The sequence below is a fragment of the Elgaria multicarinata genome, chromosome 2, assembly GCF_023053635.1.
Source record: "Elgaria multicarinata webbii isolate HBS135686 ecotype San Diego chromosome 2, rElgMul1.1.pri, whole genome shotgun sequence".
NCBI classification, from domain to species: domain Eukaryota; kingdom Metazoa; phylum Chordata; class Lepidosauria; order Squamata; family Anguidae; genus Elgaria; species Elgaria multicarinata.
In genome coordinates this window covers 112,744,087-112,888,265 of record NC_086172.1, presented here as the reverse complement: position 1 = coordinate 112,888,265, position 144,179 = coordinate 112,744,087, and the positions used below count along the sequence as shown (strand labels likewise).

The 144,179-nt window shown below is 41.3% G+C and overlaps 2 protein-coding genes across 4 annotated transcripts in view; one reads left to right on the top strand and one right to left on the bottom strand.

Annotated features, from left to right (window-relative positions):
• Nucleotides 1-63,662: 63,662 nt before the first annotated feature.
• PDHX (pyruvate dehydrogenase complex component X) lies at nt 63,663-125,904 on the bottom strand. 2 transcript variants are annotated; one of them, XM_063117419.1, is made up of 11 exons: nt 125,760-125,904; nt 116,612-116,695; nt 111,719-111,819; nt 108,716-108,927; nt 108,150-108,248; nt 97,160-97,343; nt 94,662-94,809; nt 86,018-86,076; nt 78,707-78,865; nt 68,384-68,448; nt 63,663-65,586 (listed from the first exon to the last, which is right to left on the bottom strand). In XM_063117419.1, exons 1-11 carry the CDS (start codon nt 125,899-125,901, stop codon nt 65,322-65,324), a joined length of 1,518 nt encoding a protein of 505 aa, XP_062973489.1. In that variant the 5' UTR covers nt 125,902-125,904; the 3' UTR covers nt 63,663-65,321. The 2 variants fall into 2 exon arrangements, with proteins under 2 accessions (XP_062973489.1, XP_062973490.1); XM_063117420.1 differs by having other exon boundaries at nt 97,163-97,343.
• A 2,104-nt stretch (nt 125,905-128,008) lies between these two features.
• Nucleotides 128,009-144,179, top strand: part of APIP (APAF1 interacting protein) — a 21,757-nt gene continuing 5,586 nt past the window's right edge. Inside the window, exons 1-4 of one of the 2 annotated variants that reach the window (XM_063117422.1) lie at nt 128,009-128,108; nt 137,700-137,797; nt 141,140-141,188; nt 143,047-143,164. In XM_063117422.1, the coding sequence (XP_062973492.1) occupies nt 128,046-128,108; nt 137,700-137,797; nt 141,140-141,188; nt 143,047-143,164 (328 nt within the window). In that variant the 5' untranslated portion in view covers nt 128,009-128,045. Of the gene's footprint in view, nt 128,109-137,696; nt 137,798-141,139; nt 141,189-143,046; nt 143,165-144,179 lie in introns of both variants that reach the window. The other variant, XM_063117421.1, reaches the window with a different exon arrangement.

The window sequence follows — 144,179 nt, the reverse complement described above, 5'->3', positions numbered from 1 at the left end:
GCCAAGTAGCCTGTCCTGCATCCCATAAGCTAGGCTGCTGCCTTAAGGTGTGGTGCAGGATGCTGTTCCCCATTGCCTGTGTAAGAACTGGAGGGCGGGGAGACTATCTTTCCCTTCACTTTGTGTACCAAAATGTCTTGGGCTAGCCCTAAAACTGCAGCTAACTAGTTTTCTTGGGAGGAAGACAAGATTTAAAACATGACACTACACTATGTCTGACTTGGAAAATGAATCACGTTTGAAACATGGTAATGCTTAGTTTGAAGGGTTATTTACCTCTTGCATCATTTTCAAAAGTGGCGGGGGGAGGGGCAGCAAAAATGCAATATAATGAATAACAATAATATTTATTTATTTATTTATTTATTTGAACATTTGTATCCCACCCTATTATCACTGGGATCTCAGGGCAGTGTACAGATAAAATCTAAACAATATAAATATAAATAATTTACACAGCTAAAAATGTCTTAAATCGTTAACAAATTAAAACTAGTAGAATTTTTTAAAAGCAATAAAATAATTAAAATCAATTAAAACAATGTGTAACCATGGGGAATTTAGCCCTTGAAGGCTTTGATAAAAAGCCATGTTTTAACTTGGTGCCGAAATGAAGCCAGTGTCGGAACTCCAAGAGGAGGGTATTCCACAAGTGGGGTGCCATAACAGAGAAACCCCAGCATCCCATAATAATAATAATAATAATAATAATAATAATAATAATAATAATAATTTAAATGTATACCACCACCTTTGTATCAGTAAATGGCACTCAAGTTGGCTAACAACAATAAAAACTAGCATTGAAAATAAAAACATAATTAAAATAATAATGGTAATGTGATATCTGCTCAGGAGGTTTAATGTAAAATTAGTGTGCATATTCAGGGGCCAATTCTCCATTTCATGTTCAAATTGAGCTCATTCTCCACACCCGTTTTCATGAAGGACAAGGACAAGCAAGGCATCTCAAACACTGCTGTTACACTAGTTCGTTTTGTCATTTTCTTGTTTTGTAAGGATATCCCAGTCCTTGGGCTACACTAGTCTTGCCCTGATATATGCGTGACCAAATATGTTCTGTTCATTCACTGACTATCTAATGCTGTGATGGCAGAGACCAGTAGTGTGGGATTCACCGTCTCTCACAGTTGCTGGATTTCTGGTGAAGGCAGCACTGCATAGCTGAATACAGAAAGGCAGAAATTTTATTTATTTTATTTTATTTATTTATTTTATTTATTACATTTCTATACCGCCCAATAGCCGGAGCTCTCTGGGCGGTTCACAAAAATTAAAACCATTCATAGTATAAAACAACAGTATAAAACCATAATATAAAATACAATATAAAAGCTCAACCAGATAAAAACAGCAGCAATGCAAAATTACAAATTTAAAACACCATTTTAAAATGTATTTATAGATTGTTAAATTGTTGGGAGAATAAAAAGGTCTTCACCTGGCGTCTAAAAGCATATAATGTAGGTGCCAAGCGAACCTCCTTAGGGAGCTCATTCCACAGCCGGGGTGCCACAGCAGAGAAGGCCCTCCTCCTGGTAGCCACCTGCCTCACTTCCTTTGGCATGGGCTGACGGAGAAATTGGTGTCTGAATGGTGCTGCGAAGCTTTTGAAAGTGCTGGCCCTAGCAGTGAAGTTCTCCATTTGGTCTCCATTTCAGGCAGCAAAATGATTCCAGGCACTACTGATTTGCAGGCTGTGTTTCATGTGCACATTTTTCTTTAATTTTCTTCATATGCAGAAGGAATGGCCTATAGCAGTTAATTTAAGGCAACTCGACTTAAGTAGTATTAGTAATTCACTGAGTCATAATCTACAGTTTTAGAGTCTGACTCTTGCCAGCTAGCCAGTACAAGCCACAGTCATGCTAGGGTTGGTTCATAAGAAGCAGATGGCAAGCCTTTGATTCCTAACCATTGCCATCCCTACTGTATCTTGAGTCATCATGGAACTAATGGAAAGGGAAGTCTGTGGGAGGACCTCTCACACAGTGCCCATTGCCAAGGTCAGACTGGTTAAGTACATCTACAACTGAATGAAGGCCTTTCCTTTAATCTAAAGCCTGTAAGTCCTTTATGTTTATGAAACATCTGATTGCCACAAAACCATATTATGGGTCTAGGACCATTAGCAAGTCCATTTGTATGCCACTTTTCTGTGGTAAAATCATGCTAAAAACAGTTTACATCAACATCAGAAAATGTTCGCAATAAAACAGAACATTTCGAGATAGTTCTCCAACAACTAGAAGTCATAAAAATAGTCATATACATAATCAAAATCTCTAACATTAGTAAACATGCACTCAAATTAAACAATCCAATAAGAATTCAAAAATAAATAAAAAAATCCAACAAGTCCAAACAGCATCAAAAATGACAACAGGAGCAGCAGCCATGGCCTTTGAAGCTGGAGTCAATTGGGGTCCAACATTCCTAGGTGAGGTGGAAATGAGGCAGAGAAGCCGGGACCAAGTTGTGCAGGACCCCCAGCTACATGGACTCTAGGGGCACCTCTAGCGGGAGCAGCAGCCTTTGTTGCTTGAAGTCAGTCAGGGTACTCTTAGGACATGTTCTTACTGTGGTGTTGTGAGTCTCAGGCAGCATGGATGGCACTGAATTCCTCAGTGCTGGGATTTCCCTGAAAAAATATCGCACAGGGCTCTACTCAAATCTCGAGGAAAGAAGAAGGCATTAGCTTCAGTCTATTCAGCACTGAAAACCAGGATCTGGCCCACGGCCCGCTGAGTTGCAGCTCACCCAAAGCCCTACATCGAAAGCTCTGTTCAGACATTCAAAGCGTGTAAGCATGGAGGGAACCAGGGAGGTGAGGTTCAGCCCTGTCCCCCGCCCCCCGCCCACCCCATGTTCCCTCACAAACTTGCCAGGTTGACAGGAAATGTCTGCAAGAGAGATGTAATGGCAGATACAAAGCTCTGTGCAATCAGGAATTCAAGATTCTCTGTTATTATGGAGCTGGGTGAACATGTTCAGTCAAAAGTTGGGAGTGGAGCAGATGGGGCCTAGAAGACTCATCTCCAGCTCCCTCAACCCAGTTTTAAAACTGAATGCCTGCAGAAGAATCAAACCACAGAGAAGGAGCAAGCTATGAGAGGAATCATGCAGTCTCGCTTCTGAGCTTTTCCATTTCAGACCATGTCCTCACATAAAAAATCCCACTGTACTTACAAAACGACTTTGTCCAGGAGTAGTCTAAGCTACAAACCCTTTCTGGGACACATACTAATTTTATAAGGACAGGAAGCTTTTATGTTGTAGGTTTGGGTGAACATTCAAACTTGCAACACCTGCCTGTAACCAGAAACAGCTTACCTTTGTCCAGCAAAAAAACTCACCACATGACTGCTCTGCTCTTTTCTACTTTAATGGATGAATATAAATCTTACAGAATTCAGCTGACCATGACAGCTGCTATTACAAACTTGCAGGTTATTTCCTGTCAACATTAGTATATGTTACAAGATCTGTGGCCTAATACAGAAGCCAACAATTCTACATCATGTATAAAGGTGTGTCAAAATGGAGTATATAATGAAGTAAGTTACACTATGATAAGGGGAAATGGAGTGGTGTGAGTGAGGCATTTCCATCATAAAGTTCAACAATATTAATTTTATCTACTTTGGCATTTAAAAAAAGTGTTTATCAAAGTACACACTGTCAAAGTACACACGGATGAGTGGAAAAGATTGGGACAGACACGCAATGTTAGAATTCTTTATGGTTTCCTTGCACATTCTCTTCTATATTAGTTTCTCTTGCCAGAACGTATTATCACCACTTCTTACTAGGTAGACAGTGAACTGATAAAATGAAAGCTATTGTTATTTTTTACAAGTAGGTGCTTTTGTTCAGGCTCCCTTTCCTCTAGTTTTCTGTTTTGCCCCTCAACAGTCAGTCAGTATTCTGTGCTCACTGTGCATGCTCTTTCCATATTGGGGGTTGGAGAGACACACTGGTGCCCAATCTTGGTTTTCTCCATTGATGTATAGGGCTAGCTCTCACTTCCATCCCTCAGGGACATTTAAAAATAACTTCTCTATGTGAATAGGGAAATTGCCTACAGATGATGAGACAGTTTTCACTAACCTTTGTATATCTAACCCTAACTGTAGGTTATCTGTGGGTTACATCCATGATTAACCTATAACGTTCAGGTTCGGATGTCATGTAGCACCAGCCAGTTTGGGGGTTGAATATTCCAAATGGCCACAGAACTTGTCTGGCACACACCCTGCTGTTACATACAACTGGGTTGACATGTCCCTTCCCCTGTCCTCATTTCACAGCGCTGCCTTTCCGTTCTTCTTGCAGCCTGGATTTCAGGGTTCTTGTTATTTTTCTTCTCAGAATCAGTCAGCATCTCATGAGCACTAAGCATGCCAGTCCTCACCAATCTGTTTTGGGGAGGGGCTCTCTCCCTCCTCCATTAGGTTTTTTTAAATTGTGTTTCTGTAACCCTCAGGGTTACTCTAACTCTGCAGATACCTCTCTCTTGTGTGTGGGAGGTGTAGTTTTGGTTACAAGAGTGACTGCACTCAAAGATTTGATTATGATGATGCATATATAGTCATTATTCCACCCCAAACATTTAGGAGAGGTAATGACATGAATGTGGGCATAATGACATTGCCTAATCGGTGGCTTGTAAAGATTGCAGCAAGAACAATGGGTTGGATCCAAAGATGCTGAGGACCTTTGTTCATGGAAGGAATAGGGGAGGGGATATGTTGGACTACAAGGGGTGTCTTGACGAGGATGCTTTGCTGCTCGTTCCCTCAAAACCCTTCATCGTTGAGCTGCAGGGTAGGAATAGCAATTTCGATGGCAGGAGTGAGTGAGAGTTTTCTGGCTGAAAAAGCTGCAGTGACAGCAGCCATTTAGTTCATTGACCCTGCACTCTCCCCAGCACTCCCACGACCTACCCTGGGTCTTGATCCACCCCCGGAATGCCCCCAGCCTAATCTGAAGCAAGGTCACCACCAATAGAAGGAGCAAAGAAGGTGGTGACCTTGGAACAAACGGAAAGGAAAAGTCACAGGAAAAGTCCATGGTGGCTGCGTCATATAAACAATGGAGCACCAACTCACAACCACCATGGGATAAACGGGGCATATAGACATTTTAGGTTCCACTGGGTGCACTAAATTGCCATTGGGGGATTGTTTCTGCAATGGAATTGGCAGGGACATAAGGGAATCGACAGGGGCATAAGCACCCCATTGGATTCTGCCCCAAAGAAGCTACTTCTTAAAAATTCTTCACCTGTTCCCCATGCATTATGTTCTCTTCTCTACTAGATGATCCTCCACTTGCCTGAAACAGTCCAACTTTCTATACTAGATATAGCTGAATTGCTTCATTGCGGTAACAACCAACATTTTCTTATCAAAACATTTTGGTTTATATTCCTGTAATTAGATAACACATTGGCTGATGTTCTCACGACAGTCGCACATTCAATATCGAAAGAAGCCATTTAAGCTAGCTATCAAGCCAATCAAAGGATACTTACTGCAAAGTGGATATGGCTGTTCTGAATAGCAGATGTATTAAAATATTGTATGAAAACTCATCTAAAGGGGGGGAAATATGGCCACTGACAAACAATGCACGATCTGTATCTGTTCAAGTTGAGACATTTACTTTTTGCGAACAAACAGAATTCATATCGTAAAGAAAAGAGTTCTAGATATGATTAAGGGAACAGGAAGCACTTTGACATTGCTTTAAAATGCTTTGAAATGAATCGAATTGCACAAGTGTTTTTACATCTATAGTACTGGAGAATATTTTGAGAATGTTTAAATACATTTCTACAGCATTTTCATGTGAGCAAAGAGTGTCACATCCAATAAGTTTAAGAAGCATTATTTTAATCATTTATTTTGTTTTAAAAAATAAACTCTGGCACCAACATGGTGCCATGCAGCTGTCAAGAGAACTTCAAGGTAAATGAACAGATTGTTTTTCAGAGCAGATTTAGCTGTGCCTGGAAGACATCATTGATCTTATTTGTCCTCTGCCGTTAATAAAATTAAACATGACATACATGCACACTCAGATTCTGATATGGGATCATCCCTGTCCTATAGCAGGTCCATCATTTTGTGGGAGTGGAGGATATGACTGTGTGCCCAGGAGATAAAGATATTAGACGAACTCTTGACAGGCTCACACAATATTCTGATTTCTCTGAATTGAAGAAAACGATATCCCTGCGGTAGGTAGGTACTAGTAGCAATAGCTTCAGTTAACTCAATTGTAAACATGTGCAACTGGGACCAGGTACCTTCTTATTCCCATCTGTTTTAAATCATTTCTATTTTAGAAACGTCAACCTCCTTTCAGTGGAGTTACCGTGCTGCCTAGAGTTGCATGCATGGTTGTGAGATGACTTACATATAAACTGGAATAAAGAATCGTGCCATATTTTCCTTCTCAAATTTAAGGCAATAAAGACTACATCATTAGATGCCCATGGGCAGTTGTTTGCCATCTTGCTTGTTCAAGCAAAGCATTATGGAGTCAGGTGCAATCTGCATACTCGAGGTGTACAAAGAAAAAGACTTATCAGCCTGCCTGCACTTCAAGATCAGAAAGAGAGGCCTTTCTCAGCTGCCCACCTGTGAAAGCAGATAGGCAGGTGATCATACCTGAGAGAGCCTTCTCTGCAGTGGCACCACATTTTTGGAACAAGCTGCCATGTTCTGTCATTTCAGGCTTTTAAGAAGGCACTGAAATCATATTATTTTACTGGAGCTTTCTCGTGATAGGACTACTGTTATTGCTACTATGCCACTGTTGTTTTTGCTGGTTTTATTGTTGGATTTTATTGTTTTTATTGCTATTTTATTGTATTTTTATTGCTTTTAATGTTTTAACTATTTTTTATATATTTTATTGCTGTAAGCTACCTTGAGACGGCTTCTGCCCTGAAAGGCAGCCAAGACATGTTTTAAATCAATCAATAAAAATCAATTATACTGGAGGCTAAGTGGGAAGATCTGCCAGGATCTGACTGTGTGCTCATCAGATTTTGCCCTAACCATAACCCACCGGATTCCATCTTTGTTCCACTCATCCTTTCTTTGTCTGTTGGCCACACTCAGCCAAATGTTAGAGGAATCAAAAGTTGGTAGCCATAACTCAGTCCACATGGATTTTCTCTGCCTTCTCAAAAATAAACATTCTAAACTGGTAACAGCGAGTGGATTAGGTCTTATTTCCAAATGATGAGTCACTTTGTCCAATCCTACCTTTGGCATTAGTTGAGCAAGGGCATTCCATCTCATGACTGCTCTGAGACAAACAAATGACAAACTCTGAGATGAAACTTTATATACATATAGATATAGAAATAGGTATAGATGAGACCCCATTTATCTAGAGGCTCTTAATTTACTCCCTGCATGATATTTTAACTAATTGTGCATTTTCGTAATTGTAGAATTTTGTAGATATTATGTAATTATTATTTTTTTGCAAATGTCCCATAGAGAAGAAATTTAAGCAGGAGAAGGGTGAACCTAAGATTGCTGAGTTGATGTATTTATATTGATTTATAACTATTTAAACTCCATTCTTTAATCCTGAAAAAGTTTCTAGATCACTTAACAATTTATAACTAACAATTTAAAATAAGGACTGCACTAAAACATTAAAAAATAGAACATTAACAGTGGCAGATGTTTAAAAAACCAAAGCCAGTAAAAGAAAACAAGTATCAACACATCCAAGTATCATTTAGATATGACCAAGATAGCCTGATCAGAAAGCATATGGGACAAAATTTTCTTTTTACATTTCTTTATCAAAGTGGAATTCAGTTATTTCTATGCTACTTCCAGAAATGGGTCCATTTGCTTCAGTGTCATGGCCATCTTCCCAAATTAGATGTTTATGAAGAAGATACAATCAATCCTACACCAGGCAGGAATAGAAAACCCACCATAGAAAGACTTGCCTTCTGGTCTGAATTAATGAACTTAGCATGACCTCTGAAGTATGAATTCTCTTTATCCCAAAGCGCTCCTTAATCTTTTTTTAAATAGGCTGATTGGATGTTCATCTATTTGTCACTGTAAGGCACTACATTTCCCCCAGAATTATACGTCACATCAAATTGAGATAGGCGCTTTCTAGGAGATTAGCCTATTGTTTGGAAAACAGCAACTAATAAACCCAAATCTCAGTCATGACCTGACCATTAATTGCATAGGTTAATCACCAGCTTGGTTAAAAAGGCATCATCATCATCATCATCTCTAGTTTAAACTTGTCCTGCTTTCAACCAGACACAGTTTTAATGCCTTTGCTGGCTGGATTAACAAAGTGTTTAACTCCTGAATCAGACCAAGGGTCCATCTAGTCCAGTAGACTTTTTTCAACAGTGGGTAACAGATGCTTCTAGGAAGCTCACAAGCAAAGCATTAAGGCAGCAAGACTGCCTATCTGTCACCAGCGTCTGGTACACTGCTGACTTTGAACAGCATCCCTATATAGGAATCATGATTATCAGCTGTTGATAGACTCATCTGCCATGAATATATCTCTTAATTTGTCAAAAGCCATCGTGGTGATCCTCACCAGATTTTGTCAGTGTGAATACTAGAAGTTAAGTTCCGTCCGACGAGCATTTTATTGCACGCTCATTACTGGGCACTCACGGAGTTTGCTCAGGTCCCTCACATGACGTCGTCTGCCTCCCATGCACCTTCCGCCCCTTCTGGCCTTCCTTGCACAACAAAATAACCCCTCATTAAGTCCAATGTTTTTTTAAACTCGGAATCACTGCTCTCACTTGCTGTGTGCAGGAGAAGCAGCGCCATTAGAGCAGTGGACTCAATGGGCTTCCTGCTCGTTCTGTACTTCCCTTTTTGAAAGGAGAAAGCAACTGAGGGACGAAAACACCGACTGAGAGGCAAAGGTAGGGAGTCTGTTAACCCCCACCGTGTGATGGAGCTCGTTATCTGATTTAGGCAGGATCTACACTACTGCTTTAAAACAGTTTATTATTATTATTATTATTTATTTATTTATTTATATAGCACCATCAATGTACATGGTGCTGTACAGAGTAAAACAGTAAATAGCAAGACCCTGCCGCATAGGCTTACAATCTAATAAAATCATAGTAAAACAATAAGGAGGGGAAGAGAATGCAAACAGGTACAGGGTAGGGTAAGCAGGCACAGGGTAGGGAAAAACTAACAGTAGAAAGTAACAGTAGAAGTCTGCACAACATCAAGTGGATAGTTTATAATGGTATTGACAACTGTTGGAGCCCAGGACACACTCCATATACAGTTTTCAACATGTTTTCAAAGTTTTATATCCTGCTTGTTGTAGATCTTGCCTTAGTAAGTAATAGTTAATATATGTCCAGAAACAGAAACATCATTATGGCAATATGCATAGAGTGATGGGATTACAATCCTGGACTTTGATATTTAGTAGTTTCAAAATTTGAGCGAAGGGGTTTGTTGGTTTTGCTGAACCAATAAAGCTGTTAACGTTTTGAATGTGTTTGTACAGTTGCAAAGTTGTAGTACTGAAAATAAGGTTTTATGATTAATTCATTTAAAGATGTCTGTATGCCACCTTTCAAGAGAACAAACAAATAGAAGGCAGTAGTTTTTAAATGACTAATATATATAAGGTGCCTGAACGCACACAACTACCCTGAATGGACTTTTCGATTGGATACAATCTATCCACATGGTCTTAATGCTAGCATAGAGTATTCGGTCTTCTTGGCAGGATAAAAGGCTCTTCCAATTAAGTAGCTGTTTTCCTTGATAAAAAGGACTACTGTGGTTATAATCAGACACAGGTGCTGTCCGCGTTTTTCTTCAGACCATAAACAGGCAGGCCGGTAAGATAACTTTTTGGAGCTCTTAGTAACTCTTCGAAACAGAAAGATGATGTTTATTTTCTAAAAGGCCAAATTTATGGTTTACCACAGCCTTCAATTGGAGGGGTTTTCTCCCCCACGAGAAAGTTTTTGAGGATGAATATTCTATAATTGACGGTTTAACCTGATATGGGTGAGTGATGTTTAGGCTGAATTAGAAGTGAGTGCTTGGATTTTATAATTATAGAGATATCTAGACTAAATGTGATGATTATATAAATAATATTATCTTATCTCTGTAGCGTTTGTTCCTGTCAACAACTTACAACGCTGGAAAGAACAAAATATAACAAGAACAAACCTTATTTATAATATATACGTTTATATACTGATGTATTGCCAAATGTGTTTAATATACTAAAGTGTGTTAGTGTGTTTTTGTTGGGCTGTATTATAGACTTGCATAGTCTTATAGTAGGAATATCATTCCAATTATTGGTTTATTGCATTATAGTACCCAACACCACTATTGTTTAACAACTATGGGATACATCAGCTTTTTTGTAATTTTTGTATAATAATAAATGCGTTTCTTGTTAATCATCTCTCTCCACTAGTGGTTTGGGTAGTTGTGTGCGTTCAGGAACCTTATATATATTAACCTTTCAAGAGGAAGCATCTAAGGTCCTTCTCTGGGTGCCTACAAGAGAGAGGGCCTTCTCTGTGGTGGCCCCGCAACTGTGGAACAATCTCCCTGACAAGGCCCAACTGGCATCGATATTGTTATCTTTTTGGTGCCAGGTCAAGGGTTTTCTCTTCTCCCAGGCATTTAGCAATATGAAATGAGCTTGGGTTTGTTTTTTAGGCTCATGGTTTTTAAAGTTGTTATAGTGGTTTTAAATGTATGTGTATATTGTATGTTTTTGTGATTTAAATTTTTGTATATTGTTTTTAAGTGTCTAAATATTATGTAAACCACCCAGAGAGCTTAGGCTATGGGGCGGTATACAAATGTAATAATAATAATAATAATAATAATAATAATAATAATAATAATAATAATCATCATCATCATCATCTCTCAAGGTGGGTTCCAAAACTCCATATACACAAAAATAAAGCAATAAATTTACATACAAAATTACCCATTGTTAAAACCAGTTAAAAACTAAAACATACTATCCAATAAAGTACAATGCTGCAATAAATATTTAAACGATACTTGCTAAAGCCATCTCAGCTCAATGGTCCATCAATAACTATCTTCAGGAAAGACCAGAGAAAACAAGTGTGTCTTAAGAGCTCTTCTAGAGGCCTGTAACGATGGGGTGCACCCCATTTGGCAATGTACTCAATAGCCATGAGGCCACAACCAAGAAAACCAGTTCCCTGGTGCTCACTAGCCTCATTGTCCTCAGTGGCAAAAATGTGAGAAGGGCTTCAGCAGCTGACCTCAAAGTGTGGCCAGGCTGGTATAGGTGAAGGGTTTTTCTTCAAGCAACTTGATCCGAAACTGTTTAAAAATCTGAAGGCTAAAATCAGTTGGGATCTGAAATACATTGGCAGCCAGGGTGTCACTTGGCTTGACTGGTGGGCCCCCACCAGTACGCGTGCAAACTCATTCCGCATCAGCTGAAATTTCCAAACCATTTCAAAGGCACACACACACACCCCATATAGGACATTGTAGTAGTCCAGTCTGGACATCACTGTTTTATGGATAACTGACACAAGATCCGCCATCTCCAGAAAGGTCCACAGCTGATGTACCAGCCTAAGCTGGTGAAAAAGCACTCTTCATACTCCTGCCAGTTGAGCCTCCCAGTTAACGCAATGTCCGGGAGAACTCTCAAACTGCATACGTGATCCTTCAGAGGAGTGAAACCCCATCAAAATAAATGAGAAAAGCATCTCTACAAAAGGAAGTATAACAGGTTTGTGCACATTAATGTTCCAGGGAGGCTGTGGGACTCCTGAATCATGTCTAGAGGCAGTTTTGGGGTGGATGAGGGGGAACAAAATGATGGTGATGCTGTGTATAGGAAAAGCAACTATTACGGATGAAAGCTTAGACCATTGGAATCAATGCTTTAGATTAAAGCTTTAGATCAATGCTTCTCTGAGCTTTGTCAGCCAAACACAAGGATTGAAGAGCTCCCAAGGTCTGGCTTCACTGTGCCAAGTTGGCACCACATTCCTCCTAAACCCTGTGATTTTGCTTACCCAGAGTGGCGTTCCCCACACCAAGGGGGCAGCGTGGGATTTCCGGTGATCTTCCAGGTACTGGAGCCACCGCCCAACCCTCTTTCTGGCTTCCAGCATGTTGCCTTCCACCAGGACCACCCCCCGGATTGGCCACGGAGCAAGGTCAGATGGCAGAAGAGCCAGGGTGACCTCACTCCCACTGAAAAAGTTGGGGTAAGTCCCTGACTTTTTTTTACTGCGCAGCTTCACAGAAAACCCCCACGGTCACTGTGAATCTGCGACTGTATCATATAACTGATGCAGCACAGATTTGCAGCCACTGTGGGCTTTGAGCACTTATAGACAGCCTCTCAGTTGGGGGGTAGATTTCTTGAACTGCTGTAGCCTTAAAAATCGATAATTTATTTCTCCACTGTCGATTGAACTGGAGCTATCCTTCAAAACAGTCTAGTGGGTGGCCAAATCCTCCTGAGATCTGTGCTCCCGATACAGTAATAAAACCTTGTAGTATATACATAACTATATTAGAAACACAAGGGTAGGAGGTTTTTAGAAAAAAATTAAATAAAACATTTCTAAACAGATTTAATCATCATTGGCAAAAGAGATTTTAGAAAACAGCTTTAGCCCACATACTGATGTTCTGTTCCAAATTTGTCTGTTATAATGAAGATATCTAAGCAATTATTAATACTATGTTTCTTTACAATGAAGTGCAAGTAGCATAGTTAATTACGTTGACCTAGTCTGTTTAGATTAAACTGGTATGGAATCAATGTGGACCGTCTGCTATTTATATGAATCTATGCAATAAACCACTTGTGACTTGTATAATCCAGCCATTCAGCCTCAATGGGTTTTTTTTTTTAGACCTATAACTTATTTCTGTTCACTTGCAGTTTTTCGCCTTCCTTGTTATTTTTGTTCCTTTCTGTTGTATCCATTAAAATATTGTGCAAGAAATGTCAAGTTTAATATTCATCATGCTCTGGGAACATAATTCTTAGGAGTGGCTTTATTCTGTGCGTATGGTTTCATGTGATTTCACAAAGTACTCTCCTATCCTAGGGTGGGGGTGGAATCACGTATCATGGATATCCTGTTTATATAGCTTGTCTTTGTTGTTTGTGATATTGACTTCCTGTTTATATGTTTAATGTCTTCTGTAATGCTGGCTAGTAAGAGAGGAGAAAAGTATTTTCCAGCCACTTTTTGGCTTCATACCTTCACAAGCTAAGCAGTAGCCTTGGCTCAGAGCTTTTTGGCCACTGTCTCCTCTTTTCTCTCTGATTTGTGCAGCTTGACTGAGCTCTTCATACTTAAGCTTCCTAGCTCCCCAACCACCATGGATGTCCCTTTCACAATTCTTTTCCTGACACCACTTCACATGTCAATTTAAGTCATGAATTATGTCTTAATAAACCCTCCCTTCGTACGAAAAGGTAAGCAAACCGGGAAAGGTTTATGTGGTGTCTGAACCTTGGTTTAGTGTACTCAAACATGTTAGGATTCATAAGTCAACAACAAACTCTGGTGTAAAGTTGGTTTATGAGCTTGGCTTGTTTCGGCACAATAACCCATAATGCCAGGTTTTTAAGTCAAGAAAGATCTGCCTTTTCCAATTTGGTAGTTCATGCAAAGGAAGGGGCATAGCAGGAGCAAAGGGATTGCATACACTAGCACAGTGCTTGTTCACATTCTGGTTTATTAAGCCATCATTCATGGCTTAAAGCAACATATGAATGCAGTCAAATTTGTTCATTTCCCTTGCCCGCCTTTCTGACTGGGTACTTCTTTCTTAATTCCTGTCTTCTCTGACTTTTTCCTCTTGCCTATATTTTCTGTGTTTTCCTTAATGTTCTTATTTCTTGTCATTTGTATAAGACTTGTTTTGACGTTTTAGAAGTTTCAGGAAATGGTGGAATCAAAATGTAAAATCTAGTATACATAATAATTATAGTAATAAAATAAGTAGAGGATAATTTTAGATGATAAGTTTAGGATGGCATCATCTCTCAAGTGGCCAAACTTAATATCCATTCCTATAATACTACTAGACATTTGTAAAATCCACTTTAAAAGTCTGAAAGAACAATATTTTTACTACTTTGCAAAAGTGTGTGTGTGTGTGTGTAAAACTCCTTCAAGAGATTCCCGAAACTCACTAATTTTTTCCTTTAATTAATTTCATCCAATTTCTTCTAGCAATATCCCGAAGTATCTCAACATATATGTGCTCTTCCTACTTAATGTTAACACCCTTCAAAGAAGGATGACTCCCTCTTAGTCATCTCTTAGCCAAGTCATATGCATTTATATCTTTATCTTCCCCATTAGTCAAAACTTCCAGTTTCTGGGTTGTTGTAACTCCCTTCAATTTGTCCACCCTCGCTGGCACTATCTTTTAACTGCAATCAGTTTTTAAAAAAACCACAGACACAACAGGAAAAACCCACTGCCTCCAGTAGTTTGTCAGTGAAATAAACTGCTGAATTAATGCACAGTTGGAGAACACAGATTCTCACTGCATAGTTTTGCATCTCTCTATATAGCTATAAAACAATTTAAATAAAATATTCAGCCCTACTGGTACAATGGAGCTGTTCACACAACACACTAACCCACACTCAGTGGTTGAGTGTGGGATGTTGTTGAAATGTGGGTTGTTTGTTGAACCATGAGTAGCGTGTTTTCTGAACCCAGGACATTTTCTGCAGGGTGGCTTGTTAACCACCCTGAACAACCCAACAACAAACCATGCATTCTCAATGCGGCTTATTCAAGAAAAATACACCACACTGCGTTGTTAATATGCCACTCTGCAGAAAATGTCCTGGATTCAAACAACCGCTGAGTTTGTTGTGCGAACCCAGTCACTGTAAGTTAGCAGCTCAGTTCCTGCAGTATTCATGAATATACACATTATTTCTTCCTATATTGGGCTCATTGGGCAACTTGAATATGAGAAAATAAGAATTTCAACAATACCCTTTATTCTCATAGCTTCCCACCAAACAGCATGTATTTCTCACAACAATGTTAACAAAAGGCAATGCTTTATCATGAGAAGTTACCATTCAGCGACTACCTCATTAAGAACTTATAACACAATGGCCAGTGATGAAACTGAGGAAGAGATTATTTTGGGAACTACACCTTTAGTTCCAAGCCAGGATTCCATGATACATAGAATACTTTTTTAACCCTTTTGGACAAGCTGCTACAGTTGTGTTACAAAATATGAGACATAGAAAGGTAGTAATTTCTTTTCTCCCCCCCCCCTTCTGAGGTATACCAAGCGGAAGAGCTTTAAAATGGCACCTTTGCCTTTCAGTTCCTCTTGTGACACTTGAACTTCTGAATTGCCTTACAGTTTTATTATTTTATGCCTGGCTTGGGAAAGCGAATCCTGAGACGGCCCGCATAAAGTGTGTGTGTGGTCCTCAGCTGTGAAAACAAAAGTGCAGCAGACTTAGTCTCTGCCCTCACATTACATGTTTCATACAAAGATCGGAGATTAAGAGGACGCTTCCGCATGTGAATTCAATAAGGAATATAAACTCTTCAAAATGTACAGTGCAATCCTATGCAAGTACTCAATTGTAAGCCCTATTAAGTTCAATGGGTCTTACTCTCAGGTAAGCATGTATGGGATTGCAGCCTTAACCTGTTTTGTTTTGTTTTGTTTTGTTTGAAAAGGCTAGTTTTGCAATAAATTTAATTTACTGTTTAATGTTGAGAGTAATCTAGACATGTATCAGTCAGAAGGTGAAAGTAAAACTGAACAATGAAAAAGCAGAAAGGAAGTTATAGGCATTTCAAATGATTACTGGGAAATGGGTGTTTTAAAATGAACTGTGAAATAAACACCCACTCTCTGGTGCTACTGTCTATTGGACTTTCCCAGTTTTAAAGAGTGTGTAGCGCTCTGTTAAATTCCACAGAATTCAAAAGGGAACATTGGCAGCCAACTGAAATCCTAAGCAATCTGGCTAAGTTTCAAAAGTCTTTTTCCTCTGCCGTTTAAAAACAAAATCTACAGTAGGATAGAAAGTCTGGCTCAGGCCCCTTCTTCCAGCATTCCAGGCCCCAGGAAGAGTCTTTTATTCTCCACTCTTTCGCCATAAATCTATCCCAGTTTCTCATAAAATATTTTAGGTGACTTGTTTTTAAGCCAGAAAAACTCTAACAAGTTGTTAAAGAGGAATGGAAAGTTTTATAAATAGTTTTCTTTGCTAACTGTTAAAATATGTTCGCTCTATGTGTTATATGTGTCCTCTTGAAGGGATGCCAGCAGATTCATAACTTTTCAAAGCGTCTACATCAGAAAATAATGCCTCCTACTGATCTGGGGCAAAGAGATATTAACTACTGAGTAAACAAGGTGAAGCTTTAAAATAAAGCATCGGGATCACTGCTGACCCATCTCCTTCTGTTTAATCCCACATCCCAGATACAACAGCATGGTCTATGGATGTCTCAGAAAAAGATCCTCATCTTTTCTCGTATAAGATAGCCCAGCTCCCTGGCATATAACCGGACACAGGGTGTTGCTCACACATATAGCTTCATCCCACCAGCCTTATATTGTGCTGCTGCAGCAAATTCTATGCAATGGACTCAAATGACATGGATGTTATAGTCTGCTTTCCCTGCAAAGGACTCCAATGATGTCGACTATGTCCTGCTGTGATTGCGGTTTTCTGCCCCTCATAGCGAAATATTTTGGTTCGCAGGAAGTCTGGTTCTTCTAGTCATGCGAAAGCACATCGCTCAAACTTTTAACATGTACTTTCAAATGTAGTTTCATTGCACAGTTTTGTGGGTGTGGTTTCAAAGGGGGGTATTGCTAATGAAAGATAGAGGTGAGCCAGTTGAAAACCTTTCCTTCTCCTGCTTCCAAAATCCCCCATTCTCTCCTTGCGGGGGAAACAGGACCGGCTAATCCCCAGTTTAACAAGCATAAAGCAGCAGCAACAACCCTCACCCTCATATATACAGGACTGCGAGGGAGGAAAGGAAGGTGTGGGGGAGAGAGACTCTTTAGATCTGTGTGTGTTTTTAAAGGAGCCTTTGCTTCAAAGCATGTGGAAAATGCACCCTCCTTGCCAGCAGCACCCTCATTTTTAAAGATAAAGAGATCCAAATTGGCACAGTGGGATGTCTTAAGGAGGGCTTTCAGTATACCAAATTTTAATCAGATTGTTTCATACATTGATTATATATGATTTTAAAAAAATTCCTCCCTTAAACCCTTACAGTTTATAGTTTCCCAATACTAGGCTGGTCAGTTTCACCCAAATGTCTTGTCAGTTTCAAGCAAAGTCCTTTGGCTGCTTCTGAATCTGTGTGTGTCCTTTTCCATCCTACTCTGCCCCGTTCTCCTACCTCCTCCTTGCTCTCCATGGGGGTGGGGCTCCTTCCCTTATTGATTCATCTCCCTAAAAACATGTGTTGCTCTTGTTCTTATTGAAACGGGAGTTGGTGGGGGAAGGACCCAGATCATACTTCCATTCCTTTGAGCATGTGAAGCTGAGTGGGGGATGGCAGGAGACACAAACGGGGAAGCAGAGATAGAAACATTCTCCATGGGGGGGGGGTATCTTGCATCTCCCCACCTTTTTTGTTTCTTTTTTTTTAACAAGGGGTGTCCAGTTTTTACTGGGAGCCCCCACATGGGAATGAATGGCTTAATACTCTCACTAACTGTGATTTCCCTTTCAATTTCTCTGTCATTGGAGGTCCTGGTGCTGCGTTTGAAGTCTCCTCCTCCATACACTGGGAGTTGAGATGGCCACTTCCTACCTCACTTTGCTCCCCCACCTCAGCCACCACCCTCCGTTGTTGTTTTTTTCCCTTTTTAAAGTTGCAAAACTTAAGACTGCAATCAGAGGGGCTCTAATTTGGAAATGCATTCCATTGAACTCAATGGGATTTATTTACTGAGTAAGCATGCAAAAGAGTTGACTGCAGTCTTATGTAATGTTCTACTTTGGTGTTCAGTAACAAGAGAAGCAAATCCCAGTGCAAGACCGTTGTCAGAGGGGGAGTTGTCTCCACTTCAAACAACCAATAAATGGTAGGAGGAGGTACAAAGAAGATCTGAGGGGTGGGGATAACAACATGTGTGAGTGAACCTCAACAGATCTCCGCAACGCGCTACAGCAGAGGTGTAAGTTTACATGTTTTCATATGCTATAAAAGCACTATATAAGCACTATAAAAGCAAAATGGGATAATTCAAGGGTAAACCAGAACAAAAATGTACGTGGGATGAACCTCATAGCAACAAACCATGGTTTGGTATCTTGCGCTTGTGCACCCCATCCCCACCCCCTTAAGTGCTCTATTCAGATCCAAATCACACATTAATTTAAAGACATAGCTAGCACCTACATTTCCCCCCACCTGTTTTTTACTCTAGTGTAAATGCAGGGCTCCCACTCTGAATTGTGACCCTTGCACACAGGGTAGGCAGGGTTTAACCCTTTGCCCCCCACTGTGGTCCTGACCCAGACTGCCCTGCCTGGGCCTGCAGTTTATATAGCCAAACGGTGATGGCAGCAAAATTAAAGTCCCCCCAACCAACCATAATAAGGGACAAACTAAACATTTGGCCAATCACACATGATATATTTTCTTACTTTCCTATAAGCACTATGGCCCCAATTCAGATTAGGACCATGGCACTTCAGGGGGCAGGGGAGGGTTAAACCTCCTGCCATTTTCCCTCCCCAAATGATAGCCAGGGGCTGCAAAAAAGAAAAGAAACGTCTCCACTGGAGTTAATAGAGGTTTTTCTTTCTTTCTTTTCTAATACTGCTGAGGGATGGTGTTGGAATTTTGGGAGGGAAATGGGAGGGGGAAAGTTTAATGCCCCCCTTCCCAGAGTGCCATGGTCCCAATACAAATCAGGGCCACACATGGTTACAGGAGAGTAAGAAAACTATCAGACAACAGTTCCACTATGCATGATTAGCCAAGTGTTTAATTTAAACTTAACGTGGCACCAATGGATTTCCTTTCTCACTTTTTTAGCCCCATGTGCAGGGAGCAAATTTATCAGGGGAGTGGCAGGGTAGGGTGATTTAACCCTCCCCTACCTGCATATGGTGGTCCTGATCCAGATCAGAGGCCCACATAGTTACTCTGAGGTAAGATAAGAAAAGAAAGCTGGGATCAATAGCAGGCTATGTATGGCAGCGTATACGCTAAACCATAGTGACATGGATCATGGGCAAACCTTGCAACTCACATTACCCACAATCCCTCAGCACATTCATTTTCAGAAGTTGCTGTTGTCTGCTCTAAAAAATACTTTTCTATACATTACTATAGAAACCAACCAATAATATGTTTTTATGTATGAATCCATCCATCTAAACACACACACACACACATATCAACAAAAAGATGTAGAAACAGATTTGCAAGGAATGACTTCATTAGAATCTGCTAGTAGTTGATCGGCTTGTAAAAACTGTAAGTCTCTGTGCATTTCCTAAAAGAAAGATGAACTGCAAAAACAAAACCTCACATTGTTAGCTACATTCCTGAATTACTTATAGTGCTTCTCATTCCATCTGGGAGCTCCTACCAATTAAAGGTAATGCTATAAGAACTGGCATTTGCTACTAATTCAAGAGTAAGAGAAAGATATACACACTTCAGGACTTCATATTGTATCTGTAGGATTTTTTGTTTATACTGAAAAGTAAAAAATGCTGGTAGCCACACACAAAAAAGACTTATTTATTAATTAAATCTATTAAACAGCTCACAAAATAAATTTCTCTAGGTGTTTTACAATAATGATGAAATACAAAAAATCTTCATTATAAAATGAATAGATGTACCAACACAACATAAAATACAATATCACATTGCAAGGACTGGATAACAACAGCATTGCAAGGACTAAGATAATAAATATTAAATATTTTAAAAGACTTTGAAGGAAAACAATTTAAGCCTGGGAGAACAGGGAAGTCTTAGCAGTGTGAATGCCAGGTGAGCTTCCCTTGGAAAAACGTAACTAATTAAAAAGACATTGCATTATCTTGCAATACTTGCAACTCACACCCACAAGCTGATAACATTGTACTCATAACCTAAACCCCTGAGCTATATCAGTTCTGTCAGTTTCACTTGCTCCAGTATTCAATTTTTTAAAAGTGCCAAGTTCTTTCCATTGTGAATATGAAGAAATTTGTGGATTTTGGTAAATTCTTATAAAAAATAAAAATGAAATGAAATTCTCACCCATTAGCATCAGTCACATTTAATAGGCACACAGCTATTCTCAGCATGGAAAGGGCCATGTTATATCTGCCTACTATCTAGTTGTTAACGATGGGGACCTTATCAAAGAAAAAGAGAAAGCAACCCTAACTTACCACCACAAAAATGGCTGAATATACAGGGATTCAAACCAAGATCTTTAAGAGCAAAGTCCTCAAAGCCCTGGGCCTGCTTGGATGAATGACGTGTCCATTTCTCCCACATTCAAAATTTTTGAAGTCTCAAGTTCTTTCCATCATGAATAGGGAGAAAAGTGCAAATTTTGTCAAATTATAATAATAATAAAAAAAACCGAACTGAGATGGAAATTCTCAGCCATCCCTAGTCTTGGCACAGTCAAAGCAGATTTCAGCTGTGGTTTCATTGCAAAATACCAAGTGGCCATAGAAGCTAAAAATGACTCCTCCTCAAGACTCCTCCTTGTGATATCAGTCGAGTTTGCCAAACTTTCAACCTCTATTGACTTCTGTATCTGAGCAACTCTAGCATAGAAACAAGTAAAGAAGTAATAAGCAAAGGAAAGGAAGGAAGCTCAAAAATATATAAAAACTAATGACAACACATTGCGCTTATTTCCAATCTTACGTTTTACGGATAGATTTGGCTTTTCTCTTTGTTCCTGCTCCTTCCCCCCACCCCCCTGCTGCCCTTCTTCATTTAGTTAAACCCAGGTATGGCATTCCATCTTTGCAAGAAGGGACTGGGAGACCCAATGATTGGGGGGAACATGGTCCCCAGGCAGTTCCCCGGAGCTCCTGGTGGTCTATATCCAGTAGTCTCTGTTTGGTGATCTGTTTAGCGCTGTCCAAGTCTAGAGATAGCAAGAAAAAAGGGGATAGCCCTATTGAGGTTACTTTTTGCACCACTGCCCTAGACCAGTGAGATTCGGAGGGTTCTAACAGGACTTTGGTAACCAAGGAGTTGGAAGTGAGCATTAGGTGGCAGCGGAGCCAGTAATGTATGGTAAATATCCAAGCTTGGCATTTTAATGTGCTTAGTCCAGCCTCCAAGTTGAGGGCAGCACCGGAAACACATCTAGGGACTCCGAATATAAGCCTGAGGTAGAGATGTTGCACTCCTTCAAGATAACTTTTGAAGTGTGGAAACCATATTGGAGTCTGAGACACTATTTTAGCTTTATAAACCCAGATGGCTGCCGGTAGATATTTCCCACGTTTCGCAAAGAAGAATCGGGATAACACACCAATAGTTTGTTCAGCTTTGCTCTTGGTGTGTTTGCCATGTGCCCTCCAGTTTTGAGCTTCGTGAAACCATATGCCCAGGTATTTATATGCGTCAATTTGGTTGATTCTGTTTCCCCCCATGGACCAGGGGAATCTTACCTTCCTCCTGGCAAAAACTACCACTTTGGTTTTTGAGTAGTTAATTGTCAACAAATTTTTCTCACAGTATTTGGCAAAACCATTTAGTAGTCTCTTGAGGCCCAGTCGAGTCTGGGAGATCAAAACGGCATCGTCAGCATAGAGATGAACGAAAACTTTTGTTGAACCAATCTTGGGTGCATGCGATGGTAATGACGCCAACCAGGCAGGGAGGTCTGCCAGATAAAGGTTGAACAAAATGGGGGTGAGAACACATCCTTGTCTGACACCATAATAAACTTAAGAAATAATAAACTTAAGAATTTATTATTAACAACTTAACAATTAACACTCTGTGAGTCCCTGAGTTATCTCAACTCCTAAATAGATGCCCAGCCGTTCCTGCAGGGCCCTGCACGTTGTCCGGGTAAACTTCTTGATGGCGCTCCTGAAATGCTGTTCACTGGGGCAGGCTGTCCAATTCCCTGCTCCTTACAGCCATTCTGTCCAACGGTTGCCTTCTCTTTCTTATCTTCCCCAAATCCCTCGAAAACCTTCCTCGGTTCCTTTTTCTCCTTCTCGCTCCCCTCCTCCTCTCCTAACCACTCCCAACTGCCATTCCCTTCCTTTCTCCTCTTTCCGTTACCATGACAACCCATGCCACATTTGTTTATTCAGCCCAGGGGATGGAAGTTCCAGGGGGCAAAAATGATCCCAGGCCTCACAAAGTTGCCCACCCCTGGTGTATAGGACCGCAGCCTAAGAAAATAATTTAAAGCCAGGAGGAAAATAAGCTTTACATTCTCAGAAATACGTCCAGTGTTTCAGCTAAAAGCAGCTCAAAACTGATACATTTTTAAAGGGCCCCTTTAAAAACCAATCACAGGCCAATAATATATCCAAAATGAGAGTGTTCCAATGGCCACCACCAAGAAGGCCCTATTTCTAGTGCCCGCCAATAATAGGAGCAAACACCACCACATGATAAATGTAATAACCATTGAATACTGAAGTTGCAGATAATGATACGTATCCCGGAATCAGTCACAAATGAAAGCAGAGAGATGGAAGGAGGGCCCCTTGGCATGAGCTGCTGAAGCTAACAACAGTTCCATAGGTTCAGGGTGCTTATCCAGTAATCCCTAACTCAATTTATATGAGTCAAAGTAACAACCTTTAGTTTATTTTGCACCAATATTAATTTTACATTGCTGTCATCATGTCAAGCCATTCCTTTAAATGAAAGAAATTGGAGTGTGGAAAATGTTTAGCATTAAGCTTCTTTGCTGTAGGCTCTGGGGACTTGTGGCTTTTGATTTGGTTTACCTTCATTTTCAGCCTGGTCCTGTGCTGGCGCCAGGCCTCCACTTTCGGAAGGTCCTATGTAAACACAGCTCTGCTTTTTCAGTCTCTTCATGTTAACTCTTTGGAGACTAAAAACAAATCACATTTGTAACTTTGAGTCATTCCAATTACAAGTTCAGAGACCAGCAAAGGAAGTCTAGCTCTAGATTCTTGTTTTTAAGCTCCATCACACCTATTCCACACACCCCCCTGGTTTGCCTCCACATTTTTTTTACCTCTGTTTCATAAGCACAGCAAGCGTTCCTCCCTTTCACAATTGTCGCTATACCGGTGAACTCTCATTTTACTTGTTTGCTCTTCCACTGCTATTGCGCCCACCCCACCCTGCCCTGCCCCTTCTCCTTCCCCCTCCAGTTCATTGGTTCTTGTCATTGATGGACATTGTGATACTCTTAAAGAGGACTTTAGCTATGCCGTTTAAGTCAGATCTGTTCATGCATTGATTTTAAGGAATTTTAAAATGAAAATTAACAAAAATGCTTACATCTGTGTAGTTTTTAAAGATAAAGAGATGAAACTTGGCACCGTGATAGCTCTTAAGGAGAGCTTTAGATATGCCAAGTTTGAATCAGATCCCTTCATGCCTTGTTTTTTAGGATTTTTTAAAAATAATTCCCCTCGAACCATTCTCCTGATACTCCACCAATGTGAAGTTCCACCTGTTTGCATTTGTGGAAGATCTGTTTTCCTTTACTTTGATAATGCACAGCACTGCGTCTCCAGTTCATAAAAATAGAGATTTGCTGCTGTCCTCAGGAACATGGGCTCCTTCCCCCTGCCCCCTGCTCTGGCTTTGTTGTCTAGCGATTTACTTATTTAACATTTCATCAGCTGGGCTCTGTTTCTGCGGCCAATAAGGGTGCGGTTGGAGCAGTAAAAAGTACGTTCAACAGACTAAGCACAAGTCCATTTATTCGACACAGTGTGCTGGAGGAGGAGAACTGCCCTACCCTCCTCTTTCATCAGCAAGACTCCATTCAAAGCACATACTCCCAACAAAGGAAAAAGCAAGAAGACAGCAATACATGGAGGATTAAGGGTGCATTAAATCCACTCTGGGAAAATAATCCAGACTTTCCCCACACCAAAATAATATGCAAAACGGAGGAAAAGAGGCAAGATAAGTGCAGGACAGGGACAACATCATGTGAGTCCCGCACTGCAATACCAGATACCAGATGTGGCAAAATTGCATTAAATCGCTGATGTGATGGAGCTCATAGTCTGTGTACAGCACTCACTATGCTTGGATAGCTCATGAGGGCTCTAAATATTCTGGGAAAAAAATAGCCCAAATAAGAAGCTTGAGCTTCTGTGATTCGTTACATACCCCAATTATGCATTTATTTATATGGACATTGGGCAATGTGCAATAGTTCTGTCAAATTTATTTATTTCAGTTCAAAAGAAGAGTACTAGAGATAAATGCCTGAAAACCTGGCTGAAATCTGCATTTCTGACAATCTCTCATTATGCTCTTTTGAAACATCTTCAGACTGGGTCAGTTTTGGATAAGGCTATACAGAGCTTACACACAATAAGGCAAGAATTATGCACCTGTCTCATCTTGGGGCCCACTGTAGAGATTCTCCCAAATGTTTGTATAGTCAATGCATATAAAGCCTAAAGTGTGTAGGCCTGGGTTGTGTGTTTCCTGAATGTTGTGGGTTAATGGCCACATTGTTCAGACCAGTACACTCACTGATCTTAGTTCATGTAAGTAGGGTGGCTATGTCTCCTACTTTACAGAGGACAGGTCTCTTTTTGAAGGTGTCTTTGTGGCCATGTCTCCTACTTTACAGAAGACAGGCCTCTTTTTGAAGGTGTCTTCGATTTGAAAGGTTGTCCATCCAAGCTGGATTTAAAGATAAAGAGCCATAAGAAGGCAGCGTAGGGGCCTTGAAGTTGCCCGTGAACCATGGGGAACTGGACAGCTGACTCAGGAAACACAAGGGGTACCTGGGCTGCCTTCCCCACTAGGGTGAGATGTATTACATTTCTATTTAAATTATAGTAGTTGTCTCTAAATTTGCAACTGTACACATATATTAGAATATGCAAATGTCATGCAAATCTGTGTGCTCTGTCCTCTTTTTTATTTTTTCGGCAACACCTAAGTGGCCATCCTACATGTAAGGCTTATGCAATTGTTTATGTCCAATGGGTGAACATCTGGTGGGCTGAAAAGCAGGACAAGCTGGTTAAGTCCATCTTCTCCACCACTCAATCCTGTCTTTAACCAGTCTACTGACTTCCTGGTGGTCGTATGAGATTTTGAGGTAACTCCAATTAACAAGGATCTGCATTATAAATAGCTGCTGAGCTAATACTATGAAAGCTCCATTGGCCTTTGTGGAAAGCAGTTCAGTCTTCACTCTGTCCTGGATAGAGAATTCAGAATTACATTTTTAATTAAAAATAAAAAACAGTGTTATATGCATTAATCTTTAGAGAAAGGGATTGTTGGGGAAGGGAGAAAAATTGTGCAAAGCCAGATGTGATTTTTTTTTTATCTGCTACACTCAACCAACAATTAGGCTATTTTTGCCTCATTGCAAATTGCTGACTACTAGGCATTTATAAAGATTAATTCAAATCTAAAACCAACAGTATAAAATATCACTCATTGAAAGGCCTTTTATAAATATGCACATTCAGAAAGATAATTACATACATATGAGGTGTGAGTTGATAACATGCATGGGGGATATTCTGGAAAGAGGCCAAACTATGTCTTCCAATGGGGGGCGAGTATTTGGAGGTTTACAGTAGGAATCCAATATCGTATTGCCTACACATGGAATTCATTTGCCAGAACCAGCTGTGTGTGTGGAGACCTTTAAGCTGATGTAATTCACCCTAAGAAATAAATGGGGTTAGATGTGCTCTGCCACGGAAAGAGACAGCCAAATCCCCCACAAATGAGGCAAGACTTTATCTCCGCAGGCAAGTTATGCTACCTATGATAACCTGATAAAACATATTCCATATGTCATGACGTAATCACGTGAAAAGGTCAGGAATCTGTCTTACCATTTTCCAGAGAACACTTCTGGCATCAAGCCTAAACACATATCCAAAGCTATACACCAAGATTTCCTTCCCAATAGGTATATATAGAATCACAGCCATTGTTTTTCTTCCTCCTCGGTACTGAGCAGCTCAGCCTCACTGCCACTAAATGTACCCCTGACCCCAATGCCTTGCCTCTAGAAACGTTCATGTTGTCCAGGGCAGGATCTACACTACTGCTTTAAAACAGTTTATAACAGTAGTGACAACCATTGGGGCCCAGAACACACTCCATGTACAGTTTTCAAACAGTTTTCAAAGTGTCATCTCCTGCTAGGTGTAGATCTGGTATGTTGAGTAAAAGCTAAGACATACAGGGCAAGATATTTATTATTTATTTATTTATTTATTATTTATTTATTACATTTTTATACCGCCCAATAGCCGAAGCAATCTGGGTGGTTCACAAAAATTAAAACCACAAAAAACATCCAACAGGTTAAAAACACAATTACGAAATACAGTATAAAAAGCGCAACCAGGATAAAAGAAGGATATCCCTTCTTTTGCTGTATACCACTCTTATGCAATGGGCATGGGACCTCTGGAACATGCAGAGGCCGTTCTGCTCCCCAGTTCCTTGAAGCTTAGAATTTGCATACAGACAAACACATCCTATCCTGCTTTGCACTCCCCACCCATGGCAAGCCTACTAATTACCTAGATACTTGCTAGTAGGCATGTGCTCCGCTCCGATTAGAAGCGTAGAAGCAGGAGCGAATTGGCCTGCTCTGCCTTGCCCAGAGGTGGAGTAGAAGCGGACCGCGGACCCCTAGAAGCAAGGCGAAGAGAAGCGCCCATTTTCGGAGCGATCCTCTTTCCGCGGACCGATCCGATCGCCATTTTGAAACATTTCGCCCATAGGATTGCATTGCGGAAAAGAAAAGGGGATAACTGTGTTGTTTTTGAAGCTATCTTTCTGAAACTTCTTGTGCTTAGAGAGTCATGGCTGGGGGTCATTTTGAGCCTACTCTCAGCTCTTTGTGTGGTGCGGTTCGCTTGCTAGATTTTTTTAAAAAACCGGCGGGAAAAATACCTTTTCCGAAGGGCTGAGGGGCAGAGTCAACTCCCGGTCATGATCACATGATCCCAAAGTTGGAGGAGGGGATAGGCAAAACGGGTAACTTGGGATTCTGGGAACTTCTCTTTCTTAGTCTGAACGGACTTTTCCCAGTGTTTTTTAAAACAGTAGCCCCACCAAATGCACAAACACAACCTGAAATCATATACTAAGCCAATAATAAGAGAGCACTGCTACCCACCCTAACTTTGGGGAACAACTGAAAAGATGTGGTGCAAGGGGATGAGCTCCCCTAGGGCATGCCATGTGGACGTGCCCTCACTCTCTCCTGTACTTGGAGGGCCATCAGAGCCCTCCAAAGAGATTAACCCGGTGGAGCAATGCCTTTCATGAGTTGAAGTGAGAGCGTTGCTTCTTAAAAGACTGGTCAGAGCCCTCCAGAGTAGCCTGGTGGAGCAATGCCTTTCATGAGTTGAACTGAAAGCGTTGCTTCTTAAAAGACTGGTCACTAGGACCAGTCAAATTGGCAGATGCTTCCCCCTCCCCTGGGCACGTCTCCCTCTTACTGGTAAAAGACAGATATAGCCTTTTTAAAAAAGTTCTTCTTGTTGTTTATTCAGCAACACTGCTGCTTTTAATTCCACCCCTCCTTCGTTTATTTATTTATTTATTTATTCCATTTTATATGCATTACTGGCTTATCCTTGGCTCACTTCATTATGCCCCCAGAAATGTCTGCTGCCTGCCTGCCTGCCTTCCCTCCCTCCTCCCCTGCCCGCCTTGCAGGGATGGTTTGTGTCTGGCTTTGACTCAGGGGAGAAGTCCTTCCTGCGCTCACTTGTAGTTTTGGAAGTTCCAAATCCATTTTTCAAGTGTGGAAGAAGATTCATATTAGGTTGATGATCTCTACTCCCCAATTCATGGCATCTTGGGATTTCCTTTGAAATGGCCCCATTGAGCTGTCTGCAGGTTTAAGCCCCGCCAAAAATCAGGGGATGATGGGATTGCCTTGTAATTTGGCATGATTGTGGGTCTAGATGGCATCTGTGAGTGTGCCCACTTCCCTTTTTTTTATCTGTACAAATGTCAGAGAACAGTCCACGTCTGCAAATGGGGTGCCCAATTTTCATAAATCCCCCAAAAATCAGGGGATGATGCGACTGCCTTGAGTCTTGGCGTGCATGTGTATCCCTGGATAAGCTGTCATGGTGGCGAGTTTGAGGTTTCTAATGTGCAAATTGACGGAGCTAGCAAAAGGGGTGTGAATGGGGTGCCCGATTTTCATAAATTCCCCAAAAATCAGGGGATGATGGGACTACCTTGAGTCTTGGCATGCATGTGTATCCCTGGATAAGCTGTCATGGTGGCGAGTTTGAGGTTTCTAACATGCAAATTGACAGAGCTATGGAAAGGGGTGTGAATGGGGTGCCCGATTTTCATAAATTCCCCAAAAATCAGGGGATGATGGGACTGCCTTGAGTCTTGGTGTGTGTATGTATCCCTGGATAAGCTGTCATGGTGGCGAGTTTGAGGTTTCTAACATGCAAATTGACGGAGCTATTGAAAGGGGTGTGAATGGAGTGCCCGATTTTCAAAAATTCCCCAAAAATCAGGGGATGATGGGACTGCCTTGAGTCTTGGCGTGCATGTGTATACATCCATGAGGTGTCATGGTGCCAAACTTGAGGTTTCTAACTTTCACAGAAAAAAAGTTGTATACTTTTTTAGCTTTCAATGCAAGCCTATGGGGGGGGGGAAACGGAGCTCCAATCCGGATCCGGAGCTCCGCAGCGGAGCGGAGCGGACATAGGCGGAGCGGGGCCGGAGCGAAGCGGCCCAATCCACAAATCGTGGATCTGGAAGAGAAGCGGAGCGGGGGGGGTCCGTGCACACCCCTACTCGCTAGACACCTCTCTTTTAATCATTGGGGAAACCCTTCCCATAAGCCAAGGAATTCTTTAAAAGGAATTCTTTCAAGCAAGGGTTGCCTTTTTGCTACCCATACGAGATTCATCTCCCTTAGTCAGGCTTCCTCCTTTCCCTAGTTTTCTTCCTTCCTGCACCTTCATTTTTATTATTTTGTGCACAGAAAATTAGGTCTCATGAAACCTAACAAGGCATCACCAGGCTTTGGTCCTCATATGCAAAACAGGCATTACTATGGTTTCCAGTCCCTGATTTCAGAAATCACAAGAGTCAATTCATGGATTATTATTATTTATAATAGGTTTGTATATGAACTAAAGCAGAGCTGATTATGTTCATACCTAAACAGATTATCAATCTAATACAATTTCTGCACAAGTAGTAATTAATTTCAGCATCCACAATAACTGAGAGATGCCATCTATCTCCAGTATTCGAGGCAGGAAGCCTGTGTGCACCAGTTGCTGGGGAACATGGGTGGGAGGGTGCTATTGCACCATGTCCTGCTTGTTCATCCCTGGCCGATGGCTGGTTGGCCACTGTGTGAACAGAGTGCTGGACTAGATGGACCCTTGGTCTGATCCAGCATCAGGGCTCTTCTTATGTTCAAGTAACGACTTCAAACACTTGACTGAATTAGAGTTATTCAGCTCTCTCTGTATGAGAGACACAAAAAGATTCATCCTTGCTTTCTACGTGGAGGGACTTTTCTTTTCGTATTCAGTCATGTGTCCTATCTATTCATCCTCATAAAGAATGAATAGATTGCAGAACAGGGGTGAAGAACCTTAGGCCAGGGAACAAATATGGCCCCCTGGGATTCCCCAGATAGCCAGCCCCCACTTCCTCTGGCCCACCTCCCTTTCTCCTGATCACAAATTCTTTGGTAGCTTCCTGGCTTTGGGGCTTGAAATGTCTCTCCTAGGACTCAGTTAGAAGCTTTAGGATAAAATAGGTTGGTAGTTTTGGCCTCACCCACCATTGGAATGTAATTTGGCCCTCAGGCTGAAAGAGCTTCTGCATCCCTCCTGTTGAATGTATAACGGAATGTTGTGAAGATTCTTTTCACAGAGAGATCCTTGCTGCATACAAGGAGAACATCAGCTCAGAGGAAGTCAAGCAGTATGTACTCAGAACACTGCTCCTGAATCATTAACTTTAGTATTCAGAAGAAAGTTCCTCTTTTCAATGGAACAAGAATCAATTCATCAACGCAGTCAATGAGATAACATATCACTTCCCTTTCCAATCTATAACAAGAAAACCCCAAGCACATTTGTTTAAAACAAACACTACAGCCAGCAACCGTATCTAGGGGTGACAAAACATTCCAAAATGTGGTGGGCCAGCAAACCAGTAAAATATGCAAAATAACCACGAGTTTGGGTTTCCCCTTCTTTCCTAAAGGAAGAATGTAAGACTTGTGACAAACTCCTGATCTATTGTAGTACTTCCTCATTCTTTTTTCCCCTTTTTTTTCTTTTGTAGTCATTCCAAAGGGAACACTGGGATCTACTCCAGTTGGACTGTCCCCCACCCCACATCATGACCCTGTGGGGAAGAAGAAGGAGCGGGGAGACAGAAACAGGCAAAGGTAACATCAGGGCCTGCTCCAGTTGGTCTGCTCCTTCTTCAGGAAATGGAGGAGATGGAGCAGGACCATCCCACCAGCCCTGCTGACAGTCTACTTCATTCCCCCCCCCCCTTTCTTCTCCATCCCCTTTTCCTTCTGTGCCATGTCTTTGTTAGGTTGAAGGCCTGCGGGCAGGGACTGTCTTCTTTGCTGATTGATTGTAAGTTGCTCCAGGAGCCTTTTTTTGGCTGAGGAGTGGGATCAAAATATTATAAATAAATAAAATAAATAAATAAATCCCATTTTTCTTGATCCTAGTAGTTAAGAAGAAAAATCTCTTCTTAAGATATTCCCCCTGAAGCAACTTGTGCAGTATATGGCTTCTGTTAACAGGAAGAGGAAGACATTCACAAGTAACTCACTGTACTCTGTGAGGACTTCCACGGTAAGATAAAACACAATCCAAGGATTTCATTGGCAAAGCAAAAGGCAACATGTACAAGCAGGACGGGCCTGGATTTTTCACTGCCCGACTGATGCCAAACTCTTCCACGCCCCATTCCAATACTGGTTGCATCCATTGTCTTTGCTCCAGTTCACTTCCCCCTCTCCCACCCCTCTCCCCACCCAGACTGACAATGCAACCATCTGTGATACGTTGCATCAGTCATTGTGCTTGGTAAAAGTAGAGTTGCCATGCCTTTTCTTTTCGCTGTTCCTGCGCTTCAAGCAGCAGCCCAGTTAGGCTGCTGCCATTGTGCTTTGAAAAATATCCAGTTATTAAAAATACCACCGGCCATGTCCATGGGCCCTGGAACTGGAATCATGCTGGCTGCCAACCTCAGAATGTTGTCTTCTGCTTCCAGTGTGCTTGTTGCTGTTGAAAGCAGTGCTGCTTGAGCCCTCCTTGCCATCAGAATACTAGATTTACTTCTGACACCATGTTTTAGTAGTGCTTCCTTAGCCCATGGAAGACAGAGGCTTACATGCTGTGATTAAAGCTTTACTGAGAATGAGACAAGATCTGCTGAGAGTACTGAGGCTCCTCCCTCAAGACCTCTGTACTGGTGTTCAGCTTCCAGTCTCTTTGCAGATAGGAGGGAACTGCTATCTATTCTAACTATGTCTAGCTTTCCCTGGCACGGAGGCCCAGTATTGGGCAATAGGCGGGATACAAATAATAATAATAATAATGGGAGGATGGCACAAGCAGGTAATGTAAAACTTATTGAACCCATACCTACTTGTGACACTGCCCTGGTCATAGAGATGTCCTTTAGATGAGCTTCAGAGGGAAAAGCTCCTTACAAACTGTAAATGTACTCAGCCAAAACTGTGCCAGCTGGTGCTGAGCTCCTCTGAGTCTACTCTCAGAGAGTTAGACAGGAAGGTGGAGCTTACTGCTTTATCAAGTAGACATACTTATATTTTGTCATGCTGTTGTTTCTCCCACCACTGCGCTAACTCCACGTTCCCACCCCATTCTGCTACATTGTGTCATTGTTTTTCTGGCTAGATGTTCAGGCAGAACTAATGCCATACTGTTCTGGTTGCTGCTTGAACTCTGCATTGTAGCCTGTGCGAATTTGAAAACTCTCCTCCGGTAAAACAAAATTTCGTTCACATGATAGCACATAACAAAGACGTTGATTGGTGCATGGAGACTAGGGAAGGGAAACGCAATATTAAATGAATGAACATCCCCAGCCCGAGAAAGACATAGAATCATACAATCATGGAATAGTAGAGTTGGAAGGGGCCTAAAAGGCCATCGAGTCCAACCCCCTGATCAATGCAGGAACCCACCCTACAGCATACTTGGGAGATGGTTGTCCAGCTGCCTCTTGAATGCCTCTAGTGTGGGAGAGCCCACAACCTCCCTAGGTAACTGGTTCCATTGTTGTAATTGGAGGAGTCCAGAGGTGAAAACTTGTGAGATTTAAATGAAGCCAACGTGGCAGTTATCCATACAGAAAGAAAGACACTTTTTACGAGAGGAAAGCAAAAGAAAGCAAGAGTGACAGAGAATGATAAACCAAGGGTGCAATCCTATTCATGTTTAGGCAGGAAAAGGTACTCCAAGTCCCAGCATGCTGACTGTGGAATTCTGGCAACTGTGGGACTTTTTTCTGTCTAAACGTGTGCCCTAAATTAGAAAAAGGAAGAAAAAATGTCTAAGAAAGTTAAAATTATAGGAAAGAAATAAACAGAAGTTAAAATGATCCCTAAAGTGTGTCCAAGAAAAACCACAATAAGAAACATGCATGGGTGGGAAAGAAAGAAAGAAAGCACTTGGAGAAGGCAAAGCTCACATCCCCAGTAATGAAATTTTTCTGACTTGCTTCCTCCAGGTTTTATGAGCAATAATTAAGATTCTTCATCTTTTCCCCAGCCTGGACTTTAATTAGCTGGCTGGCACAACTCCAGCTGAGCTACCCACCTCCCCCATAGCAAATGTAAATAGGATTTACTCTTTGGTCACTGATAGGCAAAGGAATGCATTGGTTGAGTGCTTGTAAACTACTTTGGGCTGCATCATTTATTGTACAACAGAAATACGCAACTCCGAGCGATGGAGGGGGGTAATTCAACCACCAGGAACTTTCTCTTGGGCCCTAAGTAAGATCCTGTGGTATAGCTACCCATCCCAAAAGACAGTGGCACAGTCAAAGGACTCCTTTTGCTTCCTTCTGCTGTAGAAGAATTCTGTAAAGTCCCATGTACATTAATGAGACTCTATAAATAAACAAAGTGCTCCCTTTTTACATATTTCACTTTTATCCTGTTGTTCTTCCAAGCAGTTCAGAACAGAGTACATGGGTCTTCCTTCTGTTTGCTGTCCACCCTGCCCCATCCTGCCCCACAAATATGAAGTCTCCCATGTCTGACTTAAGGGATGCACAAAATTGAGTCATCTGCTGAGATGTATAAATGACTGGCCCAGTACAAGACAGTTTGCTGCCTGAGGCAAAGAACAAAATGGCACTTCCATTCCCATTTCAACATACAGAAGTTCTAGTACTAGTGTACAAAGCCCTAAAAAAATTGGAACCAAGATACCTGAGAGAGTGCCTTCTCCCTTACCAATCTGCCTGGTCACTGAGGTCATCAGAAGGCATGCTTCTGGTGGTTTGACATGGACCTATGATCCGATTGGAGTTCACCAGGGCCAGATCTACACTAGTCTTATAACGTTGCTAGTGTCCCTTTCTAACGTGGTTCTCTGTATCGGTTCTCTGTATCACGGGGCACACTAGCGTTACTTACGTTTAGCTGCAACGTTACTGCAGGGCACATTGTTAAATCCTTTCGTTGTTCTTCCTCCCTCTGAGCGTAGCAGAGTTGCTGGGTTTGCTCCGCCCACTGCCTGCCTCATTCCTAGCCAGCAGAGCAGGGCAGGGCAATAGTCATAAGCACACACAAAGCCCCTCCCAAAACATCTTAACACAAGTCCCAGAGAATTGTCTGAATGCATAGGAGCCAGCCACTTTGCTGAAGCTAAGCAGGGTTGGGTCTGGTCAGGATTTGGATGGGAGACCAAATTGAAAAGTTTTAGCAGTAGCCGCATTTAAACCAAGAGACCCTTGTTAATTTTCCTGCACGGGGGCTACAGCGATCCTTTGAGCACTCCTCAGCTCCTTTGCAAAGAGGGGGGAAATGTTTAAAAAAAAAGTCATAAAAAATCAACCAATGACCCAATTGGTTCAAATTTTAAGGCAGGATGCATGGAAGTACTTCACAATAAAAGCAGATTCTAAGGTGGAAAACTTCTGAGTCCTTTGCAGGCAATTGTCAGTGATTGCACAGTATAACGCTGGTGTGATTTATTTGCTGTAGCAGATAAGATAGCAAACGGGGCGAAGGAAGGAGAACAGGAAGTGGGCGGAGCAAACCCAGCAGCTCTGGGTTGGGAGAGGAAAATTACTGGTAGAACGAGGCACATGAATCTGTAGCCACACTGGAACTAAGAAATAGAACCTGTAAGTACGACTCATTTACAACGTTGGAGACCCAGGGTCACGTGATGCTGTGCGTCACAGTAACCCATTCAAAACATTAGAATAACACCAGTGTAGATTCCCACCAGGAGAAGAGCCTTCATTGTGGTGGCCCCCTTCTTATGGAATTCCCTGCCCTTGGAAGTTAGGCAAATGCCAGCATTGTATTGCTTCTGGAGCCTCCCAAGAAACATAGTTGTTTCAGGAAGCTTTTCATAACTTGAATTTTATCAGAAGTTTGTTCTTATAAAAATAATGAATTTTAATGTGATTTTTTTTAAATTCTTTTATCCTGTTTGTTGTTGCAGTGCTCCGAAATCTTGGACGTGGAGTGGTATTGTAAATAAAATAAATAAAAATAAAACAGGATTGGCAGTTGAGCCTTACTTCAACAACAGCTTCTACTGCACCTACAGGCAGTAACAGGCAGCATCACATATACAGACCTGCCCTAGGTCTAGCCACTGCCACTCCAGAGTATAGCTCGGCCTACATTCAATGTTGCATTAACAGAATTCTGCTTCTGCAATAGGACTTTCCCTCTTATCCCTCGCAACCTTCAACACCCCCCCAAATCTTCTCCAGAAGTTCCCAAAAAGGTAGATCTCCAGATGTTTTGGACTTCCGTTCCCAGAAGATCCTGTCAACATGGCCAGTGGTCAAGAATGCTGGGATTTAAAGTCCAAAACAAATATCTGCTTTCTGCCCATCCCTTCTGGAGCTGATGGAGCAGGGCTGCAGGGGGATGGAGAATCCTTTTCAGTAGTAGATACTATTCACCTGGCAGACAGACACTATTGGGTCCGCCTGGCGCCTGCACTGTACTCCTTTCGTCGCCAGCTGAAGACCTTTTTATTCACTCAGTATTTTAACACTTAATTTTAACTTAAATTTAAATTTTACTGTTTTAACTCTGTATTTTAATCTTATATCAATTTTGCTGTGTGGTTTTATCCTGGTTGTGCTTTTTATACTGTATTTTGTATTTGTGCTTTTAACCTGTTGGTTGTTTTATTGTGGTTTTAATTTTTGTGAACCGCCCAGAGAGCTTCGGCTACTGGGCGGTATAAAAATGTAATAAATAAATAATAAAATATTGGATGCACCCTAATGTTTCTCACAATTCAGGATCATGATCAGCATTATATTCTTGCACCAGCCTCTCATTTAAATTTCATAGGATGGTTCCATTTTTTTTTCATATAAGGAAACCGTAAATATGCCAGCATCAAGGCCTAGAGTTTTTAGTAAGAACCTAATTATGCCAGTGCTTCTAAACTTCCAGCACACTAAGGGTGCAGTCAATTATGGAAATATTTGTTAGGATAACAGGATAGGAAGGTAGTAGTATAAATGAATAGCATATAGATGAGGCAATAACTATATTGGAATATAGGATATTGATGACAGATGGTAGTCAATGTATTCCCAATTTGTCTTATTGTTTAGTAATGTTTTATTTGTAAAAACAATAATAAAATTATATAAGACCTACAACTCATATTTTGGGAGTTGTAAGACCCTTTTCTGTCTAAACACACGTAATCCTCATACGTTATATTGACATCTGCATTGTGGAAACATTTCTAACCCTGCAATTCTATTCCAAACTTGAGTGAGAATAAACTTATTGAACCCAATGGGATTTACTTTCGGATGGACAGCTGTATGATTACACTGTTAATGAACAACAGCAATACATGTGACCCGAATGTAAACTATCAGGATTGCTCAGATAGGGTAAAGAAAGTTTGAGCCACTGAACGAAACATCTGTCAGGATAAGATAAGAATGTATAAGTAATATATAGGCCAACAATCAAATGATAGCACATCACATAGGGGTATGCAAGAATTTTTTGTCTAGTTATTATATTCATTTTATTTTATTTATTGTTATTCAAACTTCATTTGTTTAGTTCTCAGTCATGAAAATCTCATCTTTTTCAACAGGCTCAAGCAGCATGCACTTTCAAAGAAAAAAAGAAAACTCTGTCTCTGCCATTCTATCACTTATACGTTACTGTTGGTGTGAAATATAAAGAACCAGGCTAATGAGCAATATGTTGAAGAATCTAAGAGCCATGGAAGGGGATCTGAATTTCTCTATTTTCACTGGGGTAACCAGATACAAAGGACCACGTTCATGTACTGCCAATGGATGTGTTAAAAAAAAAGGAATGGCAGCAGACTGAGCTTTTTCTCACCTCTGCATAATTTTGAAAGAAACAGGAACTCTTCCCATCTTTGTCCCTAATCACAAAATTTCCCAATACGTTGCACAACCTATCCAAAAATAAATACCATTTTAAGTGACTCCTAAGAAATGACCACTATAAAACTAGGAGCATCATTTAGTAGTTGATGCTTCTCGGCCCCAGAATAATGCAAATCGTTTTGATAATGTTAAAATATAATTTTTGTTTTGCTTTCTTTTAAGCCCCGATGGATTTCCCTAGAATCTGAAACTCTGCTCCTTTCTCCTGCTCCTGCCTTCAGGGCAAACCAATTTTATAACAGGCTCCACTGTAAATTATGCATCTCTTAGAAACCTGAGCTTAACGTACACTAAATTCAACTGAATATATTTGAGCGAAGCCAAAAGCAGCAGTATAATCCATCCGAATACCAGGGGAATGACTCTGCTTCAAAGTCTGCCAGATTAATTATAAACAATGACATTAACTGCTGAAATGTGCTGTAGCAAGTTAACAATTGTTCCTAAAGCTTGGGGAGTTTGGGCCAATTCACTATCAAGGCACCATCATTATTTCCTCAGTGATGACATAAAATAAAGGCTATTCAGACTGCAATCCTATATGCTTTTACCTTAGATTAGGGATGCATGAGAAATTTGTTTCAGTTCATTTTTGACCTGGATTTACCCAGTTTGCCTTGCTGGACTAAACACAGACTCAGGCACAATCTGTGATCAAAGTCCATACATTCGGAGCTTGCAATGGGATTTGCAGACCCCCAAAATGCATTTGACATCATGCATACATTTGAAAAACACCCCTGGGGAAAAAAAGTGAAGTTTTGAAAAATGTGCATAAATTCACTTTAATCAATGGGAGAAGAAGGTGTACATTTCAATGAGGTGCACAACTGATGTGGACATTTGGGGAAATATGCATGAAAATACACAGGAATTTCATGCACAAAGAAAGAAAAGCTTGCAATCTGATACAGACTCAAGTCCAGACAAGCTTCAAGATGGAATTTGGAGAACTTAAGCGAGTTATTTCTTTCATTTCGTTTCATTTCATTTCATTTCAATACCGCCCAATAGTTATTAAGAAAAGGTGTGTGTGAATCTGTTCCTGTTATATGGCTCAGGTTGACTACCTGAAAGGGGACTCATCAGATTATGTAGCAATTGACACTTCCAGTCGCATATCACTAACTAGAGAACAAAGCAGCCCCAAGGAACACAGATAGATACCCGTACTTACCTTAAGACACAACCAAAAAGTTAGTAAAAGTGAAGAAACAGAAATACAGCTACTTCCCAGTTATAACACCTGGAGGAAAAGCAGAAAAAATAGGAACACAGAAAGTTTCCTTATACTGAGTCAGACCAATGATCCATCTAACTTGTTTTGTCTACACCAGACCTCCCCAACCTGGTGAACTGCAGCCTCCAGCATCCCCAGCCAGCATGGGCTCTTGAGCTTTCTCCATGAATAGCAGGTACTCTCCATGCATAGTAGGTGCATAGGCAGTAAGCCTATGTACACCAGTTCTTGGGGAACACGACCTAGAGGCTGCTGTTGCACTCATGTCCTACTGTGGGTTTCCCCACAAGAAGCTGGTTGGCCACTGTGTGAACAGAATGCTGGACTAGATGGTCTGATGCAGCATGGAACTTCTTATGTTCTTACCACCAAGAGTGGCACAAGATGTCCCACCATATGAAGAAGCCCTCAATCAGAATCAAACTGTCCCTGGAAAGTCTGGTTAGAGTTAGGGCTTCTCCTGGGCAATGCTCTACTACTTGATGCTCAGGTACCATCTGAGGTCAGAGATGTCTTTTTTCAACCTTTTTTTAGGACATTAGTTGCATCCCCTTCTGAATGATAAGGACTCGGCTAGATGCTTTGGGAACCTCAGTGCTGGGTTTCTGTGAACACACTGTCAGGGGTATTGCCTGAAACTAGAGAAGTAAGCCCCTAAGGTGGCCAAGTGGCCTATTTTACAGAGGACACTCCTCTATTTGAAGGGCTGTTGACCTCCCCCCAATCTATATGGGCTTGCCTTTGGAGACTGTTCTGAAACTTCACCTGGTTCAGAACATAGCCATGAGACTCGTGCTGGTTCTAGGCCTGTATAGCATCACTTCTTGAAGCATGAGCTGGTTATCAGTCTAAATGATTTGAGTCCTGACTTGAAGGACGGTCTCCTCCTATACGTTCCCTGCTCCCATGTACTTTAGGATAACCCAGAGAGAAACCCGTTAAGGTGCTCTCACCACAATAGCAAGAATTGTGAATGCTGCTATTGCATTAAACAAGTTTACAATAATTTGCGAAAGCAAGAGCAGCAGCCTTTACCACGGGAGTGTGGATCAATATTAGTCACTTTGGGAATCCATAGGACATTCCTGAGATATTTCCATCACAGTTGGATTAATCGTTATGCTAAGCATCCTACAGAGCAGAGCCCAAATTCAAGTGTAGCTACTGCAGTCGCATAACTATGTGAGAGTGGCCTCATCAGGTTTGCAGCTTCTTCTGAGGATACATCTGACGGTTGATGTCCAAGTAGCACTGAACGCCTTTGACCACCTTCACATGGTGTGCTACCTACAGCCTGTCATAGACAATAAGGACTTGGGGCAGTACCCAATGGTAGTCCTATTTAGATTAGGCCCATTCACCTCAATGGGTCTACTCTGTGTAGGAATACCATGGGATACTGCCCTTGGTCACGATGAACCATGCCCTGATAAATTTGAAATTGGATTACTGTAGCATGCTCTAGCTAGCCCAACTAAGTTTTAAACTCTTGCCCAACTCACAAACTATACAACCCAGATTCTTAAAGCATTCTCCTGGTTACACTCTTGTCCAGGTCCAAAGTGTGGTGGTGTTTTTACTTTTAAAGGTGGGGAAGTTTTTAAAGTTGAGGGCTTCATACACTCAGGAAAAAAAATGCTTGGGAGGTACATACCATTGGTGAGTGCAGTCAAAGTGGATGAGGGCACCCCATTCACATACAATCATATACCCCCATTGACAGCCATCCATTTACACCACACCACACTTATACCCCCCCTTGTACATTCACCATTTTCATACAGTAATTTAAATTTCTCCTCCCCCCACAGTGCTTCCACTTGCTGCTCAGCTGATTGGTGGAGAAATGCAGCAAGTTACCAGTGGGAGGAAGGGAGGGATCGTTTCCTTCATGGGCAGCTTGCTTGACTTCTGTGCATAATCAGAATTTATTTGAAGTGGATTTAATTGAGGTTGACTGGAGACACCATCACCAAGTCAACAAGCTTTATTTAATAACCACGAAAACGAAGACGCAAAGACTGAAAATAGAGATTCCGGTATCTTGTGACTTCCTTTTGCTTAGACCACATCAAAGTGGCTTCTTGGTACTCTGTGTGCTGTAAAGACGTACAGCAGTTAGATGAAGACGCATTGCAAAAGAGGGCAGCAGGAGGAGGAAGTTCAGTTTTCTCTAGTGCTGAAAGGGTATGCTTCTTTACAAAATGTTTAGCGTTAAAGGCTTCCTTGTTTTCCATCAAGTCAGGCTGAATAACTCCTGGCTGGCATCCCAGATGCAAGTGTTTTGGGTTGGATACATGAATGATGCCAGTCCTGGCACCAATATCTATTATCCCCACCCTGCTGATCTCTAAGCAAGGATTCAGTCAATAGAGCCCATGTAAGAGATCCAAAGCACTCATTGTGTTGCGAACCAGCTAAAGTAAGAATCAAGGCTGCTGGGGGAACTTTAACCTTTAGAGAAATGACGCAGGCTTCCAGAGTTACGGAGGTCCTTGATCTGAAAGCATGCTAACATTGGTTAGGAGGCAACAGGAATTATGGGTAGCCTTTCCAAAGATGGCAACCACCCACCATCAACACATTCTCAAATGGATTAACAATATATTGTTCCAAGCTATCCCATGCACACACATATAATACATACACAGAGAGAGATATAGATCAACACAGCTACCTACATTTTTGGACTATCCTTGGGGAAATGGCTATAGGGACTGCCATGCTGAGTGCCTATATACTGCATGTGTTCATCCCAGTCGAAGGAACTGGAGAAAATGTAGTTATACGTAGGGCCTGGCTGTGGATAACAGTTTGGCATGCTCTGGATGTTGGTAGGTGGAGCAGTTAATTTCCAGTGGTGTTATATGCCCAGTTGCACTCTGGGTGGGATAAAGAAACAGAAGATGGGCTAAAGAAGCAGAATAGGCCAGGTAGGCTCCAATTAATGGTGGGATGGAAATCATTCATGTCCTACTGGAACTTCACAAGGGCCACCTTGATGTGGGTCCAGATGATGCAAATGTCATCAGTGTATCTCAGGTAGAGGTGAGGCACCAGGGACAGAGCTGAGGAAACTTTGTTCTAAGTCAGCCAGAACCAGAGTGCATTACCAGGCAGTAATGGACTATGATGTCCTGAAGGTAACTAGGGGCATGGCTAAACGAGTGTTTATCACAGGGATTGCCCCAGGATTATCCCTGTGCATCCACATGGCACACAGGGGATCCCAGGGGCAGGGAGGGATGATCCCTCCCTTTCCTCAGGATAATGGGCACCACTTTATCCTGACTTTTCCTACTATCTTGGGATGATCCTGAGACCGCAGAAGGTGTGGGTTGCCATCTTGGTTTCATCCCAGCTCCTTGCAAGTAGCTCCTCAGGAGCTCCATGCCCATTGGGGGTGGGGTGGGGGGCATGGGATTTTTTTAAAAAAACAACAACATACCTTTTTCAGTGGAGCACTCCTGTGCTCACTTTCATAAAAACAAAAAACAAAATGGCAGGCACAACATCCTCTTCCTCCCGGGACATCATGCGCTGCATGTAGACTGAAGGGGAGGATCTTGCGATCAGCATATCCCCTCCACCCCCTGGTCTAAACATGCCCTAGGAGTGTTGGTAGCATAGGACCCAAGGATAGAGTTGTCCATATATAAACAGATATCTTTTTAGACATGTGCAATCATCAGAACATCATACCAAATGTAGTTAAGGTGGAAAAAAACACATCGTCATCTTGTGTACATGGCACAGCAGAATGGCTGTGTTACTGGTGCTATGATAATCCTGTACCTTATTCTTAATTGTGGTTTTAAATGGTTTTTCAGTTGAGATGAGTCACCTTGGAGAATCTTTGGATGTCAAGAAAGGTTCTAAATCATTCCAAATACTCAAGGGTGCAATATAATGTGGCATTAGCCATATATTCACATGAGCCCATAACTGGCAAAGATACAAAGATTTCAAATATTTGTCCAATAGTATTAGAAAAATTATGTCTAACAACAAAGATTATGGTTTTTTTCCCCCTGATGGGGGGATCAATCGAGCTATAGGGGAGGCAGAAATACAACTGATATGGTTTTGCCTGTGATTTCATTACCATATGTTGAATGTTTGCCTGCCATGCAGTGGTTAGATGCTGAGAGTCTTTAATGAGTTAATAAAGAAGACACCACTGTACTGTACTATTCTCTTGCTAAATGATGCATTTAACATGTAGCAGCATATCTTCTTCTTCTTAATCATGTCTTTCTGGGGTGGGGCTAGTTCTTATGGAGAGCACTTTCCTATTATTGCTAAACATTGTTGTTCTTTCACTAGGAGAGGATTAGACCTACAGCAGTTCAACAGATTTATAATCCTCCCAAGTGTTTTGGAGAAAGGCTTGGATAGCTAATGATTCCAATATGGAGCACTGGTAAATTCCTTCTTTTATTGGGATCATTTTTATTTATATGGTGTGATAGGCTGAACACTTAAAATAAAAGCTGAGAACATGCAGGGGCAAGGCTAATACTTAGAAATTAAGCACCATCGTGTTCGAGTTGTTAAAAAGATCTCTCTCTATTTCATTAATACCGTTTACCAATACAGATCCTTCCAACTTATGGCAGAGCTAAGAAGAATAAAGCCAGAGAGTAGATAAGGACAGAGAGGCAGTGCTTCATTCAATTCAAAGAAATAGCGGCAGCAGAGCATTTTCAAATAGGAGAGGCACAAGCACAGAAGAACTACATTATAGGCGGATGAACCTGAGTTGGCTCTGGGCTCTGCCTGTGACTGCTGTCAGGTGTTTTACAAGAGATTTAAGAAAGGTCTTGGATCAGCTGCACTAGATTCCAGTGATGGTTTTACCGAAAAATGCGTAAATCGTTCGGGGCCAGGATATGGGAAAGATAATCTCCTCCTGTATGAACCTGCCCGTAGTTTGTGACTGTCATTGGAGCCCTTGTTAGAAGTTAGGTTGGTGGACACCTGAGATAGGGACTTTTCTGCCATAGCACCCCAATTATGGAACTATCAGGCTATCCCCCCTCTTTCTTACGTTTTAGAGAGGCAATGAAGACTATACGAGTGCTGTGCCGGAAAATTTGCCTTTGAAAATTTTGACTATTCTCATTCAGTTTGATAGAAAAGAAATTGCTTTTGAAAAGAAATTCAAAGGAGGAGAGATTTCAGAAATTTTTGGTTCAGGGTTTTTGTGCTTCCCTTAGTTATGAGATGACTGAGGAGTGTCTGTTTGTCCTGTCTTTCATCATACATTCATCTCTCTGATAGCATGTAGCCTCCTTGGCCTCCTGCGCTTCTCGCACAGAGGAAGACATCATGGAATTTTATTCCTTCCATAGGGCCTTTTCAGATCAGGAAATGCAGGCAGCCTGGGAGACTGTAGAGCAATGGTGAGATGTGTAATAGAAAGAATAATATAGACAGTAGCCTCAGCCACTCCACAGAGATTAGTTGAGCTCAAAAACACCAACAACACACATGCAAAATAAATTATAAACTGCCCTAAGATTGAGGCAGAAAAGTGGAAGCCTCTCTTTTGTATCTGGTCAAGAGGGCAGGGTTCTTGCAGCTTTAACTGTTGTGCTAAAGAGGGAATTTCAATAGGTGCCGCATGCATACAAATGACACATGCTGACATTCCCTTTTCAGTACAACCGTTAAAGATACAGGAGTCCTGTCCTCCTTTCCATACGGTCACCCGAAAACAAACAAACAAACACCTGGTGGCTGATTCATTATCTTTTCATGGCAATGACTTGGCACCTACCCTGCAAGGAAAAAAAAAACACTTGTATTGGCTGCAATCCTATACCCACTTAACCAGAAATGTGTCCCATTAAATTCACTGGGAACTTATTTCTGTTTATACATGTATACAATTGTATACATTTCCTGATTAAGCGGGGGACTGTTCAGAAGCAGGGTAACAAAGCAATTTAGATGCCACCAAATGAGGTGTCCAAAGCCTTATCTAGCCGTGTTTTGTGGGATCAATTTCACTTAATCCTGCCTGATTACACAGATAAAGGTTGGAGCGGGAGGGAGCGGGGAGGATGGTGGACTTACCTGCTTCCATGATAGACTCCCAACAGTGTACTCCTTTCGTCGCCAGCTGAAGACCTTTTTATTTTCTCAGTATTTTAACACTTGATTTAACTTAAATTTAAACTTTGCTGTTTTAATTCCATATTTTAACCTATATCAATTTTTGCTGCATGGTTTTATCCTGGTTGTGCTTTTTATATTGTATTTTGTATTTGTGTTTTTAGATTGTTGGCTGTTTTTATGCTCTTCATGGTTTTAATTTTTGTGAACCGCCCAGAGAGCTTCGGCTATTGGGCGGTATAAAAATGTAATAAAATAAATAAATAAATAAATAAATAAATAAATAAATAAATAAATAAATAAAATCTTTCCCCAGCGTCTATATGGCCCTACGATGTCCTGGAAGGGAAGAGAGACATTGTGGGCACCTTTTTTTCTTTTCTTTTTTTAAAGAGGAGCCAGTCATGCAGCGAAAAAGTAAAGAAACCCCCCCCCACGCCATCCCAGGAATGCGGAACTGCATCCCCCTTACCCCCATGAGCACAGAGCCACCCTGCACAGCTCTGTGCCCATTTGAGCACCGGCTGCACCACACCAGCTGTGGTCCTCGGGGCTGGCCCAGGACCATGGGAAATCTGTGGTCCCAGTTATCCTGGGGAAAGTCTCTGGTCAACCCCAGTTGACCCCAGGATCCCCTGTGCATCATTTGGACACACAGGGACGACCTAGAGATGACCCTGGGATATATGCCTAGTGTAGACATGCCCCAGGTTGGCCCAGCCCACCACTACAAGAGCTTCTCTGAAATGGAATTTGGTCCTCGGGCTGAAAAAGATTCAGCACCCTTGATCTAAGACAACTTTAGAAAAGCCTCGTGCTTGACTGAATTCATAGATCCAGTTTTAACCATTTTAAGTTCATAGTTCCATTTTGTATTTGTTTGTTCAATTGTATACAAAATTGCACATGGTGTGCAAAACATGCCATTTACCAAGATGTTTTTAAATGAGTAAATTAGGACAAATCTAGATGTTGAAAACGTACCCTTGCTCTGTTCTTCTCCTGGTCATCACATCGCCCATTGTCATAGGTGTGTGCAGCACATTTTATTAGGGTGTGCACCCGGGGATGTTTTTTTGAAGCTGAACATTTATTTATTAAACACTGTAGACACTGTATTTATTAAATAAATACATTTATTATTTATTTATTAAACACTGTAGAGGCCCAACTATGCATTCGGCTTGCCTGATTGTGGGAGGGCCATTGCAAGCGTGGGGAGGATTGAGCAGATCATCCTCAAATCCTGGCACTGGTGGGGCTTTGTGCGTCACTGGCCGGAGGAGAGTCTTATGCGGGATATTAGCCTTTGGGGCACCTCTTCTCGGCCTATTTGGCATGCGGCCCCCAGCAGAGTGTTTCCTTTTCGCCCCTGCTGCTGGGAGCAATGGCGCACTGTAGGGAGCGGTGGCAATGGAGCAGCCGAGGGCCGTTTCTGCTGCGTGGATGACATTTCAGCATGATGTGCACCCAGTATTATTTATATATGCCTCTGTTGGCACAAGTTTGGTCAGCGCAGCCACTCCAGTGGAAGTCTAATAGCTGAGGGGGTGCAGCTCCTGGCAAAGAGGTTCCGCTCTGCTTCTAGGAGCAATGGTGTTTTCTCAGAAGCAATGGTTCTTCAGCGCAGCAGTGGAGTAGCTGGAGGACCGTTCCTGCTGTGTCTGGATTCCCTATTCAATGCTCCCCCTCAATTTGACGCTTATTGCTTGAGGCATTAGGGTGTGCCTGGGCTCACCCAGCACACCCCTTGTGCACACCTATATCAGCCCTTAAGAGGCTGTATAGGAGGAGGAGGAGGAGGAGGAGGAGACCATTCAATGTCTCTTGCTTTTGCAGTAAGCCACATAAGGATTACAGATAAATATCCTACAACTGTTTTGAACAGCTTCAGTGCTAGAGATTACTGCACAAAATTGCTCATCAGCTTTGCTGTCTTCTTTTCCAGCATCCTGCAAGAAGCTTATGTTAACTTGAATCCAAAAAGCAGGCTGAAGAAGATTCAATTGTCTACTTGGCTTGATGCATTTATTCTGAGACTAGAACTCATTTAGTGCATCATGTCTAGATACTGCAACATCCCCATTTGTGTTTCCGGTTAAGGGAAACATATGCTTAATATAACCATCTGCCTGTATGACTCACTCTTATAGTAAGCAGACATCCCTGCTATGGGCTGTACTGGCAATTTGAATGTACCTGCTTAAAATTACACTTCAGGATCTATATACAAAAACTTGAGATTCTTTCTAGCTGTTTCCAGTGGATAGCTGTGCTTGTCTATTGTAGCAAAAACAATGAAGATTCTTGTGGCACTTTAAGGACTCTGTTAGTCTTTAAGGTGCCACAAAACTCTTTGTTGTTGTTTACCAGCTCTTGTGTCTGGAATTATGGTTCAGTGCTCTTCCTTCTCAGAATCATGTTTTTAAAACACCTGAAACTACAGACTACAATGGCCAACACTGGAATAGAATCAGATTTAATGTGAAGTGCAGATTAAACCATGTTCAATGCCCAAAGTATTATAAAACCCATTTGAGAGCTAATCAAATAATGACTTTTTCTCAGCACATGTCCCATTCCCCCCCTCCCCCGCTGGCATGTTGGGAGCAAAGCAATTTGAATGGCGGTGCGTCCTATCATGATTCAGGCACATATAGTCTGATAATAGTCTTGCACTTAGAAGGAAGGACTTCCATTTTCCTATCAGACATTACAGTAAAATGCAATCGGTGTGTCTTCTGAATGTATTCAAATGTTATTCCATGGGCTTTGAAAGCCACATTAACTTCTTACTAAAATTAACACAGGCTAATCAGATACAAAACTGACTTTAATGTTTTGGACTTCAACTCCCATCAGCCCCAGCCAACATGGCCAATGGTCAGGAATGCTGGTATCTGGAGTGCACTAGGTGCAGCACGACTGATTTAAGCTGCAATCCTAGGGACTAAACTCCTTTCAATGCAGTGGGACTTCCTTCTGAGTAAAAATTAATAGGACTGTACTCTTGATGTAACTCCTGACACACACACACACACACACACACACAGAGACAGACAGACAGACAGACACACACACACATACACACACACACACACAAACACAGGGGTGGGGGGAAAGGAGATTCAGCTAGCTCCAGTTGCAAGGAAAGGAGCAAGCCTTGCAGTGCTAGAGGTAGAATAAGGAAGAGGTGCTGATACCATTCTGCGTTTTAGTAAAAACCACAGAACTCTAAAGCTGCTATCCAAGGCGTTGAAGCCATTTTGGGGATGGGGTGCAGCACCTTGGATAGCACATTTGGAGTTCTCACGAATACCCAGAATGGAATCACTTCCCCTTTGGAGCTGGAGCCAGCAGCCTCCACTGCTTCTAGACTTTCTCATATGGCCACACATATAACCAACCAGCTGTTGGCCAGGGACCAACAAAGCAGAACAAGGTGCAACAGCACCCTCCCACCCATGTTCTCCAGCAACTGGTGCACATAGGCTTACTGCCTCTGATACTGGAGGGAGCACATAACCATCAGGACTAGTAGCCAGTGATAGACTTCTCCTCCAGGAATTTATCCAACGCCCCTTTAAAGCCATACAAATTAGTGGCCATCACTACATCTTGTGGTAGTGAGTTCCATAATTTAACTATGCGCTGTGTGAAGAAGTACTTCCATTTCTTTGTCCTGAATCTCCCACCAATCAGCTTCATGGGATGACCCAGGGTTCTAGTATTTTGAGAGAGGGAGAAAAGTGTCTCCCTATCTATGTTCTTCTTCGTGGTCTCTATGCATCACACATATGGGCTTTGCGCCTGCGCAGAGACCAGACCGGAACCTTCTATAGCTGAGTGGAACGTTTTTGGCGGGAACCCCTCCCCCACGCTACCGTGCATGTCCATGGGGTTCCCGCCCTTACCTCAGTTCTTCGTCGTCCGCCATTGTGCACAGACCTGTTTAACCGAATCTCTAGCGTTTTTCTTATTAACTTTATTTTCTCTTTTACGATCTTCTTCGTTTTTCGATCTTTTTCTAAGACTCTTCTTACTACTTTTCTTATATTAAAAAAAAAAATTATTGTAGATAGTTTTCCTCAGCGACTTCGGTCGCGTGAGGCCTGTATGGCAGTTGAAGCCCCGTTTACGAAGTGTGTGAAGTGTGGGGCCAAGCTTCCACCTATTGACGGACACTCCCTCTGTGTCCTTTGTTTGTGCTAAGGCCATATCGTTGAGGCCTGCCATCATTGCATGTCGTTTACAAAACAAACGAGGAAAAGCAGAGCTGACGACCTCCCTCCATCTTGGGGGGAAAAAGCTCTCAGAGCCACGGAGGCTCCTACTATGGATAAAACGGCAGTCAGTAAGTCCGTTACCGACAAAACGGCAGCCAGTAAGACCGTTGATGACCGTTGCACTGAGGTGCCTGAGAATTCCAGAGCGGCTAATAGGGCTCAGATACCCCTAACGCCTGGACGGTCACTAGTGAGTTCCGCGGCCAGGAAAATCTCCAAAAAAGGCCCGGGCTCCCAAATCTTCGACGATCGACAAAACGGCAGCCAGTAAGTCTGTTGATGACCGTTGCACTGAGGTGCCTGAGAATTCCAGAGCGGCTAATAGGGCTCAGATACCCCTAACGCCTGGACGGTCACTGGTGAGTTCCGCGGCCAGGAAAATCTCCAAAAGGGCCCGGACTCCCAAATCTTCGATGATGGACAAAACGGCAGCCAGTAAGTCCGTTGATGACCGTTGCACTGAGGTGCCTGAATATTCCAGAGCGGCTAATAGGGCTCAGATACCCCTAACGCCTGGACGGTCACTGGCGAGTTCCGCGGCCAGGGAAATCTCCAAAAAAGGCCCGGGTTCCCAAATCTTCGATGATCGACAAAACGGCAGCCAGTAAGTCCGTTGATGACCGTTGCACTGAGGTGCCTGAATATTCCAGAGCGGCTAATAGGGCTCAGATACCCCTAACGCCTGGACGGTCACTGGCGAGTCCCGCGGCCAGGAAAATCTCCAAAAAAGGCCCGGACTCCCAAATCTTCTTCGGAAATGGAGCGGCGGAACCGGCTAGGAGTCACTCTACTCCTCCTGCCATACCGACCGCTTCGATACCGAGGCCTCCCTCGGTATCGAGATTCCAGACGCTACCGATGGCTACGGTACCGACGCACCCTCCCAGTCTATCGGAGGGCGAGTTGCGGGATTCGGTTTCAGCGGCCTCTTTCCAAGAGCCTACCAGGCCGTGAGAGGTTCAGGGACTAATCCCTCTACCGCCTTCGGAATGGGATCGATATCGCCCACTTCCAGGGTGACCACCAGTACCCTCAAGAAGAGTATTATGCGCACCCTTCGCTTACATCGAGGGTGTGTCATCTACCGCTGCCTCCACCGCCCGCCCACCAATGTCCACGGTGTTGACGCCTCGACACCATACACAGCCATCGGCATCGACTGCCGCGGTTACCACAATACCGACGGAGCATGTATACCTCCAGGTGGTTACAGTATCCTTGCCTGAAGAAAATTATTCATCGGATTCTGAATTGGGGTTGTCGGCTACTCCATCGATGCCTTCACCATAAGATGAAGTTCATGACAACGACCCTTCTTCCCCTTCCGACGATATGGTCAGATCTTCTCACCATATGCTTAGAATGGCTCAGGCATTAGGACTGGTGATCCAGCACCACATGCTTTAAAGCAAATGGCTCAATTATTCTGGAAAACACCGGCTATGTCTCAAGCCACATCGTAAAGGCTAGAGACCCTCTATCGAGTCTAACAAGAAAATGTACAGTTTCTGGTCCAACATCCCAAACCTAATTCGATCGTAGGGAGTCGGCTCAAGGCCGCTCACAGAAGGCACATTCTGCACCCGTGGACAGAGAGGGCAGAAAGTTGGACCTTACGGGCCGGAGGATTTACTCCTCTGCTTCTTTGGGCATCAGCCTACGAGGCTACCATGGCACGATACCAGCTCTTCCTCTGGGAGAAAATAGGATCACTAGGTGAACATCTCCCAGAGGACAAAAAAGAGCGGGCACGAGTCTTCCAAAGTGAAGCTTCAGCCATAGCCAGGCAACAAGTGTCGACAGCGCGACACCAAGTTGACTGCCATTCCAAGTTGATGATGGGACCCGTGTCCTTGAGGAGACATGCTTGGCTCCACTCCGCTAATCTGGCTCATGACACCAAAGCCAGGATTGAGAACATGCCTTACAATGGCGAGGGCTTGTTTAATAGCAAGACGGACAAGACCTTGGACTCTATATACAAGGCTTGCACAACAGCCAAGAAAATAAGTTTCTCTGCTCAGCCTGCCCAATACAAGCTGAGACGGTGAACAAGACCGCCTGCTCAACAACAACAGCAGCGGCCCTACTATCAAAGCCAACAGAGGCAGCAACAACAACAACAACTCCAGAGTAAGCGGCCATATCAGTCTACATTTCAACAAGACAAGCGTCAGCCTGACTTCACCAAGAAGCAGCGACTTTGACTTCTTTGTCCCACGTCCACCTCTCTTGCGAACCGCCTAGCACCCCATTACCATCAATGGGAGTCAATGACATCAGACTCCTGCGTGCTCACTATCATCAACTCGGGGTATGCCATCGAGCTCGATGTCCTTCCTCCTTCTTCGGGGGTGAAAGTAACGGCGCCATCCCTTCCTCTGCTTCCGGAGGTACAGACCTCTGCTATCGAAGAGAGCCATCTCTCCCGTACCCGCAGAGGAACTCAACCAGGGTTTTTTCTCGCGTTACTTCACGGTCCCGAAGAAATATGAGGTCTTCGGCCGATCATGGACTTAAAGCAGTTAAACAAATTCATCATTCCAAGGAAGTTCCGTATGACAACGGTTACTTTTATTCTGCAGCTCCTACACTTGGACGATTGGCTTCTGGTAGCGGACAGCAGTTGCACGCTCCAGAAGGACATTTCAACCACCCTCAACCTGTTGGACTTGTTGGGTTTGTGGGTCAACGAGGAGAAATCCATCTTGACCCCACATCAGAAGCTCGACTTTATAGGGGTAACTCTGTCGTCTCGAGATGTGAGAGCATACTTACCGTCGACCAGAGCGAACACCTTACAGCAGTTAGCCATCGATACCGAGAGCCGCCGAAAAGTTTCGGCATGGACAATTCAGAGACTATTAGGCTTGATGCAGTCATCAGGTTTGCAAGACTCAGAATGAGAATATTGCAAGCCTGGGTTTTAAGAACTTTCGATCTTCGAAACACTCCTTCGGTAACGATCACGACGGATGCATCGTTGATCGGATGGGGAGCACACTGCGACTCCCTCACAACTCAGGGCCGTTGGCCTCCTTCCCAGAGGGAACATCATATCTACCATCTAGAACTGCTAGCGGTGGAGAATGCAATAAGAACTTTTCACAATTGATCGAGGGCTGAATCGTCCTGATCGCAACAGACAACACCACAGTAGTGGCGTACATCAACAGACAAGGTGGGACAAGGTCTCATCCTCTGAATCGATCGGCACTCAGGATTTGGAACTGGTGCATAAAGAGAAATACTCACCTGACGGCGACCCATGTAGCGGGCAATGAAAACATCATCGCGGATGCCCTCAGCAGGTCTTTCCACGTCGACCACGAATGGGAGCTCGATACCGAAGTAAGAGACGTTCTCTTTCGGTACTGGAGCCTCCCTGCTGTCGATGTCTTCGCTACCGAAGAAAACGCAGCTTGTTCCAGGTTCTGCAGCAGAGCAGGAAGAGGAAAGCACTCGCTAGGAGATGCTTTCACCAGAACCTGGAAAGGAAATCTTCTTTACATCTTTCCTCTGTTTCCACTGTTGACGAAGGTGCTGGCCAAAATCCAGTCGGACAGGTCGGACTGCATCCTTATCACACCGTGGTGGCCTCGACAGACGTGGTTCTCCACGCCCTTCGACTGTCGGACGGGAATTACATCAGACTCCCGCTGATACCGACACTGTTGTCTCGACACCAGGGCAGGGTTCGACACGCAAACCCGTCGACCCTCAAGATGATGGCATGGAGGATATCATCCACTCCTCCTCTCGTATCAAAGATTTATCTGTAGACCATATATTTTTGGCATCACTAAAGCCTTCAACAAGAAAATCTTATGCGGCAAAGTGGCAAAGATTTCAAACTTTTGCCTTGGAAAACGATCAAGCACCTGAATCTTGCCCTTTAGCGTTAATCCTCAAATACCTACTGACACTTTATCAGCACGGACTCGAACTCACTTCCATCAGAGTTCACTTAGCAGCTATTACGTCTTTCATCGAGGCATGATTGGTTTTACACCTTTTGTGCATTCAACATCGACGAAATTTTTAAAAGGGCTTAAAAATATGATATCGACAGTAAAGAGTATCGTTCCACCATGGAGCCTATCAGTAGTGTTACAGGCATTGACAAAGAAGCCCTTCGAGCCCATGGCCTTATCTGACCTTACGCTTCTAACATTCAATACTGTCTTTTTAGTAGCCATCACTTTTGCTAGACGTGCAAGTGAGCTTAGAGCTCTCAAGATAGTTGCTCCTTACACTATCTTTCACAAAGATAAGGTTGTGTTACGCACAGACCCTGCCTTCTTGCCTAAGGTAGTGTCAACCTTTCATCTGTCCCAATATATCACTTTACCAGCTTTCTTTCCGAATCCTACATCACCTGTAGAGTCTGCTTTACATACATTTGATGTAAGGAGAACTCTTGCCTTTTACAAGGCTAGGACAGGGAATTTTAGAAAAACAAAGCAATTGTTTATTTGTTATGGGGAGCCTTATAAGGGACTCCCTGTTTCATGCCGGCGTCTGTCACGCTGGATTGTAGAGACAATTGAACTTGCCTACTCTATCTCTAAACTAGAACTGGTGAAACCTGTGACAGCTCATTCTACCAGAGCCGTCACAACATCTGTGGTTTTCGGCAAAGGTGTTCTTTTGACAGAAGTCTGTAGAGCTGCAACGTGGTCCACTCCATCCACGTTTGTTAGGCACTACAGTTTGGGCACCCGTGCGAGGCAGGACTGCTCATTTGAAGGACAGTGCTCTCGGAGATCTTCAGATGATGCACCAACCCACCTCCAAATATATGTCAGCTTGCTACTCGCCCATATGTGTGATGCATAGAGACCACGAAGAAGAAATGCAGGTTGCTTACCTGTAACTGTAGTTCTTCGAGTGGTCATCTATGCATTCACACAACCCACCCACCATCCCCACTTGGTGGTGTGAGACTTATAAATGACACAGTTATATGTGGAATGTACTTGTATTTTATTTACACTCATGTTTATGGGGGCACAATGTCGGACTCCTGTAAACTGAGGTAAGGGCGGGAACCCCATGGACATGCACGGTAGCGTGGGGGAGGGGTTCCCGCCAAAAACGTTCCACTCAGCTATAGAAGGTTCCGGTCTGGTCTCTGCGCAGGTGCAAAGCCCATATATGTGAATGCATAGATGACCACTCGAAGAACTACAGTTACAGGTAAGCAACCTGCATTTCTTCACACCATGCAAAATTCTGTATATCCCTTAGCCTCCTTTTTTCCAAACTAAACAATCCCAGCTGTTGTAACCTTCTCTCACAGAGATGCTCCAGCCCCTTAATCATTTTAGTTGCTCTTTTCTGCACTTTTCCCAACTCTATTAAATCATCTTTAGGTGTGGTGACCAGAACTGTAGACTGCATTCTAAGCGTGTTCACATAGATTTGAATAAAGGCAGCATGATACTGGCAGTTTTATTCTCAATTCCTTTTCTTGTAATGCCTAACATGGAGTTTGCCTTCTTTACAGCAGCCACACACTGGGTGGACATTTTCATCGAGCTGTCCACCACAACCCCAAGATCTCTTTCTTGTTCAGTCGCCACCAGCTCAGATCCCATCAGGTTGTACTTGAAGTTGGTGTGTGTGTTTTTACACTTGTTTACATTGAACCGCATCTGCCACTTGGATACCCTCTCCCAGCTTGGATTATTATTCAAACTTCTGGATTGCTTTCTCAATGACATTTCAGCACTATTCTTAGGCCATTCCTAAACCATTTATGTTGTTTTATTACTACCTTGATTGCTTTCGTATGACATTCCTCTGACCAATTATAATAATTTCTAAATAATACTGTTACTATGCTCTCTTTAAGTCAATAATAGTTTCTATATGGTTATATTAATTTCAGGCATTGTGTATCAATAAACGGATTGATTCATTTCAGTTGAAACCTTGAGTCTGTATTCTTTGACACCCCACCCCACCCTGCTTCACTACGTTGTAAAGAGGAACTCAGAGTAGGACTACCGAATTAACACCATCCTGATCCTAGGTTTCTAGATCCACTTTTCCTCGACTCCACCTCACCATGGTTTTTCGGGTTCCCGATTTTCAGCCCATTGTTGAATTTGCCCTGTTACTTCCTTCAACCTTGTCTTTGGGGTAAATTCCATCAAACAACCATCATTTCCTCTTCTCTCTCCCCCACCCACATCATAGGGCACAGACTCACAGTGCTTATGTTCACCCAGAACTATGGGGTTTCTTTGAAGCCTCTTCTTGTTTCAGTTTCCGGCCTCCTCTGTGAATATTCTAACAACTTTGTTACCTTGACAGTTTGAATGTTGTCACCCCCTCGGCAGGCCATTCCTGTCAAAAGCTTCACTGTCACAAGCACAATGCAATATCAATATGCTTACTGCTGGTGTTCCACTCACAGTTTGCAAAGCTACCTCGGAGTGACTGAGTTTTATTGTTTTTGTCTCTGTCTTAATCGAAGAAATCCTGGCATGAATTTTACACTCATAAGATTTACAGAATGTGCAGTCACCATTAGCATTGCCTTTGTACTTAGTCAACTCCATGGGTTGGTTCCCACTTATTTGGTTTCCATCTCCTTCTGTAATGCTTTATAGGTAATGCTTTGCACCATTCGGGGAGATACATATGTACAGTGCCATCTTCCTCCTTATCTTCCCTCCATTTTGTATGCCCTCTGTTGGGCTATGTTGTGTCACAGGAAACATGCCAGAGTGGGAAATCTCTACACATGTCAGAGTGCCTGTGCTGACTCACACACAATGAACTGGTTCACAGAATCCATGTTGGGTTGTCACCCTTGTTTCATGATGGCTTGTCGTGACGGCTGAACCTGGTGTGGTTCCCCCCACCCCTGTGGTTTATTAATGCACATGCCACCATGAGAACCCATGGCTTGTTGTTGGGTTGTTCGAGAGAGCTTGTTTTCAGAGAGGCTTCTCATAACATATGAACCCAGAAGAGAGGCTTATGCATGGCTTGTCAGAAAGGGCTACAGAGCTGTGTGGCAAAAAACCTGGTTGCTCCCTGTGATCTCACTTGTGCCACTTCCGTTCTTTGACACATCGATAAAAAAAATGACACTTGTTAATTTATTTCTCCACCTTGTCATCATCCTAGATAGCAACTCCCTTTTTAAAAAAGGGATTTGCACAAATTTCAGGGAGATTTGTGCAAATTCACAGTAACAAATACACTTTAGCGAATTTACACAAATCTCCACAAAAGTTTTTTTTTTTTAAGTTAAATTTGTGTAAATCTCCAAAGGTGAAAATAAAATCTACAAAAAAATAATACCAAAAAGTTCTGCTCTCCTAATCACATTTGTGCTTATTAGCAGAGTAGGCTGTTGAGGTTGTACCGCAAACGCCCATGGGATACGGCTGGGAGCGGGTGCAAGGACTAAGGGGAAGCAAGCCAGTTATCATCTGTTAGGAGTAATGTGGGTTAGCGATTGAACAACCCACCCACCATGGTTTATTTTCAGCATGATTTATCAAGCCATAAGCCCTGGCCAACTCACTAGGCATGAGTAACCAAATATCCAAAATACAAAAAAACCCACCCAAGAATAGTATGATGAAAATATGTTAGAGCACACTAAATATAAAACAGCAATGAAAAAACCAGCCATTTCCTTTTTAGAAAACCAAAAGAATTAAGAAAGTAAAGGCTCACTCCTCCCACTCACTGTTAAGCACTTTAACATTTCATAAATGTCAATGGGAAAGTACAGTCCATGCTTAGATTTCACTTATGTCCACAATACAATTGAAAGTTTTTTCAGAAGGTTTTTAGTTTTCAACTGCTTTCAATTATCATTTTAATATTTTGTATTTAACTGGTGCTATTTTTCAATGGGTTCATTCTTTTATACTTTGCTACTTGATTTTACATTTAATAGTGTTTTATTCTGCTGATATTGTTTAACTGCTGCTATCATAATATTATTAGAAATAGTAGAGAATTATAAATTGTGGTTTTGTGAATCACATATTAAAATAAAATTCATTGATATTTATGTTGTGGGCCTCCATAGGACGGTTAACCTCCATAGGATGGTTAGCCCAATGAGTTCAATGGGGCTTATTCTAAATAAATATGCATAGAATTGCAGCCTTTAACATTGGCTGCATTGGGTAGCACCCAACAGGGCTATAGTGCAAGCAGTGAGCACCTCTCGCCAATTCCATTGTGCAAGTGGGACCTACTGCTTGAGCAACAGAGATTACCACTTCCCATAGGAAGCCCTGAAACAAGAGGAAAATAAATTTGGTCAAAGAGAGGCGTAACTATACTTTATGCTTTAGGGTGGGTTCCTGCATTGAGCAGGGGATTGGACTCGATGGCCTTTTAGGCCCCTTCCAACTCTACTATTCTATGATTCTATGATTCTATTCTGTGATCCTGTTGCTGCTAGCAAGTAACAAGCGTAGTTTATGTGATCTCAACAAAACAAAGAGATGTGTTTCTTTTGTTTTAGGGTTACAAAAATCAATGTATACAAATTAGGCACACACTGAAGAATGAAGCTGATCAAAAGCAGCATGCTTCCATTAAGTATATATTATACAATGCTGTGCTAAAAGAAAAAGGTCTCCTTTGATTTTCTTTCCCTTTCACCAGACAAGGACCTAGCCTATAGGCAAGCAGGTGCCAGAGAAAGTTCTGCTTATATTGTTAATTTGCTGATGCACTCCATCTAATACGCTACTGTCTAATTAAAGGTGATTTACTTGCAAGATTGTAATCTTGCAATTATAAGATGGGCAGCTGCAGAAGAAAATAAATATCATGCTGCAAAATGTAATAAATGAGAGCCAATGAGAAACACACACACACTCGTACAGACAGAATGAGCATTGTGCATTTTTGTTTAGGATATGAAAATTCTGCCACCAAGGTAGTGGAATGATTTTTTTTAAAAAAAAAGATGTAAAAAGTAGAAGCAGTGCAAACAGGGGAAATAATAGATCAAAGAACCTTCTGTTAATGGAAGGGCAGCTTTTCACAGCCATTTGTTTCTTTATGGGTGCTTAAGAAAAATAGGAACAAAATTTGGGGTCGAAGGAAAATAACTGGGACAGTAGAAAAGGCAAAAATTAAAAGGCAAGGATGGTGTGTGTTTGTGAGTCATAAGCGAAGGGGAAAGAGTCAAGGCAAAGCAGCAAAATGTGTATTAAATGAGCGTGATGGAAAGCAAATACATGCATCTTTCAATCAATGTTTCATCCTTCTTCTAAAACCTAGTATGTTCTCTTCCGATTGATAGTCTCCCTGTGTTCTTGTGTCACTCTTTATGTATAGCCTTCATGTTAATGTTAAAGCTTGTAACTGGAAGGGCAAGTAGTTATATGGCCCAAATTACCCTTGGCCTGATAAAAATAGTACTTATAAAAAGGAAGAAAATGTCAGTTAAACCAAACCAGAGGTGAGGAACCTGAAGCCTAGGGGCCACATCTGCCCTCCCCCAGGTTTTCCAAGATGGCCGTGCCCCTTCCCCTAGCTCCACCTCATTTCCCCCAACAATGGATTCTTGGGTGATTTCCCAGCTGTTTGCCACCACCCACCAGCCTCAGCACACACACTCTAAAAGGCCTTTCCTAATGCTTAGTTATTGCAAGGAAGAACTTTAAGCTTCAATATGCTGGTATTGTTTGCATTTTTGGCCCCACCCCTTTTGCTCCTCCCACCACTGGAATGCAGCCCCCAAAATCTTCCCCTTGGGCTGAAAGAGGTTCCCCACCCCTGAACTGTACTATGTTTGAAAAATGCAGGATAACATTCTTAGTAGAATGCTCCCATATGGATTACTTGCTTAATTCATGGTTTAAAGAATGCCAGGATCAGACATATAAAGAATCTTTTTTTAGAAGCTGAGAGTGTAAAACTTGCCATTACAATGAGATGCAAGCATTTTAATGTTATTTCTGACTGAATGATCCAAACAACCAGTTATTAATCAAATATGCATAACTTTCTCCAGGTGATACATCTTCAAAATATAATGCTCCACATTTAATCATGCATACTTAATAGGCAGTAACCAAGGTGTAGCTGCAGAGAAACCTGAAAGAACAGAATTAATCCATAAAATAAATAATGGGACTGTTCAGAAATGCCCTCTGCTGGTCAAACTCTACATTTATCTGTAAAAATCTAGATCTGCAACGGTTACTTAATCATTGTAATTAGCCTAAAAGTTTAATAATAAATTTAAATCTGGTCTGTAGGTCAAGTTACTTTTAGAGAGTTCTGGAGTGTTGAGGGACTTAAAATAGAGCCATGACATGAAGTGAAATGGGAGCAAACGTTGGCTCACAAACGTCTGTCTTTCTTGAGGGTAGAAAGTTCTCACTTGGAGTGTGGGGTGCACTAAGAGAATTAGGCTAATAAAGCTTCAACCAAACCATGGAATAGGCCAGCCTGTATAGAAGTTGCCAGGTTTTATTACTCCCCCAGGCTAATAGCTCCATGAACCTGGAATGTTCTACTGTACCCTGATAAGGTCTTGAGCATCCTTCCCCAAGATGGTGCCCTCTAGGTTTCCACCCTCAGACCTGTAATTCATCAATACAGAATTTTTTTTGGTTTGAAGGAAAAAAGGACAAATCAGAAGACAAGAAAACGTAGTAGTTTCTGGACATCCAAAAGTGACTTCACCTCAGTACTGGTGCTCACTGTATTGCATTTCATAGCTTGGCTCCAATTTTGCTAGCAGATTCAGATGTTTGTTTATTCTGGGCCTTTTACATCCCAGCCTGCCTTTTTGTTCACTGCTTATGACAAGGGCTTTCCTGATTTGAACTTATCTCATTTTAGGACTGGTTGCTTAGCTGGTGAACAGATCCAGCTTTGGGAGTTAAACTAGAGAGAGAGAATTCTCTTGTGAGGCTCAACCTTCACTATTTTAGTTTCAAACCTTCCCCACACCCTAATTGTATATTAATGAATTTTCCATCTAGATCCTTCTGTTTCTTATATACAATATCTCCTGGATTAATCTTGCTCAACTTTCACTTGAGTCCACAGGAACCTGTCTCTTGAAGTCTTGCTTTGATAGGTATACCTTTCTCCCTGCTCTCCCATTTCCTGAATCTTTAAGTTAAACTATTACATATTTAGGAACTTTGTAAGCTTTAACTAGTTGAGACTGCTCAAAGTATAGGGTTCAGTATTATATATGCTTTATTGTGAACTCTTTGGCAATTGCTTTGAATTATTTTCATGTAAATTGCTGTTATCTTTATATCCCCATTGAATCATCTTATAATTTGTCTACGGTTTCTGTATTTAATTTCTCACATTTCCCACATCATATTGTACTTTTCCATTTTATATAATATCATTCCTTTTATATCCTATCATTCATGTATTTCAACTTGAATAAATCTTCATCGATTTTAGTAATTTTGTCTGACTTTGGTCATTTCTGGTTACTACCACCAACTCATTGAAGCAAGCTCAATAAGGCTTAAAAAGCAGACCACAACTGAATCAATTTAGCTTCTAATGGATATGGTATTTGGAATATGGTAGTCTTAGTGCTGGGCACAAGGATTGATTGGCTTTCTTTTGCTGACACTGGCTTTGATTAAAAGATTGCTGTCTTCTGTTTCTTTTAACAGTAAGAACTACAGGCAACTGGTGCAAGCAGTGCACAATTAAAGCCAGTGCTGAGTGTTTTTTGTATATATCTTCCACAATATTAAATGAACCCTGAACTCATTTATTTTTATAAAGTGATACATGTGTGCGTAGTTAGAATAGGGAATTTCCTATCTTGCAAAATTGGATGAAGGGAAAAGTAACAGACGCCCTTGCAATGACAAGTGACAAATATTTAATAAACTGCACCTTCTTGGAATAATAATCCTGTTCCTTTCAATTCTTCAAAACACCAACGTCAATGTGGCTTTGTAACACACACATTTAATTGGTTAAAAGGCAGTCAACTATAAAATGTTCAGTCGACTGGCAGAGAATTGAGGTTGTTGGACTAGTTGCTGCACTGTCAAATTAGTAAGTTGTAGTTGGTGAATGCATTCTCTGAACATCACTTGCAACCAGAATGATGGGAAATAAAATTTATATACTTTTTATTCAAGAATATCAAACCCTAGAACTTATGTTGTGTAAATCACTGATTCCCCTCCCCATCCCAGTTAGACCACAGCTTCCCACCCACCCATGCTCCTGTGCATTGCAGGACCCTCTAATTGCATGCAAAGTTGTGTTTTATGTGCTTATGTGCGTTTTTCTAGGGAGAGGGTCCATAGCTTTCACCAGATTTTCAAAGGGGTCCGTGACTCAAAAAAGGTTAAGAACCACTGCTCTAATAGGTTATGGAACAGAGAGGGCTGCATTAGTTGGGAAAGAATGCCAAAAGCTGAGTGTCCCAACTTGTGCTAGTAGAAGCACTAAGGTTCTACTAGCTCAAGGGTAGCTTTGCCTATCTCTAGAGGTCAGAAGAGCAGAATATTTTCAAAGTGGAAACAAAATTAGCGATTAATTAGATTTAGGAAGGATACATTATGATTCTTAAAATGATGCCAACCACAGTATACATTTCACGACACCAATGCATTTCTTTAAAGTTGTTCACATAAAATATCAGGCACACGTAAGTAAGCATACCATTCTTCTTTGAAAGAACTCCTTCAGTATTAATATTTTGTCAATACGTTTTGAAATATTATTTTAAATTATTTTTGAGCCACCTTTTACTCCATCCAAAAAACTCCAGTTTTTTTGCTTGGTCAATAGTGCCATCAAAGGATTTTTTGCAAAGAAGAGATGAAATAGCCATTAGTTTAGAGATCATTTTATTCGAAGAAATATGCTGGTTAAACACTGACCCATGCAAAACTTGTTTGTAATCTTTCATATCTTAATATTTTCAACAAGAAAATATTTGTTCTAAATTCACATCAAACGGAACCAGCAAGCTTTGCTTTTCCAGTTTGCCAGGCTCTTATTTTAGTCCACTAATTACAGCCTGCTGGCATGGAAATGCCAGCGCTGCAAATCGTTGTGGGCTAAAACTCTATGCATCCTGACTTACGATATGTGCTTTCTGGGGAAGACAAAGTCCTATGCCAGGGAAATCAATGCATGTACTTGGATGACTTGTCTTTGCTTTCTAAGCTAGTGAAATGTTCCTTGAATTTCTCCAGTAAACTTGGATAATCCCCTTAATTCTACTCATCAGCAGAGAAGCTTCAGTTTTCTCAGAGCAAGAGTTCTAAGGGCACAAGGAACTCCCCTTATGCTTGGCCTATCTAGGGCATCTTTTTGCAAAAGTCCAGATCAAATGGACTTCCATTCCACAGAGAAGAATAGGGTCGGTGCATGAATATCCTCTGGTCTAAAGCACATAGAAACTCCCCATTCATTCTATTAGGGATAATTATAAAACACATGGACTATCAGAATACATTGCTCAATAAAACACATGGACTATCAGAATACATTGCTCAATGTGAGAGCCAGTGTGGTGTAGTGGCTAAAGTGTCAGACTGGGAGTCAGGAGATCTGGGTTCTAGTCCCCACTCGGCCATGGAAACCCACTGGGTGACTTTGGGCCAGTCACAGACTCTCAGCCCAACCTACCTCACAGGGTTGTTGTTTTTAGGATAAAATGGAGAGGAGGAGGATTCTATATGCTGCCTTGGGTTCCTTGAAGGAAAAAATGAGTGATATAAATATAATAATAATTTACTCTCACAGAAAACTAAGTTTAGCAATGTGTGTGTATGCTTTTGCTCTTAGCTCATAATTTGCAATCCAATCCTGAGCACTTGTATCTAGGAGATCTCCCATTGATTTAACTGAACCTATTTGCAATTAATAGTGTTGGACTGTAAAACTAATCATTTTTAACGTCTTTAATAATTTCATAATTTTTAAACATCCAATATTGTTCAGATCCAGGGCCAACATACTGGAATTCTGTGATGGCTGTACCTACAATAGGGTTATAATCACCACAAGCCTCAAAATTCTGTGTATGTTGGTGGGTCTACCCCATTATGTTTGATTTTGTCTCTTCCTGTTGAACTAAAGCTAAATATTATTGTCAACTTTTTACACAGTTAGATACCATTTATTTATTTATTATTGCATTTATATCCCTCCTTTTTTCCTCCAAGGAACCCAAGGCAGCATACATAATCCTCCTCCTCCTCTCCACTTTATCCTCAGAACAACAACCCTGTGAGGTGGGTTGGGCTGAGAGTCTGTGACTGGCCCAAAGTCACCCAGTGGGTTTCCATGGCCGTGGGGACTAGAACCCGGATCTCCCAACTCCCAGTCTGACACTCTAGCCACCACACCACACTGGCTCTAGCCACTACATAAAATGAATATCATTTCATATGAAGAAAATAATAGCCTGTATATGGTTTAAAGTATTCCACAATTTTGTATTGTTGAAATCAAGAAGCAAGGCTTCTCTTTCCATCCAGTAACATGTGGCAATTTCTTAGACTCAAAAGAATATCTATATACAAGAGCTGGTTTATACCACGAGGTATAACGAACACATCAGTGAAGTGTAGACTGAGCAATTCAAGTCTTATTCTCCTCCTAGCCTGCTCTGATCTGAAGGAAAAGTGGAGAAGACGATTCAACCTAGAATACAGGGTTGCATGGTTATGTCATAACACCAGTCTGTCTTACATTTCTTAGATTTCAATTCCAAACAATTGTTGAAGAGTTCATGGGTCAACTGGTGGGCTTCCAGCTGGGATTAGGAAAACCATTTGGAATCCACCTTTGTATAGCATAAATATAAACCACACAATATTGTTAAGGCAGAGTGAAAAATATCATTGCAATTTAGTTAAACAGTCAAGATGAAGCTTCTGTAATTAGAACCTGAGCATTTAAACTCAGTGTGTTTGTATAATGACAAGCTATACTGCATTAATAATTATGCAACCATGGAGATAAAAAAGACTCATGGAGGTTGTTTTTGTTTGTATATATTTGACCATTGTATTGTATACTAGCAGAACAATCCTACATTGAAAAGTAAATCATAACCGAGTTCAGTGGGCCTTATTCCAGAATTGCAGCTTAAAGATTACCTTTGCTATTAGAGCTACTTCATACAGGTTTAATTTCTGATGTCACTTCTGTGTAAGAAATGTTATGAATCCCACATGCACTTTGTTGCATGTGATGGATGTACATGCCTTTTGTAACATGTAAGGATGGGCAAATAGGCAATGCTCAAACTAGCTGAAGTTCTCCAAATTCCTCCCCAAACATGACCATCTTCTATTCTTCCTATCAGAAAATATGCACATTTTAAAAGCATGTAGGTTTTCCCCAAATGAAAAAAGCGCACTTTCACCAATCTAAAATGCACATTTCCCCCCAGGTGCTAAAGCATAAAAATGTAGATTTGGGTGGAAATCTGCATTTTTCCAAGTGCACACTTTTGAACATGAATGCAATGTTCCTAAAATTTCTGCAGGAATTTCATTCCTGCTCATGTTCAAGTCCCGGGTTCAACCAAGAATATACAGTAGGGTTGGATCCAGATTTAGGTACATGCAATGGGGCTGGCAGAAGTGGACTTCTGCTCCCTGCACTCCACGGCACCCTCCAGCAGAGCCCCCCCCCCCATTCAGCAAGGTCCCCAACCCACTGCGTAGCGTTGGGGTGGGAGCCTGGAGGGGCTACCGCAATGAAAGAGGGGGAGGGAAAGTCCACTTTCACCAGCCCTGTTGCATGCACCATAGATTTCATTTTTAAAGGCACCAACGTCTGTAAGAACGTGTTTTTGAAAATTTGGCTAGACTAAGCAATATAACGTGGAATCTTACTCGTAAAATATCTACCGAGTCTTCAAAGAGATTGATGCAGGCCTAATTGTGAGCAGGGTTGTAGTCAAAAGGTCAGAATAATAAACATGAATGAGAAATTGCAGATAGACAACATGTATAACACAACAATAGAAGCAGGTTGAAATGTTTTGCTTGCTTTTAATACTATGTGCATTTTCAAGTCAGCACAAGGCATTAAATTGTTATTGAATATATTTATAAAATTTCCCCTTCCACTTATATTTGTATATTATTTAGTCTTGGCCCATTACACTTTTTACATCTCTAAAGTATTGTAATGTTGTTAAAGCCATTGTGGTATGCTGAGACTCATCACAAAGAATTCCTAGCAAAGGTCTCAGGTTCTCATAGTTGATTCTAGTTCTAATTGGAACACCCTGTTTCTCTATTAAGCAGCAGCAGCATTGACAAAGACTAATTGCATGCCGACTTCTAAGGCTGGCTAGACTTAAAAGACATTTGCCTTCCTCTGAAAAAAAGTTTAGCCCTGAAGGAAAGGATGGTTTTGTTCCCTTTTACTACTTTTCACACAGACATATCCATTCAGGGTTATCCAAGATACCCACATCTGATATAGCCACCTTATATATTAAGAACACATTGTGCAATTGCTCCAAAGCAGTTGTATAGATTCAATATGTTTAACAGTATTTCAGCATATAAAAGCCAAGAGGTGGAAATTGCTAGAAGTCTTTCAAGTTAATTCAAATAAATAAACAGTTTAATTGTCCATCTCACACTACACGTATCCTCCTATCGTTTTTGCCTGGCTTTCATTTATATCCTTTTGTAGTTCAATTTCCATATTTTGCCAAGATGAGGACCAAATCTTGACCATTTTAACACAAGGAAAGACGGGCTGGGTTCTCCAAGTTAGCTTTAAGGCGTTCTAGAAATTTTGAAGCTAGTTCATCGTCTACCACTCGGCCATCGCTGGACAGTGTTATCGTCATGAGCTGGTGTTGCTGAAGTTTCTCATTCCCTTCGTCGTCCACTACAACTGCGAGTTCTGGCCGAGCTCGCCCCACAGCTAAGATACAGGCTTGAGGAGGGTTTATGACTGCAATGAAGCTACTGATGCCAAACATGCCTAGATTTGAAATGCTGTTGCAGGAAAGGGGAAGAGAGAGGTTGGAGGGGAGAGAAAGACATGGAGGCATAAGTAAGACAAGGCGTTCTGAAAAGATACATAGGCAATTGCTAATGACTAGTATCGATGTAGGAAATGTATAATAATACTGTAACAAACTATCAGATTTCATAATCAAGTAAACAAAATACCAAATTAAAATGATCAAAAACCAGACATGAAAGAAACAGTTCCTACCTCTTGCTAGAATGAATTATAACTTTTCATATAGCTATATCGACCTTTTGTTTTTTAGAGTAGGCTTTAGTTATGTAAAAACAGCCACGTAGGCTTTGCCCATCTGCTACTCATTTGCCATAGCATACCCCTCAGAAATCTCCCTCTTGCCTTCACTCCCCATGTCTCACTTGAAATGGCAGAAGCTGGTTTAATATTCCATGCGTTGAGGCACTAGCTGTTAAGTGCTGAGCACATATTGGTAGAGAACTGCTCGACAGAAAACATTAAATTGGAGAAATGGCCCTGGGATACTGATACTGTACAGCAAGCAAAGGAATCATGTCCCACACAGTCTCCTGCAGTCTGTGGCTCAGTTCAGACAACACATTTCTCAACAATGGTTTTAGAACTCCATGGTGGAGTTTTTCCACCACCGTGGAGAAATGTGTTGTCTAGAGGAAAAACTCCACTTCATGATGGGGTTTTGTTTTTGTTTTTTGAAAAACACTCCACCCTGAATATCCGCGCAGTGCAGAGGAGAGTTCCTGCACAACCACTGTGTTGTGTTGTTGTCTGTAGGGCTCCGTGGAGTTTCTAGATGCATTGAGTGGAGTTTCCCCAATGGCTACAGAGTTCCCTGGGTAGAGTGGCCAAAGGAGGAAGTGCTGCTCTAGGAGAGCAGCTGAGCTTGGGTTTTTTTTACAGCAATGGCTGATGGGATAGCATTGGGGGGGACTGGGGGAGAACATAGAGCAGAGGAACTGTCAATCAAACGCAGGGTTGAGTTTTACTCTACACCAGTGGAGCCCACATTCACACAATGGTGGAGTTGGAACATGTTGTGTGGTGAATACCTCCTAAAAACTCCACCGTTGAGTGGAGTTTTCAATCTGCGTAGATTGTGTGAACTGAGCCTGTGAAATATCCCATATCAATGAAATATCCCATACCAAACGCATACCAATTTCTGACCTGACTTTGAACCCATTTGTCTCTATAAACTAATGCGAATTCATTGTATTTAATACTCTGGAATTCAGTAAGGCCTTTACATTGCTTATTTGCATTTTGAGCAACCTATCTTCCATGTTTATCAGAATATATTGACACTTTTTGGTTTTGCGCAACTGGAAAAATCTATCAGAAGGAATCCAAGGTGATAAAAAGCAACGTTGCTTGTTCGATGACACTAGAATCAATACTGATAAAATCTGGTAAAGTGAGGGACGTGTTTCATGGCTTCTTCAATATTGAGTGACTTCTCTCTCCTAGGTAGAAGCTTTCCCCATACAGTGGAGGCTGGTGCTACGATGTCAGAGGAGTGGTGAATCCACTCCAGGCTTCAATCAGAACCAGACAGAAATCTTTGCATTTCTAGAGTTCTGAAAGAAACCCAGAATGGATTCACCTCTCTATTGACATTGGAGCCATCAGCTGCATTACTTCCAAGGCATAAATTGCTCATGACAATTTCATAAAAACGCTGTCACCACTACTTCACTTAATGCTTTTGTATGATATGGGATGGGCCTGGAAATTATAATGAATATTATAAATGTAGTGAACAGCTGCAATGTCTCCATACGCCCAATATCCTCACTGTCTAGGATTTTTCACAAACATCTTTGGTGTAGAAAACAAGGAAGGGAAAATGATAATAGGAAATAAACTGCATCTCTGCCATGAAGGGTAATATATACAAGAACTTTCTTTAAGATCCAATCTTTTCCAACACCATGTACATAAGATCATGCTCATGTTAACTCAGAAGAACTACCCCCGTCCCTTCTGCGTCTGTTCTGACAGTATACAGAGACTTAAAGCAGCAGCATAACATGAACACACTCAAAAAGTTGCCTCCTCCCTTCTGTAAGTTGGAAAAAAGTGTGAAATCAACACACGACTCAGTTAGATTAGAATGCCTACCTAATCCACAAATAAACAATGAAAAGATTGAAAATGTAGTGCCTTTTCCCACCCTGGTCACAGGTATGACAGGAAAAATGAAGTGCTAACCCTATTAAGTTTACTCACAAATATCTCTATTCCATTTCTAGCTGGTTCCCCACCTCAGTGTAAATGACACTGGATCCTAGCTATAGTAACTCTTACATAGTGCCATGGCAGCTGTGTGCCACTGTATCCACCCTATCCCTCCCATTCCAAAGCAATCTTACAAGTTTGGGGTGGGGGGGAATAACTTAGGTTTTTTTAAAGCACCAAACAAAGCTTTAGGCAGGAAAACATGCAAGTCACTTGAACAAGTAGTTCAAAAGCTAGTCTGCCAGGATGCCTGCCGAATAGCAGGAAGGGTGAAATGAAAATCAGAACTGCAGTTTGAACAAGTATGGATGGCACTTGAGGAGCTAAGCTGGTGAGAACCTAAGTTCATGCCACAACAGAAAAACAAACAAACCCAGATGTGTCTATTTGTAAGGACATCTGAACACAGACTAAGATTATAAAAAGTGTAGAGAATTCAAGTCCAGTGCTTTGCTTGCAGACCTGACAATATTCTAGGACACAAATATCTTGGAGAACAACCTCATCCCATACTACTAATATTTTGTAATTAGAATGCCTTTAAAATACCTAAACGATCCTCCTTGATATTCTTGTGGTTGCAGCTTCCCATCTCTGGCTTTCTTTGCGAGCACCTAAGAAAGTAAAATCCAAGCACAATTTTTAAATAAATGTAAATTTCAACAAAATACTAATACTAATACTACTAATAATAATGTTCTTAAACAAATTGTGCTGAGAATATTTGTGTTAGAACTTATGTGAAGGAGTTGCCAGTGAATTTAGACCACAAGTGCCATTTGCAATACTTAGCAGGACTCATAAATTTGTATCTTTGGGGTACAGACATCCAATTTGGGAACAGAAGATTGGGTGTAGGAGAGAATTTGTTAAGGTGATTCGTCAGTTAGCTTGCTTCTTAAAACTCTACATAACATGCTGTAAAATTGCCTTAGCTCAATATTTTGCCTCATGGGAAACATTTGGAAAACAGAACAATTACTCTGATTATCATCATATTTGTACACGTAAAACATATTTGATGTCAGTTGGTGATATGTATAATAAAAACATTTTTAAAAAGGAAAATTAAATAAATAACCGTAAACTCTTAAGATTGATAGGAAACCCTGCCCAACTGTATACAAGCCAAATGTCAGAGGGAAAATCTAAGCTCTGGAATGTGATGGGTGGGGATAATGCAGACTTAATTCATTTACTCCTGGAGGCAACAAAAAACATGAAAAAAAATACTTCCTGTGATTTCATATAACGTTTTTGGATACATGAAAAATATGCATGACATCACTGTCTCCAAAAGCATTTTTTAAACATGAAAAATTCACAGGATATGTCTGGAATTGAATGATTCAAATGCATGGCAATTATATTTGCGATTCAGGTGACATAAAGAATTTACAATGTTATATAGATGAACGATACACATTTATTGAGTAATCACTGTAACTTCAGCATAAAACAGCAGCAAACACTGAAAAGTAAAGACTTATCTATTTCAGCTAACTAAAACATAACAAAATAAAAGGAATCCACCAAGATGGTCACATGCACAATCAATACAATTCTGATTTTCACAATTTTTCCTTATCATTGACAACTAGAGAACAAATCTAACAGCCATTGTTATATATTTTTATTCATCTTTTAACTGAAACAGCAACACAAAAAACTAAACAATATGTCAACAGAATTGCCCATAGTCAGTTGAAGTTTCTTCAACAAAGCTGTTTTTATTGGCTGATTCAGATTTATTTGAGACTAAAAGAATTGGGTCGTTTTTGCTTCAGAGGATCCAGGATGCTGTTCAAAGAGCAGAGTAAGTTTTGCTGCTTCTGCAAAGGCAGCACGAAAAGAAACACACACACACACACACACACACACACACACATACACACACACACACACACACACCCCATTCTCTTTAGCCACAGAGAATTCAGGTAGGAAAGGGGTGGGTGCTACTGGTGAGCTGGCAAAGAGGCATTTGTAGGCACATTGTGCTTAGATTCTTATAGCGATTAAAGTTTGATGTCTATTGTTGTCTCTTTGCCATACCCATAAACAAAGAAGTCTCATTCACTGTTCCCTCTTGCCACTGGTGGTATGAAGAAGCTCAGACACTATTCACATTGTCTATCTCTTAAGCTATTTCGTTTTCAGATTGGGCAAACATTATACATGACCTCGTTTTTGTTCATATTTTGGTATCACCCTTGAGCCACTAAAGCTCCAGGGACATCCTATAAAATATGCCCTCAGGAAAGTTCTTACAATCCTGACACAAGCCTAAAAGAACAAGGCTGGAGTTGCTCCTCAGCCCAAAAGATCTTAAAATGGGAAATGCAGCTCAGTTTTTCATGGTGGAAAATATGCAGTCCCTGGTCTATCCACCAAAGTCCTCGTTCAAGGAAGGTTCCGGGTCTCAAGCCTCAGAGAACCATGTAGTCCCTATGCCAGGAGTGGGAGATTTTTAAAAGTGGAGGGCTGAATTCCCTCAATGGAAAGTTCTTAGGAACCACAATTGGGAAACCATGTCCCCTTTCCCCCCATTACCAAACGTTTGGTGGTTTCCTAGCTTTTGTACAATTTTGTCTCCATTATAAAAGCTCGAAATGCCTCTTCTGAGGTTTAGTTACTGGCACTGGGGCTATAGCGGGTGGTCAGTGGGTCCAAAACCAAAAGTAGCCATTCCCTGAAGGCTAAGCCCTTGCAACTTGAAAGCTTGGGCACTTCTTCCATAGAATCATAGAATAGTTGAGTTGGAATGGGCCTATAAGGCCATCGAGACCAATCCCCTGCTCAATGCAGGAATCCACATTAAAGCATACCTGACAGATGGCTGTCCAGCTGCATCTTGACTGCCTCTAGTGTGGGAGATCCCACGACTTCCCTAGTTAATTGGTTCCATTGTCGTACTGCTCTAACAGTCTAGAAGTTTTTCCTGATGTCCAGGCAGAATCTGGCTTCCAGTAACCTGAGCCCATTATTCCGTGTCCTACACTCTGGGATGATTGAGAAGAGATCCTGGCCCTCTTCTATGTGACAACATTCTAAGTACTTGAAGAGTGCTATCATGTTTCCCTCAAACTTTTCTCAAAGCTAAACATGCCCAGTTCTTTCAGTCCCTCCTCATTGGGCTTTGTTTCCAGTATGTCCCTTAAAGACTGTAGAGCAAGGCTGGCCAAATCTGGCCCTCCAGAGGTCCCAATCTGAATCTCCAGAGTTCCCCAGAAGGCCATGTCCCCTTTCCCCCCACTACCGAATGTTTGGTGGTTTCCTAGCTTTTGTACAATTTTGTCTCAATTATAAAAGCTGGAAATGCCTCTCCTGAGGTTTAGTTACTGGCAGTAAGAGCTTTAATCTAAAAGACGCTAGTAGTTTTGGCCTGCCCCTTCGCCCCCATCCACCACTGGAACGCGGCCACCAAGAGCTTCTCCAAAATGGAATTCAGCCCCTGGGCTGAAAGAGGTTCTGCACCCCAGCTGCACAGACTGCAAAGCTTCCCATACTTGGGCAGGAATTGAACAATTCCTTCTTCTGAGGACGCAAGACTTGTCTACATGTCCCTAGAGGGCTTTTCTAAAGACTTCGCAGCTCCAGTGTTTAAAATCTGTTTTCCTCAGAACTGCCTTAGACATGGTTAAACTTTGCATAGGCTGCCTAGTGGGAATCAATGAATTGATTACTATTCAGCTCAGCACTGATAAAAGAGAACACTGCAAAATAAATTCACACTGATGTACATAAATACAGATTTATTGTACTTACAGCACATAGCATCTATTCTAAGAATCTCAGTGCTATTGAACAGCCCTAGCCTTTCAATGTATTCAGGTCATGGAAATGTTTAGAGGGATAATACATACTTATGTTCAACTAAAAAATATTAATCTTGACAAGTGTATGCAACCACAGTGGTGGTAATGTACCTTTTCTTTTAGAAATATCTCGGATGGTAAAGGATATCCCAGTGATATTAAGAAGGGATTATAATTCTGCTAAAGATATGAAAGCCAAAGCTCATTGTTAGAGATGAATGTCTCAGATTTCTGCAATCCATCCATTAACTTTATGGAAAACACTTGCCTAGTAAGTATTTGGAGATTAATACTTCTTACTATATATGCCTATTTCCTGCCACACATTAGAGTTAAAATAGCTACGTTCTGGCCTCTTTCTCACTCTATCTATATAAAATCAGAAGAAATCTGCAATACTTTAGATTATGATCCAGTAGCTTTTTGTGGGTGATGGCTATGAACCTACCAGATTCTTCATGAGTCAAAAGATCATGTATAAAGTTTAACGGAGGAGTGAAACACTATTAAATGTTTATCTAAGAAAAGAAGAAAAAAGGAAAAATCATGTAACCCTATGATAGGAGGAAAAAAAGTGCAAAGGAAAAATGAACAAGAACGTCAGAACAAAATGGGAAACTATGATAAAATGAGAGTCCAATTTTACATTCAGGCACATTATGAAGGGAAAAGAGAAGGGGCTGTGCGTACAGAAAGAAGGCTCATTTATACCTTAGAGCTTAATCCTATGGGGATACACAGCAGCCTCTGAAGTCTGCTGAGTAACCCCATAGAATTTGTTAGGCAGGTGAAATCAGGGCTTCCAAGCAGGAGGAAAGGAGGACAGGGAGTGCATAGGAAGCTGTGTAATGCAGCTTCCCTGGTCTCCACCCCTTGGGGCTGTCCCCGGACTCCCCCTTTCCTTGTATCCGCACTCTATTTCTAGGAAGAAGATGTAACTGGCAAGGAGAGAACCCCACATGGGCTACAAGAGGAAGGGGGAGGAGAGCATAGTTTCTGGGTTCCAAGCTCGGAGCTCTGGTTCCGACCTCGAGTCTCAGAAAATGAACAATCCTATGTACCCCAGACACTGTCTAGTGGACATAGGATTGCTCCTTTAATTTATTAAGCTGGGATATGATCATCCAAATCAGTCCTCTATCTAGTACTGCTGAGTTACTTACTTCTAGAGATACATATATCTGACTTCAGATTACTTCTACTGGTCATCCTTTCAGAGCTACTGTGACAGCAGTTGCAACTATCAATAATGATAATAAAATGCAATATAAAGAAAAGCAAACCCCTCCTCTAATAGACCTTTGAATTACATGGCTTCCGACCCTATGAAACTTACTGCCTAAACAAAAGTGTTTTCAATTTATATCTTTGTGACATTTCAACAGTCAAAGATTGGACAAGAAACCTGAATGTCCATCCTATCCATTTTATTTTCCTTAAATACCTTAAAACCTCTCCCATATTACTTGGAGATCTTACCTATAAATCTCACACTGCTTGCATTGAGAAATGCAAGTTCCAAGAGCAATCAGTTTTCCATACACTAATTACACTAATTTCCATTTCTACGTTCTAATTTAGAGCAATTCATTTTATACCGAGATTTCTCCAAAATACATTGCTCAATTCCCAGCAAGCCAACAAATTCTTCCAGATTTATCTTGTTCATGGGAACATTATCTGTGTACTATCATATTTTGAATTTTTTTTGACAAAATTTTGTATTCTACATTGCTTCTCTTTCTTATAACAACTGCACAGGAATCCACAGAGAGAGCAAAAAGCAGGGATGATAATGGGGAATCCTGCCTGCTCTATTTGTACAAGACAATTCTCAGCTTTATTTCCAGTTTATAAAGTTGTTTCACATATTAAATTCTTGGGGAGTAAGAAAACATTTATTTTATGTTAAAGGCTTTATCCACAACTAAGGCCAAGTATATGGTATCTCCCATGTGGGTCTGCTTTCCATGTTCAGTTATATTTATTAATCTCCTGATATTCTTGTAAATCAATCTGGTGGTTCTAATTGTTTTCAAGAATTCTACAGTTTCTTCCATTTTCCTCCCAGCTTTTATGAAACTGGTGTAACATAGTGGCTAATAGGCTGAGCTACAAATAAAAAAGAACCTGGTTCGAATCCCACCATTTCAAGGAATTCACTAGGTGGTCCTAGGCAAGCCACTCTGTCACAGCCTCAGGCTTCTGTTTGCAATAAGGGAATAATATTCTGATCTACGTTAATAGACCTGGTGTTGAGAACCCCCAGGATGGTGGTTCTGGGGGATCTCAACTTCCATGCTGAGGCTGCTGTATCCGGAGCGGCTCAGGACTTCATGACTGCCATGAAAACCATGGGGCTGTCTCAACATGTCACTGGCCCAATGCATGTAAAAGGACACACGCTTGATCTGGTTTTCTTGACTGGACAGGAGGATGGTGATCTGGAAGTGGGGGAACTAACATCTACCCCCTTGTCATGGTCAGATCACTTCTTATTGAGGTTTAGACTCTCGGCGGCCTTTCCCCTCTGCAAGGGTGGGGGGGCCTATTAAAATGGTCCATCCCCGGAGGCGAATGGACTCTGATGGATTCCAGAGGGCTCTGGGGGATTTTCCTGATATGGCCAGTGCTCCTGTTGAAGCCCAGGTCGCTCTGTGGAATGCAGGGGTGACTCGGGAAGTTGACATGATCGCACCCAAGCGTTCTCTCCCTCTGAGCACAGCCCGGTCAGCTCCTTGGTATATACCTGAGCTGAGGGCAATGAAGCAAGAGGGGAGACGGCTAGAACGCAGGTGGAGGAAATCTTGTGCTGGGTCTGATCGAACACGGGTTAGAGCTCACTATCGAGCCTACTCAGTGGCAGTGAGGGTGGCAAAGAGACAGTTCTTTTCCACCAGCATTGCATCTTCTCAGTGTCGTCTGACGGAGCTTTTCCGGGTGGTTCGTGGCCTGTTACACTCTGGGCCAGGGCGTGAGATACTTGAACCCTCGGTAGCACTTTGAAGATAAAGTCGCTCAGATTCGTCATGAATTGGACACCACACTTAATGCAGCTCCACTAGTAGAGGCGTTCAGAGCGCCGTCCGGTTCAGTTTTATTGGATGAGTTTCAGTTAGTGAGGCCCAAGGATATGGACAAGGTGCTTGGCCAAGTCCGGTCGACCACCTGTGTGCTTGACCCTTGCCCCTCGTGGCTCATTACATTAAATAAGGAGGGGATCGCCGGCTGGGTCCAGGAGGTTGTAAATACTAGGGATGTGCTCCGCTCCGATTAGGAGCGTAGAAACAGTAGCGGATTGGCCTGCTCCGCCTTACCCAGAGGCGGAGTAGGAGCGGACCGCGGACCCCCTAGAAGCAAGGCGAAGAGAAGCGGCCATTTTTCGGAGCTCCGAGTTCAGGCGGAGCGCTCCGGTCGCCATCTTGAAAACATTTCGCCATAGGATTGCACTGCGGCAAATAATCGCGCATAACTACGTTGTTTTTGAAGCTATCATTCTGAAAATTCTTGTGCACAGAGAGTCGTGGATGGGGGTCATTTTGAGACCACTCTCACCTCTCTGCGTTGTCTGGGTCGCGTGCTATATTTTTGTGAAAATCGGGTCAACCACGCGGCTCAAACGGCGTTTTCGGCTTTTCGCCCATAGGATTGCATTGAGGGAAAGAATCGGGGATAACTGGGGGGGGTTTTAAGCTATCATTCTGAAAATTCTTGTGCACAGAGAGTCGTGGATGGGGGTCATTTTGAGACCACTCTCAACTTTCTGCATCGTACGGGTCGCGGGCTATATTTTTGTGAAAATCGGGTCAACCGCGCGGCTCAAACTGCGTTTTCGGCTTTTCGCCCATAGGATTGCATTGAGGGAAAGAATCGGGGATAACTGGGGGGGGGTTAAGCTATCATTCTGAAAATTCTTGTGCACAGAGAGTCGTGGATGGGGGTCATTTTGAGACCACTCTCAACTTTCTGCATCGTACGGGTCGCGGGCTAGAAGTTTTTAAAAAATCGGCGGGAAAAATACCTTTTTCAAAGGGCTGAGGGGCAGAGTCAGCTCCCGGTCATGATGATCCCAAAGTTGGAGGAGGGCATAGGCAAAACAGGTAACTTGGGATTCTGGGAAACTTCTCTTTCTTCATCTGAACGGGCTTTTCCCCGTGTTTTTTAACACAGTAGCCCCACCAAATGCACAAACACAACCTGAAATCATATACTAAGCCAAGAATAAGAGATAGAAACACAGCACTGCTCCCCACCCTAACCTTGGTGAACAACTGAATCGATGTGGTGCAAGGGGATGAGCTCCCCTAGGGCATCTCATCGTGGATGTGCCCCCACTCTCTCCTGCACTGGAAGGCCATTAGAGCCTTCCAAAGAGAGTAAAACGGTGGAGCAATGCCTATCATGAGTTGAAGTGAATGGTCACTTTTCAGTGGTGGAGCAATGCCTGTTATGAGTCGAAGTGAGCGTTTTACTTCTTCTCAGAGCTGTTGGTGGCTGTCAGTGTCTTGAACTGGCAGCTACTTCCCCCTCCCCCGGGCACGTCCCCCTATTGCTGGTAAAAGACAGATATAGCCTTTTTAAAAAAATTCTTCTTGCTGTTTATTCAGCAACACTGCTGCTTTTAATTCCACCCCTCCTTTGTTTATTTATTGATTTATTCCATTTTATATGCATTACTGGCTTATCCTTGGCTCACTTCTTTATGCCCCCAGAAATGCCAGCTGCATGCCTGCCTGCCTTCCCTCCCTCCTCCCCTGCCCACCTCGCAGGGATGTTGTGTGTGGGGTGCCCGATTTTCAAAAATTCGCCAAAAATCAGGGGATGATGGTATTGCTTTGAAACTTGGCGTGCGTGTGTATATCCCCATGAGGTGTCATGGTGCCAAACATGAGGTTTCTAACTTGAACAGAAAAAAAGTTGTATAATTTTTTAGCTTTCAATGCAAGCCTATGGGGGGGGGGAAACGGAGCTCCGGATCCGGATCCGGAGCTCCGTGCGGAGCGGGGGCGGGGCGGAGTAGCCCGATCCGGAAAATGGCGGATCTGCAAGTGAAGCGGAGCGGGGGGTCCGTGCACACCCCTAGTAAATACCTCCTTGAGAGAGGGAGTGGTGCCGGCTTCTTTAAAAGAGACGGTAATTAGACCACTCCTGAAGAACCCTAATCTGGACCCGGAGGATGTTAACAACTACAGGCCGGTGGCTAATATCCCTTTCCTGGGCAAGGTGCTTGAGCGGGTGGTTGCAGGACAACTCTAGGCACTCTTGAATGAAACGGATTATCTAGATCCATTTCAATCGGGTTTCAGGCCTGATTTTGGAACGGAAACTGCCTTGGTCGCCCTGTGGGATGACCTCTGTCGGGAGAGAGACAGGGGGAGTGCGACCCTGTTGGTTCTCCTAGACCTCTCAGCGGCCTTCGATACCATCGACCATGGTATCCTTCTGGATAGGTTGTCTGAGCTGGGAGTTGGAGGTACTGCGTTGCAGTGGTTCCGCTCCTACTTGGATGGCCGATTCCAGAAGGTGGTGCTGGGGGATTATTGCTCTGTGCCGTGGCTCCTAAGCCATGGGGTTCCACAGGGCTTTATCTTATCCCCCTATGCTGTTTAACATATACATGAAGCTGCTGGGGGAGGTTATCCGGAGATATGGACTGAGGTGTCATCAATATGCGGATGATACCCAGCTCTACCTTTCCTTTTCATCAAACCCAGGTGAGGCAGTGACTGTTCTGAACCAGTGCCTGGGCACGGTAATGGACTGGATGAGGGCTAACAAACTGAGACTCAATCCAGACAAGATGGAGGTACGGTTAGCGGGTGGTTCATCTGTCCGGCGAGGTGATGTTTGCCTTGTCCTGGACGGGGTTGCACTCTCCCTAAAGGATCGGGTCCATAGTTTGGGGGTGCTCTTGGATCCAGAACTGTCACTTGAGGCACAGGTGAACTCAGTGGCAAAGAGCACCTTTTATCAGCTTAGGTTGATATACCAACTACGCCCTTATCTGGACAGAGATAGCCTAGCTACAGTTATCCATGCTCTGATAACCTCTCGCTTGGATTACTGCAATGCGTTATACGTGGGGCTGCCTCTGAAAATGGTCCGGAAGCTTCAGCTGGTACAAAGCAGGGCAGCCCGTTTACTAACAGGGACTGGCCGGCGAGATCACATTACACCAGTCCTTTTACAACTTCATTGGCTGCCAGTCCAGGTCTGGGCCCGATTCAAAGTGCTGGTATTGACATTTAAAGCCCTAAACGGTTTGGGGCCAGGTTCTTTGAAGGAACGCCTCCTCCCATATGTACCTGCTCAGACCTTAAGATCATCTACAGGGGCCCTTCTCCATGAGCCCCTGCGAAAGAAAGTGAAGCAGGTGGCAACTAGGAGGAGGGTTTTCTCTGCTGTGGCACCCCGGTTGTGGAATGAGCTCCCCAGAGAGGTCCTTTCGTCGCCAGCTGAAGACCTTTTTATTCTCTCAGTACTTTAACACTTTATTTTAACTTAAATTTAAGTTTTACTGTTCTAACTCTGTATTTTAATCTTATATCAATTTTGCTGCGTGGTTTTATCCTGGTTGAGCTTTTTATACTGTATTTTGTATTTGTGCTTTTAACATGTTGGTTGTTTTATTATGGTTTTAATTTTTGTGAACCGCCCAGAGAGCTTCAGCTATTGGGCGGTATAAAAATGTAATAAATAAATAAATAAATAAATAAATAGGAAAAAAATAGAACGTGCAGTCCCTAATTTCTGCAACAGTACTCAAAATGAATCTCCCTCTTGGGAACTTTAGATAAATGTAGGGCAGAAACAAAACGTATTTGTTGACTTTAATTTCATTTTAAATCCCTGAATGCTTGCCAGGAAACAAAAACATAGTAATTCCTGTGGAATGGGACATAACCACAGATGTCTCATATCCAAGAATGAAGCAGCTTTAAAGAAGTTTGAAAGCATTTCTAAAAGGAATTGGGTGTGTTTTCGGGAGACACACCATACATTTGGTGGCAAATGGATGCAGAACTAAAAGATCGCCATTAATGTGGAGACCTACCTTTGCAGAAGCAGCAATTTCCTGAACTCCCTTGGCTGCAGCATCTTTTATGATTGGTGTAATGAGGCCTCGGTCTGTTGCCACAGCAATAGAAATGTCTATAGATTGCAGCTGCCGGGGGCCCTCTCCATCCCAAGTCACATTCACATCTGGCATTTGCTGGAAGAAGGAAACAGAGGGAGACGCAGCTGTTAAAAGAATAATGGTAACAACCAATTACTAAGGAAAAGGAAAGCCCTGTAGAATTGGTGGTGATAGAGGCATTCACATGTGGGGAAAAGTTTGCCTTAAGCAAGACAAGGTTAATAATAAAAGATTTGCCACGTGAGTCTAAATATAGACTTATCTTATTAGCAAGCATCCTTGTATACCCACTTCATTACAAAGCGTGAATGTACATTGCAGACATGGAAATTTTACAGCTGCAGGCAGCCAGAAGGATTGATGGACACACACACAGTTTCTGGCCTAGCACTGAATTATTAACAGATCCAAATCCAGTTGGATATCAGCCCTCATCTTGCAAGATGCCTAGGAAACAAGACTTGTGACATTCTGCCCCTAGCCATAGGGAAGTGCTTGTAAGTTTTCTGTACCCACTTGACTCACAGGAAAGAAATATGAGGAATGAAAACTCATACCCACCGCATCTGCCCTACAACCAAATACAAAATCTGTCATTTTAAAAATTAGATTTTGAGGTTTAATTCAATAATATTAGTTCTGTTATTGAGTTTTAAGGTAATAAGGTTAAGTGCCACCTAGATATGTTCAATGCTTTCATACATCATGCTCATTTCAGTCTCTGATTTCAAGAACAGCATTCCAATTAGAAATATATACATCCATTTGTTTGAAATTTTCCTCCTAACTTTTTTCCCTGATTTACTATGTTTTTATCAATGTATTCATTTTATTACACAGGTTTATATACCACTTCCTAGTGAACTGCCAAAGCAATCAACATAATGATAATGTAAACATACCAATATAACAATAAGGTATATTTTTTAAAAATCACTGGTAGAGAATAAAACTATAACTGTAATGATACTGGCTGGGTCATACCTTGGGGGAAACCAGCATAAAGAGGTGGGTCTTAAGCAAAGGTCTAAAGATCAAAACTGAAGACCCCTGCCTAAAGTCAATAGGGAGGGTGTTCCAGAGGGCAGATGCTGCAACACTAAACCCTCTGTTACAGGTACTCTTGCAGCAAATCTCAGGAGCATGTGGCCCTGTCAGAAGGGCTCCTTCTGAGGATTACACAGTCTGGGCAGGCAAAATAAGGGATGAGGCGATCGCTAAGGTAACCTAGTCCAAGTGGCTTGTGTTTTGTATGTTAACAATAGAACCTTAAACTTGACCTGGTAGCTTCTTGGTAGCCCAGGCACGTCTTTTAGCAGGGATGCAAAGAGCTGTCAAAGAGGGCAGTTAGTAGCCTCGTAGGTGCATTCTGAAACAGCTACAGCTTCCAGACTAGGCCCAAGGGCAGCCACACACAGAGGACTTTATTAAAATCCAGCCTTGAGGTTAAGAATGCATGGGCCATCATGGCAAAATTATCGCAGTCCAGAAAGAGCTGTAGCTGGCAAACCAGACAAAACCGGTAAAAGGCACTCCTAGCCTCCAAGGCCATCTGGGCCTCCAGGGACAAGGATGGATCTAGGAACACCCCCAAGTTATGCACCCGTTCCTTCAGAGGGAGTGTAACCCCCACCCAGGACAGACAACTGACCTATTTCCCAGACCATGACCCACATATCCACAGTGCTTCCCTCTGGCTAGAATTCAAATTTAGTTTGTTGGCCCTCATCCAGCCCACCACTGCGTCCAGTCAAGTTAAGAGCTGTACATTTTAAACAGTGTACTCAATGCTGAATTCAACTTGTAATATTTTTTTCTAATAGACCCACGTATAGATCCAGTGAGATCCATGTGAGCCTTCAGCATGTCTCTACAAGTGCATTACCAATTTTCTCTTTCAGCTGCAGTTTCTCACACCACATTCAATGCTGCCCGGAACAGTGCCCCAGTTTTCAGAAGCAGTTTGGAGGGGCTGCAAAGGAAATGGTAGGCTTGAAAATCCTCCGTGTAAATATGGCCTTTTGAAGAATCCATCAGTACTGATGCTAGAACATTATATTATCACCACCAATTAGTTTTTTCTACTTCACCAAATAAAAGGAAGATTTGATTCAAGACAAAAGGCTGTCACGGGCTAAGGTACTGAAACTGAATCCATGTAAGACAGGATCTTGGTAGTTTGTAGACCATATTTAAAGTTCTGGGCAAGGATGTTGATCGCCAAAGATCTAGAAGAACGGGAAGAAGGGCATGTACCTATTCTATACAGGACCACACTCCTCCTGATGGATTAAATTAAGAGTATTCCTTGATCTACCTTATGACCTGATGCATTTTACCTCCAGCCACTCTTTGTCCCAGAACAATTTGATTTGGTTACCACCATGCAAGCCTTGTAATGTCTCATTTGGATTACTGAAATGCATTTCTCGAGGGCTGTGCTTGGAGTTGGGGGACCTAGCTGATGACTGGTGCTAGCTTCTCACTGCCAATTCATTACGGAGAACAATTAAAGGTCAAGGTCCTGATTTTTAAAATTTTGAAGCCCGACATCACCATATTTTAGGAAGCATGTATTAGCCCCATGCTCACTGAGAGGTTAAAGCAAGTTCACATAAGTTCAAAGACTAGACTGATGACTGCACTTTTAGAAACTCCTTCCTAGGAACGTCTATCCCAGGCTCTTAATTTTTTTTAAAAAAAAAGTCTTTTTGTTCTGCCAGGTTTTTAATTCCAGTTTGCGTGTGTGTGTGTGTGTGTGTGTGTGTGTGTGTGTGTGTGTGCACGATTGTGTGCATGTGTGTGATTTGCCACCTGCGGTCTTTATGATTATTTGCTTTTATGCCTTCAGTGTTTTATTGGTTATACTGTGTAAATTGGACTTTGATAATAAGCTGCATTGTGTGCAAATTTGCGGAAAAGCAGAATATAAATAGAACAAATCAAAGCAGTGTGCTATGTGGCATGGGGGCAGATGTTCAAACTCAGAAGCTCTACTAGATATGCGGCTCTCTACATTGTGGCCCAAAGCACATCAGATCAAATTGTTCTCAAGAGAAAGAGAAACTTGGGAGTCTGACGAAAGTAAATTAACTGTGAAGGAGAGATAATGCCCTGACTCTATGACTGTGTACTTCATGCGAACAGAGGAATACTTATGTTCAGTGGGATGGCCCTGAAAACTGATTTCCTACATTCTGACAATACCCTCTCTAAAATTCAGAATCATGAACATTACAGTTGAAATCAAAATTGGCATATCACATATGACCCATCCTAAGAAGGTTGTCAGATAATGCATAGCAGTAAAATGAGAAATGGTATCACGGTATTATTAGCATGTCACTCCTAGATATATTTAGTAATAAATTCCCAGCACAAAACGAATCAAAATAAGGAGGGCTTTCCCCAAATAGTTGAATGCAAATTCCCAAGAGTGAACAGAATATTCTGAGACACAAAATAAGCTTAACACTGCAATTAATTGTGTGCTTCAAGGCATTTCCCATAATTTCAGAAAAAAAGTAGTAATTACCTAAGCACCGGGATTTTCAATAATTTAAAACCAGCAAGGTCACACACACAAATTCATACTATTTCTACATTTAAAAAAATGTTCCAACAGCTTCATTTTAAAATACAGGATGGATACAGGAGTTATGTTGAACTATTTTATAACAGAAAATACTGTCATGTATAATGGAAGTCTCTACTGTCTCCATGCAGACGGTCTATGAACATTGGAGTCTCTGGATTATGTGAGGGCCCACTGATACAATGAGAATTACTTTTGTGTTAAAAGCCCGTATTCAAGGAACCCCAAAATATTTGGATTTTGGTTTATGCTTGCCAAATACAGTTTTATTTTGACTTTTTCTGGACGGCTCCTGCCTGTAGCTGCACAAACTGATGTTTAAATCTGGAGATATCTCCAAGTGTTTATGATTTCGCATGGCCCAATGAAATCAGGAAAAAGCATCTAGGTTCACCACCCAGCACCATCTCTTTTGCTCAGCACCCCACCTTCCAGATCAAATAAACTCTGATGCCATAATTGTGAAGATGGAATGAGGATGCATCAAATAGTTCATACCACTCATGATTTAGGTCTTTATTTCAGTGATGCAATATTTATAGACATTGTCTTCAACTCTTATGAACAGCTGTGCGCATGCAATCTTGATTTAAATGGTAACTTCAGGTACAGTGAAATCAAATGCTTTGGAATCTGAAGTAAAAAGATACCACATAACTCAGCAGTTTTCCCTTTTTACCAATATTGCTACTACACTAAATACATTCTTAGTTTGTGTAATAGCCCTGAAGCAAAATTCTAAAAAAAAAATACTACAAAAACCAATATCACTGATGTGTCAGAAAGAAATATAATACTAGATTTTAATAGCAGCTAGAAGGGGAAATATATAGTAAATCAAGCTCAATGTTCAGTTACTCTATGTATCAGACATGTGAAGGCAGACCCCTTTGTGTATTCCACTGTTTCCTGCATGAGGGCCAAATAAAACAATAACATCTATGTTTGGATGAAGTCAGTGACTTGATATGAATGGAGTCAGCTGGAAATCCCAGAATAATGTTAACAGAAATTAAAACAAAATATAGGGAATAATACTTTTTGCTTCCTCCAGGGAAGAAGATAGCCACCTTATTAAGAACATAGAATGATAGAATAGCAGAGTTGGAAGGGGCCTACAAGGCCATCGAGCCCAACCCCCTGCTCAATGCAGGAATCCACCCTAAAGCATCCCTGACAGATGCTTGTCCAGCTGCCTCCTGAAGGCCTCTAGTGTGGGAGAGCCCACAACCTCCCTAGGTAACTGATTCCATTGTCGTACTGCTCTAACAGTCAGGAAGTTTTTCCTGATGTCCAGCTGGAATCTGGCTTCCTTTAATTTGAGCCTGTTATTCCGTGTCCTGCACTCTGGGGGGATCGAGAAGAGATCCTGGCCCTCCTCTGTGTGACAACCTTTTAAGTATTTGAAGAGTGCTATCATGTCTCCCCTCAATCTTCTCTTCTCCAGGCTAAACATGCCCAGTTCTTTCAGTCTCTCTTCATAGGGCTTTGTTTCCAGACCCCTGATCATCCTGGTTGCCCTCCTCTGAACCCGCTCCAGCTTGTCTGTGTCCTTCTTGAATTGTGGAGCCCAGAACTGGATAGGTTCCTATGTTCCTGTTCAATATTAATTGAACAGGTTTCTATGAATCCTATCCAACAAAGTATTACCCCGCACCAGATTTAATCTGCCGAGCACTAGAATTAGAGAAACAGAGCAGTATCAGAAGGCTTGGCACATTGTGCTGATGTGTAGCCCTATATCATTGTTCAAACAGAAATAAATAAATTCATTCATCACTGGGTGCAATGATGAATTGGATGAGGGCTAAGAACCTGAGGCTTAATCCAGACAATACAAAGGTGCTTTTGATCAATAGGAGAAATGAACCCGCGGTTTGGATCTGTCCTGTTCTCGATGGGGTCCAGGACAAAGCCCTGCAGCGCTCTACATGATCACATCCAGATTGAAATATTACAACAAGCATCACACGCGACTGTGTTTGAAAAGGATTATTTAGAAACTTGGGCAAAATGCAATGACCAAAGAGATTTCTGATTACATTCCTCTGATTGTATTTTGGGGATGGGAGAACCAGGGATGCTCAAGCTCACTGAAATTCCTTGAATTTACTTCAAAGGTTGGTTCTGCCCTCTCCTGTTCTTGCTTGTGACCTTTTTTTTTGGGGGGGGGGGTTGTTTGAATGGGAAAAGTGTGTATTTCTCTGTTTTATCCTCACAACAACTTCCAAGCACTCACGGACAAGATTGCAGAAAAAATTCAGTAATGTTTGCTTCATCTTTAATTTTGAAAATGAACGGTCAGGCAGATGAGTTTTACATCTTATTGGCAAGAAGAAAGTAGGATTTGAGTTTGTTGGAATTTTGACGGCAGCAGCACCAAAATTCACACATACATTTTATTTATTGCACTTTTAAGCCACCCAACAACCCACATTCTCTAGGTGGTGTTACAAATGGCAGCTGCTTAGAAATGTGCCATGTGGTAAATCAAACCGGCATGGAATACCATTGGAATTTAGGCTTCAGCCATGCAGTGAGATAGCGGTCACTATCACCATCAATTCCTCAGAATGTCCAAGCCTTATGACAATATGGTCTTGGCCCCCTCACTATATATTTATTTTATTTATTTATTATTGCATTTATATTCCACCTTTTTTCTTGCAAGGAACCCAAGGCGGTGTACATAATCCTGCTCCTCTCCATGTTATATACTCACAACAACAACAACCCTGTGAGGTAGGTTGGGCTGAGAGTCTGTGACTGGCCCAAAGTCACCCAGTGGGTTTCCATGGCCAAGTGGGGACTAGAACCCGGATCTCCTGACTCCCAGTCCAACACTCTAGCCACTACACCACACTGGCATCACTATTTCTCCCAAGACAACTGTGATCCTTCATGGTTCAAATCTACTCTTATTCTGAAACATATTGCAGAGGTGAGCATGTAAATGAAAAGCAGTACAGCAGTCAGTTCCTAAATACATTTTTTTTCAAACCATCTTCCATGATCCGAGAAATGTATATGGTTCTCTCTGCCACCCCACTCCCCAGCTGCCTCCCATTATATCTGGACAACAAACCTCCGAGGTAACACAGACCAAGGTAGTGACTGAGCTAAGGCTACCCTACTGTGCATCCGAGGATTTGACCCTGGGTTTCCATAGTGTTAATATTAATTTATCACCTTATTGACAGTAGGTTAGGCACTTGCACTAGTGAATATACTGAAATTCATCAATATGTTCCTGCCAGCACTGCCTAACTGGTAAGCAATATTAAAAGATACGTTATATCAGAATATTGGGCAGCATCATATGCATGATTGATAGCTCTGACAGAGCAGTCCATGCATGTGGAAGGACATATATATGGTCTGACTAGTATGGAAACAACAGCAGATACAACAGCAACCAAGCTATTGAGAAAATGTCTAAAGGGAAACTAAGAAGCTACCTTTGAGACACACTATACCCTACAGAAGTACAGAGAATGGGGAACTGCTTTTGTGTTCTTTGAATACAATACATTAATCTTCAGTTAAGATAAGGCATAACTCAGCATAATACAATCATCACTGATCATGGAAAAAATAGTCTACAAATGTATTGTTAAAGATTGATTACTTACTTTGAGGGTAACTGCTGTTGCCTTGATAATAAAGTCATTTACTGATACTTTAATATCATCTGTAGGGGAGGGAACGAGAGAAAGAAATTAAGATGCATGGTTTCAAGATAGCATTTTCCCCAATTTGTACTGTTAATATACCAGCATTTCAGATAGTCATTAGTGCAATGACCTCTTAGAAAATCATATTGTCAAAAACTTGAACAGTGCAATTACTTATCTTCACAGTAGGATTACTTTTTATAGTACCATAAATTTGAAACTCAAAACATATTTGTGCTAATAGCAATTTGGAAATGATACGCTGTTAATTGAGATTATATAAAGCACGCATTTTCTACTACAAAGCAGAACCTTTTTCAAAGATGCAAATGCAAGGAAATGAAGGAAAAAGTGAAAGGAGCTGGAAACCCATTGGGCACCAAACCATCTCTACTCTGGTTTATGTATGGCAAGGAAAGCGAGGAAAGCTTTTCAACACATTACTAGGGATTTACAACAAAAGGTGTAGAGGTTTACAATGGTGTAGGTGCCCCAATGGAGACCAAGATGCTTTTTGTGGGAATACAGTTGTAATTTCCTTATCTCCATCCTGATATCTCTCAATCAATCTTTGCACTATACACATCTTTTGATGTGTATCCATTTCCACTGTAGCAGCACAGACCAAGGGCATGTCTACACTATTTAGTTATCCCAGGATCAGCTCAGGAGCATCCCTGTGCATCCATATGATATACAGGGGATCCCGAGGGAAACCAGGGATGGGCAGAGACTTTCCCTGGGATAACTGAGACTTCGGTTATCCCAATTTTTCCCATGGTCTCAGGAAGATTTCGAGCTCCGTGGGGGTGTGGACATCCATCCTGGCTTCTTTCCGCCTCCTTCAGCTTTCAAAATGGGCAGAATTGTTCGGGGGGGGGCATGCCCTTTGGGGTGGGGGCAGTAGTTTTGCCATCCCTGGGATTGGGCATGGAGGTTTTTTTTTTAATTTATCTTTTTCCCCTGATTGCGGCCACGGGACCGGCTTGTCTTCTTTTTTTAAAAAAAGGTGCCTGTGACGTCCCTCTTCCCTTCTGGGACATTGTACAGCTGTATAGAAACTGGGGGAGGATCACAGAAGCAGGTAAGTCCACAATACTCCCCCTCCCTCCCGCTACAGCCTTAGGTGTAGATGAGCCCCATGTCTGGTGTGTTAGCACTTAAGTCTCCATCTGCACACAATGATTTGTGACATTACATCTCATCTTAACATCAACCTCCTTCTCACACATACACCCCCCTCTATGACTGATGCAATTACATGAGTGAAGTCAATCTTACCCGGCTAACTGGCACCCCATCAGGAAAAAGGATAACCTTAAGCGCGAAAGACCTAGGGGTTTGGTCCTCCCTATGTTTTGGTGTTCACACGTGATCCACACTGGTATGGGGAAAGAGTTTCATAAAGCTGGGTGTCTTATATCCAGCCAGGACCCACAAACTAAACAGTTTTGACGATACCAATATTACTCAAGTCCACATGTGGAAGAAAGGTAGGGTTTATTGGTGGGAAAATGGATGCAAAGGCAAAAAGCAAAAACAAAGAAAGCTTACATGCCCTTAACTCTCAGTTCAGTCACCCCAGTTCCCAAAAAAGGTGATGGACACCATCCCATAGTGCTAGTTATTTGAACAGGTGGTGGCGCCTTCCCTCTCTCGGATGAGAACAGGCCAATTTGCTCAAGATTTTATACAGCTGGTCTCATCATCTAGTGTAAACTATTAGAAGCCACAGGCACAAACTCCTCCCTTCATCCAGAAGGAGAAAGGGGGGTTCTGTCTTGGCAGCAGAAAGTTTCTCATAGCATCTTTGTTAGCTAGAAGGTACACATTATGAAGAGCAAATTCTGTGCATTGTTTAAGCTTCTGCAAGTGGCAAAAAGTGTGGCCTTCACTCTCAATATAGCTATGAGAACCAACTCTAAAATCATAAAAGTTGCTAACTGCTCTAGCAAATCAGTATACGTGTGCTACCACACCATGCATATGACTCTAGGTAAATTCACACCTGACTGCCCACCATTCTTCGGAAACCAAAATCGATACACTGGCCATACGTGAAGATAAAATGGGTCAGGATCAAACTGTAAAAGATGGTAACTAGAGCTATACATCTCAGCCAAGCAAGGTTTCCAACTGATTCATTGAAATGAGAAGTTTACCACAGAACTTGGCATTCAGGATAAATACACAGAAACAGTAGTAATTGAGTGCAAAATAAATGTCAGTCATTCAGAATAAATAACACTGTTATGTCAAGCTTTCAAAACCATTTAGCAATGACGTTAAAAATAAACATGATCTAAATCAGTAGTACAAGTTCAAACGTTTCAGAGTTATTTCAATAATATAGGTAGATCTAGAAGGCATTTTAATATATGGAGAAATGTATTAAATATATCCATTAGTCATAAATATATAATTTTCAGTGCATAACAGCATTGTGGATGACAGTGATAATTATTCCAGTCAAAACATAGCATATAAAATCACTTCACTAGTTGGTGTATAAACCTATTTTGAAAAAGCAGACAAGAACAAGGTAGCATAAAAACTATATTTAACTGAGTAGAAATTGATAGAACAATGTTGTGCACAGATTTGCTTAAGTGAAGTTGAATATTTGTGGAAACACCATTAGCATGGATTATTATCCATAATTTTATCACACACACACACACACACACACACACACTCAGAGTGAACTTTGAATGAATGTAATTTTTTCTGTATTGCATACTGGTTTACTGTCATTTACTCCGCGTCTAAAAATAAATCCAAAGTAAAAAAAGGAAAAGCTAAAAATATTATTGTTTCTTTAGATTATTCTACGATGCATGAACTGGAATAATCAAAAAGATTATCTTGTATATCTGTTCAACTGTAAAGGGGAAACATGTCATAGCGCAATGCCCGCTGGGGGCCTTATGCTGTTCAAATTACTGAGATGAGCATTGATAGATCCTGGAATTGGGTTAAGAATACTAGCAGAGCAGGTAGTAACGCCGCTGCATGATTGAGAAGTCTAAAATATTTAAACAATGTAAAACAATTGCCCCTGATTAACATTATGGCCTGAAGGTATACAATGACTTCGGGAGGTCTGGATTTTTCTGGCACACACATTCATTGTTGAGACAGTATGACAAGTCTCCTTCCTCCAACTGAAACAGAAATCAGTCACTGGCCTTTTCAGTTTACTGTAATCAGAACATTTTGGGGGAAAGTGGGATAACAAGACACAAGCAGAGAAAGACAGATTTCTGATGCTGTGCATCTTTGGACTACTTACAGAATCATCCTAAAGGCATGTGACATTTTATTGCTCACCATACATCAAGTACTCCTGCTATATTTTACATTTACAGTTGCTGTAGGGGGAAGGTGCCTGACCCTTGCCCTTTAAAATGACAATGCAGCACAAATACTTCAAAACAAGATGTGTCACTTGAAATATATGAATAAATGCACCAGGGAAAGATTCAGAAAATCACTGCAATCGTGTTGTAAACCTCTCAGAGAGCCTCGGCTATGGGGTGGTATATAAATGTAATAAATAAATAAATAAATAGCTGGAATCCAAAAAAAATAATTTTGTGTGTTCAAGGATGGGCGTCGTGCTTCTGGTTCTCAAATAGCCACATGACATGGAGGGGAGGGAATTTCAAAAGCAGTTTGTGATACATTAGGATCTTTTGTTCAAAGAAAAGGGGGGGGAATACATCTGAAGGTGCATCCTTAAGCACCCAAGCATGCTTACAGTACATCCCAGTCAGTAAGTTTGATAGTCACCAGCTACCATCAGTGTATGGCTAACATACACAGGCAAAGAACACACATACAGAGATATCTAATGTAGATATAGATGACTTTTGGGTCCATGGGCACATTTGGCAATTTGTGAAACTGTCCTGGGACCACCACAAAATGTCATTAGAGCATAGGTATGCGCAAGGGGTGTGCCAGATATGCCCAGGCACACCCTAACGTCTCAAGCAATAAGTGTCAAATTGGGGGGGGCATTGGGTAGGGATCCAGAGGGGGATCCAGATGCAGCAGGAACGGTCCTCTGGCTGCCCTTTGGCTGCTCTGCTGCCCCCAACAGCACACCTTTGTCCCAGCAGCAGGAGCGAAAAGGAATCGCTCTGCCGAAAGCCTCTCTGCTGGGAGCCACACTTCAAAGAGGCCAGGATGAAGGGCCCCGAAGGCTAATATCACCTCTTAAGCCCCTCCTCTGGCCAGTGTCACTGCAAAGCCCCACCAATGCTGGTGCTTCAGGAGCATCTCCTTATTCCCCCCTTCACCTGCAACAGCCCTCCCGTGGTCTGGCAAGCTGAACACAGAGTAGGGCATCAGTGTCTACAGTGTTTAATAAGTAAATGAATAAAAAGAATGTCCTTTATGATCAAGTATTCAATAAATGTTCACCTTTAAAAAAAAATCCCTGGATGCACACCGTAATGAAATGCGCTGCGCATGCCTATGCATGAGAGGTGTGGCTAATAACAGTAACTGGCTTCAAAGGTAGCACAAGGCATTAGTGGGATCTGAATGTCATACTCAACAACTCCTTTGAACACAGTTTTCACAGAAGGCAAACTCGTTCCCCCATTCTGAATTACCACCAAACACAAGCACCTAATGTATCCATCATGCAAACATGTCCACCACTCCATTCTCCTACTCAGAGCAAGAACACAAAAAACAAGGGTCACTCTCAGGAACACTCTAATGTTTCCCCTAATCTATGTCTCCTTTATCTCTTTCCTCACATACATGCAGCCCCCATTAATTTGGACATAAAAATACAGAACCCTCTTCAATTCCCCATGTTGCTCCCCTTTTAATGCCAATTTCCCAGATCTGAAAAGGATTCAGCTTCAGTTTATTAGCCCTCACACAGCCCCTCACTGCATCTAGACACCGACTCAACACCTGCAGAATTTCATATGACAAAGGGGAATAGAGCTAGGTGTCATCAGGGTATTGATGATACTATACTCCAAACATTCAAATTACCTCAACCCAGAAGTTTCATAAAATGCTTGAGGGGATAGTCATGGAGTCAAAGAGAAATTCCATAGTACTATGTCTTGAAATGATCCTGAAGGTATGTGTGGGATCACTGCATCAATGTCATCCCTAACCTGAAGAGAAAGTCAATGAGACTTGATAGGGTCACATTTCTCTCCTGAGGTCATCTATCAAAGCAACGTAAGTTGTTTCAGTGCCAAATGTTGGCCTGAAGCGGAACTGAAATGGGCCCAGATAATCCATTTCATCCAAGATCTTCACATTCTGGTTAAATCTACTGATAAAACATAATAAAAATAAGTAGCTAAAGTTCGTTAAACTTGTCAGGACTAATGTGCAAAAGGACAACAAAGAAGAATGAGGACTGAAGTTAAGAACAAATTACTATTTTATGAATATATTATAAAGGCAGCAAATAGAATTGTGGTAGATAATCCCTCATGTGTGAACTTTATGTCTTGCTTATGTAAAAAATTTAAATGCATTCCAAACAGTATCTGACTTGCTTTATATTGCGAGTAGTATTTTCTGTTTAAATCCTTCCCCCTCCCACAATTAAAAAAATGAACCACTATCAAACAACATACTTTATTTGATGAACTGATTGGGATTTTAGGATATTAAATAGTATAAAAGTAGTATAAATAAATAAAAATAACAACAGGAAGCTAGGAAAAGATCCAGAGAATTTTTCTACCAAAACATAGTTTATATAGGTTCATGCATGATAGAGTTAGCATCTACTTTCCCTCAGAAAAGAAAAAGAAAATACAGAGAATCGTACATGAATATGCTCAATCATCCATGCTGACGTTACTTTTACCAAAGGTTCATGATCTTGTTCAGGCTATCTAATCTTTCATCCAGTTTGCTCTAATACAGCAGTAAGAAAAACTAATCTACTATACTTTTAAACTATCTGTAAGCAGTTACAGATATCGCTTGCTAAATGTGAAAGCTGGAGAACTTTCTTTCCCTCCCCCATCTTCACTTGACAATTTGTAACGCTGTCAAGTGACAGGAGCTCAAAAACAAACGCAAAGCTCAACAGGGTTGGCTTGGTATTGGAAAAGCAGAATCACTGAATGAATAAACTGTACCTGTTTACAATTCTAATGGAAGAATTTGGCCTCTGCACCTGCCAAAGCTACTAATTAAAAGGTAACCTTGAAATTCTTCATCCAAAAGGCAAAGCCATTCATGTGAGGAAGCTTACACTGGAACTTGTGAATTCTTTCAGCAGTTGGAGGTATGGCAATATCAAAGCAGCTCAGCTCTTGAGCAAAGGCAAAGCATCCATTAAATCAAAATCCTTTGCCTGCTTCATGACATCTGGATGATCCCATTGGTCATCAAAACCAATTTAACCAAGATCAGTGTTAAATGCTGGATTGCAAGAGATGGCCCAAATACACACATAAGGGAAAGAGAAGGAAATTACCCAGCTACATCTAATGTCCAGAATATACAGTTTTGTTAGGCACACAGTCTTCATCACAAAAAAACCCTGCTAATTTAGATTGACATTGCCAACACTTTTGTACAAAACAACTTAAACCAGAAATAACAGTAATATGAGCATGATAAACAGCTCTTTATCTGTTTCTAATAATTAGCTCAGTTCTATAAATGAAAACAGCTAAGATGACAAGAGACAAGATCCACGTAGGCAGCCTTTTAGAGAGTTTAGCAAAAAGGAAATTTCAAAAGTGAGCTCACTACCAAGGAAATTTATAGAGACAAAAATATTGAACAAAAGTCTACTGTATTTCGAATCCAAATGGCTCTTCAGAATTACTCTGCACAACAGAATATATTTCCTTGATTCTCTTGATCAAAAATTATATTGTCTTTAAAATATACAGTCCCTCTCTGACCAAGGACCATTTCTAGCCCAAAGCATATAGAGACCAATAAAATTGGTCTCTGTATCATATGAAGTGTCTTTGTGAAGCCTAATGTAATGCCTGTAGCCTTGGAAAAGAAAATATGGTTGGGATTTTCTCATTCTCAAATCTCACCCAAAGGACTTCCGCCAAACAGGCCTTAGTGACTGGGATTCTCCTTGTCTGCTGCCTGCTTTTTGCAGCCCCGGAAATATGCATTCAATCTATTTGCCAGTTGTGGTTGGCCACTTCTCTAGGGCAGGACTTGTGGAGGTAAGTGTCCCTCTCCCATAGCCTACAAAGGTCCCTGTGCTAGACTTCTCCTTGGAGACAACAAGCACAGAGACCAGCCACTGGCATCACAATAAACTGATTCGTTTGGATGTTCCTAGGTTCAGTGGGCCAGCAGTAGTGGCATCTGTGCCACAAAGCAGTTGGATAGGGGGAGATACAGGATAGAGGAGCCTTATGGCAGCGATGCAGAAGGATATGGTGGGAGGGAGAAAAGAGGACAAAGAAAGCCTTATTCCTCCCAATCTCCTGCTCCGTATGTCTGCCACAAATTATGCCACGTCTATGTGTTCAACTATGAATTTTACTTTTTGCTTTAAAAATAGTAACCAGCATTTCATTGTCCATAAAGAGGTATTTGGTGCAGAAAGAGTTACTGGCCTTTGATGCAAACATGTAAAAGAAGTCCAGTTGTGAGAATGAGGTTTTATTCATGGAAATGATAGAGCGATACTCTATTCCCGACACCTTTAACAAACACAGGAAAACTTCTCCGCCCCTAGAACTACAACTGCATACTCCAGGTTAGTGCCACCCTGCTACACTGGGATGGAGTAATATCATATAATAACCTCTAACAAGTTAATAACCTTCACATTTAACTATATTTCTGGCTCATTTCTCTGATACTTCAGAGGTTGACAAACTTTGGCTGGTCAACCAGAAATCTGACCTTGCTGGCCCCACAGTCCCTTTTGCAAAGGGCAGGGTCTTGTCCCGGACTTCATGCTACATCTCTGAAACATAGCATGAGCTCAGGGGGAAATCTACTCCTCTCTCCATCTCTATAAATTTGGAACGAAGAGTGGGGAGGGAAGGGAACACAAGCCCCCAACACCTCTGAACAATAAAATGAAAGTACTATATAAAATAATGTTAAATACATTGCTGCCACCAGATTTATGTTTTAGAAATAGATTCTTTCGGTGAGAGTATTAATTTGTGTCCACCGGAGAAAACTTAAACCAAACTGGCAATTTTCAAGCGCTCAGTTCTTTTAAAACAGTATATTTTAAGTAATACTCTCAGTGAGGGAAGCAATTTTATGCTCTATGTTTTAAGATATTAAGTAGTAACATTGACTCAATGCTCTCAGTTTCCATAGAGAATTGTTACAACTGAAACAGAATTAAGAAATCATGGCAGTTTAAGTGGAGATGTGGGGGAAGCAAAACACTTTCAATCAAGTCAGTGCCCTGCAGCATAAATAAAAGATAGATTATTTTATTACCACTAGTGCTTTAGCCAGGTTGTTCATAAAACATAGAACACTACCCATCCACAACAGAGCATGCAACATAGCTCAACAGATAACAGATCAAGATAGGACAGACTAGTTAATATGGGATATTACATGAAACACAACCGTTTAAAAATAACAATTGTTTCACCTTTTGCAAGTTCTTGCCTTAGCTTCAGAATAGCACCAAGGTCACAATCAGCACTTGCATATGCATGTGGCACAGTAGTTTTGGATTCTGTTAGCCTCGTAGCAATAACTCTTCTAATGTTGCTAGCAGGGACTTCAGTGAATGTGCCCTGTAATAATAATAATAAAAATAAAAACATTTTAGATTCTAAATTAAATGAAGATAAGCTCACCAAATTATGTTCATTACAATAAAGGACAAGGGCTTAAACTTCAAAAATTATTGGTGGTGAAAGTTGGGTTAATCTTATCTATCTCAAATCTTCAAATTTACTTCATATACGTTTTCTTTTTGATTTCATGATGCTGATGCACGTCTTTTACTTCTCCACATAATATTATCAAATCCCTTAGGAAGACATTATTATGGGTTAAGAACTATGGGGCTACTTCTTCACTTGGGGAAACTTGTCTGTGCTCATCCATGCTCTGGTAGTAGACATTTGCAACATTTTCTCTTTGCTTCTTTCAACAAGGAGGTGGCAAGCTGTTTGCCTTTTCCTTGACATCTACTTAATCTTGACTTGGGTCCTGAATTATCGTCTTCCTCCCATTTCACAACTGAGTCAACTCACTTACTTGGTACTGTACAAAGTTACATAATGCTCACAGTTAGTGTAGTACGCTACTTCTGCTATTTGTACTATTTCTTTGGAGATGTAGCAGTTCTGTCCATTATTAAATTTAGTTATTAACATTATTTATAATACTAACAGTGCCCCCAAATCAGTTTCCAAAGAGAAAAAGACAAATTCAAAATGCAAACCCAATTAACAACAAAGCTATCATTAAAAACCCAGGGAGCAAAATCATCCCCATATTAAAATCTGAACTGAACAAAAAGTCTCCACCCCCTGCCTAAATCTGTAAGCAAAAATACTAGATAGGGAATTCCACAGAGTGCTGCCACTAAAAAGGCCATGTTCATACCAACCTAGACTCTCTTGGTGGTGCAACACAGAACAAATCACCCAAAGATGATAATAAACTATGGGCAAGTTCATATGGGAGGAGACGATTTTCAGATATCACAGCCCCAAACTGCTCATAGGTAAGAACCAGTCTGTTGAAATAAACAGGAAGCCAGGGGAACTGATGTAAACCCAGTGTAATACGGCCTATAAAATTCACATCAAAAAGCAATCCGCAGCATTTTGCACCAGAGAGAACCCTACACAGGGCACATTGCAGTTGTCTACAGAGGTTGTGATTAAAGCATAGATCACTAGGACCAGGAAGGAAGCAGCTGGCACACCAACCAAAGCTGAGCAAGGGTGTTCCTGGCCAAAGCAGCCGCAAGGATCAATGCCAAATCCAGAAGCACCCCAAAGCTTCCAACCTGCTCTTCCAGAGGGAGTGCAACCCTACTGAGAACAAGCTGTATTATTCTGGTTGTGCTTTTTATACTGTATTTTGTATTTTTGTGTTTTAAATTTGTTGGTTGTTTTTATGCTCCTCATGGTTTTAATTTGTGTGAACCTCCCAGAGAGCTTCGGCTATTGGGCAGTATAAAAATGTAATAAATAAATAAATAAAATAAATCCCAGATTAGCTTCTCTGCCAACCATTAGAACCTCTCTATCTGGCGAATTGTCAGCCCACTTCCAATCCATCACTGCATCCAGGCAACAGTTCATAGTTTTCACAACCTCCTTGACATCAGCTGAGAGAGAAAGACTTGAGTATCACCAGCACAATGATAAGACCCAACCCTAAAACTCAAGGTAACATCTCCCAACACCTTCTGGGAACATCCAGCCAATCTATCACTTAATTATTTGCAATATTTATATACTGCTTCCCATCCAAAAGATTTCGGAGCAGTGAACAACAAATATAATAAAAGAATAAAAACTCCATATTAAAATTACTATTTTAAAAAGAACAAAGTTCTGATAAGACTCCACAAAAATGCACCCCTGAGTCCCATGTTAGCCAACATCCCAGAGGGATAACATGGCTAAGGATATGGAACGCTGCTGAGGTGTCAAGCACTTGCCCTATTAAGCTTATGGAGTAGATAATTCAGGCTGTTTTAGTTCCCATACCAGCAAAACACGAAAATACATTTCATAGCCCTAGAATTTTAGGGTACTATTTGCTGAATATCCATAATTAAATAAATATTAAAATCCACTGCTCACATTTTGTTGTAATGGGAACCACGCAGCAACTAGTTCATATCATTGTCTTCTTCTAATGTTTTCTGAATTATGGTGGTACCAGTTACAGCATTCTATGGGCAAGATGAATGTGCACATAATGGACAAGCCACACTGCACATATAAGCGTGTATTTAAATCTCAACAGCTGTTTCTTCTAACGGAAAAACTTCTATATTCAACCATTTGAAGGCGTTATTTCAACTGAACACTAGGACCCCTTTAGAAAGTACACTTGTCTTATTTTAAACTGACGATACCATGTGTGTTTTGCATATGTATAAATCAAAGTTATTACCACGGAAGCAGGCCGTCCTGGCACAGAAGCAGGTGGAACTGGAGGACGTGAAGCAGGAACAGGCGTGCTTGCTAGTGCGGAGGAGGCTAAAGGTACGCCGGCTTGTTGCTGAGGTGAAGAAACCACTGGCTTAGCTTCCATAGGCTTTCCTTTCTTCCGCTGTTCTAAAAGTTTGAGGGCATCCCTGTAATTTAAAAGACGAATAAAAAATGTTTATGACATACTTTTGATCCATAAGGTGCAAATAAATATATCCACAAACACACATGAACCCTCCGAGCCCCAAAAAAACCCTAAGAAATTGTGGATTAAGTGTATGTTCTTAAAAAACAAGCAGCTTATGTATATTTAAATGCCCACTATTAACCATTTGTTTATTGTATACCACACTGAATTCCATATTTAAATGCAGGGGGAGGGGAAAGATGAGGTATTTTCTCCCTTTCCACCCACTTGTATTTTCTGGTTCTGGCTTGCATTATGCTGTTTAATAAAACACAAAAAATTCCCAAAAGCAATTGAATGGATTCATGATCTCATATGGTACATATTACGTTGGCACCTAAATTTACACATTCTAACCCTTGGGATCAATTACTGGAAACCCACCTTAAACGCTTAAGATGAGCCAAGCCCCAGCGGCTCACCTTGCACATTCAAATCAGCTGAGGAAAGAACACGCTTCCAAGTATACACAAGGAATGCTTCTTGGGAACATGCCACTTAACATAAGAAGTGCAGGAAGTCGATGAAGAGGCCGAGCTGAGGCAAACTAAACCACTCCTACTTCATTTCTACACTCTAAGCTTTCTAGCATGCACCCCAGTATTACGTGGGGTGCGCCCCATTTTATTCCAATAGAATTTTGATGAGCTTGGCATGTTCGCCATACTGATCCTTTAGGATGATGGATGCTGTCTTGTCCACACTTGCATGCCAAACAAGCAAGCCCTTTAGGGGACAGTGAAAGCTTTTAAAAAGATATTGAATAATGCAGATGTACAGCTGGTTTCCTCATAAGGAATTGGGAGCAAGAGTCAAGAACATGCAGTCCCCTTCTTCACCCTCTCTGGAGCAACTTCCCTCTTTAATTATGGTTAAGGAAATAGGAGCGCTGACCTTAATGGTGGGTAATGCTAACCAGGTATCCCGCTTAAACAGGGTTTAGGACCATGGTAGGCGCTGGCATTAAACAGGACAAAATCAATTTGCACTGGAGATGAGAAGAAAGATCTTCTAGGGCTGGCTCCCAATTTCTAAACTGTGGTTGAAAGGAAGCTAGCATTATAGTAGGCTCAGTGTGATAGAGCAGGGGTCCCCAATCCCCGGGCCACGGACCGGCACTGGTCCGTGGCCTGTTAGGAACTGGGCCACGCAGGTGAGGTGCTTTCACCCCCACCCCACCCCAGTGTACCTGGGCGCGGGGCGCCATCTCGCCTGCCCAGCTGGAGCGAAGCCAGGATGCTGGGGTGGGGCAGCTTCGGAACGGTGTGCCCGGCCGGAACCCGATCTGGGAGAGCGACTTCCGGGCGCACTGTTCTGAACCCGCCGGCCCACACTAGCGTCCTGGCTTCACTTCGGCTGGGGCAGCCGAGGCAAAGCCAGGACGCTGGGGGGGGGGGCGCTTCCCAAAACCATCCCCTCAACGCCCCCCCCCCCCCGGTCCGTGGAAAAATTGTCTTCCACGAAACCGGTCCCTGGTGCCAAAAAGGTTGGGGACCGCCGTGATAGAGCACATGGTTTGCAAGCAGAAGGTCCCAGGTTCTATTCCCGGCATCTCCAGGTAGGGCAAGGAGGCAATCTTTCATGAAACACTGGAAAGCCACTGCCAATCAGTGTCAACAATACTGGGTAAGATGGATCAATCATCTGACGCAGTATAAGGCAGTTTTCTATGTTCCTATGTCTGTAGTGGGGTGATGATAACTAAATCATTTGTTGTCCTCTTTATGTCCTTTTTTGTCCTCTTTATCTCCTTTTACCTTAATTTGTGAATGAAAATGAACACACAGAAGAAATTCATTGCCACAGACTATGGTGATGGCCACTAGCTTTGATGGCTTTAAAAAAAGATTAGAGAGTTTCATGAGAATGTTATCAATAGCTATCAGCAAGGACAACTAAATGGAATCTCAACATTCAAAGACAAAATGCCTCTGAATCTTGGATCGCAGAGGCAAATAAGAGTGGAAACAGTTTGTTACACTAGATGGACAATGCTCTAATCCAGTAATGTTCTTAAGGCTACCTTAATCTAAATGCTACTTTCTTATTTTATAGTGCAATACATTCAGACATCCTTAGTAATCCAATCCAGCATGAAAGTTGTACTTGTGAAAGCTGGTAGTGTAATCATAACCACATTGAAAATTACATAGTTATATTTTGGTAGGTAAAGACCAGAAAGAACTCAAAATAATTATTAGCATATTCATATTATGGGACGATGGCTATTTGAATGCCTGAGAATGAAGCCATAAAATTTTACAATCTTCAGTTTCTTAATTTAAACAGCAATAACTATCATGTGCAGAAAGAATAGTCAGATTAAAATACCTATTAGAATTTTTTATCATATTAGCTATATTATTGATATATATATTTATTGATATATATTTTTAATTCACACAAAATTAAAAGTTGTGGGTTGAAGTTGTCACACTAATTTTTATACTGTAATATCCCATCATCAAGTCTTTCATGCTGTTACCAGTTTCCGTGACTCCAGAATAATTAATATCTTCAAAGAACTATATAAAATCTTAGTAACAGTAATAAATAATAACAATTAAACAGGACAGGCAATTTGTCAGCCACAAAGATGCTTCAACGTACTGAAGATTACATATATAGCATATATGCATCTTCTTTTAGATGCCACAGTCCCCCATAAAATTTAATTGCTTCCTCTGTGTCTTGCATGGGTAATATATATGGTTACTGGTTATGAGTGAATTTATTTGTGACATGTAGCGCTTAAGTTAATAATTATGGGAGCAGACTTGGTCCATTAAAATCAATAGAGGTTTTGCCACTGATTTCAATGAAGTATGTACATCAGCCATAAATAACATCAAACATGATGTGCAAGCTATTTTTGGCAATTCTGAAATTTACAGAGAAGTGTTACTTTTATTGTGCCTTCTATCAGACATTCACAAAGCATGCTGTATATAGCTACTTAAAATATGTATCAGTACAGCAAATAGTGGAGAGGTCCTCCTTGTCAGTACAAGAAGTGGAAATAGGGCACAATATTTTGGATACGAGAAACATAGAATGCTGGTTCCAATTTTTCTTATTTACATTTTTAACGTAACTTCCCACTAAAAATGCTACTCAAGGTGGATTCCATGTTACTAAGCTTCTAGGGATTCTTTGTTTAAAATATATGTAAGGTATTCTATGCTATTTTACAGAATCGCTTCCCTAGCTAATAGAGATTAGAATGGACAAAGAGCATATCACCAAATCAAGATAAACCCCAGTATGACTAAAAACAACAAAACATTTTACACTACTAAATAGTTAGTGATTACTGGCAAATATATGCTCAGGATAAATGTATGTTAATTTTGCGAGATACATCACAAAAGGTATAAGCTACATTCATGAGTTAAGATGCCACAGCCCATAATTCAATTTCATTGAAAAATTGTGTCTTACTGCCACCTGCAGTTTTGAGAACAACCAGACTGGGAATTCTCTAGCAAAATGCTGCCAGTAGGATTAGCAAAATGCTACAGATAGGATATCTAAGATATATAAAGAGAAGAGAGGAGCTTTACTTAATTGATTGATCCTGCATGTTCAATACATTTAAAGGAGTAACACTGGGCAAGTTAAAAAAATGTAATTTGTGCTTGGAATTCAAACAATTATCCACTTCTTCTTGCCAACTTTTATATTGTTCAGCATGGGAGAGACACTGTGGTCTTATCCATCAATCCAGTGTGGTGTAGTGGCTAAGGTGTTGGACTGGGAGTCAGGAGATCCGGGTTCGAGTCCCCACTCAGCCATGGAAACCCACTGGGTGACTTTGGGCCAGTCTGACTCTCAGCCCAACCTACCTCACAGGGTTGTTGTTGTGAGGATAACATGGAGAGGAGGAGGATTATGTATGCCACCTTGGGTTCCTTGGAGGAAAAAAGGCGGGATATAAATGTAATAAATAAATAAAATAAATAAATAAATCAGAAATCCACAGCCTCAATTAGGTCCTGAAATTCTCCTAAAAGCTACGTAAGCAAGCAGCATGAGCCAAACTGAGCATGCTGCAGTTTCCAATTGGATGCCACACAAAGGCCAATCAAGCTCATTTTACAGACTTTCCAAGCCAGAGTGAGCCACTATCAGTTCAGGCAGTAAATTGGTGATTTAACTCCCCTCCGCTCCCCTCCACATCCAACCAGCAGGATGATCTCTACAGAATTCACAAGTTTCCCAATAGTTACCCCACATGTAATAAATTTACTGTCCTGAACTAATGTTAACTGCTCTGGAAAGTTATTAAGGAATCAAGCTTTCTTCAGTCTTCTTAGCAACTATAGACAATAAACCTTTACATGTAGGCCAGATCTACACCAAGCAGGACATGACACTTTGAAAACAGTTTGAAAAATGTATATGGAGTGTGTCCTGGCCTCAACAGTTCTCACAACCATTATAAACCGTTTTAAAACAGTAGTGAAGATCCTGCCTAAATATAACAAACATGATTAATTTTTTGAACAACCTAGGTTATACATAATATATTTTATGTTTGTATTTCTTGTCTGACCAGAGGCAACTTCAGCAAGTGGTCTCTGAAATTTCAGAATCATCCTAGAAGCCAGAAGAAGCAGGAAAAACTGAGGAAGAGAAAGACTGGTATACAGCATCTGTTCCTGTTTCTGAGCAATTGATCGGGGTGGAGTTCAGAGAAATCTGGTCTGAAGGAAAAGCCATTGAGAGCTTATTCAGTTGAGGAAGACTATTTTACCTATTAGAAATGGTAACCAACTCAGCTTCATCTGTCAGGGATGCTTTAAGGTAGATTCCTGCAATAAGCAGGGGTTTGGACTCAATGGCCTTGTAGGCCCCTTCCAACTCTACTATTCTATAATTCTATTATTTGAAGAGTGACATTTTATTCCCTGCCTAGATTATCTATGCAGAAAACCCCCACAAACACTAAACTCTATAGAACAAAACTGAAACTTCCAAGAATGCAATTGTCTTGACATATTACAATCATGGGAAATTAAACAAGACTTGGCGCATCCCTAAATGTCTATCAGAAAAAGACCCAAGAGAGGAATAATCTTAAAAAGGAATGTAAGAAATAACTATTCTGAGACTATTTCAGAGAGGAGATATATATATATATATATATATATATATATGTATGTATATATATATATATATATATATATATGCGCCATGGCTTCAAAGTCTCCAGAAATTCTACAATTCTAGTCAATACCTAACTTTTACAAATCATTTTGGGGGAGTAAATGCCAAGTAGCAATATATAAATACCTTGTCCTAAACACTGTATTCAAAATTAATTAATTAATTAAATTTATTTATTTATTTATTTATTACATCAATCTAAGATGTTTCCAGTTTTCCACTTTTCTGAAAAGAAAAGAAAAAACCTTAAAAGGATCACTAGGAAAAAAACAGAAAAATGTTCTCCTCCCCAAATTTGTCCTGTTTTCCCCCCTCCAGGCCTTCAGCTCTTTAGAGAAGAGGGTCTGTGTGCCTCTGTGTGTGCTCATACACATCTGCTAAAGGCATTTCCATTTCCATGGCTACTAGGAAAAGTTAATTAGATATCTTTGTGACCTAGAGGCTTCCCACCTGCCATGAACTAGTTACATACCATAAATTACAGTTACACTTGCATAATTGCTAAGCTTCCTGATAATGAGCTGCAATTACAAAACAAATAACATCAACACAACTCACTGTTCTGTCTAAATCAGGTCACAAGCAAGTCGAGATGCTGTGCTGCTTTTAATTGTTTATTACGCCATTTTAATTCAGGCCTAATACCTGGGCAGCTTAACAATTTATAAACGTTGTGTATCAAAAGGCAAGACAGTTTATTAAGAGAAGGGGAAAGTTGTATTCTCATGAGGTACTATTGCCCACCTCCTTATAAACACAGATTACAATATTAGAAACCGGTGGGTGAGAAAGCTAATTGAAGACCCAGAGTCTTTTGTGGCCACAGAATTTGTGATACACACCAGAGTTTCACCATCCACAAGCCCCTTTCCATTCAATGCAATGGAAGCAGGGGCATTGCAAGAAATGGAGGAGGACTGTTTGAACCGACAAACAGCCCAGCTCGATTTCTACAAGTAAAATCAGGACCCAAAGCACAGCTCACCTCAAGCCAGCCTCCTGCTCAGTTATGCAAGGACGTATACCTAATCATTCATATACCTACCCTTAGCAGATCAGTAGAAAACAAGGCACCTTGCCGAGGAGAGGACATTATTGCCAACATCCTGGAAAGCCACTCCTTTTCTGCTTCTACGCAAAGATGAAAGATATACATGCTGAATAGGAGAAACAATGGCGCCTTGTTTCCTGGGTGAGGTGCCTCGTTTTCTACCTCTCTGCGCAACACTTCCCTCAATACAGAGCAACAAAAGATAAAAGAAGAGCCCTAAGTTTCTATGCAGACTGCGGAGGAAAAGAACCCTGGTGAGGACAGAAAAACAGCAGGCTGGCAAAAAAGGGATAAATACTGACCCTGTTCAGACAATACGCTAAGCCACAGTGGTTAAGCATTTTGAGCTTATGGGGCGGTATATAAATGCAATTAAATAAATAAATAAAAACATTCCTAACCATGGTGGCTATATGGCCATGGTGGCTCACTAACCATTTGCTGCAAAGAGGGTTAGCGGTCTAACCATGGCTTTACATGTTGTCTGAACAGGTCCGTTCTGTCCCCTCTCTGCCAGTCTGCTGGGAATCCCCACCCCTGCTGGGAATCCCCAGCCATTCTTATCAATCTCATAGCCTTTCTGAGGGACTTCAAGGTTCAAGTGGAACTAAGATTTTTGGATCAATGAACTTTCATGTTCAGATCAAGGACTGGGATGCCCATACTGTCCTCAATGGAGGCAAAGCACCATGCAAGAAAGAAAGATGGATACAAAGAATTGCCATTTCAATTGAAATTAACAGAGAAGTGTGTCCATGCAACAATTCTCTGTGTACATCAGAGCTTCTAAGAACCTTTGAACTGGACAAAGAGACCATAAACGGTCTTGTGTTTGAAACTGCATGACCTGAGAAACCAGTCTTATCTGAGTAACTTAATCAGGGCTCCTCAAGGACCACTTGGCACATTCGGAATTTTGAGAGTGTTGTCGATGTTCTCACAAAATGGCTGCCATGGGCAGACTTGCCCACTGACAAAACAGCTGACACTGTGGGTATGGCCAGTCAAAACGCACCCATTGTCCAGGCAAAGTGGTGAAACTAAAAGAAAAGTAACTTATACAAGAACTTTTACCTACACAGCAGATGTGGAGCCTGAGCTCCAAATAAAAAACGACGCTCATTTAAACCCACAAGTTTAAGGATTAGGGGAATTAGATTGGATGGAAGATAAAACTACAAGTAATATAGAGACTAATTTGGAGAATGTATTTTTTATGGAAGGAAAAAAAAATGGGTGGAAAGTATAAATAACCCGCTTCTGAGGTCTCACTGGGAAATTTGGTGTAAATATAAAGGGGAGCTGCTTCCAAGCAGCTCTCCTTTGACACCGGTAATAATGTTGAAGAATTTCCCGGAGGAATAAAAGAGTAGATTAAGTAAAGTTTTAATAGAAAAAAATAAAATTAAATTAAGGGAATGGTTAAGAGGAATGAACACAAGAGAGGATATGGAAGAAGTTCTTAAGGATAAAAAATTAACTTGGTTAAATTATAGGCAATTAGAACAGTGGACTAAAAAGTGGGTAAGAGATAATGGAGATTGTAGAGAATTAACAAAGTTTGAGGAATTAATAGTTAAGAAAGAAAATGAAAGGGAGAAAAGAACAGTGTTAAAAGGGTTGATGAGTGAAATATATAGAATATTGGTGGAGAAAGGGACGGTGGATAATTCGGGTAAAATGGTTTGGGAGACAGATTTGAAGATACAAATAGGACAACAGGGTTGGGAGGGATTATGGAAACAAAGAGCGTTGAGAAATATGTCAGTAAGAATAAAAGAGAATTATTTTAAAATTGTATGGAGGTGGTACCTAACTCAGGTTAGATTGAATAAGATAAACAATCAGCAATCAGAAAATTGTTGGAGAGGTTGTGGGGTTAAAGGAACGTGTTTGCATATGTGGTGGGAATGTAACTATGTTCAAAAATTGTGGAAGATGGTGTTTTTGGAGATTGAAGAAATTGTGGAAATGAAGATAGAATGAACACCAAAAGTTGCATTGCTGTCACTATTTGAAGAAGATTTTAAATGTAAAAAGGAAATTAAGGAACTGATAACAAATTTGTTGACTGCAGCAAGATTGATTGTAGCTAGGAACTGGAAGATTCAAGGGGAATATTCTATTGAAGAATGGTATAAAGAAGTATGGGATATAGCTATTAATGATAAATTGACAAGTAATATTAAATGGAGAAGAGGTATAGCTAAATCAAATGATTTTGAAGGAATTTGGAAACAGTTCCTAATATTTGTGTTTTCTAAAGGAAGTGGGAAACCACCAGCAGAAGAAAGTATGAGATTCTGGAATCAGGAATGAGATCCCGAGGTGGGGGGTGCACTTCTATGTTAATTTTGATTATGTATTTAGATAAGATATTATGTATTCAATGTTTCAATATTATGTAGTATGTTGTTGTTGTTTTTCTTTATGAAAGGATGTAATGTGTATGTTTAAGTATTGTAGAAAAATAAAATTATATTTAAAAAACAAACAAACCCACAAGTTGTTTTTTACTCCGACGCCCATTTCACAAAAGGCAAATTGAAAAAGGAATTATGAGCTTCATCTAATTTAAATCATTTTTTTAAAAAACAGGACTGCCAGGCACCAAAGGAGGTATTCACAGGCACAATGGTGCCCATGGAGGGACACAGGGCAGAATCCAAGTTTGGCCACCACTGTTGGTCCATGTTCAGCCAGCAACCCACCCCCACCCCAATACTGTTCTTATGTGAGTTCCCTCGACTTGGCCCCTTCCAGAAACAAGTGTTTCCACTCGTTTGGGTTTGCCCCAGACGCTAAATCACCATTCTGCAAGCAGCGGGAGCCACTTGCGGAACAGAATTGGTGGTGCTGTCCGCACACGCAAGGATAGCATTGGCGTCTGCACCCAGAACTAAACTGTAATGCCACCACACCATCTTAGCCCAGCAGTCTCAGTGGTTTCATGAACAAAAATGAAATAGAGCTGGAAAGATGGAATTGCTCAGATTGATTTTAAATGAATACTAGGGAACAATATTATGAAGCACAGGCTTCAAGAATTCTGCACAAGCAGCAAACAGCCACTCTCTCCACTCTGCCTTCCTTTGGGGAAAGCATGGGAGGATGTTGGGTGCCACTGCTTGAAGGCACTCAAGGCATGCTCCTGCCCAGCTCCCTCCCAAATGCTCCCCACCAGCCCTTCCCTTGGAAAAGGCTGGTTCAGGGAAAAACATGCCCAGGGATGTGGCTTGTCCTGCAAAAGCAGCCAAAAATTGATGACGCCTGACCAGTTTCCTCAAGTTCTTTGTAATGGCATTATGCTGCAAGTTAAGCATGGGCTCACTATTTCTCAGAGGTATTACTGGAATAAATATGAATTGGAAAGGAATGGGTCGATTTGAGGATAGAGATTTTTTTAAAAAAATTGCTGTCTACCATATTCAATTTTTTTAAAAAATGAAACAAAATAGGTAACATAACATTATTTATTAAAACTTACTCGTGCAGTCAAATATTATCAGTAGCCAGTTCCTCAAAAGCAAATAGTAGCCAGAGTTTTTACAACTAGCCATATAGAAGGTACTAGTTGCAGAGTTATCTTATTGAGGGATAGCAGAAGGGCCATCGATATGGAATCCCAGAAGTTTCCACACTCACAGACACTTGAGTAGGACCTTATAACCAACCAGGCCTCACACCTTCCCAGATCACTCCAGGGTCTTCAGTTAACTAAACTGACTTCCCCTCTCAACAGGAAAATCACTGGAATAATATCCGACCCGGTTCTCACAATCACCAAGGCTTAAACAACCCATGGCCTGTTGTTGGGTTATTGCAGGGTGGTTTCCTCCTCAAACAAGCTATGCTGCCCATGTTCAGATGACACGCGAAGCCAAACCTAGGCAGATAATTTGCAAACGGAGCCTGGCATGTGCCAGCATGCCAGACGGTTTAAACAAGCCACTGATGATTATGTGAGCCAGGCCTCCTTCTCTCCTTCCTTCAAAGCCTATCTCCCGAAGTGCACACAATAGCAGCAATACATGCACAGGGGTAGCTCTCCCAGGGGCAGCTATCCTGGTTGCCAGGAATTACTCTGCTGCCCTGCAGCTGATAAGCTACCCACACCCTGCTCTCTCACCCTGCTGCAGTTTTTAAAAGCTCTTGACAGTGGCAGAGATGGAGGGAAGGGGAGGCAGTCCCTTCTCCAGTGTTCTGGATATTCCTGCTCTTTGGCAAGACCTGTAGCAGTTGCAGAAATACACCCATTCCCTTCTGAAATCATTCTAAAATTTCCCCAAGGGCAGGCCTCAACTTAGTTTTATGTGAAACCCATGAATAGGCAACAGAAAATGTAACTAAGTTACATCCCATAGTTGAACTAACTGTTCAAACATCCCAACACCTAATAAATATTATAAAATCTCTCAAAGATAACATCCTATATCTATTTCGCTGGATTCAATGAGTTCCACAATCTACTTCCCTACAAAAATTTGAGGGAGAAAGATAGATTATGCAGAGTTTGACAAAGAGAGAAATGAACAGATGACGTACTCTTTCGTGAAAATTCCTCGAGGACCTGAGGGCGCGAACTGACTTGCATCCAGTCCGTGGGTCTCCAGAATGTTGCGGGCAGCAGGACTTAAGCGAAACCTAAAGAAGAACCAACACTTGTATTAGAAGGGCATATATAAAATGGTGGCCAACATCAATAAAGGACTTTATGCACCATATAGCCCATACCTGACTTTGATGGCAGCTCTTTCTAGACATTCTTAAGTGTCATAATAATTTGCCTATCACTAACTAGACAAATGTAAATAAATTAAGAATATTTAAATTTCTATGACTTCTATCGACAGTGTACAGTGTGCCTCACAATTCTTCCTTTACCAATTCCCATTAAAAAAAATGGTGACAGAGGTTAGGCTAAGAGATAAAGGGTAGCTCATGGTCATCCATAAGCTTTGAGTGTGGAAAATTAAAACCTGGATCTCCCATACTCAAACATTCTATCTGCAGTTCCAGCTACTGAGATGGAATAATCCTAAAGATGAACGAGCTTTATAGTACAATCCAGCACTAAAACCGTTGGTTCAGAGAGCTATCAAGAAACTCACGGCAGTTTTCCAGGATGGTGTTCTACTGTACGCAGCGATGAAACAGAAGCTGTAGGAGTTGTAACAGGAGTGGTTGCTGCTGCTGCTGGCATAGCCAAGGAAGGTGCATCATCTGTGTCACTTGGTATTTCAACTTGCTTCCAGTCTTTTCCTTCATCCACCAGCAAGCCAATTAGTGCACCCAAACGCACATTTTTACTTCCTTCCTCCTTCTGAAATGCAGGAGGGGGAAATCAGGATGTTACGTATAATATAAAGTACTACACAGGTGAAAACTTCAGATGTATTTTTAAATGTTTCATTTACTAAAGATCAACATTTAAAATTAAATCAATTAAAGTCTGTAAAAGAAGTGAAAATACTTTATCAACCTATGCAAATTCTTCACTCAGGTCTCATATTATACAATTTGTGTAATCTTAGCATGCTCCCCAAATTAGTTACTGAATTAACTATTTAAGCTGTAAGAAGTTGTAGCATGGATATATCTAGAAATAAATCTGTTTCAGGCTGCAATCTTAAGCAAACTTACTAAGGAGTAAATGGTATCGAACTTGGAGAACCTTAAATCTGAGTAAACGTGACTACAACTGCACTGTCAGAAAGTTAATAAACCTAGAACATGCTTCTTGAAAATTAAGTACAGCTAGCTTCAAAATGGCATACAGGCTCCAGATCCAGCATTAACAGGTGGATCACTGACTGCAAGTGTTTTAGATTCCAACTCCCATCAGCCCCATCCACCATGGCAAATAGTAAGAAATTCTGGAAAACATCTGGAAGGCACCAGGTATGGGTAGGCTGCCCTAAGAATAGACACAGCCGACAGGCATTAAAGCTTATTCAGTCAGAAGTGTGACAACATCCTCCACCCATATGAGGCATTACAGATTTTTTTGCTTTTGCCTCTGCAGAAACCTCCTTTGACAGGAGAGTTCTGCTGCAGGTCCTGTGACTTCTCTGTGTGGAGGATAACCCAGACTAGAATGTTTTCACAGCTTATGTGAATGTTTTCACACCTTTGCCGCTTTGCTCCCCAAATGATGAATGGGGATACAAAGTTGAACCTAAAATGGAAGTTCCTTTTTGTTCATCCCCGTAGAAAATCAGGCCTGAGATCCACCTGCCCCTGTTCACTGGAGATTCATTCCAGTGGGCAGGCAGCCATAAGTATCATATGCATCCGCATGTCCCCTAGTCAACTTAGATCCTTAGGCCTCCTGTTCTGTCTTCTGATACCTCCTTTCATCCCATTTCCAATTTCTCTCATTGGCTATTTGGCACTTGGGGCCAAGTTACAAGTGTTTTGTCCTTCAAGACACAGGCAGCTGGAGGAGGATTAAATTAATACTGAAAATGAGGTTCTCCTCTCTAAATCGGTCATCAAGCCTTTAACCTTTGACCAAATTAGGGGAAGTTGCAAGCTCATTTCCAGAAATTTTGAAACTATGAAAAAGGCAGAAAAACAAAAAGGCAGAACATTCCTTTATGGACAAGTTCCTTGACAGCTTTCGTAGGGCTCAAACTGATTGTGAGAAGATCTGTATTAACTAAACCCCTAATGAAGGAAAGAGATGCCAGCATGGTCCTGTTTCCTGCAAAACATGCTGGGGAAAGATGCTTATTTTTTCCCATATGATCCCTACATTTCTACCTATTGAATAGAATTTGCTGGTTCCACATGGACCAACTAGAGTCCATCCAGAGAAAAGCCTTAAGTGTGGTGGCCCCTTTTCCTTGGAACTCCCTGTCCCTGGAGGTCAGGCAGGTGCCAACACTGCATTCCTACTAGGGCCTTCTGCAAACAGTCCTATTCCAGGACGCATTCCTTAATTGACCAGCCACGGTTTTTAATGGTATTTTATCAGTATTCTATTTTAAAGAGAACAATTTTAATATGGTGTTTTAATATATCTTTTAAATGTTTTACCCTTACGTTCACCACTCTGGAATCTATCTTAGATGTGGAGTGGTATAGAAATGTTGTAAAAAAAAAAGTGCTTTTTCTTATTTGCTACCTGGGTTAGCTATTCGAACTAGGCTTTTGTAGGAGATGGCTTCACAGATGTGTGTACAGAAGAGCAAACATCTGGCTACTAGAAAAGCTCTGCTAATATAACTTTGGAGGACTGATAAAATCCACCCTGTAAATCCATCCTATTACGTTTGCAAAGGAAGCTGCCCACATCTTATGTTGTCCGGGATGCCATGCCTTAACGAAATGTGTGGCCCCATTATCCCACGCTTCAGGCAGGCATTTTTGTCGCTTGGTTTCTCCCATAACTAGTCAGGCTAGAATCTTATATCATTTTCACACATCAAGCTATCTTTGAAACTCATTTGCAAGACGCGTTTAAGCACAATGTTACAGCTGACTGCTGGTTCAATATCAGGATCAGTGATGTGACATGAATTTACATCAGGGACTGCATATCATGACACTGCCTTAATGGGATTTTAATGTGCAACATTAGCACTCTTTATAATAGTGTTTTAAATGCAGCCCTGGTGTCAGATATGCTGACAGAACAGCTTCTGCATGTGACTTTGCTTGGTCAGCTATTCTGCTACACCATTTTCCTCCCAGAATGTATTTAGGAATAGCTATAATAAAGAATGATAAAACAAGAAATAACTTCCTTTTCAATGAAAACGTCTCAGAACATTCTCAATCTGTTATTATATTATAAGCAGTCCAGCATACTGGAGATAGAAAAAAGTATTCATCCCACCCACAAGAGCAATCTTGTGGCGTGAAGAGAATCACTATAAGATACAGCTCTGCTTGGGTCAGAAAACATTATGTAATCAAATGGTTTAAGAAGCAGGTACTTGGTCAGTCCAGCCGATCAATCATATGATGCCGTTGCGAATGATTCTAACTGGAATACCCGAATAAGAATTCAATATCCTCAAAAACAGACCAGAGAGTCCATTGTATAGTAAGCTCATAGTACAAGTATATACTATGGTCATAGTATAAGTTAAGGAAGTTAGTCCTACCATTATTTTAGCTAATATGCCGTCATCACTGGATTCCATAGTGACCACTGCTTTATCTGTTTCAATTTCACACAACGCATCTCCAACATTCACTGTTTCTCCTGTAAAATTAAGAGAAGTCAACATTTTAATTCATTTATTTCAGAGTATCAACAAAAACAGGTTTTTTTAAAAAAAAAACCTATCACGTAGTTAACAGGTTTAGAAACAACAACGCACTTTCAATACCATTTTCAATGCCAATATGAAGTTATTGGACATTTAAAGGGCTTTAGTAATATAAAGTGTGTAATAAAAGCATTCTCAGAGCGTATTACAGGTTTGTACTGATATAAACTTAGATTAAATCTACCCACAATGCCATCAGCATCCGATTCTGCTTACTGGGGAAAGGGACAGTGTTAGGTTGCAATGCAAGTAGGCTGGACACTAGTACTAGCCTCCTACACATAGATTATACACTCCTCCATTAAATGCTCAAGAGCTATTGCCAGTTACAACTTTAGTCATTCAATAGCAAAACTATTGAAGTTGGGGCAGTGTGAACTGAGATTAGGGGAGACATTAAGATGGGAGCAAGGAGTTCTTCCTGGTCTTAAAAATAAGGGACAACACAATAAGGGAAAGGAAGTGATATGGATCACTGGCTGATTCAGAAACAAACCCATTAAAGATTTCCCACAAATGTAAGTGAATTCGGAGACATCAAGAAAGATTAATGGGACCACCTGAATCAACAACAGAAAAGTATGCAGAGAAGAGCCTAATAAACTTACCAAAGGATCACATGGGCAGTGATTTGAAGGAGGAGTAAAAGGAGGAAGAGAAAATGAAGAGAAATGCAAAGAAGACTCAATTGAAGGACCAAGGGCAATGCATTCAAGGAGACGAGACCACAATTTGTCTGGTTTGTACAATAAAAGACCAGTATAGTGAGGATCCAGGAAGGTGACACAAATTCTAAGAGGTGAGCCATTACCATGTGTCAATGTGGGATCCCAGGGGCCATAATCCCCCTCCTCCTCCTCCCTCCCTATCCCCTTTCCTTTTGTGTCATGTCTTTTAGATTGTAAGCCTGTGGGCAGGGACTGTCAAGAAATACTTTTGTAAGCCGCCGTGAGAGCCTTTTTTGGCTGAATGGCGGCATAAAAATCCTTAAATAAATAAATAAATAAAAATAATCCAATAATAAGAGAGATTCTCTTTACATGGTGAATTGTTTTGAGCTTCTAAGCAAAAATTCAAACTGATACCTTAATCTAAATATCATTTATAGATAAGCAATCCACCCCTGCCTCTTCCCCCAATCACAAACAGATGAGAACAAATTTGAGAAGCAATTCTGCAAGCTCAGCTCTTTTCACCATCTCATTTTGAATGAAGAATCCTTCTAAAAATGCACCTTTCATTTTAAAAAGGAGTATTTGTTCATGACAGAAGATTACTACATACAAAGCCATCCCTAAAACGGAATAATTTTAACTAGAATTTTCTTCTAAATTCAAGATCATAGACACATCTGGTTCCTTGTGATAACAGTCTTATGAACTCAGACTACTTTGCAAATTGAAGGCCAGCTGGATGCCTGCCATTAAAATTGGATTATAGTCAGAACCTGGAGAGCTCCTGAAAGGTTCCAAGGTCTAATAGATACCTTCTCTTTAAAGCACTGAAGTAACAAAGACTTGACTGTATAACAAGTTTGTATGTAATGAAGTTTTCATTAAAATATCAAAAAGACTTGAACAGTCTTGCCTAAAAGGGGGAAAAACCTGACTTGTTTAAGCCCTAAATTGGATTTGTCTTTGCTTTCTTTATAATATTTTTTTAAAAAAAACTGAAACATTGAGCAATTACAGTTTAATAGCTGTGTCACTGACATGAGACACTTTTCTTTGTCTTTCACTTCCTCTATTACATTTATGAAGAAGAAAAAATACAGAGACTATTGAGAGGTATATATTTTTTTATATCTTTTTATAACTCAGGTTCCTTTGGGAACAACAAACCACAGTCACACAACAAACTTCTTTCAAATCAATATCTGGTCTCTGCAAACATTTCACTTCAAGAAATAATGGGCTATTTATCTGTTCAATAAAACACCTGTAACAAAATATTTTTATTTTCTATTTTCCTCCCTACAGGGCTACTTTAAATAAAGCCTGAAGAATTGGATGGATTAGAAAATGTAGTATTTCAGAGGTTTTGCCATTATTCTAATACCTTAGCCTCATACATCACATTCTGTTTATTCAGAATGTCAAAGTTCCACAGAGGAGATACCAATACATATACACCCTCCAGCCCATGTTCCCCAGCAATTGATGTACATAGGCATTCTACCTCTGATACTGGAAGTAGCATATAGCCATCAGGACTAGTAGCCATTGATAGCCTTCTCCTCCAGAAATTTGTCCAATCCCATTTTAAAGCCATCCAAATTGGTGGCTATCACTACATCCCTTTCTCTCTCCTGAATCTCCCACCAGTCAGCTTTATGGGATGACTGTAGGTTCTACTATATTATGAGAGAGGAAGAGAAATGAATCCCTATCCATTTTCTCCACATCATGAAGAATTTTGAATACCTCTGTCTCCCCTTAGTCGTCTTTTCATTAAGTTAAACAATCCCAGATGCTGTAAACTTTCCTTGTAGGGGACTTTCTCCAGCCCTTGATCATTTTAGTTGCTCTTTTCTGCACTTTTTCCAAATCTATGATTTCCTGTTTCAGAAGCAATGACCAGAATTATATACAGTATTCCAAATGTGGTCACACCACTGATTTGTATTGGGCGAGTATGATCTTGGCAGTTTTATTCTCGATTCCTTTCCCAATTATGCCTAACATGGGATTTACATTTTTCACAGCAGCTGCACACTGGATTGATATTTTCTTCATGCTGTCCTCCACAACCTCAAGATCTCTTTCTGTTTGAAACATTGATAAGAGATACAAAATCTTCCAGATTCAAATGGAAATCAAGCATTTACAATAGAGATTTTAAGTCCAAAGAATTCAAATGAAAAAATACATATTAAAGAACTTCTGCTTACACATTTGTCAAATACAGGAATCAACTCAGAAGGAAGGTCCAGTCCATTCTACAACTTCAAAGGACCAACCATTCCCTCATTTTGCTTTATCTTATAAAGATGATCAAGTAAACCCTTCACTTTCATAACTGAAACTGGGAACCACAAATCTGAACAAGAGTCTTTGTTAATACTATGGGATTAACAATAAATAAATGAAATCTAACACCTTGGTTGCTTTATTAAAAATAGAGAACGCTTCTACCACTATTTTTAAGAAACACTTCAATGCAATTTTTCACAGACAGTATCCAAACCTGCCTGCACACTAACGGGTCCCACCGCTAGAACAATGGGGAACTAACAGTTCAAAAAACAACCAAAAACAAGTGGAAACACTCATTTTTGGAACAGGGCAGGTCAGCAGACCTTGCAATAGAAACCTCCGCTGAAACAAACATTCCACTTCTTTTTGAGGTTGTTTTTTGAACTGCTGGCTCCCTGTTGCACGAGAGGTGGGCCCCACTTGGGCAACAGATTGAGTGGGAGCGCTGCAGCATGCTTGGATACTGCCCTCAGAATTCAGACAGTAATTTCATTTTTTCCCCTTTAAGCCATCTTTAAAAACATAGTTTAATAACAAGAATTTAAAGTCTCCAGCACGCTTAATATGGAGCAGTTATTTTTAGGTGAGAAGAGTCCAGAAGAACAGTGAGTGATGAATGATGACCCAAAATATAATTTCGTGAAAAGTTAGTCAGTCGTAGTGTGGGGTTTCTTTAAAAAAATAAGCCTTTCCTAATTTAGAGATGGCACCAGGGAACAGGGAGAATTTTTCAAAAAGTCATTAACACTAATGACAGGCTGTTATTACATTATTAATAGTGTCAGCCTGGAATATTTTATAGAGCACTAAAAGTCCAAAGAACTCACGAAGCCATGTCAGAATTTATGCCTCCCTGCATTTAGGGGACATCTCCCTGCATTTAGGGGACATCTCTTTCTACCAATTTAGATCTGGTACATATTGAGAAGAGGTAAGAAGAACTAAAGGGGCACAGTCCTGAGGTGGAATGGGCTGAACCTCTTCAGTATGTGCAGAGCAGGAAAATCACAAATTGTCTATGTAGAAAACTCTCTGGGCAGTATCCAATGTGCTGGTGAGACCTACCATGATTCCCTAAGCAATTGGAAATGAGCAGAAACACGCATTTCCGGAATGGGCCAGGTCAGCACAGCCTGCAGAAGGAGCTCCGCTGACTTGCCCTGCTCCGGAAATGAGCACTTCCACCCATATTTAGAGTCTGTTTAGGAAGTAGCCCACAAGAGCTACAAACAAGTGGAGGCAGAGTGGCAGTGTTGAATACTGCCCTCTGCAAGTAAAAAGCAAAGCAAAACAAAACATTAGAACAGCAGGGAGCAGGATGGAGTATAACTCCCTTCCTACTGTGCAACTTTCCCACTACTTTTACTAAGGGTTAAATGTAAGCGAACTTTCAAAAAGGGAACGCTATCACCTATTTGCGCTGTAGATGGGTTGGAGACCAGAATTCATTCACTCAGCCTTGCAAACAGCCACAGAGTAAAGTCAAATAGCAATTCCCTTTGAATAAGCACCCCCGCCAGAAGCCTGTGCCAGAAAGCTCCAGGAGAAGCACTGACATGTGACAGCAATTTTGGCAGCTCAAGGCTTTCTGCAACTTAAAGCTTGTGCCCAGAGAAAATATTTTAAAGTTATATCAATCACTGTACACTTTTCCTCCGTTTGGGTGGAGGAGGAGCTGGCAACACAGATGGGGGAGACCATCATGAAATTCTCAGTGTTCAAAAACAGTATACAAATAATTAGGATTCACCTTCCTTTTTCAGCCATTTCACTATATTTCCTTCTTCCATTGTAGGTGATAGGGCAGGCATAAGGATTTTAACAGCTGGGGTACCTAGGGAGGAAAAGGAAAGTTATTAATATTGTTTAATTTTAACAGTATTTGTAATAACCACACTTACTGGAGTCACGCTTACACAGCCTAAACCACACTTACACAGAAGGAAGCTCTTGTGACCTCCATTGGAATTACTTCAGAACCACTCCACAGAGAATGATTCCACAAGTTGCACCAAATTCACAGCTAGAATATGGACCAAATTATAATCAGTGTAGTGGCTGTACAAGGAGTTTACCACAAGCACAACTTGTAATATGTTCACCTAACAAAATTAATACCGAGAGTTGAGTGCTGGCACAAGTAAACATGGGCTGAGATGAAAGTTTGGGCAAGGTTGTGTGCTACATGCTCAACTCAGTCCACACACACACGTGTGTGTGTGAAAACACCAACGTCAAACAAAATGACCAGGAAACTACTAATGAGAAACTATTTCATATTATACGAGAAGTATTTCAGTTTTGGAATCTACCCTAACTTCATTTCTACAGGTACCAGATATGCCTTTCACATTTAACCTAGCCTGTCAATAATATCAGTAAGTAATCATAAAGAGCAACACATTTTGAAGGGATTTTGGAGGCTAGAGTGTAATCTAATGATATATTCTTATTGATTCCAGACTGGGCTTGAGCAATACATGGCAAAATCAAATTCTACCAATTTGTGAAGTAAAGAGACTACAGTAACCTGCCTGTGAAGTAATTTGTCAGAGTTACATCATTAACAGAGAAATTCTAGAAATGGGTCATATACATTAGGCAAGAAAGGTAACCAAACATGATGTTGCAAAATCAGACCATATTGTGAAATGTGGTCTCATGAAAAACAACAACAAAAACCAGAGTCAAGCATTGTGTAGATAAACAGAGGGTCCTGTTACATTCTATTATTAAGAGCTTCATGACTGTCTTACCTAGATGACAAGGGACAAAATATTCTTTTAACTACGTTATTTCAATCTTAATTTTATTGCTGTTAGTCACCTTGAGCCCTATTCTTTTTTGGGGGGGGGGTGTTGAAAGACAAGGTCTACATCAATCAAACAAATGAATCTGTTCTCCAGCCACTGTAATAGATGGGCTTTTGTACATGCAGGCAGGCAATTTCTGGGAATATAGGCTATAGAACACTCCAAAGAACCCCCAAAATACGTTTGGTTTACCCCATAATGTAGATTGTACCATGTTGTGAAGAAATAGATCTTAACACATAAAATATAAAGTCTGACATAATTATACTGGGAATACCTTACACCTTAAAGTTCCAGTTACTTCATAAAATGCATGTATCTTGATGGCTTTGTCATCCATCTCCCTTGTATTCAGGGAGGTGTAATTTCAGCAGTCATGAAGCTTGACAGCAACACAGTAATGCAAGAGGGATTGATTTAAGGGAAGAGAATGAGACTAAGTCACATAGTCATTAAATCATTACATAATTATGCAATTCAGAGTAGTTGGTTGCTCTGGTGTTTAAAATATGCTACCTTTGCCTTGTAAATAAATCCACAAAGGTTTATTGGCCAACTTTTTTATTTTAGCAGCCTGCTAAGAAACTAGTGTAACCTGTCGTGGCAGACGAGAAATGCACTCCTTATCAGCCAACACAGACACACACAGAATGCTAGCTACTAAAAAAATGCCATCTACCAAGCAGATTGGAAGAGAAGGGTGAGAATTGAGAAACTCCAAGCAGGCGCGTGGAGGAGTGGCTGTGGAGAGAAGTAGCATAAAATGTTCCATTGCCGAAGCTTCTTTCAGAGAAAACCGCTTCCCTTTAGAGGGAAAGTATCAGAAGCCTTTAAAAAAAAGGACAAACTTCCTGAAAGAGATTGGGATAGAGATTTCGTATTTCTAATATTTAGAAGTACTAAAGGCCACATTGGTGGGCTGTGCTGATATGAAATGATTACGAAGTGTTGGAAGATATTTTTTAAAACAGGAAAGATTTTATGTGGTACCTGTAGATCATCAACTATTTTAACCATGCTGAAATTCCCAAATGTCTAGACTGGTAGAGCTTTCAGGTGCAATCGAAAGTGCAAAAGCTGGGTTGCAGTTAAACCTCAAAAAAAACAAGATTATGGCAACCAGCTTGATTGATAACTGGCAAATAGAGGGAGAAAACGTGGAGGCAGTGACAGACTTTGTATTTCTGGGCACAAAGATTACTGCAGACGCTGACTGCAGCCAGGAAATCAGAAGACGTTTACTTCTTAGGAGGAGAGCAATGACAAATCTTGATAAAATAGTTAAGAGCAGAGACACCACACTGACAACAAAGGTCCGCATAGTTAAAGCAATGGTATTCCCAGTAGTAACCTATGTCTGCAAGAGCTGGACCATAAGGAAAGCTGAGCAAAGGAAGATAGATGCTTTTGAACTGTGGTGTTGGAGGAAAATTCTGAGAAAATTCTTGAGGGAATGGTATTAAAGGCAAAACTGAAGTACTTTGGCCACATAATGAGAAGACAGGATACCCTGGAGAAGAGGCTGATGCTAGGGAAAGCGGAAGGCAAAAGGAAGAGGGGCCGACCAAGGGCAAGATGGATGGATAATATTCTGGAAGTGACAGACTTGACCTTGGGGGAGCTAGGGGTGGCGACAGCCGACAGAAAGCTCTGGCGTGGGCTGGTCCATGAAGTCACGAAGAGTCGGAAGCGACTGAACGAATAAACAACAAAACATGCATCAGACTGAGCCATGAGGCATGCCACAGTTTAGGATTCAACTGTGAGAGTGTTAATTGATGCAAAATGCATATATGATTTGAATAAGTGGCTAACTAAGTAACCCAACAAGTCTTTCCTCTTTTATTAATATTATTATTCATTTATATCCCACCTTTAAACAAAAGTATACAACGTGGACTATATGCCATCCCATAAATGTTACAACAGCTTCAGTGACACAGTTGTTAGGAACAAATTGGAAATCCACTATTTCAAAACGCATCTTATCTAAGATTTAATAAATGGCCTTAAGCAAGTAGTTATCTCTCAATCGACCACTGTAATATGGAGATAATAATGCTGCTCAACCTTGCTTAGTTGCTGGATCGATTACTAAGACAATGCACATGAATACTTACTGAAAGCATTAATTAATTATCATTATTCCTTGTGTCTGATTAAGGCAAGACATTAATTGTATTGTAAAGCACAAGGTGGGTAGGCACTAAAATTATGTTTAAATGTCTTAAACATTAGCCAACATGCATCTGTTACATGCCAACATGTTCTACCTGCATGATAGATGCAAGTACATGAGTCTAGAACTCTTTAAAATAATGCCTAATCACACAAAGCATGTACCCAAAGCATCTCATTGAAGTCAGGACTAAATATTCTGAACTATATAATTCTATAGAGTGTGAAGCCCTATGTTATAGGGCATACAAAACTAATTTGAAAAGGTATAGTGTTTGAATATATTTGGACTAGAGATGTGAAGGCCCAGGGAAGAAAAAACAGAGAAATTAAAGGGGGGAAGCACACACGCACCATTTGTTCCTCCAAAGATCTTTTCTGGGGGTTTTCCTGAAAAATTGGAAATGTTTGGATTATGAAATATTTGTGTTCATATATTGCTACCTGGATTTTTCTCCCCTCAAATAATTTCTAGGTATAGGAAGACTTTTATGAAAGACTACAGATGTCAAACATCTGGAAATTTTGAAGCCATTGGTGAAAAAATGAGAGGCCTTTTAAAAATCCTCTCTGCAAGAAACCCTGCATAGTTCTTTCCTTATTAAAAGTATTCCTCTAATGTATCTTTTACTAATAGTAATTTAGGGAGACTCAAAGTCATGCTCCATTTCCCAATGTGGACTAGCCACCATATCATAATATGGGTGAATTGACAGTTTGGGTTTTGTTCTATAGTAGCAGTGAGCAATTTCCACTGGTCTAGAGGCCAATTTCATCACCATCCACAGACCCACGCAGGGATTGCACCCTCCCTGGAACTGCTGCCTTGTTAACCAATTTGTCACCAAAATTTATAGAGTCTTTTGTTTTGGGGCTTGTTCTGGTTAATGCTGTAGCAGTCAATGAATGCAGTTCTCAAACCCCACCTGAGAGAAACATTCCAGATTATCCTGCCACTCTCACCGCATGCAATAGAATATGCATGCTATCCCAACTCTATTTCCCTTTTTCTTTTTTAAAATAACATTGAGGCTTGGGTCGAACTCACTGCCAGAATTATTAATAAAGTTCCCAATTAGATCTCACCGTTAGGAAATGCTTCCTTGGCCTTTAACCGCTGCCACTAAAACCAAAGAAAAAAACACCATCCCTATATGCCTAAAGGAAACCAATCGTTCACAAATAGAAAACAGGTGCTGTACACCAGTTTTCCTCAACTCTTCCTGCTTCTTTTGGATGATTCAGATGTTTCAGGGAATACTTGCTGACATTTCCTCTGGTCAGACATAAAATAAGAACCTTAAGTGTATTGTGTATAATTATGTATTATGTATCATTTGGATTGCAAATAAATTATCATGTTTGGTATATTAGATTTAAAAGTATTGCTTATTCAGACAATAATTATTTTTAAATAATGTTGATAATTTAATGAGCAAACCGGGTTATCCATAACACATTTTAAGTTCCTAAAGTGACTTTACATCTTTAAAGAACACTAACAAAATTAGTGTTATGGATTTTTCAATTATCCCAAACTTTCCGGTGGGGGGAGGGGTAACAGAAAAAAACCTCATTTTCCATGGCTTCAAAATTTCCATAAATTTTACAGTTCTACTTTGGATGAAGGGCACCTCTCATAAAGCGACCAAAAAGTTATATGTAATGTATAATATGCTTATTTTTAATCCACAAATCAGATTAAATGTACATGGAATTATATTGATTTATCCCAAAACAACTCTGTAAAGTCTGGCTGGGTACTATTGGCCCACGGTCATCCAATAAGCTCCATGAGTGAATAATATTTGAATCTGGGCCTCCCAGGTCACAGGGCATTAAAGGCATCCTGCAACGATCTGGCTAAAGCACAGTAAGTAGAGATCCAAAAAACTACATTCACAAATCCACAACAGGCTTACACAATTATGTCTGTGTTTCCTACTATTTACTACTGTCAGTCTGAGCTGAGTGCATGCATAGTTTGTGCTATGAAATAAAATGTGTTGCATAAAATTTCTCAGCTCTGTTCCTCAGTTAACCCATGCTAATGCCAACTAGACATAAGTGGCATAAACATATTAAAATAAATAAAATCATTGCTGAGTTCTATGAGAGATGTAGCTAGTGCTATTCATTACTATGTCGTTCTCACCCTCAACCAACTGCTGCACATCCCTACTGACAGATCTCAAACAAGAGTTCTAGAGAGCAATCTTATTGCCCCTAAACACAGTCAGGGCGGGGAGGAGGGGAAGAGAATAATCCAGATTCCTGGATCCAATGTCAGAGCTAGCATGCCAACATTAGTTTCAGGAGTCAGAGCTCCTCACCTCCTTGGAGAGAGTACTGAAAAAAGCCCATCTAGCTGATATACAGAGTGGGAGGAGCATGAAGATGAAAATCACCTTCATACTCCTTCCACTCTGCATAAGATGCCCGTCAGTCTCTGAGTTCGGAGGCTGATGGCCATCTGGACAGGACTGTGTCCCCAAACTACATTGGCACAAACAATGGTGCACTCCACTTAAGCTCAAGCTGGGAGGATCTCATGTCTCCATTGAGCCTTGCTAGTACCAGCCTTCCTTCTGTCCCTGAGAAAGAAGGAGAGGAAGCTGCACCAACAATATATGTAAATATAAGAGAAGGGAAGAGAATCGGTTACAAGCCCAGCAAGGCCTACAGATTTTATGGTACAAAAGAGATGAGGAACAGGCCACTTCCTAGCTTTGGTGAGAACAGCTGCCAGTTCAGAAATACAGAGCCAATTATTGTGACTGGGCCATTAGTGTCTTGTCAGCTATAGCTTAAATATTATCAAAGGGCAAATGAACCAAGATTAAAATCCTTTAATTCCACAGATCTTCCAGTCACCCAATTTGTTCTGAAAACTTCAAAAAATATATCGTCACCAACCATTATGTCCAGATATTTGCTCAGCATATTTAGAACTATATGTAATCAAAATCAAGAACATGGATGGGCACGTGATCGCAATATTTTTAGTTTTGTTTTCTTTTATTTTTGTGGCTATGTATATGTTTGTTTTGTTTCGATGTGGAATTTGTTTTCTTAAAAACCTGTTTACCGCTCAAACAAAAATTGTTATAAGAAAGAATATCAACATAAATGTAGTATGCACCGAATAAATTAATACATGCTTAGACTAAACATTTTCAGAAGCTTACAATTTTCATCAGCATATTAATAGTAAGATAAGTGGCCCAATCATTTTTCAATTTAGCACCTTTCCCTTTACTCTTCTATCTGCACCAACTAGGCAAAAGGCGGGATACAAATAATAATAATAATAATAATAATAATATCTAGCGTAAGCAACTGGTGCTCTCCAGATGTTTTGGACTATAATTTCCATCACTCTCAGACAACATGGACAATGGTTGGGAATTTTGGGAGTTGTAGTCCAAAACATCTCGAGGGCATCAGATTGCCTACTAAGAAACACTCTTTCAGTGAAAATATTCATTTAAAGAAATTGTATATGTATGCTAAAGATGATCTATTTCTGCCACCTGCAGGTTCAAATTAATCTTAATGCTGAGAAACATGTCATAGGCAAAGCTACAGGGTTTGAGACACTAATGCTTCAGTCACCTTTCCCAATGAACATAGGAGTTTGGCTTTACAGAGATAGCCAGCTCAATTTTATAGGTTCTCATGCCATCAAAGCCACAGACAGGATGGGAAGCAGTAACTGCTATTGCAATGTTCTTTCATTCTATATCCTACTCCTCACACAGGCAACTCAGAGCCATTTACCTATGATTCTCTGACCCAAACACAATTAGTACCATCAGCTGCCTTAAGACATTTACTGGGCCAGTGCTATGGGACAATAGTATAGTACTGTCAATGTAAGCCAACTGTTTATAGATCCAGAGTGGATCAGTACTGCTAAGCTGTGAACATTTTCTCAGAAGATATATATAGCATATCTTGTGTAGATTAGGCAGACTGACATGCACACAGAGTGGCATGGCCAGTCTGCCTAATCTACAAAACTTCCTTGTGTGCCAGTATTCTATCACAAATTTAAATAAAGGTATACAACATGTTAGTCTGATTAAAAAGAAAATTAATGCACTACGAGATATGAAGAATGCACTAAGGATCTTGCCATTCAACAGATCTCAGAGAATGTGTGGCATATTGGTACAGTGTAAACTGTTGTTCTCATTTCATATTTCACCTAAGCTATGAAATCACTAATGTGCAGAACACAGTGTGACCTATTTCCAGGTAACCATCTATCCCTTGCCCTCCATCTAATTGAGTATTTTTGGACTGATGGGCATGAACAACTATTCTGAAGTGTAATCTATGTGGGGATAATACTGAACCCCTGATTGTTAGAAAGATAATTCAGATGGTCTGTGTGAAATGCTTTAAACTCTATTATTATTATTATTATATTGGAGAATCAGAACCAATTTCTAAACTGCCCAGAGACCTTAGGCTATTGGGCATTATAGAAATGCAATAAATACAATACATAAATCATTTACTTTTACCTGAAATTGGCAGATTTTTCTTTTTGTTAAGGTTTTGTAACTTTTAATTTTAATATTAAAGAAGGTTTTTAAAAAATGGTAGCAACCTTTAAAAAAATGTAAGGCGGTAAGTTGCATTTTATTTTGTTTTTCCTTTGCTTGATACTTTTGGATTTGTTCTTTTGTGTAAACCTCTTGGGGGGGTATTATCACAAAAAGCAGACTAAAAATGTTTTTATAAATAGATATATACATTCATGAACATTTCACTTTACAAAAGACAGCCAAGTATGTGTATGTATATATAATGACTTAAAAACAAAACCCTTCTGCTAAAGTAACATCTCCAAAAGCTATGGCAGTTTCAGAGCTTTTCAAAAATTACTTTGTTAGTTCTCAATGACCCAAGTAAAAACAATTACAACAAGGGCCAAAACAGACATTACTTTAAGGGTGCAAAGTCTTATAACTCCCAGCATACCCCCAGCAAGCACTTGTCTGTGGAATACTGGGAGTTGTAGGATTTTTTCTGTCTAAACATGCATAGGATTGCTCCTTAAATTTATATCAAAAAGCTACGTCTTCTTTTTCTTTTACTCTAGAGGGGCAGGATCTAGATCTGAATATCCTCCTTACATCCCAGGTAAAAGCCCTGATATCCCTGATAACAGACAGACACCCTCCACTTACTCTAAAGGAAAAAATAAAAAAGAAGAGGAGGAGGAGGAGGAGATGTAGCTACTAGTAGTGGAGACTGGTGGCTCTGATGTCAGCAGGGTGGTGAATTTGCTCTGTGTTTCAGTCACTACCAGTCCGAACTCTAATGGAGCTACCCAAAGTGCAAAGCAGTTAAGAGTTCTGACTGATCCTGACTGAAACCTGGAATGAATTCACCTTCCCACTGACATCTGAGCCACCAGCCTCCACTGGCTACTCGATGCAGTTTATCCTTCTGCATGTTTAGACAGAAAAAACATCCGACAACTCCCAGCATCCCCAAATCTAAACACGCATAGGGCCACATCCTTAAAATAATGACTGTTATGGTCCCAAGAAACATACCTATATCATGGCCATTGGGAATCCCAAACCTCATCATTCACCCCCACATACTAACACTTATGACCCCCCCTTCTCAACATAACTGTTGTATAATAACAAAGCAATAAAACAGACATATTTAACCTTGTGTCCTTGCCATTAAATAAAAATGTTTTCTCTCCCGGCCTCGCGTCTCACTGTCTCTCTCACCCACACGTGTACATATAAACTCAGGCCCACCGTCTGATCTTCCTTTTCAATGTCACTGTTGTCTTCACACATCTACAGCCCAGTCCCATCGCTTACCGGCAGTGAATTAACGGGGCGCGTTATCCATAACTAACCAAATACTTACCCAACAAATCCTGAGTCCTATGCAGAAACCTCCAGCCTCCCACATGGGAGAGAGAGCCAAGAGGCCCCCGCGCTAAATGCCTGCCTAGCAAAAGGTTTACAGCTCCTCTGCTGCAGTTGCTCAGCCATAAGGAGGCTGCCATCTTCTCCTCTTTCCCCCCCTTCCCACAACCGAGGGCTGTCTATACCGCTGCCTGAAAGAAAATACTCCCGCTACGGCATCGTGTGCCTTCACTGCCTGAACAAAAATACCCACAGATGTCATGCCTCATACATGGAACCACACTCCTTGGATTCAAAGTGCTTCGTACGAAATTGTAATATTGATTTGCTCGGATCAAAGAAGCAGAAGGCAGCAGGAGTTTGTCCCTGTCTGAAGCGGGCTTTCCATCTTTAAAAAAAATGTATGTAGAGGAGCTGTGCCTTTAACAGCTGCACAAGAGGCAGAAAATCAACAGGTGGAGCTATCCCAACACGTTTCCATGCTAGGGAATGCTGTTTCAGTTAATTTTCTGCTTGTCATACAGTTTTTTTTCCCCTTTAGGGCACATGGCCTTTGTCCAACAAAATGTGACAATCCCTACAGTAAGGGGAGGACAGAAGATAGATCTTTGGGTGATTTGCAGATTGGAAAGGACTTCTGACTCCCTCTTGTTTTAAAGTAGCAGCAGCAACAACAACGAGAACAACAACGAAAAACAAAAATATTTTTCTACCTAAATTAGCTTGCTGAAATGAAGAAAGTTTGGGGTAACCGGGACCGTGGTAAAAGTTTGGGGTAACCTTGTGTGAAGGAACATAGAACTCAGTTCGGTTCTGATAATAAAACACATTCCTAGTCTCAGAATGGCTCTGGCATCTTGGGGTTCTAGTAAAAAACAAAGTTGATCTGACAAGCCTGAAGTCTGCCCACAGTTGTCTTACACAATAGGACCTACAGCCTCTCCCTTTTTGAATTTGCTTCAAGGAATACACAGGGAAGTGTCCAAGTGGGCTGTTCTGTAACCAGGGCCCACCACTGATTCAATCTCACAAGTAGGGGATCACCACCAATTCTGTTCCACAAGCTGCCCCCAAAATGAACGGAAATGCTAGTGTAATTTTACACTAGTTTCTGGATCAGGACAGGTCAGCAGAGCTCCTTTAAGTGAGCTCTGCCAAGCAGCTCCAACCCATTCCAGAAATTAGCATTTCCAGTTCCTAAAGGAAGTGCTGAATCCCTGTTGCACAAGCAATGAGCACCACTTGCAGAATGTAAACTTCGATGGCCCCCACTTGCATGATGGATACTGCCCACAATGAACTAATCTAAAGCACACTTTAGCTTATTGGATCTACTCTGATTTTGCAAAACCCCAAGGTCCACCAACTGGAGCCTGGTACAAGAGACATACACGGAAAATTATAAAGAATTCTGAGCTCAGGAACTTATGTTGAGTATCAGAACTGAACATGGCTCACAGGCCTTCCACACAAAACCCCCACTCCTGGTTGTGTGCCTACAAACACATACATACATAGAGCTTCCTTTATTTCAGCAGTATAATTTAGGACAAAAGTAGAAGAGTAATAAGAACATAAGAAGAGCCATACTGAATCAGACCAAGGGTCTATCTACCAGTGCAGATACATGCACTCCAAACAAACATGTAAAATAGCATCCCCAAACGGCAAAATTGGAGCAGTAGTTTGCCACAAATAGGGATTGTCTCTGCTGGATAAAAATTAGCCTGTGACTGCAAATCTTATGCACCCTGACTTGGGAGCAAATCCCATTAAATTTAGTAGCAGTAGAGGCTGGTGGTTCCAATGTCAGTGGGGCTGTGTACTCACTCTGAGTTGCAGTCAGAACCAATCAGATTTCTAAAGGAGCTATCCAAAGTTTGGGGAAGATAGGATTCAGCACCTTGGGTAGCTCCTTTAGAGTTCTGACTGGTTCTGACTGAAACCCAGAGCAGATTCATAGCCCCCACTAACATCAGAGCCACCAGCTTCCACTGCTTAGTAGGGCTTTTGAGTAAAAATGCAACGGATGAGGATGTTAATCATTCCACCACAGCACCACACTTGTGCTGCTCTGGTTGCTCAATCCTGAGACGAAAGGCTACAGATGTCAAATTCATTGTCTTTATTGCGCCTTTAACCCCTCTCCCTCAGCCGCTTGTTTTGCAAGCGGCTCCACGAATGCTCCTCCCCGCGCCAGGAGTAGGGAAGGGCCCAGGGCCTTTCTTCCTTTCGGGTTCAGCAGACCCGCCGAGGCAGGAAAGTCTTCGGTCGCCTCAGTACGATGGCTGAGCAACGGGGGGACAGCGGCTGCCAGTGCAGGAGTGGCCTGGATGGCGGCGCTAAGGTAACGGGGAGGAACGACGAACTGCACAATCCGTCCTCCTCGCACAGAGGTGGTGAGGCGAGTGGGAACCTCTGAGTACTTTCCGTCGCTGCCTTCTCTTTAGGACGCGTTGATGTCTGGAATAGGGTCGCTACCAGATCCCATTTTTGTCTCTTAACAACGTACATGCCCATCCAAAAACATCCGCAGAGAAAGCTTTACTCCGCGTTTGAAAATATTGCTCATCTGCGACTTCTTCCTCTGTTTAAAATAGTGGCACAAGTTCTATAACAAAAAGTAACAGAGGGACAAAAAAAAAAAAAAAAAGAGGAAGGGAGGCTTCACCTACTTAATTTCTGGCTATCATACAGCTATTTAAAGATGCTCTGTGAGGATGCGATCCAACCCCTTATCTGCTGACTGACAGTAGGTAGAGAATGTGAACTTATCTTTTGGGGGAGTCAAATCAAATGCGCCTACCGTTTTTATTGCAGAGAGGAACTGTGGGTAGTATCCAGTGCTAGTCCTACATTGTCCTTACTAACTTAAATCCCATACATTTCAGTGGGTCTACTCTATGTAGGACTGATATTGGATTCTATCCCTATGTACCAAAGTGCTGTCTATATGCCCTGAATACCAGTGGTGGCTATGCGGTGGCGCTGCATCGTTTATACAATGCAGACGCCAACTCATAGCCACCGTGGGCTTCCCCCCTGAAACTGCACGCTTTAAAAGTTCCTGACTTGGTGTGACTTTCCCTTGCTGCGAGATCACCACTTTCTTTCCGCCGTCTGTCATTGGTGACCTTGCTTTGGGTTCAAGCTTGGGGTGTTCACTGAGGTAGATCAAGGCCCAGAGTAGGTTGCGGTAAGCGGACAGTGCAGGGGGCGGTCTTGGCAAGCTCCATGGCCGCCGGAGCTGCGGCTTTTTTTGCCGAAAAGCCTGTTCTTTCTCTCCTGCAATCAAGATTTAGCATTCCAACCCTGCAGCTGCGATGCTGCGGGGCTTTGAGGGAACAAGTGGCCAAGGTGTCATCGTCAAGGCAAGGCCCAAGTGTTAAGAGCATGAGAAATGCTGAGATAGACTATTTGGGATGGATGTTTTCCATCACTGAATGTCAAAGCACCACTAGTAGATCCCTTTGGTTTTGCAGAAACAGCAGCGAATTCTTTCATTTTCTGTGTTCTATACAAAATTAGCATGGTGACACTGACAGAACAGAGTGCCTTTGCCAGCCTTGGATCCTCGCCTGGTAAATGCACAACTTACAGCACAATCCTATTCATGTCTACTCAACTTAATGAACCTTACTGCCTATTAAGTGTGCATAGGATTGCAACCTTAGACCTTAGCTAGACCTAAGGTTTATCCCGGGATTGTCCTGGGGTCATCCCTGTTCATGTAAATGACACACAGGATATCCCAGGAGCAGGCAGGGACGACCTTGTGACGATCCCAGGATAAACCTTAGGTCTACCTAAGGCCTGTGTCTCCTACTATACCCGAGTTTCTAATTTCTGCTCACATGTGAAGCTTCTAAGTGGCATTTGGGAAAGTGGCTAACGTTCCTTACAAAACTATTGGGGAGCAAAGCTTAAAGACTGCTTAATTTCTTCACTTTCAATTCTTTGTTTTCATATGCGTCTTTTAAATAAGATATTGAGTGCTTACATTTATTTTTATTTATTTTATTTAAGGATTTTTATGCCGCCATTCAGCCAAAAAAGGCTCTCACGGCGGCTTACAAAAGTATTTCTTGACAGTCCCTGCCCACAGGCTTACAATCTAAAAGACATGACACAAAAGGAAAGGAGATTGGGAGGGAGGAGGAGGAGGGGGGAAAGGAAAGCAAATTCAGGCACTACAATCTTAGTTGCAAAGTTCAGCAGTTACAGTTGACAGCAGGAGGGAGGGGGCTCTCAGCTGGAGCTGGACCCAGGCACGGTGGAGAGGTGCCTGGCTGCTGCTTCCTCCCTTACATGCAGCATGTTCTTTGTAATCAACTACTTGTATGTTTCGCCCGAGGAAAGAGGCAGATCATAGTAATAGATGGCCTTTGTGTTTTCAGAAATGGAGAACAGCCATTGTTTTTCTATCCCTAAATGCACTGCTAGGTATAATCTGATATCTGCAACACATACTACTGACTAATTCAGTGGCCGTGTTCCGATGATCAGGAAAGGAAAGAAGCCACCGTGGCTTCTTCTCCCTGTCCTGCACTCACTGTGCACATGAGCGCTAATTGCATAATTCCGCACAACACTGACCAGGTTACAATGTGTTGTAGAGTAGATGAGAAGCCATCCCCACTACATACTGTGCCAATTTCAGATGACACAGCAGCCCATGCTGTGTTGTGGGTAATTATGCAAATAGTGGTAATGCTCATGGCACAGTGGGTTCTCCCCTCCCCCACCCATGATTGTCCGGACCCTATCATTCAGACAAGAAATCTCCATTTAAAGACTAGGTCTATCTAAACTCTGACCTAATGGCTACAATATCTGGCCAAATATTGGGACTTTGCTATTACCATTCCGCGCCCCTAGTTTTTGTACCATCTAGCCTGATGAAAAGTTAGGGAGAACTCAAAAGCTTGCCCATTTTTGTGAAATTTGGGATTGATCCTAATAAAGGTATTATCCAAGTCTGGTAAATACAGTAACAGAAGGCTCATGGATCTTTACTGACCCCTTCCTTGTAATAGTCAGCTCAGTGTTACCTACGTGTGTGGAGGCGGCTGAAAATGCTTTCACGTGGCGCCACTCCATGTGTGCTCATTCGTGTTGGGCTTCCTGCATGAGTCAGCTTAGGCATATGGACGTTTTTCATGTCAGCATCTTCCTGGTGGTGCTGAGACAATCCAATTAATTGGGATTACTTGCATGAGAATATTATGAAGTGCCAGTATAAGAAGAACAGCTCTATTGAAGTAGCATTTGAATTATGTTTAACCATACTTAATATTCCAAACTGAGATTATATATAATTTATATAGATGGCTTTCTGAACAGCATGTTCTTACTTTGTATTGTCCTGAGCCAGTAAGTTAGGACAGAAGAGCTGTAACCGTTAAATAGGATGACCATATGAAAAGGAGGATAGGGCTCCTGTATCTTTAACAGTTGCATAGAAAAGGGAATTTCAGCAGGTCATTTGTATATATGGAGAACTTGATGAAATTCCGTCTCCATCACAACAGTTAAAGGTGCAGGAGCTATACTAGAGTGACCAGATTTAAAAGAGGACAGGGCACCTGCAGCTTTAACTGCTGTGATTAAGAGGAAATTTCCCCAGATTCCCCATATATACAAATGACACCCGCTGAAATTCCCTTTTCTATGCAACTGAAGCCCTGTCCTCCTTTTCATATGGTCACCCTACCATTAAGGCCTTGTTCATATGTTGCATAGCCACAGCACCACCTGGAACTATTTATGCCTGACATTTACATTCCATCATTCAAGTACCTTCACAACACAGTGTGTAATTATGAATAAGTAATTATGAAGAAGGTCAGCAAATCTCCAGGGTTTTAGATGGAGTTTTTCCCAGCCTTTACCAAAAGATTTTCAGGGTTAAGCCTTGGACCTTTTGCATGTGATTCATGTGCTATACCGCTGAGCCCTGTTGTAGAACATTTTCAGAAACAAAGAGAAATCACCATGTGGTGACAAAGTGCATATAATTTTTTTTCAGTATTCTTTTACATTGAGGTCATTAAACTTTTACTTGTAATAGGATGGGGGGGACTGACCAAATAGTCAGTGGGATAATATAGTGCTTGATTAACTCCATCCTATAGCCATGCGGCACAATAATCACGGTAGCATTTGCAAGACATGCAGAGGTATTTCCCATCTATCACCTATCTGTATCCTACTACAAAGGTATAGTGATATTCTGTTTGCCACATCTCAAAAAGGGTATTGCAGAACTTGAAAGGGTGCAGGAAAAAGCAATAGAAATAATCAGAATTCCTCTACAAGGAAAGGTGACTGTGTTTGGGGCTTTTTAGTTTAGAAAAAAGTTGAGTAAGGGGCCCGATCTACACCAAGCAGGATATAACACTTTAAAAACATTATGAAGATGGTATAAGTAATGTGTCCTGGGCCTGAACAGTTGTCATAACCATTATAAACCATTATAAGCAGTAGTATAGATCCTGCCAGGGAAACATGATAGAGAGTTATAAAATTATGCATGGTTGTAGAGAATGTGGATAAAGAGACAGTTTTCTCTCTCTTTTAATAGTAGAAACTGGAGTCATCCAATGAAGCTGAGAAAGATGTATTTCTTCACATAGCACATTGTTTAACTATGGAATTTGCTACAACAAGAGGAGATCATGAATTAACTCACTTAGATGGCTTTAAAAGGGGGTTAGGATATGGTTATTAGTCATTATGGTATTTCTAGGATCAGAAGCAGCATATGTCTAGATATTGCCTTTATGTCTTGCATTTGGGCTTTTCATGGGTATCTGTTTATAACAGGAGCCATTGCTGAGTATAATAGAGAACATGTCAGTATAAAGCAGCTGGACTAGATAGGCCTTGGGTCTTCCAAGCAAGGCTCTTTCAAAAGTTGAGGTGTTCGTTCTGGCTCCTCTGCCAGTTAATGGCTCATAGGATGCCAGGCTGCTGATGGCTACTCACTTGACCTTAGGATTGATTTTGGCTCAATAACCTAAAGACTGCAGTGTGGCTGTGCCAACACAGGTCTTGGATCCTAGGCTGATATGATCAAATTATTTGTACATTTATGTTGGTGACCGAAGTGACACATCTGATCTTATGACAGACTTTGTTCAGTTAATTGGCAATCGCTATTCACACAATCAAGCTAACTCATGATAAACTCCACTCATGAATGGCCTATTGCATATTTGGAATACATGTCAGATTTTCTGTATTATTATTATTATTATTAATAATAATAATAATAATAATAATAATAATAATAATAGTATATTTTAAGTGATTTGGGGCCTTTTTATACAACCAAAAAAGGAACCCAATCGATAAATGCCTACATTTCCCTTGAAATATTAGAGCAAGTTGACAGTCATCGTCATCCCCCCCCCCCCCATCAATACACTTCAGTCCTTTTGGCTTAACAGTAATTCTGTATTTCCTTGGTGAATCCCTTTGCAAATGTCTGGTATTATGTTGATATTTAGCATATAAAGCTCATCTTGAAAGATGTTCCGGTGAGATGAAACTTAGTTTCAGCTTATGCAAATGTATATCATTTTTCTTTGCAGCAAATAGCGTGTATAAAAGCTAGACTAATAGATAATAATATGAAATGTTTCAAAGGGATTTTGATTTTTATAGCCAAATCCAGATTAGTAATGATTTGCAACATTAAGTGGTGTAAACCTGCATAGTTACATTGTGCTCAATAGCGATACTCCTGTTGGCATTAACTGCGAAGCTGCCCTGAAGTGTTTACTTGGCATCTGCTAAAATGTGGTAAATGAAGAATGACAAATTACAGTTGTTAATGGTAATTTCAGGAAAATTCCATTTGAAAGCTATCTTTTAACTCCATTACTGATGACTGCTTCACTATCTAGCTGAATGAACTTAAGAAATCTAATTTCTTTCCCCCCCTCCAATTTAAATATAAATATTTAGGAAACCTGGAAGTGATCCTTCCTTGATAAAATAGGTAGTTCAGTTCAGTTCTAACGAAATATTTTAAATGAAGCAACTATTGTGCATCTTAGAGAGAAATCCTATGGCCCCCTAGACAGCACCCGGGGGGACCTAGGATAGTTCAGATTCCTGGATCCGAGGTCAGAGACAACACTTGGACCTTGGACCCAGGAGTCCGAGCTCCCCTCCCCCTCACAGCTGGCATGAAGAGAACTGCGCTGGCAGTCCCTACGAGGTTGCAAAACCAACTTCAGAGAAGAGGGAAAGGCAGTGGTTGTGGGAAGGGGAGGGCACTGTGAAGGCTTACGAAGGATCCTCCGGCTTCCCCAGCCTCTCTCTCTCACACTCCGCAGAGCCCCAGCTAGATGGGCCAAAAGCCTGTCTAGCAAGAATGCAGAGCAGGAACTGTGCCTCTCCCACTCTGCATAAGATGCTCATCAGCCTCCGAAGCTCCAAGGTACTGTGATTTTCTGTGCCTATCAGAAAAGGCAAAGGAAGCTCTTCATCTAAGGCTCAGGGTCTTTTTACCTGAAACCGCTGCAAGGATGTGTGTTGAATTCCTGCCTGGTCAACAATAACCAACCATATAGATCATGAATTTATTAGAGCCATACTACATGGTATGCTAATCACATAGCATGTAGCTGAGGGTTGGCTTACTTATTACTCTTGTGTAAGCATGATCTGCCTGATTCAGATTTCTCTCCTACTTGTTTTTCCACCACTGGAATTCTGTGAGGCGGGGGTGGGAGAGGAGGAGGAAGAAGATCATCCATTGATTCCAATGGAGTCTTTAAAAAAGTGGATTCCAGTGGAGACTTTAAAAAAGAAATGCAGGGAAAGGGGAGGTGTACCAGGTGGGAAGAAGATTTAACCCTACCATCCTGGAACATCATGGTCCTGATCTGCATCCAGACTGTGAATGCTTACACAAGGGTAAAAAAATAAGACAAGCCACAGCTACATACTATGTTGTTGAGGTAATGTGTACTTTGGCCCTTAAGAGTAGCAACAAACAGGAAGAATTGTGCTAATTAGAAAAACTCTTGTGGTTGACCCCTCCTAGATGACGTTGGTCAGCATCCCCACCTCTATGCCACTATACTTATTTTTTATTATTATTATTATTATTATTATTATTATTTATTTATTTATTTATATAGCACCATCAATGCACATGGTGCTGTACAGAGTAAAACAGTAAATAGCAAGGCCCTGCCGCATAGGCTTACATTCTAATAAAATCATAGTAAAGCAATAAGGAGGGGAAGAGAATGGAAACAGGCACTGGGTAGGGTAAACAGGCACAGCGTAGGGTAAAACTAACAGTATAACAGTATAACTAACAGTCTAAAGTCTGAGCAACATCAAGTTTTAAAAGCTTCAGGAAAAAGAAAAGTTTTTAGCTGAGCTTTAAAAGCTGTGATTGAAGTTGTAGATCTCAAATGTTCTGGGAGAGCATTCCAGGCGTAAGGGGCAGCAGAAGAGAATGGACGAAGCCGAGCAAGGGAAGTAGAGACCCTTGGGCAGGCGAGAAACATGGCATCAGAGGAGCGAAGAGCACGAGCGGGGCAATAGTTTGAGATGAGAGAGGAGAGATAGGGCGGAGCTAGACCGTGGAAAGCTTTGAAGGTCAACAGGAGAAGTTTATATTAGATTCTGAAGTGAATTGGAAGCCAATGAAGAGATTTCAGAAGTGGAGTAACATGGTCAGAGCGGCGAGCCAAGAAGATGATCTTAGCGGCAGCGTGGTGGACAGAAACCAACGGACTGATGTGAGAAGAAGGAAGGCCAGAGAGAAGGTTGCAGTAGTCCAACCAAGAAATAACCAGTGCATGAACAAGCGTCTTGGCAGAAGAGACAGACAGAAATGATCGAATCCTGGCAATATTATACAGGAAAAAGCGACAGGTTTTGGCTACTGCCTCAATATGAGGAATAAAGGAGAGCGAGGAATCAAATATGAAGCCAAGACTACGAGCTTCATTGACCGGAGTAAGCGTAACATCATTGACAGTAAGAGAGAATGAGAGATGAGGAGAAGGTTTAGGAGGAAAAACAAGCAAACTTGTTTACTTGTGACCTGTGCCACTATGATCATGGCTTGTATGTGGGTAAATCACTCATAGCCCTAGTGTGTAGCTTATGTGGATAGCGTGGCAGGCTGTGTGACCTTGACACTATTCTGTTTCTGGACAAGAGCATTCCAGGCACCATGGCAACATACAATCAACTTTTCAAACATATAAGAAAAGTAGAATGGGAGGGGTGGGCATTCTGGAATCCTTCTATGCAAAGCAAAATCATATTGGCTCAGTTTGGACGCCACGTTAGTCAACGGTGGCCTATTTAATTAACCGTTGCTTAAATATTCCCCCACTGACTAACATGTCATCCATTGGGCAAAAACCACGCCACGTGGATTAGGATTATTTTATTTTCCTAAATAATCAACGCCACGGTTGATTATTTAGGGAAAAAATGACCAATGGAGATAACCATCATTTTGCAGAGTTGTTTTTCTGCACAATCGTTGCTTATCGTGTTGTGTGGTGGGCTCTGTTGATTATTTTCCCTGCCGATAGAGTCATGAGGAAAGAGTGGCAGAAACCCCTGCCACTCTAGCCCAGTGGGGCTCCATCGGCAGGGGAAAAATCCCATGCCAACAAGTGCTTGGGAGTTGCCAATCGTGCCATCCCTTGGTGGGGCGCTGTGATCCTCAGCTCTCCACACGGGCACATGCCATCCCTGGGTGGAGTGCCACCAATCGCGGTGCCCCACATGTCCCCAAATGTTTCTTACCCCCACCCCGCGATCCATGTAGAGATCCACTCGAGGGGAAAGAAGGAGCACCTTCCATCCTCTTAAGCCTATCCTCAAATGGATGCCGGGGCAGGGGGTGAAGTGCAATGTCCCAACTGTGTGAGAATTCCTTCCACCAATATCGAGGTGCAAGGATCTGTGCTGCTGCTGTGATGAGCAGGATAGATGCTTGCGCGTCTCCTCCCCATTCACCAGAACAGAAGGGGAATCCTTTGCTGCAGCAAGAGGGATGCAGGGGAATCGGATGTGCAAGCATCACACAATTGGTTTTCAGTAAGGTTTCCACCCACTTCAAGAAATCTTAGGCCTCAGCTAGACCTACGGGTCTAGCACAACGGAGGGGTTAGGATCTTGCAATATTTTTATTGCGAGATCTCCCCCTCTGTTTACAAGCGGTGCGTGACGGCCTCGGAAGAACAGGACGTTGCACCCGCCATTTTGTTTTTTGTTTTTCTTAAAGGAGACGAGTGCACGAGCGCTCATGTGCAAAAGGTGAGTTTTTTCATTTTTAACAATTTTTCCCACTCCCCCCCCTTGATGGGCACAGAGCTCCTGACGAGTCCCAGCTCCTGACGAGTAACCACGAGGAGCTGGGACAAACCGCGACACCCACCCACATCTTCCACAGCCTTGGGATCATCCTGTTACCATGGAAAAATCAAGCTGAAAGGATAGGATAATATCCCAGGGAAAGGGAGGGATCATCCCTCCCTGCCCCCAGGATCCCCTGTGCATCATGTGGACGCACAGGGACGATCCCAGGGATCGCCCTGAGATATCGCCCCATCTAGCTATGGCCTCAGTTATTTGTAAGATCTTCAGTTAATTGATTCTATACAGAAATTAATCAATTAAATTCATAAACATATCATTTGTTTTTAGATAACATGTTGCAGCAGGCTCTAGCTTCAAAGGAGCATTCCCTCTTGGTCAAAAGAGAAGGGGGAAAGTCTTCTAAATGACATAGCTCTCCACACTTTTTATTATTATTATTTTAAAAAAAACTTTTTTAAAAGCCTCATGAAGTCATTTTCAAACCATTAATCTGATCAATCAACTAAACACTGCATTCTTCATTTTAAAAATGTAAATGTGTGATTATTTTTTGTTTCTCCCATAGGAGGATTTGCACCCACGAAATCTGATCCCAGAGCTTTGCCAACAGTTTTACCATTTAGGGTGGGTTACAGGGACTGGTGGTGGAATCAGCATAAAGCATGGGTGAGTTGTTTCTGTTTTTTAGATTAAGGTCCACTGATGGATAGATCAGCAGTTTGGAGGAAGCATCAGTAGTAAAACATGACAGATGTTGAAATGTTAAGTAGACAATGGTGACTTCAAGCCATTTAGGACACAATCCTATGCATGTTTAGACAGGAAAAAAGTCCTACAGCTCCCAGCATACCCCAGCCAATGACGCTGGCTGGGGAATGCTGGAAGTTGTAGGACTTTTTTCTGTCTAAACATGCATAAGATTGGCCTTTAAACTGGCTTGATATCCGTGCAGGAGAAAGCCACTTAAGTGCAATACGGCAGCTCAAAAACGTGGATCCAGATAAAGAAGCTGTCACTTTTGTATCTTTTAGGCAAGCAACTTCTCATGTGCTCTCAGGACAGTATAAGTAATCTCCACCAGCTGACAAGAGATAATAAAGTGAACAATTTAGTGCAGGTGCATTGCTCTAAATGGAGTTCCTAACATGCACAGAGCTATCATTCAGCTTCTAACTGAATGATATATCTGAATATTTGCATTTGTGGATACCTAGCTCCTCTTAGTGGTGATAAAAGGAAAAACAAGCAATCACTTCACATAAAGAATGAGAGGCAGAAACTTTTCTTTTTACAAGGAAAATTGGGGCTCAGAGGAATTTGACATATTGGATCTCTCATTAGAAGTCATTTTATTCCATGTTCCAAGTGTTTGGGAAATTGACTGACGTCATTTGAGATCTTCCAACTCTTAACTGTATGAGCCACAAGCTCCTGAAGCTAGTATGTTTTTTATTTATGTAAGTTTGCTTGACAAATACGATGTATGGATCCTTCTTGTTGCAGGGAATCATGAACCAGGGCCCTTCCGTGGACAGTGCTCTGTGAGTCCCTTTTTTCCAGTCATGCATTTAGTTTACAGCTCCTTCCTTGACAGATGCATACATGATTAAACAGTACAGAAGGCAGCCATTGGAATTGCCAAAATAGAATAATGCTAACCAGCACACAATGATATCAAAAGAACTGAGGTAAACAAACATTTTATACAACATATTAATTGTGCTGTATCACGTATCAAGCATAAGAATACAATGATAGTTTACAGAAACTGAATAAGTTGTTTAAAATAATCAAGCATAAATAGTTTGCAAGAAACTAAACAAGTTGTTTACAATAACTGAGCAAAAATAGTTTACAAAGACTGAATGCTAACTGAAAGAAATCACCGCTCCTGAAGATTTGCCTTTTCTGGCCGGGGATCGAAATCAATTCTTTTTTGGAGGACAAAAATGTCTTTTTGAATCTGAGGAACAGATTCAACAATCCTCCTCTTTCCCCACCCATAAGCACTGTGCTGTTGTTGTGATATTCTGATTCTGATGAAGCATTTGTGAGACAGGTGAAAGAAGCCGGAGGCCTGTAATTGCTCAGTTATTGCAAACTCTTGCTGCTCATTTCTCAGTTATTGCAAACCATTCAGTTATCGTTCAGTCTTTGTAAACTATTTTTGCTCAGTTATTGTAAACAACTTGATAAATTTCTTGCAAACTATTTATGATCAGTTATTGTAAACAACTTGTTCAGTTTCTGTAAACTATTATGTATTCTTACACTTGATACGTGATATGACACAATTAATACGTTACATAAAATGTTTGTTTACCTCAGTTCTTTTGATATCATTTAATATTCTTGCAGTTGTTTTCTGGTTAGCATTCTATTTCATATAGCTGCTTTGATACTGAGTCCAACTATTGGTCTGTCCAGCCCAGTATTATCAGCTCGTAGCTGGCAACACTTTCTTGGGGAGAGAAAGGTCTCCCCCACCTCCTGTACATTTTGAAAGTGGAGATACCGAAGTCTTCTACATGCAAGGCTTTTCCTATACCACTGAGTGTTGGCCTCTTCACCACATCCAAATGTCAGAGCCATCAAAGAAAAATAAATGAAATGGGTTTAGGTGCAAGTATGCTGGTGTAAAGTAATGCACTTTCTGCAGTTCACTTGCATTAGAAACAGTCAGTATAAGCTGTTTTTCTATTTTATTTATTTATTTATTACATTTCTATACCGCCCAATAGCCGGAGCTCTCTGGGCGGTTCACAAAAATTAAAACCATTCAAAGTATAAAACAACAGTATAAAACCATAATATAAAATACAATATATCTATCAAACGTCTTTCTATCAAATGTACAAAATGTACATGTCAGTCAATATTGTGTTTAAATAAGGACTTTTTTTTAAATTCCTGATATTCCCAAAATATACCCTGTGAGCTTTTTATTTTGTTTTCAAATACTTGGTAGTTTAGTGATCGAATGGCATCTTACTCCTTCATAAATGTAGACAATCCCCATCTCTGTAAGAAAACAATGCCACCTTTGTCTTCAGATACAAGGAAAGCTGTGTCTCGCTTGGCCAATTGACCACTAGGGGTCTCTGCTCTGCATGATTAGAAGAGCTCCGAAGCTCGGCATCGGATCAGTATAATGATTAAAAACCGCAGTTCTTGTGGGGCTGTACTTCATATCCCCACACTGTTTACACAGGTGTGTGGAATATCTTTGCCCCTTTTGTCTAAACGCTTCGAACAGAAGTCTCGTTGGTTTCAGCAAGCTGTGCTTTGGCTTCAGCTTGCTTGGATCCCTAGCCTCTGTTAACCTAACCTGGCAGTGTGGTGTTTCTACAACAGCATCTGAGTTTATAACCATGCAAATTAAAATGATTTTCACATTTGAAAACATGTATGATGTTTTATTTGTCCTGGGGAGATCCAGGACAAATGAAAGGAATTACTACTTCACACAGCACATATTTAAATTATGGAACTCACCACCACAAGGTGTAGTGACTGCTTTAAAAGGGAGTTGGATACATTCCTGGAGGCGAAGGCTATCAATGGCTACTAGCCGTGATGGTTGTGTGCTACCTTCAATATTCGAGGCAGTAAGTCTGTGTGCACCAGTTGTTGGGGAACATGGGTGGGAGGGTGCTGTTGCACCATGTCCTGCTTTGTTGGTCCCTGGATGAGGGCTGGTTGGCCATTGTGTGAACAGAGTCCTAGACTAGATGGACCCTTGGTCTGATCCAGCATGGCACTTGTTATGTTCCTATGACAGAGTATTTGATATATAGAGCATTACGGGCAGCTCCAGGCGATAACATCTATACTGTATCAACGCTGGGTGTTCTAGAACTAGCTAAGCCAAGCTGCACTCAATGAACTCTGCTGATGAGAAGAGGCTGATATGATGGTGGAAGCAATTCCCGTTGTGTCTGTAAGTGAAGTCTTATGCTTCACACTCCTTTAAGCTCACAACTAAAATTCTGTTTCTTTCACCCCTAGCAATGAGATCTACATTGCTCCCTCTGGTGTTCAAAAAGAAAGAATTCAGGTAGGTACTGGTAGTATTTGTACCATCCTTGAAAATAGATCTGCAGCTTTATGCTATCCATGTTTACTCAGAAGGAGTATTTTCACGCAGATGCATGTGTGCCAGAATAAGAAGATGGGTTCTAGGGAATCTCAGGCCTTAGCTAGACCTACCTTTTAATCCATGATGGAGGAGAGAAGATCCCGCGATGTGATTATCGTGAGATCCCTCCTCCGTTTACATGTGAGGCACAACGACCTCAGGAGGAGAGGTTTGAAAATTGGAGGCCAAACAAAGATTGTGGTAATTGCAAACAATGAATATGTGGTAACTGCACGCTTATTAAAGTCAAGCAACGAAAAACAAGTTGGGTTTAAAATCAAATATAATTTGTAAGGCTGCAGTTCTGTAAATGCTTTTACCTCGAAGTAAGTCTCATTATAAGAAAAGGAATTGAGAATAAAACTGCCAGTATCATAATGCCTGTATACAAATCTATGGTGCAATCACACTTAGAATACTGTGTACAGTTCTGGTCAGCACACCTAAAAAAGGATATTATGGAGCTGGAAAAAGTGCAGAAAAGGGCAACTAAAATGGTTAAGGGATCAGAGCATCTAGCCTATGAGGAAAGGTTTCCACAGCTGGGACTGTTTAGCTTGGAAAAAGGAGGCTGAGGGGAGACATGATAGAGGTGTACAAAATTATGCCTGGTATGGAGAATTTGGATAGGGAGACATTTTTCTTCCTCTCTTAAAATACTAGAACCTGGGGTCATCCCATGAAGCTGATTGGTGGGAGATCCAGGACAAATAATAGGAAGTACTTCTTCACACAGCGCATAGTTAAATTATGGAACTCACTATCTCAAGATGTAGTGATGGCCACCAATTTGGATGGCTTTAAAAGGGGGCTGGATAAATTCCTGGAGGCAAAGGCTATCAATGGCTACTAGCCCAGATGGTTGTGTGCTATCTCCAGTATCTGAGGCAGTAAGTCTGTGTGTACCAATTGCTGGGGGACATGGGTGGGAGGGTGCTGTTGCACCATGTCCTACTTCGTTGGTCCCTGCTCGACAGCTGATTGACTACTGTGTGAACAGAGTGCTGGACTAAATGGACCCTCGGTCTGCAGCGCAGCATGAACTTTTATTTAACTATTTTCTCACTTTATGTTATAGAATCTTAAGAGTTGGAAGGGGCCACTTAGGCCATAGAGTCCAACACCCTGCTCAGTGCAGGAATCCAGTTTAAAGCAGCCCTGATAGATGGCTGTCCAGTCTTTGCCTGACTACATCCAGGGATGGAGAACCCACAACCTCCCTAGGGAGTTAGTTCCATTGTTTGACTGCTCTGACCATTAGGAAGTTTTTCCCGATGTTCAACCCAAAATCTGTCTTCCTTACTTAAGCTCATTATTAACTTAAGTCCGTTATTTACAAATTGAAAATGCATTTTAAAAAATGACCTAGAATACTGTCCCAGGGATGGGAGAGGTGAGGTTCTGATATCTCAAGAGTCAGCCAATCAGTGGTGTTTACAGCCAGCTCTTGCTGCAAACTGGAGGAACTGGCTTTCCCTGAGACTGATCTTGGATAGAGAATTGTACAGCTGTATAGAATGCAGTGTAAACCTGTGTCACTTCAGAATCTGATTAAATGGAAATTGCTTTATCAACATTTATCAACATGTCTCTTTTTTCCAGCAGTTATTCAACTTGTAATACATTTGATTGTAACCACACCTCTCCAACACTCCCATGATCTTTCAGACTTTTCATTCAGTAAAATGTGAACTCTTGCTGGAAAGAGAGATGTGTGTAATAGAGAGTTATATCCATCTATTATCCCAGCTGAGTATCTCTAGTTCTTTCATTATAGCCAGAAGATATGTTTGTGTGTGATATTGAAGAACGGGACATTAGTGGACCTCCACCACACAAAAAACTAAAGAAGAGCCAATGTACGCCTCTCTTTATGAATGCATACACCATGAGAGGTATGCAGTAAGTAGCCTTGCCATAAAATGTGCATGAAAGTGTATTTCAAAGACAAAATGGAGCTTTCTTCTTTATTTATTAAATTTATATACCGCCCCATAGCCAAAGCTCTCTGGGCAGTTTACAAAAGCTGGAAAGGCAGCATAACTGGAGGGCAGCTTTACTACAGTATAATTCTATTCTTTAAAAAAACAGCCAAAACATCTCAGTGTGTTTATTTTACTTTATTTCTAGCATTTATAGACTGTGCTATAATAAAAAGTTCTCTGAGCTGCTCACAAAATACAAATAAGTTCCTTGACAGTGGCTTCAGATTGCAAGTAAAATTATTACATTCTCAATAGGGCCTGTTATGTCACAGTTACTACCATTTTCTATAATAAACTAAAAACAAGCCAGTGTACATATTCTACCAGTCTGTTGTGGACTCAGCCCTGAACCTGGATGCTCAGGTTGTGGTGGTAGCCAGGAGTGTGCTCAGGCAGTTGAGACTAGTGCATCAACTGTGTCCATTCCTAGAGATGTCTGATCTGGTCACTGTCATGCATGCGGTGTTACATCCTGTTTGGATTACTGAAACATGCTCTATGCGGCACTGCCTTTGAAACCGTTTCTGAAACTTCCAACTTCCAGAATGTTGTGGCCGGAGTATTGAGCAGGGCTGTTACAGGGAGAATGTGGCTAACAGTCTGTTTCTGGATAGACTCCAAAGTGCTGGTTATCGCCTATGAGGCCCTATATGGCTTGGGACCAGGCTACCTGAAAGATTGCCTTCTCTTATACAAGTTTGCCCAGATCTTAAGCTCTTTGGGAGAGGGCCTTCCTTCAACACTGCCACCTTCAGAGACACATTCAGTGGTGACATGAGAAAGGGCCTTCTTAGAGGCTGCTCCCTGTGGAACTCCCTGCCAGCTAAAGATGGCTAGGTTCACTCCTTTTCTGCTTTAAAGACCGCTTTATTCGAGAAGGTCTTTGGCATGTAAGTGGGTCTATTGGGCTGCGTGCTGTTTTATT

Excerpts from the sequence above, each read along its gene's own strand:
- PDHX (XM_063117419.1), bottom strand. The coding sequence starts at position 125,901 with ATGGCAGCCTCCTTATGGCTGAGCAACTGCAGCAGAGGAGCTGTAAAC. Across the intron at positions 108,249-108,715 it reads CACCATCCTGGAAAACTGCC|GTTTCGCTTAAGTCCTGCTG; the intron begins GTGAGTTTCTTG and ends GTTCTTCTTTAG. Across the intron at positions 68,449-78,706 it reads AAATTGCTGCTTCTGCAAAG|GTGCTCGCAAAGAAAGCCAG; the intron begins GTAGGTCTCCAC and ends TTACTTTCTTAG.